Source organism: Poecilia mexicana, unplaced genomic scaffold (assembly GCF_051168715.1).
Source record: "Poecilia mexicana isolate PSO_F unplaced genomic scaffold, ASM5116871v1 scaffold_6, whole genome shotgun sequence".
Lineage (NCBI taxonomy): Eukaryota > Metazoa > Chordata > Actinopteri > Cyprinodontiformes > Poeciliidae > Poecilia > Poecilia mexicana.
In genome coordinates, this window is record NW_028263375.1 from 4,128,948 (window position 1) to 4,271,102 (window position 142,155).

At 44.0% G+C, this 142,155-nt stretch overlaps 5 protein-coding genes and 1 long non-coding RNA gene across 11 annotated transcripts; 4 read left to right on the top strand and 2 right to left on the bottom strand.

The window, feature by feature from the left end:
- Nucleotides 1-10,642: 10,642 nt before the first annotated feature.
- On the top strand, nt 10,643-13,284 carry LOC106918852 (uncharacterized). The gene is made up of 2 exons (XR_001418487.2): nt 10,643-11,168; nt 12,988-13,284. It is a non-coding gene; the product is annotated as an uncharacterized LOC106918852 (long non-coding RNA).
- A 5,835-nt stretch (nt 13,285-19,119) lies between these two features.
- mlycd (malonyl-CoA decarboxylase) lies at nt 19,120-35,196 on the bottom strand. 3 transcript variants are annotated; one of them, XR_015762993.1, is made up of 6 exons: nt 34,343-35,193; nt 27,638-27,750; nt 26,832-26,988; nt 25,565-25,717; nt 19,359-20,480; nt 19,120-19,238 (listed from the first exon to the last, which is right to left on the bottom strand). XR_015762993.1 is itself a non-coding variant. In XM_088006095.1 (5 exons), the coding sequence occupies exons 1-5, from the start codon at nt 34,886-34,888 to the stop codon at nt 19,935-19,937; spliced, it is 1,425 nt and encodes a 474-aa protein (XP_087862221.1). In that variant the 5' UTR covers nt 34,889-35,196; the 3' UTR covers nt 19,120-19,934. The 3 variants fall into 3 exon arrangements, 2 of the variants coding, with proteins under 2 accessions (XP_087862221.1, XP_014844376.2); XM_088006095.1 differs by having other exon boundaries at nt 19,120-20,480; nt 25,565-25,627; nt 34,343-35,196; XM_014988890.2 differs by having other exon boundaries at nt 19,120-20,480.
- Nucleotides 35,197-35,880: 684 nt separating this feature from the next.
- On the top strand, nt 35,881-57,290 carry LOC106918845 (DNA topoisomerase I, mitochondrial). Its single transcript, XM_088006097.1, has 20 exons — nt 35,881-36,033; nt 36,266-36,394; nt 39,178-39,220; nt 39,316-39,392; nt 40,962-41,069; nt 41,141-41,228; nt 41,353-41,480; nt 41,553-41,668; nt 42,386-42,507; nt 44,080-44,202; nt 44,304-44,491; nt 44,770-44,914; nt 46,276-46,419; nt 46,500-46,685; nt 51,014-51,082; nt 53,630-53,744; nt 54,507-54,634; nt 55,175-55,275; nt 55,981-56,130; nt 56,926-57,290. Exons 2-20 carry the CDS (start codon nt 36,279-36,281, stop codon nt 57,026-57,028), a joined length of 2,250 nt encoding a protein of 749 aa, XP_087862223.1. The 5' UTR covers nt 35,881-36,033; nt 36,266-36,278; the 3' UTR covers nt 57,029-57,290.
- hsbp1b (heat shock factor binding protein 1b) lies at nt 56,849-61,512 on the bottom strand. Its single transcript, XM_014988893.2, has 4 exons — nt 61,318-61,512; nt 59,042-59,108; nt 58,821-58,947; nt 56,849-57,879 (listed from the first exon to the last, which is right to left on the bottom strand). The coding sequence occupies exons 1-3, from the start codon at nt 61,360-61,362 to the stop codon at nt 58,823-58,825; spliced, it is 237 nt and encodes a 78-aa protein (XP_014844379.1). The 5' UTR covers nt 61,363-61,512; the 3' UTR covers nt 56,849-57,879; nt 58,821-58,822.
- Nucleotides 61,513-61,896: 384 nt separating this feature from the next.
- LOC106918848 (solute carrier family 66 member 2) lies at nt 61,897-92,685 on the top strand. Of its 4 annotated transcripts, none has more exons than XM_014988892.2 (5): nt 61,897-61,954; nt 65,281-65,522; nt 65,601-65,734; nt 83,696-83,912; nt 91,371-92,685. In XM_014988892.2, exons 2-5 carry the CDS (start codon nt 65,314-65,316, stop codon nt 91,543-91,545), a joined length of 735 nt encoding a protein of 244 aa, XP_014844378.2. In that variant the 5' UTR covers nt 61,897-61,954; nt 65,281-65,313; the 3' UTR covers nt 91,546-92,685. The 4 variants fall into 4 exon arrangements, with proteins under 4 accessions (XP_014844378.2, XP_014844377.2, XP_087862226.1 ...); XM_014988891.2 differs by lacking the exon at nt 61,897-61,954 and adding an exon at nt 62,511-62,785; XM_088006100.1 differs by lacking the exon at nt 61,897-61,954 and adding an exon at nt 62,853-62,876.
- Nucleotides 92,686-122,510: 29,825 nt separating this feature from the next.
- On the top strand, nt 122,511-124,353 carry kcng4a (potassium voltage-gated channel, subfamily G, member 4a). The gene is made up of 2 exons (XM_014976887.2): nt 122,511-122,618; nt 123,634-124,353. Exons 1-2 carry the CDS (start codon nt 122,511-122,513, stop codon nt 124,351-124,353), a joined length of 828 nt encoding a protein of 275 aa, XP_014832373.1.
- The last annotated feature ends 17,802 nt before the right edge of the window (nt 124,354-142,155 follow it).

The following is a 142,155-nucleotide window of genomic DNA, read 5'->3' on the forward strand; positions in this document are numbered from 1 at the left end:
GACTGGAGGACTGGAGGTCAGGAGGACTGGAGGTCTGGAGGACTGCAGGTCTGGAGGACTGGAGGACTGGAGGTCAGGAGGTCAGGAGGCCTGGAGGTCTGGAGGTCTGGAGGTCAGGAGGTCAGGAGGCCTGGAGGTCTGGAGGTCAGGAGGTCAGGATGTCTGGAGGCCTGGAGGTCAGGAGGTCTGGAGGTCTGGAGGTCTGGAGGTCAGGAGGTCTGTAGGTCAGGAGGTCAGGAGGTCTGGAGGTCAGGAGGTCAGGAGGTCTGGAGGTCAGGAGGTCAGGAGGTCTGGAGGTCAGGAGGTCAGGAGGACTGGAGGTCTGTAGGTCTGTAGGTCAGGAGGTCAGGAGGTCAGGAGGTCTGGAGGTCAGGAGGACTGGAGGTCAGGAGGTCTGGAGGTCAGGAGGTCTGGAGGTCAGGAGGTCTGGAGGTCAGGAGGTCTGGGGGACTGCAGGTCTGGAGGTCTGGAGGACTGGAGGTCAGGAGGTCTGGAGGACTGCAGGTCTGGAGGTCAGGAGGTCTGGAGGACTGCAGGTCTGGAGGTCAGGAGGACTGGAGGACAGGAGGTCAGGAGGTCTGGAGGTCAGGAGGACTGGAGGTCTGGAGGACTGGAGGACTGCAGGTCTGGAGGACTGGAGGTCTGGAGGACTGGAGGTCTGGAGGACTGGAGGACTGCAGGTCTGGAGGACTGCAGGTCTGGAGGACTGGAGGACTGGAGGACTGGAGGTCAGGAGGTCAGGAGGTCAGGAGGTCTGGAGGACTGCAGGTCTGGAGGTCTGGAGGACTGGAGGTCAGGAGGTCAGGAGGTCTGAAGGTCAGGAGGTCTGGAGGTCTGGAGGTCTGGAGGTCTAGAGGACTGGAGGTCTGGAGGACTGCAGGTCTGGAGGACTGCAGGTCTGGAGGACTGGAGGACTGGAGGTCAGGAGGTCTGGAGGACTGCAGGTCTGGAGGTCAGGAGGACTGGAGGTCTGGAGGTCTGGAGGTCTGGAGGACTGCAGGTCTGGAGGTCTGGAGGACTGCAGGTCTGGAGGACTGGAGGACTGGAGGACTGGAGGACTGGAGGTCAGGAGGTCAGGAGGTCTGGAGGTCTGGAGGACTGCAGGTCTGGAGGTCTGGAGGACTGGAGGTCAGGAGGTCAGGAGGTCTGGAGGTCTGGAGGACTGCAGGTCTGGAGGTCTGGAGGACTGGAGGTCAGGAGGTCAGGAGGTCAGGAGGTCTGGAGGACTGCAGGTCTGGAGGTCTGGAGGACTGCAGGTCTGGAGGACTGGAGGACTGGAGGACTGGAGGACTGGAGGTCAGGAGGTCTGGAGGTCAGGAGGTCAGGAGGTCTGGAGGTCTGGAGGACTGCAGGTCTGGAGATCAGGAGGTCTGGAGGTCAGGAGGTCAGGAGGTCTGGAGGTCTGTAGGTCAGGAGGTCTGGAGGTCAGGAGGTCTGGAGGTCAGGAGGTCTGGAGGTCAGGAGGTCTGGAGGTCAGGAGGTCAAGAGGTCTGGAGGTCAGGAGGTCTGGAGGTCAGGAGGTCTGGAGGTCAGGAGGTCAGGAGGTCTGTAGGTCAGGAGGTCTGGAGGTCAGGAGGTCTGGAGGTCTGGAGGTCTGGAGGTCTGGAGGTCAGGAGGTCTGGAGGTCAGGAGGTCTGGAGGTCAGGAGGTCAGGAGGTCTGAAGGTCAGGAGGTCTGGAGGTCTGGAGGTCAGGAGGTCTGGAGGACTGCAGGTCTGGAGGTCTGGAGGACTGGAGGTCAGGAGGTCTGGAGGACTGCAGGTCTGGAGGTCAGGAGGTCTGGAGGACTGGAGGTCTGGAGGACTGGAGGACTGCAGGTCTGGAGGACTGGAGGTCTGGAGGACTGGAGGTCTGGAGGTCAGGAGGTCTGGAGGTCAGGAGGTCTGGAGGTCTGGAGGACTGGAGGTCTGGAGGACTGCAGGTCTGGAGGACTGGAGGACTGGAGGTCAGGAGGTCTGGAGGTCTGGAGGACTGGAGGTCTGGAGGACTGCAGGTCTGGAGGACTGGAGGTCTGGAGGTCAGGAGGACTGGAGGTCAGGAGGTCAGGAGGTCAGGAGGTCTGGAGGTCAGGAGGTCTGGGGGACTGCAGGTCTGGAGGTCTGGAGGTCTGGAGGACAGGAGGTCAGGAGGTCTGGAGGTCAGGAGGACTGGAGGTCTGGAGGACTGCAGGTCTGGAGGACTGGAGGTCTGGAGGACTGGAGGTCTGGAGGTCTGGAGGTCTGGAGGTCTGGAGGTCTGGAGGACTGCAGGTCTGGAGGACTGGAGGTCTGGAGGTCTGGAGGTCAGGAGGTCTGGAGGTCAGGAGGACTGGAGGTCAGGAGGTCTGAAGGTCTGGAGGTCTGGAGGTCAGGAGGTCTGGAGGTCAGGAGGACTGGAGGTCAGGAGGTCTGGAGGTCTGGAGGACTGGAGGTCTGGAGGACTGGAGGTCTGGAGGTCTGGATGTCTGGAGGTCTGGAGGACTGCAGGTCTGGAGGACTGGAGGTCTGGAGGACTGCAGGTCTGGAGGACTGGAGGACTGGAGGTCAGGAGGTCAGGAGGTCTGGAGGTCAGGAGGTCAGGAGGCCTGGAGGTCTGGAGGTCTGGAGGTCAGGAGGTCAGGATGTCTGGAGGCCTGGAGGTCAGGAGGTCTGGAGGTCTGGAGGTCAGGAGGTCTGGAGGTCAGGAGGACTGGAGGTCAGGAGGTCTGAAGGTCTGGAGGTCTGGAGGTCAGGAGGTCTGGAGGTCAGGAGGACTGGAGGTCAGGAGGTCTGGAGGTCTGGAGGACTGGAGGTCTGGAGGACTGGAGGTCTGGAGGTCTGGAGGTCTGGAGGTCTGGAGGACTGCAGGTCTGGAGGACTGGAGGTCTGGAGGACTGCAGGTCTGGAGGACTGGAGGTCAGGAGGTCAGGAGGTCTGGAGGTCAGGAGGTCAGGAGGCCTGGAGGTCTGGAGGTCTGGAGGTCAGGAGGTCAGGATGTCTGGAGGCCTGGAGGTCAGGAGGTCTGGAGGTCAGGAGGTCAGGAGGTCTGGAGGTCAGGAGGTCTGGAGGTCAGGAGGCCTGGAGGTCAGGAGGTCTGGAGGTCAGGAGGTCAGGAGGTCTGGAGGCCTGGAGGTCTGGAGGTCTGGAGGACAGGAGGTCAGGAGGTCAGGAGGCCTGGAGGTCAGGAGGCCTGGAGGTCTGGAGGTCTGGAGGTCTGGAGGTCAGGAGGTCTGAAGGTCTGGAGGTCTGGAGGTCAGGAGGTCTGGAGGTCTGGAGGTCAGGAGGTCTGAAGGTCTGGAGGTCTGGAGGTCTGGAGGTCTGGAGGTCTGGAGGTCAGGAGGTCTGAAGGTCTGGAGGTCTGGAGGTCAGGAGGTCTGAAGGTCTGGAGGTCAGGAGGTCTGAAGGTCAGGAGGTCTGAAGGTCTGAAGGTCAGGAGGTCAGGAGGTCAGGAGGTCAGGAGGTCAGGAGGTCTGGAGGTCAGGAGGTCTGAAGGTCTGGAGGTCAGGAGGTCTGAAGGTCAGGAGGTCTGAAGGTCTGGAGGTCAGGAGGTCAGGAGGTCAGGAGGTCTGTGCTCGATCCTCTGTTCGGTTTGGCTGCTTTTCCCTCCGTCTTGGATCGTCTGCCCGGTGGTAGGCGAATCATCAGGAGCTGATAGATGTGGAGTTAAAACAGTTTCATCATTCACAGATGCACAGAACCAGATTCACGCTTGTGTTTTTGATGCAACCCAAATATCTCTTGATTTTCAAGCTGCTTCTGGCCTGTGGGTGGCGCTGCAGTTGTGTGTGTATTTTGAGACTGCCCTGATGTTTCAGTCCTCAAATGATCAGCGACCAATCAGATCGCTTCCTTCTTTCAGCCAATCACATTCCAACAGCGCTGCAGCCATGACCGTTTCAAATTCAATCCAAAGATATTTTATTAATCCAGTGTTTTCCACCCTGGTCCTCAAGGCTCACTGTCCTACATGGTTTAGGTTTCCCTGCTTTAATGTGCCTGATTCAGCTGATTGCAGTTCAGCAAACGCCTGTTAATCAGTCATCGACTGAAATCAGCTGGACTGAAGCAAGGAAACACCTAAAACATGCAGTGAGCTTTGAGGACCAGACTGGGAAACACTGGATTAATCCCAAAGGGAAATGAAATGTAGCTCATGATGGCTGTCGGCCGCAGCATTTTTATTTCTATTTTATTTGAAGGTTAAAGAAATAGCAAAAGGATAATTCCTTTTTTATTTCTAGTTGTTCATCCAGACATGAGGTCTGGAGATAATATTTAGCTGGTTAGTTTTCCTCAATGTGGTCAATTTTAACTTGGGCAAATAAACACCTTGGCTGTATAAAGCCTCATTTATAGGCTTTATACAGCCTATAAATGATAATTAACTTGGTCAGATATTGCTAAGTTAATTGTGTGGAATGAGATATAAAGACTCATCAAATGGTGGTTCAGGGGAAATAAACGTGAAACCTGCCGAGTCCTCAGACTGAACGTTGTTTCTGGGACTAAATACAGATAAGAAGTCGGGACCAGTTTTATGTTTGCTCCTTTTCACACTGCAGCACTATTTTTCATCCACTGGTGTATTAAAAGTTACATCAGTTATTTGTAGATAACTGTTCTCCAGAGTGCAAAAAGTGTAAGTTCAGAAGTCCTCCAGTTTATTCAAGCATTCAGGATCTTGGAGTCATTATTTGTCCGTATAAAAGTCGTTACAGCCATCAGATGTTCATGCAGCCTGGTCTGACAACATGAAAGCGTTTCCATCATATTTCCCCCGGGTTTCCATCAGAGACACCCGCTGCTCTGAACAACTGCATTTAGTCTGTGTTTCCTCGGAGAACAGAAAAGAGAAAATAAGAAGATAAGGAGGCGCTGGAAGAAGAAGGGTGAGTAAAGAGTCGACCGGCCAAAGCAAAGACAGGAACAGGAGGCTAAATGAGCCCCACAGGGGCGGCGGAGGCATGATGAGACGGAGCAGACATCAGGAAGGACCGGCTGTAATGTCCTTGGTTAAAACGGCCGCTCTGCTCGCCCTGCGCCGCTCCAACACGTGGAATTAACGCAATAATCTGCCCTCTGCAAACGTCCAGAACGACCAGGAGAGACGCTTCACTGAGCAGCAACATCCGCACCATGTTTCAGTTTAATGGAGCATTTAAATGAGAGGCGGAGGGCCTGAGGCAGCAGCACACACACACAGAGAAACACACACAGAGACAGCTGTGTGTGTGCAGGGGGGCATTCCTGCTGATGCTTCTTCACTTTTTAGATTAAACTTTAACATTTCCAACGTTAATCTGAGGACAGTTTATCAATCAGGTTTATTAACACATTTCATCATCAACCATGCAGCTCAAAGTGTTTAACATCAAAAAACACAGTGAGTCATAAAAACAGTCACCAGTTTGAGAACAAACACTTTATTGAGTAAAAATAATAATGTGATCAGTTTTCCATTAATTATGGTCCAAAGGAAACCTTTAAATCTAGAAGCTGAAAGCTGCTTCTCCATGTTTGGTTTGAATCTCATCAGAGGAAAAATCTGCTGGATGCAAATCATAAACATGCTCAGAATGTATGAATATTAAAATATCCCATTCTGTTACAGCAAGTTTCATTTAACCGAACCTGTGAGCAGCTGTTTCCTGTCCAGTCAGACTTTTATAGTCAGCAGGACCTTAAATCAGAAAACCTTTGGATAATGGGCAGCCTGGAACCAGCCTGGAACCAGCCTGGAACCAGCCTGGGACCAGCCTGGGACCAGCCTGGGACCAGCCTGGAACCAGCCTGGAGCCAGCCTGGAACCAGCCTGGAGCCAGCCTGGAACCAGCCTGGAGCCAGCCTGGAACCAGCCTGGGACCAGCCTGGGACCAGTCTGGGACCAGCCTGGGACCAGTCTGGGACCAGCCTGGAACCAGCCGGGACCAGTCTGGGACCAGCCTGGAACCAGCCTGGGACCAGCCTGGGACCAGCCTGGGACCAGCCTGGGACCAGCCTGGGACCAGCCTGGGACCAGCCTGGGACCAGCCTGCAGCCAGCCTGGAACCAGCCTGGGACCAGCCTGGGACCAGCCTGGGACCAGCCTGTAACCAGCCTGGAACCAGCCTGGGACCAGCCTGGGACCAGCCTGGGACCAGCCTGGAACCAGCCTGGGACCAGCCTGGGACCAGCCTGGGACCAGCCTGGAACCAGCCTGGGACCAGCCTGGGACCAGTCTCGGACCAGCCTGGGACCAGTCTCGGACCAGCCTGGGACCAGTCTGGGACCAGCCTGGGACCAGTCTCGGACCAGCCTGGGACCAGCCTGGGACCAGTCTCGGACCAGCCTGGGACCAGCCTGGGACCAGCCTGGGACCAGTCTCGGACCAGCCTGGGACCAGCCTGGGACCAGCCTGGGACCAGCCTGGAACCAGCCTGGGACCAGCCTGGGACCAGCCTGGGACCAGTCTCGGACCAGCCTGGGACCAGCCTGGGACCAGTCTCGGACCAGCCTGGGACCAGCCTGGGACCAGCCTGGGACCAGCCTGGAACCAGCCTGGGACCAGCCTGGGACCAGCCTGGGACCAGCCTGGGACCAGCCTGGGACCAGCCTGGGACCAGCCTGGAACCAGCCTGGGACCAGCCTGGGACCAGCCTGGGACCAGCCTGGGACCAGTCTCGGACCAGCCTGGGACCAGCCTGGGACCAGCCTGGGACCAGCCTGGAACCAGCCTGGGACCAGCCTGGGACCAGCCTGGGACCAGTCTCGGACCAGCCTGGGACCAGCCTGGGACCAGTCTCGGACCAGCCTGGGACCAGCCTGGGACCAGCCTGGGACCAGCCTGGGACCAGCCTGGGACCAGCCTGGAACCAGCCTGGGACCAGCCTGGAACCAGCCTGGGACCAGCCTGGGACCAGCCTGGGACCAGCCTGGGACCAGCCTGGGACCAGCCTGGGACCAGCCTGGGACCAGTCTCGGACCAGCCTGGGACCAGCCTGGGACCAGCCTGGGACCAGTCTCGGACCAGTCTCGGACCAGCCTGGGACCAGCCTGGGACCAGTCTGGGACCAGTCTCGGACCAGCCTGGGACCAGCCTGGGACCAGCCTGGGACCAGTCTCGGACCAGTCTCGGACCAGCCTGGGACCAGCCTGGGACCAGTCTGGGACCAGTCTGCAAGAGTAATTTTATTTTAAACAATTAAAGCGTTTGTTTAATGAGCCATTTTGAAACACAGTGATTTCAGTCTGACTTCAAACTGAAAATCTGCTGAAACACTGACCTCCTTTAAATCTGATTTTGTGTGTTGATGATTTTACTCATCAAAAGTTTGAAACTGGTTTTCTGTCTTTTATTTTATTTTTAGTGTTTTTATGGCATAAAGCTCTTTGACCTGCCTTGTTGCTGAAATGTGGTACAAACATAAACCTGACTTAGTTTTTCTAAAGTTTTATGTAAAATAAAAATGTTTATTATCATTCTGTTTCATTTATCTGCTTATATCTTTTCTCTTCGTTGTTGGTCATTCATGCTTCAATCATCTTGTTCTCTGACCTTCCAGACTTCCTGCCATGGCCAGGTTCACTTCCTGTCAGCGTGGAGACGTTCCTGTAAGACGCTGCAGAGAAACAGAAGGATTTCAGGAGTTGGATGGTTGTGTGACCACTGTGCTTCTTGCTGTCGACAAACAGATTTAAAGCGACGAGGACTGAAAGGTGCAGATGTTGCAGAAACAGCTGGAGCGTTGGATCCATCATCAGAGCGCCAGCAGGCAGACGCCACAGATTAAAATCATTTTATAAACTGCTGAGGTCACCACATAATATTTCCTGTCTTATGAGACCAGTAGCACCAGTATTACCAGTTAGAAGTTGTGCCTGAACTTTTGCAGCAGGGTGGTTTGTGTAAATGATTAGGGAGATGATTTAGGAAGCTCCAGTCTAGAGGCTCTTCAATTAGAGCGTCGGAGTGGAGTATTTACAGCAGAACGAGCCGGTTGGTGATGAAGCTCTCAGCTGAAGCCATTATCAATCCAGATCTTCATCCGTCACCACAGCCAATTATTCCTGCTATCGACGGTCCTCAGACGTCTCCGTCCCGAAACGGCTCCATTTAACCCAACCATGGATTAATCATGTTGTTATTTGTTGGCCAATTTGCATGTAATTATTTAATAGCCAGCGTTTGTTTAAAGAGCCATTTTGAAACACAAAATGATTTCAGTCTGACGGTTAATGGCTCATCACATATTTCCTCTAATAACAGCTTCCACTCACTTTATGGAAGCAGTTTGGAGATTATTTCTCATACTAACATCCAAACTGTTTGTCTGCAGACTCAAAACATTTTCTTCAGTATCTTGTTGTGGTTTTTAACTTGCCTTGTTATTAAATCTGGTATATTTACATCTTTACCTGATGTTGATTAATGTTTGTGTCCGTTTTGAATCTTTGCAGCAGTAAAAGTCCAGTCGTCTTGATTTAACCAGATTAACATCCTGACAACCTGCAGCAGGTTTTCTGCTTCGTGTTTTCGCCTGCAGCAGACTAAAGCCAAACATCAGAACAGCATCAGCATTTAAAGTCTCCTAATTTAGGTCTTTATTTAATCCTCGTGACTAAATATTTCAGCTTCCAGCAGCTGTAATGCAGGATCATCTTGTTTCTCTAGCAGTTCTGTTCTGAGAGATCTTCTTGTTTTCTGATACTGTATGAAACTCAGGATGTCAGACAATCTGACCTGAAACTAAAGCCGCTAAAGTCTCCCATTTAAACGCTTCCTCTGCGATTTGGCCACAAACTCAGCCTGTTTGATATTTAATCATATTTCTGTTGTTGTTGTCAGCATCTAACTACTCTTTATTCTTTGATGGAATGATTTTCTGGTCCAAATGCGACAGATCCCACAGCGTGACGGTGAAATAATGAGCAAAGTCCTCCAAGAAACGGATTCACTGAGCGAAAAAATGACTGGGCGATAAATCACATCATAGATGGATGGATGGATAAATGAGAGGAAAGTTAGGACACCCTGTGTTCTAAAGGAAGATGTTTGGTTAACTTCACATTTGGTCTCCCCATCCACACAGCATGACAGTTCCACCTCCGTGCTTTGCTGCTATCCAGAGAAAACTGGCCATGTTCATCCTGCAGTTTTTGGTCCAAACACATGGCACCTGCAGAACCTAATGATGCAGATTTGCATCATTCTGGAACAAAACGGAAAGCTGCAGGATAGTAGCCTTTACTTTACTGTTTATTTACACACATTCATATTCAAGAAATATGAATATATATTGAAATGAGGCTCATTTGTCAGATTAAATCAGAGTTTAAAAAATAAACTTTCAGCCATTATTAAAATAATTTTTCATGAAGCCTTTTATTTACCATCTGTAAGTAAAAGTCTTAAATTTTCTATATATTTACTGTTTTATGTGTGTGTGTGTGTGTGTGTGTGTGTGTGTGTGGAGTGTTTTCATCCTGGTGTGTGTTTGTGTGTGTGTGTGTGTGTGTGTGTGTGTGTGTGTGTGTGGAGTGTTTTCATCCTGGTGTGTGTTTGTGTGTGTGTGTGTGTGTGTGTGTGTGTGTGGAGTGTTTTCATCCCGGTGTGTGTTTGTGTGTGTGTGTGTGTGTGTGTGTGTGTGTGTGTGTGTGTGTGTGGAGTGTGGAGTGTTTTCATCCCGGTGTGTGTTTGTGTGTGTGTGTGTGTGTGTGTGTGTGTGTGTGTGTGTGTGTGTGTGTGGAGTGTTTTCATCCTGGTGTGTGTTTGTGTGTGTGTGTGTGTGTGTGTGTGTGTGTGTGTGTGGAGTGTTTTCATCCCGGTGTGTGTTTGTGTGTGTGTGTGTGTGTGTGAGTGAATCGGGTCGGTTCTGTTCTGCCATGATTGCATCGACTCTTGTGATCAGATAGATTTTATGAAACAGAAGCTGAATCACAGAAACTATCTGATGCCGTCAGCATGTTTCTCTGCAGCATCTCCTGCTTCACAGACATTCAGATCAACGCAGGAAGGAACAAGATAAACATGAAGGTGATTTTATATTTCTGAATAAAAACACTGAGAATGAAACGTTTCTGAGTTTTACTCTGGAAGATTTTGTGATCCGTTTACAGCAGCAGAAAAGATGAATGGAAAAACTGCAAACAAAAATAAATCTGACCAACAATGAAGGAAGATTCAGTTATTCAGTTACTCCCGCGCCTCTAGTGGCGTGGGGTGGTAACACAATTAACATAAGCACATCACTAAACGAGAATACCACAGTGTTTATTCACTATTAATTACAGCATCACTGGCACCGTAAAATATAAATTCTCTAATATTTCTTTTATTTTCTTAACGATGTAGAGCTAAGAGCTTATGGTATTCTGATTTAGTAATGTAATTTTATTAGTTGTGTTGCCAACCCCATGCCGCTAGAGGCAGTAGCAGGTCGGAAAATTTGCTATTAAAAAGCAGATTTAGAAGTACACAGAAAGGTTCAGAATTTAAGAACTGTGAGCTGCGCTGAAGTAAATAAAAGAAGTTTAAATATATGCTGAGAGTGAAACTCCTCCCTAAACATGAAGATAATCACAGGTTTCAAAAGAAAACAAAACCGGGAGACCGCGGATAATATAGGAAACAGCGCCCCCTTCACTTCCGGAATGCAATGGTCTCATTTCCAAATAAGGTATGAGACCCGTCTCTTCCTGTTTGCAGCAGCGAGGTCCTTCCGGGGAAAGACAGTTTGCTTCGGCGTGAGAGGAGCTAGCAGGCGATGAGCAGCTAGCTGGTTTTAAGTGAGTAAGCTCAGACTAGTCAGGAGAAGTCCTAGTAAACTCTAACAAGCGAGTTAGCAGGACACGGCAGAGTTTCGGCTTGAAGCTGTTGGACTGTGCGCTTGTTTTCTGTCGCTTGTGGTGAGAGTTATGGTGCAGCTAGCCTAGTGCGCTAATAAGGACTACTGTAAGCTGTCAAAGTGGGACTGAAGAAGCTGCAGAAGATCGTTACCGGACTGGATAACGACAGACGGACTTCAGATGGTCCCTCTGAGGGCCGCGTCGCTCAGAGAACCTCTGGCTCCGTGGGAAACGAGGCCCAGGGGCTGTGGACGTGGCTGTGGACGTGGAGACCACACAGCTGCACCATTCCTGAGCTTCTGCTTCCTTCCGATCGCCGAGAGGTCTTTCTGGACCGCAGGATGAAGTCCTGCCCCGATTAATCTGTGGGAAATCACGATTACTCAAGGTACTGAGTTTTACTTTAACATTTTGCTCTTTCAGTGAAGCGGCTCTGCACTGTTGAGTCGGTTGGACTCCGACATTCACAGCATCTGCACAGGCCTGCAGGCAGGCTGTATTTTTGCCGCCATTAGGTTTAGTCTTTTTCTTTCTTTTTAACCATAGTGGCTTGTATAACTGGCGGTTTACACTGTATGCAGATTTATTGTACAGTTGGTACAAAGTACAATTTGTACAAGTACAATTCTGTACTTTGTACAGTTGTTTTTTGTTTGGCTGAAAACCAAAACCTCATTATTAATGACTCCTCATTTACTGTTTTCTGCATGGACTCTTCCTCTGTTTCACACATTCAACATAAACAACTGAAATATGGAAATCCCCCCAGGGAACATCATCAGTTAAACCGCTTCAGTTTTTCAGTAAACTCTTTTTAAAAGTTTTCTCAGGAGAAGCAAACAGTGCAGAATGCTGGTTCTGGTTATTAATACACAGTGGAGCGGTTCAGTTTGGATTATTAACATAACGCAGATTTAAATCCGCCAATTTTCTCAGAGTACATCTAGAGTATTTAAAGAAAATGCAGCTTGTGAATCTGTGACCCTGGGAGTGACGCTTCCTGTGGGTATTTCAGCTCCTGCAGTCGCGCTAAAATGATATACACAGTGTTTATTAATGCATATTAAAGCATATTTGGTGTTTGAAATATTAAAACAGTTATACTGTAAGCTTTCTTAGACGTGGTCTCAAGTATTCATAAACCCTGACATCAAATTTATCACATTTAATTCCTCACTGGGACAGAAACGTCTGCAGCAGTGAGCTGTTCACGACTTCCTGCCTCTTCAGCTCCTCCTCTCATCAGGATTCATTTCCGAATTACATCCTCTGCTCCTTTTCATTCTGGTTTGTGTTCTTTCAGCTTCCTTATGGTTTTCTCTCGGCTCCCTGGGAAACCAAACTGAGCTCCCGAGTTGCTGGAGGAAGCGTTGCTCTCTCTTCCCCCGATCAGCTGGACAGATCTGCACTTTTGAATCGTTTTGCTGTAATAAGGATTTCCTAATATCTGAAACTGATCAGTTTGTCTAAACGACTCAGAGCTGCAGCAGCTTTTTACAGACTTCAGCTGTAAATTCATCCTGAGCACAGAGACACTTTGATGGGATTCTTGGAAATGTTTCCAAAGAAAATGACCTCCAAGCAGTTTAGGTCATGAAGCTGTGGCAGTAAAACACGACTGCGAACGGAGGCCTGTTGTAAGATTACACAAATTAACAGCAATAATTAGTTATTTAGTCGTAAAATAAAACGCTGGGTTCATTTTTCAGTCAAAATTTCACCATATTATTCATTCATTTAAAAATGTCACAGATTCAAATTAATATTTAATCAATATTAAATATTTAGTTCACAACCTAAAAATTTAGCACCAATTTTTTCTACAGAGCTCCAGACTAAATTTTTAGTTAAGAAGCAAAACATTTATCTCTTAGCTAGCTAAATGTTTACTTTGGAGCTAAATATTTATACAGATATAAATATTATGATTAGAAGAAACAATTTAAAGAGGTTAAAGAATATTCTGCAAAAGTTAAGAGAAGAATCGGGGAAAATGTTCATCAGGACGGTGAAGGAGGCAAACAGAAATCTACTGGATGTGATGAAGAGGAGCAGAGAGCGCTGCCGCCTCCTCACAGCGAGATGAACCCGGCTGCTGGGAGGGAGCCACAGAGCGATCCGATCAGTGTGCAGGCAGCTTAACCGATATTAACCCAAACATCTGAGTCACATCATGTTTCTGTCTTCTTTACGTTTTGGCTCTAAAGCTCAGTGGAGATCCTCCGACCAGGAGGATCCATCTGGTAAAGAGATGAGCGCTGCGGGTTTTATCCAGAGGAAGATTCAGCCGGGACTCCAGAACCCGAACAGAACCTCTGGCTGATCTCCGCCGTGCTGCGTCTTTCTGTCTCTACAAGGACCAAATCATTCAGAGCCTCACAGAAAACAGCAGGATTACAATAACTTTTATTTAACAACAAAATTATTAAAACACTTTTGTTTTTTTAAACATGATTCTGTTTGACAGAAGCAAAATATCCTGGAATAAATTCAGCATAAAAGCTTTTAGTCTTGTGATGTTTTCCCTTCAGGGACCGTTGATGTGCCACCAGGTTTCATTCATCAAGCCGTCCTGAACACACGCCGTCTGACACGGTGACTGACAGATGGACGAGTCGTCTCGTCTTCGTTTTGATGAAAACTGATGGAAGCGCGCCGCAGCTTCAGCTGACATCATTTCCTTTGTGATCATGAAACTTTTCCGCCATGCAGTCAACAGTTAGCTTCACCAGAACGGAAACATCAACAAATCGCATAACTTCCTTAAATATGTGTTTCTATTAATCATGCAAACTGCTTAGAAGCTGCACAGTGTCCCGGTTTGATCAGTACAGGAAGTGAAGCGTGACAGACACGATGAGTTAAAGTCCGTCTCCCTGAACTGGGATAACAACTGAGTTCCTGATGGGAAACGATACGTCGGTGACCGGAGCCGGTGGCTGGGCCGCATGGACCATTTACTTTCCATCATGTTTTGTTTCAGTAGCCAGAGGACTGAGTGTGAAACTCATCAGCAGCAACGCTCCGATAAATCACAACAAACTCCTGCTGGCTGGGGTTGGTTTGCACCTTTCAAAGCAAATAGCTGTGGGTAAAAACAGGATTTAGGGATTACCTTGGATAAATGCGACATCGCTCACAGTCAGGCACTGTGGGAAAAGACGCAGAGGAAAGCAGAGAGACGCTCTGATGAGGCGTCTGCTTTAATCACACAAGATCAGGTGACACTTTTTATTTAGTTAGCATTTAAATGGTTATAACCTGTTAGAAGGAGTTAATGGGAGACATGTAGGAGGATCTATGAGGCGGGGTTACATGGAGAGTTTGAAGCAGAAAGTATTTTACATGCAGTAAACAGCAGCGTCTGTTTAACGCCTTATGTTGTAATGAGTAAAAAGTTTTAACTTTTGAGTCTCATTCTTGTTTCTAAAACATGAAACTGAAGAACCGGGGAACAAATCTGACCTGAGAACCTTTTATGCAAATACACGTCCTGAAGAATCTCCGATTAAAAATACATTTTGAAAAAAAGCATTTTAGCCTTTCTCTTTTTCAAATGTTTTTCTTTGGTCAGATATAATATTCTAATTTTTAAAGCCATGGTTCATTAATCATATATCAAAATGGCCGCCATTTAAAACGGTTTTAATAATGTTCAAATAATGACTGACAAATCCTATTTTCATGGTCCATCTAATATTAGAAACTTATTTTGCATTAAAAAACAAAATGGCTGAATGTTATGATGATACAATAAAGATTACACTTTGTAGATATGTAGTGTTTCAGCTTTGATTCAAAATAATAACAGACACTGAAAGAAGCAGATTAAACTAAAACACTTCAAAGGAAAGAATAAAGCAAGAAGACATTTTATTCAACCAATCAAATGTGAAAATTATTGAGATAAAAGAGAGAAGGAAAAATACAGAAATGTCAAACTAAAAGAAATGGAAAGAAAAACGAGGAGCAAAATCACAATTATTCTGGGAAATAAGAAAATAATTAACAACTAAGACCTGATCAATATCCATATAACATTTAGACAGGAAATCAGACGTTTGACTAGCTGACCATGAAATTCAGCAAATGGAATTACGACAATAAATTAGTTTAATGGAGGCAGAGGATTTAAAAAAAACTATTTTGATAAAGTTTGGACCGACTTCTGGACCTGAACTGATCCAGAAGTCCAGAAGTGTTTATCAAAAAACACTTTGATAAAATGTTTTCTGGCTGTATCAAAAAAAGGCACACCACACTTTTCAGATTATTTGGAAAAAAATACAAAAAAACTTAAAAACCATGAACTCTTTTCTGAAAACTTCTGCCCCCCTCTCAGCGCCTCCTGCTGGCTGATTTCCTGGCTGCCTGTCCAGAACCAGAACCAGAGCTGCAGGCTGTTTGTGACGTCTGAGCAGAAACCTGATGGCCATAAAACCTGAGAGGCCTGGCAGGTTGAAACAACAGAATAAGAACAAATCGGATAAAACATTCTCTGTTTTATCTGTCAGCTCTGCAGCTGTTCTGACCTGAAAGGAAGAAACAGACGCGCAGAGACAAACGAGCGACCGACTCGGTGGGTTCTCCTTCAGGTCCACCGGGCCAACGGCGGCTCAACTCATCCATGAAGCTGCAACTTCTGCTGCGTCCCTGCAGTTAAAGGTCTGTCTGTATATATTTACATTATTAGTGATAAAGTCCCAGCTATGTGTCCGGTAACAACGTTCAGCTTTATTTAGATTTGGAGAATAACCTAATCTGATGCAAGACGTCGGGTCCAGTAATGCCGACGGATCGGGGCAGAAAATGTCATTAAGAAGCCAAATGAGTTTTAATTACGTCTCGTAACCAGACAGAGCAGATCTGTCAATCTCAGGCTAACTGGGCCGGAGGGAGCGGGGTGAAGGGGTTCAGGGGGAACGGAGGGGGAACAAAGGGGTTCAGGGGGAACGGGGCGAAGGGGTTCAGGGGGAACGGAGGGGGAACAAAGGGGTTCAGGGGGAACGGAGGGGGAACAAAGGGGTTCAGGGGGAACGGGGTGAAGGGGTTCAGGGGGAACGGAGGGGGAACAAAGGGGTTCAGGGGGAACGGAGGGGGAACGGGGCGAAGGGGTTCAGGGGGAACGGAGGGGGAACAAAGGGGTTCAGGGGGAACGGAGGGGGAACGGGGCGAAGGGGTTCAGGGGGAACGGAGGGGGAACAAAGGGGTTCAGGGGGAACGGAGGGGGAACGGGGCGAAGGGGTTCAGGGGGAACGGAGGGGGAACGGGGCGAAGGGGTTCAGGGGGAACGGAGGGGGAACGGAGGGGGAACGGGGGGGGAGCGGGGCAAAGGTGTTCAGGGGAGATGGAGGGGGACGGAGGGCATGGGGGGAAACGAGTTGGAGTTCATGGAAAACAGGAGAATGGAAATGTTTGGTTCACTGAACCTGGAGAGAGTCTGAGTGAAACTCTGCTGCCCTCCGAAGGCTGAATGATGCAAAGTGGAACGAGCTGCAGGAGTGTGTGTGTGTGTGTGTGTGTGTGTGTGTGTGTGTCCGTGTCCTGATTGCTCACAGAAGCATGAAGCCCTTTGAAGACGGTCCAGAGGATTGGTTGGGCTGCCAGAGGTTGGAGGAGGAGAATGGAGATGATTGGAGATGAGAAGCATGAAGGAGGCCGGGGACGGCGAGCGGGATGAATGGATTAACGCACCTGAATGAATCCCACACACACTCACACACACGTCAGCAGCCTGCAGGAGGAGTCCGTATCGGCTGAACCCTCTTCCCTGACTGCGGCGGCGAACGGACCACACAGTGACATCTGGAACATGCGCTGCAGCAGCCGGAGCCTCTGCATGCAGCAGGCATCGATTTCCTTCAAATGTCAGGAATGTGAGCAGCAATAAGGTGGCTGAACGTTTCCACGGGGCACTAACAGAGTGGAACCAGAGAAAGTCAGCAAGCTGATGAAGAGATGACGAACCCTGAGCATCGTCTTCATCACACTGACACTACATTCACACAGCAACAAAATGCAACCAATTCATTTCATGGCTAAAAGGCCCAATTCTGACCTTTTGACCCCAAAAAAATCTGATCTGTGGAACTAAAATGGATCTGATGGTTTAGAAAGCCTGCAGTCGACCGGTCATGCTGCGATTTATTCAACATAGGCCACGTTCTCGCTGAAGCTCAGCTATTCCAGTTGCTCTCTGAAACCCGATTGTTTTTCTGCATGTTTGTTCATGGCACTAATTAAAAGCGATCAGAGTCAGACTCCTGTATGATCGGTTTCTGAGTTGCTGAGAGCGACGGCACTGTCAGCAGACGGTCAGCAGGAAGCTGATGAAGCTAACAGCTAACAGCAGCCTTTAGTGGAGCTGCAGCCTCTGACCCGGTTCTGTTTGGACGTGGGTTGGGACGTGATGCGTTCACTGACTCAGACTGCTTTCATCGCTTCATGATCATCATTTTCAGCCATAGTCTAGATTTACCGTCTGGATTCTTCTGCTGCTGAGTTCTAACATTCGGACGCTTTGGAAACCATCGGATATCATTTAGTTCCAGAATCTTTATAAATATCTGCAGCGTTGCGCTGAGGTGATGGCGCTCATGTGAAATAAGTGTCACTTTATTCCCATGTTGTACAAACAGCCATGCTTGTTTGGTTGCTCCTTCTGAACCAGTTCTTTCTTGCAAATGTCCTCATTTCGTGTCTCTGCAGATGGAGACGTGCAGCTGAAATCTGCAGCTAATCAGAATTAATTTCAGTGTGAAAGCGCCACAGCCTCCTCTCTGCTATTCTGGTCACTTTTGATCTGGAAAGAATGGATTAGCTTCATTCCTAAGGCAATTTCCTCACGATGAAATGCGCCATCAGCATGCACACACGCACGCAGCATCGCCGCAAATTAAAAGGACTGTCAGTGCTACCGGATTATTTTAGCTGAGGCACAAATTTCCTCAAAAGAGAGAATATCCAGTCGATTGTAACGAGGTCTTCTTCCTGGTTCTGGGATCATTCGGCGTTCAGTTGGTAAAATATCCATCAGATGAACTGATCAGCAGGACCGAAAACCTGACAAAATGGAAATTAATCAGTTAAAAATCAAGACTGAACACAAAGAGAAAAACAATAATGGTTTGAATATATCGTCTGATGTTTGGTAATGAATATTTAATGATGTCACGTTTAAATTAAAATCTCTAAAGAACCCCATGTAAGCACTTTCCCTGTTTATTTCACTTTAAAGCCATTAAAGACTTTAGGTTTTGGTCAGATTAAGCATAAAACATTTACATAACCAACAGCCCAAACGTCAGATTTTAAATAAACACTGAGATTCCAGAGGAAAAGAGAACTCACCAATGTTTTTAGTCTTTGGTGAGTTTAATAAGTTCTCCTATTAAATTATCATCTGAATTATCCATGTTATTAACATGTGAAGTATGACTGACACAGAGGTTGGAAACAATGTAAAAGAAGGAAAACTATATATATATATATATAAAATGTGAGTTTAATTGCCTCTCTCATCCTTGGCCCCCTTCACTCTGAAGTCTTGCTCCGGCTCTGGTTTCCCTTCTGATGCTGCTGCCTCCAAAGGAAGGGATGTGTATGTAAACTTCTGAGCTGGTCCTCCAGTCCAAAGACGCTCACTGATGTGATTTTAACTCTACTTAATATTTCCAATCAATAACTAAATCCTAAAACTGTTGAATTATGAAGTCACGGTTTGATGAACATAAATATTATTGGCTGCTTCTAATATTAGCATCAGCTCTCCATTACGTTTTATTTTGGCCAGAGCGAGTCACAACGAGCAGCACTCGGATGACATGCTGGAGTTGTTTCCATGGCAACAAGTGGCGGCGTCCGTTCAGCTCCAGCCGGTGCTGAACGTTCCTCCGTCTCCACAGAAACCCGTTTTCTTCCTGTCCCACGTCTCCAGAGATGTTACAGCCGCCTCAGAAGGGCAAACGTTAAACAACTGTCCTCTTCATGCCTCGTTATCCACACACACACACACACACACACACCCTCTCCATCAATCTGACCATTTAGTTTAACTTTATTTCTCACTCCATTAGTTTCTGGGACACGGAGCAGCGCAGAGCTAAGAAAGGAGATGTGTTTGAAAAAATAAAAAAAGTTTGACTCCTCTGAGATAAAATGTAATTTCACAGTCAACTTGCTGTGATGTATTATTCCACAACAACGGGGCGGCTGAGAGGAGACCTGCTTGGCACCGAGTCCTTAGGACATCAATGATCCTGGAGAATGATTATGACTCCGAGTGTGGAGGGGAAAATCATTACAGAAAAAACATTCAGCACATTAGGTCAGCACGATAGTTTAACAAACAGAAAAATATGTTTATTTTTTTAGTTTATGAAAATATTTCCAGTGGGCGACTTCATGCTTCTTTAATGAGCTTTAAAGGCGAGAAGAAGAAGAGCAACTGCAGGTGAAGCTGAAGAAAGAAAAAGATCCATTTATCTTTGTTTTGTTCTGTTTACGGTGCAGCAGCTCATCCTGATGAAAGAATAAACATCATTTATTCCAGAACCCCCCATTACATGCTATTACCTACCAACATGCTTTGGCATTGATGGATGCCTTCTGCTTCATTAGCTGCAGTCTGCTCTGGGAATCACTTACACAATATCAAACAGCTTTGGCTAGAAATCTAATGAGGCGCGCAGCAGATGGGCCGAGTTACATCACGGAGGAAACGGCCCACTTTCTGTTCCTGACGTCAGGAGTCCATCGCCGGGGCCCGGGGGGCCCGGGGGCATCAAACACTGACAAAACAACACATCAGTCTGTTTCAAACGAAAACTAAACTGTTAAAGTTTAACTGCCACTGTACACAGGAAAAAAGAGCAGCTCATTTCTGACAAAGAATCTTATGAGTTTTAAAAAATTAAAATTGGAAAAACTCAGAAATTTTCTAGAGAAAATGTTAAAATTTCTGAGTTTCAAAAGTTTAAATTTTTAAAGTTTTGTAACTCATAAATTTCCATGTTTTTTTCTCTGAAATTTCCAAGATTAATCTAAAAATTTCTGATTTTTTTAACAGAAATGTTTGACCTCAGTTTTTTGGTGGAAGCTTGCTCCTCTTTCTTCTCCGTCTGCAGTGCCTGACACTCTGCTGAACGCGACGCAGTCACAGCTTGCTGTTCTTCTGGAACTGCGACACGAGGCCCAGAACCTGCTGCGAAGCCGCCACCGCCTTATTCTGAAGGTACAGGACGCTGTTGTTGGTCGTCTCGTTCAGGAAGTAGCGGTAGTTCACCATGATGCCGCAGGAGTTCGCCACGCCCCTGGGGCTGGTGTCGGCGCGCCAGTTGATCCGCCACATGGTGGCGCCGTTCTGCAGGTGGAAGTTGGCCACTGGGTTGAGGGCGAAGCCTCGGCGCTTCTCTCCGTAGAGGTACCAGGCGCAGAGGCGCATCAGGACGGGCTCCAGGGCGAGGCACAGCTTCTCGGAGCGCGTCCACTCCCCGGTGGCGATGAGCTTCCGCAGAGAGTCGACGGGCGGGGTTCCCGCGTCGGAGTCCAGGGCCTGCTCCACCTCGCGCCACTCCTGCTCCGATAAGAGGTCGGCCCCCCGGCCCTCCTTCCTGTACTGGCTCAGCAGGCCTTGAAGCCAGGAGCAGAACCCCGGGATGGGCGACAGGCTGGAGAACTGGGCCATGTGGGGGAACTCGCTCTGAAACAACGGCACAAGGAGAAATTCATCTTACTTTGTAAAAGCTTTTGAGATTAAAAGCATGAAACCCACTTCCCATAACCCGCTAATGTCAGAGCTTTGATTTGCTTTTAGCTAACTTTGAAACCGTTTAGCGCACTAGCTTCATTTTTTCAGATAATTTCTAAAGTGCTGATTTATTTGGCTGTTCTGTAAACTTTCAGTTAAAGTTCGACACCCGTGTTGACGTTTGGTAACCGACTGAAGTAAGACCATGCTCTTATTTTGAAGATTGATTACACTGCAGTTCCGCTTCCTCTTCTCATGTTTCCATTTTTTTGGCAAATACACAACAGACAAACAACCAGGGAAGCAAATTAAACAAACACAAAAATCTGAATCTTTTCCTCACATCCTCCACTCGTGATGCGATGCAGCAAATGTTTATTCAGTACCCAGAATGCATCACTGCAGTGTCACCTGTGGTGTCATAGCCAGTTAGGTAAAATCAGCAACTATGAAACTGAAACCATGAGTGAAAAAAAGTCACTTCCTGAAGTGCAAACCGTACAGTTAGGTGTCTACTAACAAGTTCGGTCCGGTCATGGTTGAAATTAGCATTTTAGCATTAGCTTCCACTAGCTGCTATGCTGGCATAGCAGCTAGCATTAGCAGAAATAATGTTTATGATTAGTGCTTTGGGGTTAGCGCAGCTAACCTTTTAGCTAGTGGCGCCCACCACTGATGAAACCCAAATGAATCATAATCAGCCCTTCCATCATCTCATGCATACGGAGGGATGGTGGATAATAGAAATATATTTGGCAGCTGTAAGTTTAGACTGACTCCAGAATGAGAGTAAAACCTGAATGTGCCAAGGCTTCCTTCGGTCTTTGCTCTCTCGTGGAAACGGCTGCAGAGTTTCGTGAAGCAGCTGTCTGAGTGGATCTGTGTCTCCATCCTGTCACAGATCCACTCAGACAGGAAGCAGCAGAGACAACAGGGAGGAAGTCTGCAGAGACCTTCAGCCTTCACCGGTTTTCAGAGACGAGACGGAGGTTCAGGCTCGGTGTGAAAGCAGAACCAGGACGTCCTTGTTGCTCGGGCGGCTCGACCCCGTCGGTTCCTCCGTCTGGGACTTCATTACGAATCATCTGAGCTGCTTCATGAGGCGGCCTGCTGATGCTGATGGATGATCCTCTCCTTCCTCTTCCATCCCTCGCCTGTAACACCTGTCCCCGTCTCTAAACTGCCTCCCCTCCTGTGTGTCATCTCATCGGCAGCGGTCACCCACCGCTCGGAGCTCCCTGCCGTCTCAACACCCTTTCATTTAGCAGACAGAAAGCCTCTCTCTTCTCTTCAGACACATTTCTGGGCTTGGGTGTCTACGTTAATAAGTGAGAGAACAATATGTCAGGCAGAAAGGCAATCGCTGTCTATGAAAGTGGAAGTGTGAGACACCGCCTGGTGGGACACTTTATTTTTCTTCTACTCTACCTTATTTCACCCACCTTTCAATTTAAAAATCAAGGCTCCATGCTGCTCTCCCCTTTATGTTTCTTCACACTTGACTATGCTGTAGCTCTGCCTTCCTCACACGGAGCAAAAGGTAGTGGAAAAGAGAGCGATGGTATGAGTAAGAAAGCAGCGGGAAAGGCGAAAAAGGGAACGGATGACGGAGTGAGTTCTGCTTGGGGGTCCAATCTACAAAGACAAACAAGATATTCCTCCTGCACCTGAAATTGCAACTGTGACCTTTTCTATCCCACTCCATCATCTCTCCATCATTACAGCCAGTCCTCTGTGGCAATGCTGTCCCTGTCAGACAGCCTGGATCTCTGCACATCATAGGTCAGCGTTAGCTTCAGGAAGTCAGCTGCTTCAATAGCCGACAAGCAAATCAACCAATCAGATGACGAAACTCGGTGCAATTAGCTTTCAGACGTGGTGATTTGATGAAGTTCAAAGCAAGAATCACAATGGGGGGAAAGGGATTTGACTTTCCAAAAGTTAAATGCAAGATCTGCTGCCATTTCATACCAAACAACAGATTTCACCAACTAACGACCCATAAAATAAGGATGAAGTGGAGAAAACTGTGTCAGCATATCCAACAGTGCGTTCCCACCAGGCCTGTTCTGTCCGCTTTAATCCGGCTCCAGTCGGTCTGCCTGGAAATCCGGTTTGGCTGGTGAGGTGTGAATGCTAATCGACCTCTGACCTCTGGTGCTCCGGACTTCGATCTGGGTTCAGTTGAAGTGAACTCTGGTTTGGTTTGAATGTGAACGCCAAAAAAAAATCTGCAAATGCTACACTGAGAAACTTTGGGGTCCACTGCACAGTGAATGACATGTCAACATATCTGCTGATGAAACGACGACGCATTAACGATGATATGTTAACGACGACGCATTAACGATGATATGTTAACGATGACGCGTTAACGACGACGCGTTAACGACGACGCGTTAACGATGATATGTTAACGACGACGCGTTAACGATGATATGTTAACGACGACGCGTTAACGATGATATGTTAACGACGACGCGTTAACGATGATATGTTAACGACGACGCGTTAACGATGATATGTTAACACTGACGCGTTAACAACGACGCGTTAACGATGACGCGTTAACGATGATATGTTAACGACGATATGTTAACGATGACGCGTTAACGATGATATGTTAACGACGACGCGTTAACGATATGTTAACGACGACGCGTTAACGACGACGCGTTAACGACGCGTTAACGATGACGCGTTAACGACGACGCGTTAACGACGACGCGTTAACAATGACGCGTTAACGATGACGCGTTAACGATGACGCGTTAACGATGACGCGTTAACGACGACGCGTTAACGACGACGCGTTAACGATGATATGTTAACGATGACGCGTTAACAACGACGCGTTAACGATGACGCGTTAACGATGATATGTTAACGACGATATGTTAACGATGACGCGTTAACGATGATATGTTAACGACGACGCGTTAACGATATGTTAACGATGACGCGTTAACGACGACGCGTTAACGACGCGTTAACGATGACGCGTTAACGACGACGCGTTAACGATGACGCGTTAACGACGACGCGTTAACGACGACGCGTTAACGATGATATGTTAACGACGACGCGTTAACGATGATATGTTAACGATGACGCGTTAACAACGACGCGTTAACGACGACGCGTTAACGATGATATGTTAACGACGACGCGTTAACGATGATATGTTAACGATGACGCGTTAACGACGACGCGTTAACGATGACGCGTTAACGATGACGCGTTAACGATGACGCGTTAACGATGACGCGTTAACGACGACGCGTTAACGATGACGCGTTAACGATGACGCGTTAACGATGATATGTTAACGACGACGCGTTAACGATGATATGTTAACGATGACGCGTTAACGATGATATGTTAACGACGATATGTTAATGATGACGCGTTAACAACGACGCGTTAACGATGACGCGTTAACGATGATATGTTAACGACGATATGTTAACGATGACGCGTTAACAACGACGCGTTAACAACGACGCGTTAACGATGACGCGTTAACGATGATATGTTAACGACGACGCGTTAATGATATGTTAACGATGACGCGTTAACGACGACGCGTTAACGACGCGTTAACGATGACGCGTTAACGACGACGCGTTAACGATGATGTTAAGGACGATATGCGTTAACGACGACGCGTTAACGACGACGCGTTTACGACGATGGGTTATCGACGACGCGTTAACGACGACGCGTTAACGATGATATGTTAACGACGATATGCGTTAACGACGACGCGTTAACGACGACGCGTTAACGACGATGGGTTATCGACGACGCGTTAACGACGACGCGTTAACGATGATATGTTAACGACGATATGCGTTAACGACGACGCGTTAACGACGACGCGTTAACGACGACTCTTTCACGACGACGCGTTAACGACGATGGGTTATCGACGACGCGTTAACGACGACCGACACGTGGAATCGTTGGAGGCGTCCGAGTCCAGACTGAGAAAATAATAAATTATTTCTGTTGTAGATGTTAGATTAGGTGAATTAACACAACCTTACTGTCGTGTTCAGTATGTGAAGCTTTCAGTTCAGCAGACTTCAGATAAAATGGCTGATGAGAAGGAACCTGGAGACGGCCTGCCATGTCTCGGAGGTCCCTGTCTGCAGGCTATTTATAATAAAAAGTAAACATAATTTTCTGCCTTGTAGATTTCCTTGTGCAGGCATCAAAAGATGCTGATAAGCGGCTTCTGTCTTCCTTCAGATTAGCTTCTGCAGCGTCAGAATGATTAATCTGCCTGACGGAACAGCAGGAGGTCCTCCGCTCCCGTAATGACAGCTGTCTGTGCCGTCAGAAAGGTCAGCGACCTCTGCAGCTGCTACCAGCCGCCATCAAAACAGGAAAATAACTCAGAGTTTAATGAACCAATACTTTCAACAAATCATCCCTCTTTAAACTTAAAGCACTTCATTCTAAAAGGAGAGAAGAGCTGAAAAGCAGATTTGATGCCACCAACCGGCTGGAGGACAGCCTGAACTGAGACCGTCTGGTTTCTGAGCAGGAAGCGGCTCTCCGTCTGCTCGTCATATTTCCATTATGAACGCAGCCTGGAGGTAAACCGCTGGCAGCTGTCTTCTCACATGAATAAATAGACTTGAAGGAGCTTAAACCAGGTTTTGATGAGGCTGTGCTGCAAAGTGCTTCCCCCATCTGTTGGGTTGAGTGGTTCCTGATGTTGCATTTAGGATTTTCAATCATGAAACAACGAGCTGCGGCGGCCCAACATGGAGGGCTCTTGTCTGCTTATTGAGATGAATGGATTAGATTTCACCAAAGTAAGAAACAGCTCAGCCTGTATGTGGAATATGTACGTTTATACACCCAGAAACCTTTACAGCACTCAAACAGCCCTGACACAATGCAGAAGTATTCATACCCCTGAAACTTGGTCACAGTATATTTTATTGGGATTCAATGTGACAGACCAGCATAAAGTAATGACTGTGAATGTTGGCTCAGCTCCGCTCAGCAGCACCTTTACCCACCTGCAGCTCCCGGACCACGCGCTTGATGAGGTAGTTGCCCAGCTCCACGCCCTGCAGGCCGGCCTGGGTGGAGGAGATGGAGTAGAAAATGGCTGAATTGATCTTGTTTATGTCCTCCTCTGCATCAAGAGTCGCAAATTCCCGAACAATACTCTGAGGGAAGAAAAAGCACACACCGCTGCATCTTTACCTACGGTGGTCAACGAGTGCCAACGCGAAGGAACGAGCTGCTCACACAGACAAACACAAAAAACCCAAATGCAACAGAAAATCACAGCAAAAACAGCAGCAAGTATGAAAAGCTACAAACTTGCTCCACAACACAAAGTCCTCCGAACCACTAGGGGGAGACAAACAAATTGTATTTAGGTCTTAACCTTCAGATTTAACAGGACGTCCAGAAGAAAGTTGGAGCAACAAAGAACATGTGTGTTTCACTTCATGTCTCTAACATTGTTATAGAACAGCAGCAGATTTATGCAGGTGATGATGTCACCTGCTTCAGACTCCCCCTAGTGGTCAGGAGGACTGCTGTGTGTGCGCTTCTGGTTCTGAAATGGTTCTGGTTCTGGTTCTGACCTGGATGTTGTCTGTTCTGGTTCTGGTTCTGACCTGGATGTTGTCTGTTCTGGTTCTGGTTCTGACCTGGATGTTGTCTGTTCTGTTCTGGTTCTGGTTCTGACCTGGATGTTGTCTGTTCTGGTTCTGGTTCTGACCTGGATGTTGTCTGTTCTGGTTCTGGTTCTGGTTCTGACCTGGATGTTGTCTGTTCTGGTTCTGGTTCTGACCTGGATGTTGTCTGTTCTGTTCTGGTTCTGGTTCTGACCTGGATGTTGTCTGTTCTGGTTCTGGTTCTGACCTGGATGTTGTCTGTTCTGGTTCTGGTTCTGGTTCTGACCTGGATGTTGTCTGTTCTGGTTCTGGTTCTGGTTCTGACCTGGATGTTGTCTGTTCTGGTTCTGGTTCTGGTTCTGACCTGGATGTTGTCTGTTCTGTTCTGGTTCTGGTTCTGACCTGGATGTTGTCTGTTCTGGTTCTGGTTCTGACCTGGATGTTGTCTGTTCTGTTCTGGTTCTGGTTCTGACCTGGATGTTGTCTGTTCTGGTTCTGGTTCTGACCTGGATGTTGTCTGTTCTGTTCTGGTTCTGGTTCTGACCTGGATGTTGTCTGTTCTGGTTCTGGTTCTGACCTGGATGTTGTCTGTTCTGGTTCTGGTTCTGGTTCTGACCTGGATGTTGTCTGTTCTGGTTCTGGTTCTGGTTCTGACCTGGATGTTGTCGGAAATGTCCTCGGTCAGCGCCACGTGCAGCACCACCAGCGGTTCCCCCGGCATGGCGGCGTGTGTGAAGGCGTAGCAGCGCCGGTACGGTCCCACTCTGCGCTTCAGGTCGGTCCAGTTCCTGACTGGGTGAACCGCTTCGTACCTGGCAGAGAAACCCAGTCAGGTTTAGGTAGCAAACTCCTGCCTGACTATAAATTGAGACTCCTTTAACTTCAGAGGGAAACACGGCTGAACTTCAATCCTCTGTACTGCCAACATATGAAGCCAGTTCAGGACTCGCATTTAGTCCGTTGTTTAAAACCAGGCTTTGCCTCAGAGTTCAGGCGTTTCCTCCGCACGGTGCCGCGGCTCAGCTGGTAGAGCTGCTAATCTGCTAATTGCAGAGTTAGTGGATGGCAGATGAAAATGCAGGAAGAGTTTAGAAAAATGCAGCCATTTAACAGTTTTCTTGGAGCAGGAACTCCAAATCTGTTCCGTGTTCAGGTGCAGCGAAGGCTTTCATTATTTCCTCAATTAGTAAGGAACCGGTCTGTAGCTGCTCCCAACTGTGGCAGGTTGTATTTCAGTGGGATTCACCCACTGACGTGGCGCGTTGTCAATGAAATTCACAACGTTCTCATCAAAATTAGAAGCGAGAGAAATTTTCCAGCGTCCAGAGGATTACTGGTCACTCAGATTCAGTCAGAATGATTGGACATCCTGGTGCAGGTGGGCAGCAGCCCAAAACATTTTTCTATTTTTACAAATCTTTACCTAAGCAGGAGGAGCAGTGAGAGGATGAAGGGTCTTACTGGCTGATCTTCTGCAGGATCTCACAGGGCGACTGCCAGGTGATTCTCTCCAGCCGGAGCAGACCAACAGCAAACCACTTGGACAGCAGGCTCTTCAGAGTACCGTTCAGGTCCTGCAAGGACAGAAAACAGCTTCTTACTGACATTCAGCTAAAACTCAGATCATGGTGAATGAAACGATGCACTATTCAACGTTTATTTTATAGCTTCAATGAGCCTGAACACTATTCTTAGGCTATTTTCTTCCTGATGGTCCGGTCAACCCGGTTCAATTGGAACCAGAACTCCATCATCTGCTCCACCTCCAGCTGCTGTGGTTCTGAGTCAAACCAGCCTGTTCCCCTCCTGGCCTGTGGGGGCGCTGCACCAACAACCACTGAAGGAAACGACACAAAAGCCTCTGAAGACACTGAGAGCAACTTCCTTCTTCACCAGATGGAAACAAGATGGAGTCTTTTGCTAAAGTCTAAACCCAGACTGAGGCGGACCAGAGTTCACTTTTTGAGCTGGACTTTCTAGGCAGATGGACTAGAGCTGGATAAAAGCGGACTAAGGACCAGCCCTTTCCGGTCCACTTTAACCCAACTCCAGTCTGTCTGCGTAGGAAGTCCGGTTCGTTTGAGGAGGTGTGAATGTATCATCAAACCAAAAAAAAGCAAACTCTGGTCCTCCAAACCTCAGTCTGGGTTCGGTTTGAATGCATGTGTGCCTGGAGACCGCTCCAAAAGCAGGAAGTGGACTACAGCACAGGGCATTCTGGGTAAATCCAACCAAATCAAACATGCTAGCGCTAGTAGGAGGAATGGCTCCTGCTCTTTAGCCAACAACTACAGAGAAATCCTCCAACACTAAAATCTGTTTCCATCTGGTGAAGAAGGAAGTTGCTCTCAGTGTCTTTAGAGGTTTTTGTGTCGTTTCCTTCAGTGGATCTTGGTGCAGCGCCCCCACAGGCCAGGAGGGGAACAGGTTGGTTTGACTCAGAGCAGAGAGAGAGAACCACAGTAGTTATAACCAAGTCTGCCAACTATCAGTGGGAAAACATCCAAAGTGGAGTGAGCAGAGTCGGTGTGAATTCACCCTTTCAGCTCCAGTTTTTTAATTGAAGGAGCTCAAACTTAAAACTGTCGTTTTATTGCACAGATTGGCTCAAAGCTTCCAGTAGGAAATGAAGTATTTCACACTCTTATCTTCCACAGGCCGCACGGTCCCCTGGCTGTCCGCACGCCGCTTGAATGTTTACACATTATGAATAGTGATTTGCCGGAGCTTGCAATGGACGTAGAAGGGGCCACTTCAATAAACACCTTGCCTTTTCAAAGCAGGCATGTCCTCCAGCGAAGGTCAGACTTCATTTAAAGCAAATCTCAAACACACAAACAAGCATGCAGCACACAAGCTCTGGCACGTCCATACAGCTCCTACCGACCGTTCCATAGAAGGACTTCCTTTAATAGCAGCTTGTCAATCACAACGGCCAACACAAAACAAACAACAGACATGGGACAAAAGCTCCGTGAGCATCCTTCAATCCAAACCTGACCAAATTGGAAATTCCTCTCCACATACATCCATAAATGCATCAGGCTCTGCATCATTCAGCTCCACAGCACACAGCTTCAGGAAATAACTTTCAGTTAAGCAAAACTTTCATTCCTGTTCATGTGATGCAGTGTGTGTGTGTGTGTGTGTGTGTGTGTGTGTGTGTGTGTGTGTGTGTGTGTGTGTGTGTGTGTGTGTGTGTGTGTGTGTGAGAGAGAGAGGGAGTGAGCGAGTTTGTGTGTGTGTTCGTAAAGCTGCCTGAGGTGAAGTAATGCATTTTGCTCGATAATCCGGGTGAGCCAGTTTTGTTGAGAAGGCAGCAGCTCTATAGCAGCAGAGCCGCCAGCGCCGCCTTGGGAAGCAAACTTTTAACCACACAATCGGGAGGTCAAACTGAAATATGTATTTCATTGACCCTGCAGAAGATGAAGTCTTTAGAAATGGAGGGATCAAAGCCTCGGGCTGGAAAGAGACCGGCAGACAGAGGAGGGGGCTAAAGCAGGAAATCCTCTGTTCTGTTAGAGGGAAAACGAAGCACAGCGTATCAACACCTGGACAGTGGTGACCCGCCGATACGGTCCGGTGTGATGAAACAGTGCTTGATTCAGCAGGACCATGAACATGGGGGAATATTTAATCTGTAAAGACCAAAGAGCTGCCAAATGACACCAGAGACAAAACTGTACGCCTAACTATTGGTGAAGTTATTTTTAAAAAATGGAAGAAACTCAAGATGGTTGTCAGTCTCCCTCAAACCGGGACGGCATGAAGAGCTGACCTGATGGAGCATCACTGATCATGAGAACGGTCAGGGGTCAGAACTACCTGGGAGGTTACCGTAGTAACAAACAACGCCATCATCGATTAACATCCTGCACATCAGCATTTTCAATTCAAAAACCATTTTGTTGCCATATTGTTAAATAAATAGCCATAGAAGCTGAACAACAAAGACATTTATAGATTTTAATCTGTTCTTCAGGATCTTCAACCTTCAGGTTGGAGCAAAGTGTTTTTCTATCCATTCATCTCTACAGAGTTTCTTTAGAAATCTGGATGCTGACATTAGCATTAGCTGCTACATGTTTAGCATTGAGACGCTAGTTTAGTCTTGAACAGCTTCGCTGATAGGCTAACTCCTTTTAGCATAACAGTCTTTTCCAGCGTCCAGCCAGATCGTTTGAAGCAGAAATTAAACCCCAGTGGGACCAGAGAAGCCGCTTCCATCGCCGTGCGTCACTTTTACAGCCGTACCAGAAACACGGCATCAGGGTCCGATTCAAGATGATGTCCCCAAACACCCAGCCAGGGGCGTCACCAAGGAGGGGCGCCATCAGAAGCATTTCAGGATGAACATAAAAAATCTGTGGAGGGAGCTGAAACTCCCTGGAACCTGAAAGATCTGGAGAAGATCAGTATGGACCAGAACCCCTGCTGCAGCAAACCTGATCCAGAACTACAGGAACCGACTGACATGCATCATTTAAAAACTGACTTCTGTATTTATTCAGGTCATTTTGATCAGATTTCAGCCTTTATCTAAGGACCTGAAACATTTAAAAGGTGACAAAAAAAGAGAAATACTTTTTTTTTTTTTTTTTAAAGCCCTGTAAAGGTCATGTGTAGAAGATATTTCAGAGGCCTGTAATGGACTGCAGTGGGATTTCCTGGACAGACTGTTCAGTCCAAACAGAACCTCACTGAGACCTGAATGGGAGCAGACCTTTATCCCAGTGGGCCTCATGCCACCAGTCAGCTGGGCTGGGAAAAAATAGTCCCACACAGACCCTCGGTGTAACCCTGAGGAGCCATCTCCCCCCAACGTCAGCAGTCAGAAATAGATCATCAAGAAGAAATCCCTGGATCAAGGTGACTAATCTACAGAAAAACTCTGAAGTACATTTTTTACAAGAAGCAAAGATTGATGCAGATGCAGAGCTGCATAATCCGGCCTTCCTTCCTCCGTCTTTGATGGTGTTTTAGCTCCATTATGATAATCATTACACTTTGATTTCCTGCAGTCAGTAAACACATCATCATTCTGGTACCAGAAGCTTCATATCTAAAAATGACCTTTCCTCGTTTTTAGCTCAATCAATAATGGAGCAGCAGAAAGCAGAGGCTGATCGGCTCCAGCGTGACCCGGGAGGCATCGGTATGCAGGCAGCCGGGACCTTTAAGGCTGTAAAGCTCTCAGTGTGGCTGGGCTGCAGAGACTGAATGCTTCTGAACAGCAGGAAGACATTAACACTGAGCTAGACTGGCTAAAGCTCAGCGCGCGATGACGCATCGATGAGAGGTCAACACCTTCACAAGATATTTGTCACAGCAAGATGGTTTCATTCACAAAGAGGACAAACATGTTTCACTCCATCATACATTAAAACACAAAACCAGGAAATGTCAGGACTGACAAATGTTTATTTTTACAGTCAGAGGAATTCAAGCAGCAAAGTCTCAGTTTCACCACCTTAAAAACTTTGAAACATTAGATGGAAAGATGGATGTCAGCGGCGGTACTAGAACAAGAGTGTTTTCACACATGATAGTCCGGTATCCTCGATGTGCCTGGGGAACCAAGACATTTAACATCTGCAGCATATCCAGCTGCTGTGGTTTTTTCTCTCTGCTCTGAGTTAAACCAACCTGTTCCCCTCCTGGCCTGTGGGGGCGCTGCACCAAGAACCACTGAAGGAAACGACGCAAAAACTAGCTACATTTCCACTGACCATAAAATAGCAAAACTGGAATTATGAAAATAAATGTTCATAATGGAAACATGCCCATTTTAAAAAACTGTTTTTTAATAAAAAGAACGTTTTGCTCTCGCGTGAGGTAGTTTTTAAGTCAGATTGAAATTTGTGTATTTCACTAAACTTCCATGGAAACTCTTTTTTACGCATTAGGCCAGTTTGTATTCAGCAGCAATGAGCTCCTTGAACAGTCAGCATACTGTATATCACTGAGATGCTGTTTTAGCATTAGCTGAAAGGCTAACTCCTTTTAGCACAACAGAAATTAACCCCTCGTGGGCAGACTGAAGCAGCTTCCAGTTAGCAGATGTTAGCAGATATTTCTTGTGTATCAGATTTAAAGGTGTACTAGAAACAAGCAAATATAATGGTTCTGGACAGAAACTTTATATGAAAAAAACAATTACGCTAAAATTTTTAACACTTTGAAATCTTTGTAATTAATTAATTGGAAGTCTGCCTTACTGTTAACTTTTTAAATTTTAATGGAAATAAGCTTGGGAGGCTTATTTTTCTTCGTCTTGTGCTGCTGTTGGCAGATACAGAACGTCTCAAAACATCTCATATAATTACTTGACAGCTGCCTTTTGGATTTACTCGGGTTATCTTTGTGTGATAAAGATTTTTGATGATCTGAAACTTTTAAACGTGTCAAAAAAGGAGGAAAATCCTTTTTTCCACTGCACATGTTCAGATATGTACTTTTATGTCTCCAGTTATAATTTTATCTTAGACAGTGTAACTTAAATGTTTTCCTATAGACGCTATGAAATATATTAGTGGTAGTTTTGGGTTAACAGCTGAGTTTATTTGCATTTCTAAGTCACTCAGCACATTCAATAAATGCCAGCGAGCCTACTCTGCAGAGTCAAAGTGAAAACTGTAATTACATTAAACTGAACAATCCAGAATATGAGAGCAGCCTTTCTAGGAAAAAGGGAGAGCTGCCAAAAAAGGGAAAATTAAGAGAGAAAACCCACTGGAGTCATGTCTCCGACTGCGGCAGAAATTTATTTTTTGTTCTTTCACTACCTTTTCTTTGAATCCACTCTGCCTTCAAAAGATTCATTCAAAATACTCATTACATGCCTGATTTATATTCAGCTCTTTCAATTTGTACAAGCAGCAGAGTAGCTCTTGCCTCCTCATGTGCTGAATCTAACATTGTTAAAGGATCACTTTCCTTTGTGGCTCCTGCAGCACAGGAAAGAGGCTCTGATTGGTACCCAAATGTAATCTGTTCAGCTAGCCCAGCCCATATATGTGTGTGTGTATATATATATATATATATATATATATATATATATATATATATATATATATATATATATATATATATATATATATATATATATATATATATATATATATATATATAATCAGAGGTTGACAGATTTTCTTTGTTCTTTTGTTTGAAAAGTAAGGTTCCATTCTCTGTTGTTTGATTGGATAAAAGACTGAAGGCCTCTCCAGCCAAAATCCCGCCTCTGTCTGCACCTATTCATCCCCAGAATGACACACGGTGGTGGTTGCATCATGCTGTGGGGTAGCAGGTCATAGTTTATGGAAGGATGTACATCCAGGACAATCCTGAAAGAAAAACTTTTATGTACTGAAAAAACCCTGAGACTGTTGTGGAGCTTCACCTTCCAGCAGGACAACCTCCTTAAATATAAGCCAAAGATATTATGGGATGGTTTAGATCAGGGGTCACCAACTCCAGTCCTCCAGGGCTAACATCCTGCAACTTTTAGATTCACCTCTGCTCCAGAATGTCTGAATTCCCTCACCAGCATTCATTCATCTCTGCAATAGGCTGGAAAGAGCAGTTTATTTGATCCAGGTGTGTTTGAGCAGAGACGCATCTAAAAGTTACAGGATGGTGGCCCTCGAGGACTGGAGTTGGTGACCTCTGGTTTAGAACAAAGCTGATTCATGTGTTTGAATGACCTAGCCAAAGTCCAGGTTTAAATTATTTAAAAACTATTTTGCAAATAGACCATAACGTAGTTCTACAAAGTAATATGTTAGAGGGGATGAGGGCATATGTATGCCACACTTTTCAGATTCTTATTTGTTTAAAAAAAAAGTCATAATTCTGCTTTATTTTGTCATGATCTATCGCTTCAAACCAAAATAAAAAGAATGGAAGGAATACTGACACTAAATGTGTGTCTGAACTGAATCATGTAGAAGTTTGGAGGTGAAGGGTTTCTGAGAAGTCCAACTGGGGCAAAGGTCACATCAAATGAGAACCACGTGACTCATGTAACCACGGGTAACACAAGCCACTCCATTCCAGCTACTCCATTCCAGTCATTTCATATTTCTGCTTCACAGCCAAGTGAATAAACGCGCATGCTGGAGTTTGAGCCATTCGGGCACCCGTACAGAAAGTAAACAAAGATCCTACCCTGATGTGTGGGTTTTCGCTTGCTTTGGACGAGAGTATTTCCAGCAGATCCGCTCGGAGGTCCACCAGGAACTTCACCCCGCCTTCGACCCGGCTCACATGGCTGAACAGCTGCTTGTAGCGCGGCGTCAGGCTGTACCGGAGCCTGTCCTCCGCCTGCAATATGGTCGCCTGGTCCCGTCGCTGAGTGTCCAGCAGCTTCGTAGCGAGCTCTGACACCGTTTTATGGTCCACTCCGCACTCCTGGGACAGCTTGGACAGAAAATCGACTTTGTCTTCCTTTTCCAGACCTCTGTAGTAGTTCATGAACTCCAAACTGGTGGATTCGGGCGGAGGTGGAGATTTATCTCTGGTTTCATATGAAGGTAAAGGTGCAACGACCCTCGCCAGGATCTCCTCCATAACCGAGACCCCCCTTCGACTCGGAGCAGAGTACCAGCGCCGGCTGCCGCCACCTGAGGCCTCTGGAAGAGCTTTAAACACAGCTCGGTGTCTCCAGAACCGCACTCTGCTCCGGACAGCCCGAGTCAGCGGGTTAGATATCATCGTCCCCGCGCAGCTGTCCGTCAACTCCCCAGCAACAAACACTGGAAAGGATTGTTTCCGGGTCTCTTAAAGAGACAGCGCTCATTTTACCCCAACAAGAACTTGTATCTGTATTCTGGTTATTTTGCTAAGCAAAATTTCAACACTTTCGGAACTTTTACGTGAACATAATCTCGAAGTTGCTGTTACACCTGAATGTCATCTTTGTAAGTCAGTTACTATTTCTATTGTATCTTATTCGCAGTGAATTTAGCCATTTCTAACACATTTTTCAAAAGTATTTTTAATAAGAAATAAAGCCTCCATAATGAAATAAGAATTAGTTTCATTATTCCCAGAAGAAAAACTATGATTTGCTAAAAGACAACACCAATTAACCTAACGCTGATGTGTTTGGACTGTGAAAGAAAGCCATGTAACCAGGGAGAACCCACACTCACATGGAAAACACACAAACTCCACGCAGAAAGATCCCAGGTTGGGATATGAACCCAGTATCTTCCTGCTGTGAGGCAACAGAGTTACCAATCTTTCCACCATGAAAGAATTTTCCCCCCATTTTATTTCTAAGTCAAAATCAAAATTCTCAGAGAAAAAAAATCACAAGAATTGTTTGTTCCTTTAGTTTTTGTTAACTATAAGTGTAAAAACATCATAATTAGCAGAAACAGTGGCTTTGAAACATCCATCTGTGTGTAAATAGTCTATATAAAGTGTTTCACTAAGTGCTGAAGCTTCTGAAAAAAAACTTTCAAATGTCTCCTTTGAAAAAGAGGCTTGGAGCATCTTCCAGATTAAATAAACACAAATACAAAATAATTTAATTTAAAGCACGTGGCTTCTGAGGAGGAAGCCAATAGAGTCAAATACATTCCATTTCAAATCCAAACTATTTCAAGTCTGCAGCAGAAATGTAAACCAAAACCTTTCGGTCCCCGCCCCTTCCGGTTCTCACCTTGAGCCCTCTACCTCCCCCCAGTGTTCACATGCAGGTATGGCAGTTGACCGCCACTCAAACGGACCAATCAGAGTTCAGCTGGGACAGTCACCTGCATGGTTAACCGTCAGAGGAAACGCTGATTTAAAGTTTGTGTTTTACGCGGAAAATAGCCTATATTTCCCAATTTTTGTCAGTCTTCCAAACGGTGAGTGAGTTACTCTGTGAATTTATTTCTGTTTGGCAGTAAAATACATTTGTGGTCATCTGTTTTAGTTAATCAGTCAATGTTTGTTTTAAGTGGCTACATCTTGGAAGCTAATTGTCAAATTTAGCTAATATGGATATTTAATCTGCTTATTTTGGGTGTGTGTTTAAATATTCTTGTATATTTAAATGTATTTTTGTTACAAAGCTAATCTGTAAATATTCTCTGTCAGACACTGTGGTAAAATGGGAAGAGAAAGTGACGCTAAAGGAGATGCAAAGTTGAAGCAGAAAGGGACGAAGCTGAAACGATTGAGTGACCGTGAGAATGCCGGTTCCGGTGGAGATCTGATAAAGAAAAGGTGTGTGTGTGTGTGTGTGTGTGTGTGTGTGTGTGTGTGTGTGTGTTCACCTTAAAAACGTTTTCACAATTATTTAACTCAAACTGTTTTCGCTCATGATTTATTTAGGTTAAAAATGATTGTTACAGCATTTTAAAATCCGAAATTCTGATGTAATTTTTGCCCAGAGTTTACGTACAAAATACCAAAAGCTTTAGGAAAACAGAGTACACACAACAAAACTTCCACAGTGTCTAAAATCACAATAAGGTTTATCTCGTACATAAGAATAGAAACGGTTAAATATTTTATTTCAGTGGAAGATGTCCAGTCATCAGTCTTCCTCCTGACTGTCCTTCTGACCCAGACTGACCCGGTGGCGGCTCGAACCTCTGCATGCTGTTATTAAGACGGTGAATTAGATTTTTTAAAATGGTTTCTAAATCATAATAATCAAAATGTTAAACAGAGGCTGGAAATATTTCTGAAATTTTCTTTCTCTTTCTGAAATTAGTGACAAAAATATTGTTTATATTTTATATATACACAAATTATTTCAGATTTATGTTAAAATAAACTTTTTTATTACCTTCACATTTGAGGTTTTAGAAACTAAACATCAGATTATCATTTTTTGTAGATAAAATGTCTAAAATGATCCTTAAGTGTTCTGTCTTTATGTTTCTGTGCAAATTGACATTTTTGTGTAAATTTGTTTAATTCTGCAATATTTAGCCTAAAACCTTCTCAGTGCTGCCCTCTTTGGGTTGAGCAGTCGCTACTGCAGTTGAATGTTGCTGTTTGTTCCAGCAGTACAGCTCGGTTGATGTCTCTGTCATGCAAAATGATTTCCTCAGTTTAGCTAAAAGGATTTTCTGTTTTTGGGTTTCCCAAAAAGAGTTAATGTGCTAGCAGGAGATGGAAACATTTGCTGAATAAGTTCTGATGTTGGAAACTCTGCCTGCCTTACCAGAGACACCAAACTCTGAAAACCTCCAGCTGGGAAGAGACTCTCATATTTCTGAGATGAGTTCATGCTAGCTTCCAGGCTCTACTTCCTGTTTATTACAGCCATGCGCAGCGTCAACACCTGATGACATTACGCTCTGCGTGTCTTGGTGGATTCACTCCAAACCAGCAGACATTGTGACATTTTAAATGTTTGCTTAAGATTTGCATAACAATTGGATGAAAACGGCTGCTGGTAGCAACATAAAGGACGTCTTGCCTGTGTTAAATCATCAGTCCACCATTAGAGACTGGAACCATCTGCAGCTCGTCCAACATCTGCAGCTCGTCCAACATCTGCAGCTCGTCCAACATCTGCAGCTCGTCCAACATCTGCAGCTCGTCCAACATCTGCAGCTCGTCCAACATCTGCAGCTCGTCCAACATCTGCAGCTTCACCCGGCTCACGTCAACGCTCAGCTCAGCCTTTCATGTTGCTCAGATGGAGAGACAAATTAACTCTGGCGGCTCGGTACTTCAACTGCTGATAAATAAGATCATTTATATGACTGTGTGTGTGTGTGTGTGTGTGTGTGTGTGTGTGTGTGTGTGTGTGTGAGACTAAATGAAAGACACAAAGTGTAAGAGAGAGAATGTGTCAGGAGGGCCGGTGGCATTCATTACACATTGTACAGTGAACGCTCCATCTTCATATGAATAAATTAATTTACTTGATATCAGACGTGTTTATTAGCATGCATATGTGAGCAGAGAAATGGGAGTGGAGCGATCCGTCATTGGCTCGTGTAATTGATGAGAGCGAAGGGATGAACAGACACCTGTAAGCGTGGCTGGCCCTGGGAGTAACAGGCTGTTTGACGGCTTGCTTCGTGTTGTTTCACTCCTCTGATCCTGGTTCTGTCTGAGCTTAGCTTTAAAAAACACAGAATAAGAATAATGAATCCAGCTGGGAGTCGCGTCGATCTGCATGGAAACGGTGTTAATCCGCTGAGACCCTGCTAGTTAACGGGGCACATTTCCCAAAACCGCCTGACTAAAACAGACAGCAGACTAAAAACTACTTTCAACCTTTTATTTGCAGCTCAAAGTCCTTTGATTTATGCAGCAGAAAACCAAAATAAGTCGACCTGAAGCTCCTTGGCTGGTCTGGATCAGACTTGAGGGTAGAACACACCAGAACTGAACTGTAGGCTGATTCAGAGAATCATCAGGTTCTGACCGTCTCTGACGAGGTCCAAACCCAGAAGCTGCATCAGAGCCAGGTAGCTGAGGCTACGTTTGCACATCTACTGCAATTTCTTTTTCCTTTTTTCACGAATTATGATTTTTATTGTGTCGTTCATGATGCTCATTAAATGCGACTGCAGTCGGACTTCAGGTTGAACAGTTTACGACCCGCAGAAGAAGAACGCAGCCGTCACCCAGCAGCGCTCTGCTTGCGATGTTCAAACTAAACACTCCAACCAGAGAACGTCTGCATTTTCCAGGTGGCTTAAATGTTTCCAGAGCTGCAATGACTGCTGTGCTCAGAACTGGAAGTAGAGGAAGTTCTCCTTCAAAATAAAAGCAGCATATTTGGATGGTCACACAGAACACAGACTGTATCCATGTTTGGTTTGAAGTTTTGACCAGGACACCCTGAGGTCCAGCCTGAAGTGGTCAGAATCTCCAGGTCCAGTTTAGATCTGATCTGAATAAACGGCATAAAAGTTTGAATAAAAGCTCAGATTGTTTCTGCCTTTGAGGCTCTATTACACTAAACATTGTTTAAAAGAAACAGTATTTGTCTTTTCTCACATTCTTTTTTATCTCAACTTTCTGTTCAACAATTCAAGGTCATCAAAGTCCAAAGAGAAGAATGACGGGTCTCCTAAGCAGGTAAACCCTGCTTTCTGTGGGCCAGCAGCAGCTGAAGCGCCTGCATGTCGAGTCGTTTCCATCTGCTGAGCTTTAATGCTTCGTCTTCCTCACAGGTCAGGGAAGTCCTGGAGCCGGTCAGGGAAGTCCTGGAGCCGGTCAGGGAAGTCCTGGAGCCAGTCAGCAGCTGCAGGTGGGCATCCCTCCTCCTCTGTCTGCCTCCCAACGAGGTTTAAATGGATTCTTGTGTTTTGATGCTTAGTGACTGCAGAGACTTTTCATCTTCTTTATAACGAGCGCATCTCTAAGAATGAGCGTAAGCTGGAAGAATATGTCAGGAGGTAACGAATGAGTTCATGGCAGCAGGACGCTGCATCAGATCCGCCTCGCAGTTTTACTCCTGCAGCTCTTAATGGATTCGAGACGCAGATTCAGCCCACAGAGAGAAGGGACGTTTTATTCTTCCTGCTGATTTTTGTTTTCCATTTTCCTTTTTGATATTTTCCCCTCATTTTTATTTTTTAAGTTTTTTTCCTTTTTCTGTTTTCCCCAGCAGAGGCCGTTAGGGGCCCACCAGACCAGGGGGCCGTTAGGGGCCCACCAGGGGGCGGTTAGGGGCCCACCAGGGGGCGGTTAGGAGGCCACCAGGGGGCCGTTAGGGGCCCACCAGACCAGGGGGCCGTTAGGGGCCCACCAGGGGGCTGTTAGGGGCCCACCAGGGGGCGGTTGTTAGGGGGCGGTTAGGGGCCCACCAGGGGGCGGTTAGGAGGCCACCAGGGGGCCGTTAGGGGCCCACCAGACCAGGGGGCGGTTAGGGGCCCACCAGGGGGCGGTTGTTAGGGGGCGGTTAGGGGCCCACCAGGGGGCGGTTGTTAGGGGGCCGTTAGGGGCCCACCAGGGGGCGGTTAGGAGGCCCACCAGGGGGCCGTTAGGGGCCCACCAGGGGGCGGTTAGGAGGCCACCAGGGGGCCGTTGTTAGGGGGCCGTTAGGGGCCCACCAGGGGGCGGTTAGGAGGCCACCAGGGGGCCGTTGTTAGGGGGCCGTTAGGGGCCCACCAGGGGGCGGTTAGGAGGCCCACCAGGGGGCCGTTAGGGGCCCACCAGGGGGCGGTTAGGAGGCCACCAGGGGGCCGTTGTTAGGGGGCCGTTAGGGGCCCACCAGGGGACCCTTTCTGGGTTGCCCCAGAACGGGTCCTGGCTGGTACCTGCTGGTCAGGAACCATTTTTATAATTAAATCGCACAACTTTTCACCGTTTTTCCTCTTTATTTCATGATTATTTCATGGACATATTTCCAGGACATCTCTTCTCGTCATGAGTTGCTCTCTGATCTTAATGAACTAAATTAAAACTGCTTAGTTTAATTATGTTTTTCTTAGCTGGGAAATTTTCAAGCCTCCATCATGTGATTATTGTCTTTTCCTCTTTAAAAGTTATAATTGTATAATAATTACTGGGACTGCCATCATGATGGTTAACTGTGTCAGAGTGTGAAGTAAATGATTGTTTTCTTACTAAGCAGTCATGAAGCTGTAATTTGTTATAAAATATCAAATGTATTAAAATGTGATCAAACTGAAAGCCAACTATGGTCTGAGTGAAATCAAACGAATCACAGATGGAATTAAAACATGAATGTTGCAGAATGCAGGTTGTTGTGTAATAGCAAAGGCTAAAATATTAATAATGGTTTATTTTTAACTCGAAGGTGAAACATGATTTAGACTGTTTGTGAAATAAACGCTGCCGTTTCTCTGATCAGCGATTTGGTGAAACTCGAGCTGCAGGGCGACTTTACTGAGAAGAAGAAGAAAGGATTGAAAAGGAAACGTGTGAAAGACGAGCCAATAGAGGAAGAAGCTGCATTCGTGTACGTCCGGCCGATTCTCATCAAACTGAAGCTTTTTATTACTCTGACTTTCTCCTCTTACATTCCTGCAGCTCAGAGAGAGGAATCAAGCCCCTCAGTGACGAAGAAGCAAGTGAAGAAGAAGCTCAGAAAAAAGAATCCAAGAAGAAACCCAGAAAGGTAAACCTTCATCTCTGCGGGCGTCTTCTTCCTTCTGGACCAGCTGAACGCTGAGCCGCCTGTCTGGACGTTCAGGTCACAGCGACACGGTTTCAATCCACATCTTAACGTTTGTCTCTGCCAGACGGTCAAGAAAGAGGAAGAGGAGCAGCCAGTCACCAAAAAACCCAAGAGGTCAAAGGAGGAGATCGAAGAAGCCAAAATGTTGAAGCTGAAGAAGAAGAAAGAGGAGGAGCAGAGCCGCTGGAGATGGTAGGAAACGCCGTCCTCTTCGTCCTGCTGTCACTCGTCTCCGCCTGTTGTCATCTGGCTGCTTTCTGTCAGGTGGGAGGAAGAGCGGTATGAAGACGGAGTGAAATGGAAGTGCTTGGAGCACAACGGGCCTTACTTCCCTCCGGAGTACCAGCCTCTTCCTGACAACGTTAACTTCTTCTACAGCGGTCAGTTGGGTTTTATTCTGGCAGGAGAACCAGTCAGTGAATTCAGTGAGCATCAGCTGCCAGTAGGCGGCCTGCAGCAGGAGCTTCCCTCCAGAAGCATTTCATGCCTCCTCCGAGGAAACGACGAATCACATTAATCTATTATTGAAGAAATCAATAATCATTAAATGTATAAACTCAAGTAAGGCCATTTGCTGAAACGGCATACTCAGAAAAGGAATTAAGCTAAAACTATAAAAATATGTTGTTTTTTTAAATAAAAAAAATAATAAATTTGTCTATAAATCCCAGAATTCAAGTTGGGTTCAGACTGTAAAAAGTTTCAGTCTCAGCCTCGCCCGGCCAGGCGAGGCGCCTCCAGGCCAGGCCGGGCGAGGCGCCTCCAGGCCAGGCCGGGCGAGGCGCCTCCAGGCCAGGCCTGGCGACTCCAGGCCAGGCCGGGCGAGGCGCCTCCAGGCCAGGCCTGGCGACTCCAGGCCAGGCCGGGCGAGGCGCCTCCAGGCCAGGCCGGGCGAGGCGCCTCCAGGCCAGGCCGGGCGAGGCGCCTCCAGGCCAGGCCGGGCGAGGCGCCTCCAGGCCAGGCCTGGCGACTCCGGGCGAGGCGCCTCCAGGCCAGGCCTGGCGACTCCGGGCGAGGCGCCTCCAGGCCAGGCCAGGCGTCTCCAGGCGAGGCGTCTCCAGGCGAGGCGTCCAGGTGAGGTCTGTGTTTGTGTGCAGGTAAGAAGATGAAGCTGAGCCTGGCAGCAGAGGAGGTTGCGCTTTTCTTTGCCCAGATGTTGGACCATGAATACACAACCAAGAAGGTGTTTCGTGAGAACTTCTTCAGAGATTGGAGGAAGGTAGGACCAGACTGGCGTTCCCATTGGCTGTTGGAGTGTGTGTGTGTGTGTGTGTGTGTGTGTGTGTGTGTGTGTGTGTGTGTGTGTGTGTGTGTGTAGCAATGTCCTCTCTGTAGAGGAAACCGAGCCTCAAGGCACATCATGCAGAATTAATTTTGCGGCGCTTAGTGCTCAATGCTCTTGAAAATACGATTTATGTGAAAGCATTGATATGCTAATCCAGACAACGAGCTTCCCTGCATATGAACAAATCCAATTATGATGTTTTATTATAGCCAGAAAAGCCGTCCGCGCTCCGCTGCCCCCAGAGCCCGCCCACCGTCCGCTGCCAGTCAGCCTGACTGACTGACTGCGACAGATGGACGGTTTGTTTTATTGATATCTGATCGGTTCAGATCCAGTTCAGGTTTGGTGACTGGACGGGTTTACCGATCGTTAACGATGGGCTGAGCCTTCACGGCTCGTTTTGTTGGCCTGTGTTGACCTGCAGCAGCTTTAATTATGAAACCTGTTGATGTGATGCTGGTTGGAGTGTAAAGACGTTCAGCTGATTCAGCACCAAGCCCATCCATCCATCATGCACGCTCATCCCACTGGGGTCTCCAGGGGTTCTGGTGCTCATCTCCAGCCGTCTCGGCTCCAAACCTTGTCGGTTTAAAGGGGATCTTTGATAAAAAAAAAAACTCCATTTGTGTCTACCGCTTCCAGAAACAGTCTCAGCACTAAAAACGCCATCCAGCTGTTTTCTGGCAATAAGTTCATGTTTTTGGTGTCCTGCTTCGTTACCTAGCAACCCAAGTGGAGCTGCTGCATCCTGGATGTTCAGGAGGATCCTCTTCTTCTGCTTCTGGGTCAGAGATGTGCCGTTGTAGAACTGCATGCTGTTATTTTTACGCTTACAGGATGTAAGCATTGAGTTGGGGGCATGGCCAGCTGCAGCTTATTTGCATAAAAGTGACAGAGACCCTAAAACGGCTCATCTTGAAAGGAGCTGAAAACAGGAAGGACTCAGGAGGTGAAACCTGATCATCTGAGGATGATGTGATGCATAAAATGTAGCAAACATGTTTATAACCTGTAGCTCTCACCTGACTGGGTTAAACGGAAACATAATGGGACCGCAGGGAGAACATGGACAGAACCTCTGGGTCGGACTGCAGGTCCGTTCACAACGACCGTCATATATACTGCTCAAAAAAATAAAGGGAACATTTCACTTTAATTTTGTGTGTGGCTCCAAATCCAGGCCTCCATTGGTTAACAAATTTGATTTCCATTGATGATTTTTGTGTGATTTTGTCAGCACATTCAACTTTGTACAGAACAAAGTATTCAATGAGAATATTTCATTCATTCAGATCTAGGATGTGTTATTTGAGTGTTCCCTTTATTTTTTTGAGCAGTGTATAAAGCTGAAGGTGCAGCTGAATACTTTCCCATGCAGCTCAGCAGCACTTCATGCATCACTGTTGTCAGTTATAGAATAATTTAATGTGTTGAGAGTTTCACCAGTCTGAGTCCAGTTCAGGAGAGAAATCCCAGTTTCACATTAACTGGTTTGTCGTCTGATAGGAGATGACCCATCAGGAGCGGTTAGTGATCACAGATCTGGAGAAGTGTGACTTCAGAGAACTCCACGCTTTCCATAAAGACAAGGTGGAAGCCAGGAAGGCTCTGAGCAAAGAGGAGAAGCAGGTAACGCTCCACCTGCTCCCTCTGTTGAACTCCTCTGGGAACGCCGCCGTCGGTTTTCCACCTCTAAGCGACACTCCGTCTGTACCGTGTATCTGCTGTAGGCTCAGAAAGATGCCAATCAGAAGATCGTGGATAAATATGGCTTCTGCCTGCTGGATAACCACAGAGAACGCATCGGGAATTTTAAGTTGGAGCCTCCGGGTCTGTTCCGAGGGAGAGGAGAGCATCCCAAGCAGGGAATGCTGAAGAAACGGATCCAGCCGGAAGATATCATCATCAACTGTGGCAAGTGAGTGGGAGGTGTTGTCAGGTGAGACCTGCAAACTTTAAAAACCAGGATGGTCAGGAAAAAGGTCTGATCTGGAAAGTTTCCACTCCCTGAGGTTTCCAGGCGTTTCAGCCCTAGAAAACATTGAAGATTTATTTTAGAGGAACATTTGGGTCTTTATTTCCCTTAAACTAGTGTAGATGAATATTTATTTCCCCCTAATTACCCAGAAGCCCTGCAGCTTCTCTCCTGTCCCCCCTGAGAGGAAGCAGCACTGACTCATGTTCCTGTTTCTGCAGAGAGTCCAAGCCCCCTGCGCCCCCTGCTGGTCACCACTGGAAGGAAGTACGGCACGACAACACCGTGACGTGGCTGGCCAGCTGGACCGAGAACGTCCAGGGATCCATTAAGTACATTATGCTCAACGCCAACTCCAAACTGAAGGTAGTCCAGACTGAAGGCGTTCCGCAGGGAAGGCGTTCCGTACGGAAGGCGGTCCGTAGGGAAGGCGTTCCGCAGGGAAGGCGGTCCGTAGGGAAGGCGTTCCGTACGGAAGGCGGTCCGTAGGGAAGGCGGTCCGTAGGGAAGGCGGTCCGTAGGGAAGGCGGTCCCCAGGGAAGGCGGTCCCCAGGGAAGGCGTTCCGCAGTGAAGGCGTTCCGCAGTGAAGGCGTTCCGTAGGGAAGGCGTTCCGTAGGGAAGGCGGTCCGTAGGGAAGGCGGTCCGTAGGGAAGGCGGTCCGTAGGGAAGGCGTTCCGTACGGAAGGCGTTCCGTACGGAAGGCGTTCCGCAGGGAAGGCGGTCCGTAGGGAAGGCGTTCCGCAGGGAAGGCGTTCCGCAGGGAAGGCGTTCCGCAGTGAAGGCGTTCCGTAGGGAAGGCGTTCCGTAGGGAAGGCGGTCCGTAGGGAAGGCGGTCCGTAGGGAAGGCGGTCCGTAGGGAAGGCGGTCCGTAGGGAAGGCGGTCCCCAGGGAAGGCGGTCCGTAGGGAAGGCGGTCCGTAGGGAAGGCGGTCCCCAGGGAAGGCGGTCCGTAGGGAAGGCGGTCCCCAGGGAAGGCGGTCCTTAAGGAAGGCGGTCCGTAGGGAAGGCGTTTCGCAGGGAAGGCGGTCCGTAGGGAAGGCGGTCCGTAGGGAAGGCGTTTCGCAGGGAAGGCGGTCCGTAGGGAAGGCGGTCCGTAGGGAAGGCGGTCCGTAGGGAAGGCGGTCCGTAGGGAAGGCGGTCCGTAGGGAAGGCGGTCCGTAGGGAAGGCGGTCCGTAGGGAAGGCGGTCCCCAGGGAAGGCGGTCCTTAAGGAAGGCGGTCCGCAGGGAAGGCGTTTCGCAGGGAAGGCGGTCCGTAGGGAAGGCGGTCCGTAGGGAAGGCGGTCCGTAGGGAAGGCGGTCCGTAGGGAAGGCGGTCCGTAGGGAAGGCGGTCCGTAGGGAAGGCGTTCCCCAGGGAAGGCGTTCCCCAGGGAAGGCGTTCCGTAAGGAAGGCGTTCCGTAAGAAAGGCGTTCCCCAGGGAAGGCGTTCCCCAGGGAAGGCGTTCCGTAAGAAAGGCGTTCCCCAGGGAAGGCGTTCCGTAAGGAAGGCGGTCCGTAGGGAAGGCGGTCCGTAGGGAAGGCGTTCCCCAGGGAAGGCGTTCCGTAAGGAAGGCGGTCCGTAGGGAAGGCGGTCCGTAGGGAAGGCGGTCCGTAGGGAAGAAGTTCGTAGGGAAGGCGGTCCGTAAGGAAGGCGGTCCGCAAGGAAGGCGGTCCGTAGGGAAGGCGGTGGTTTATTATCCTCAGTCTGTCTCTGCTTGCTCTCCTTCCCGTCTTCAATCTGACCTACAGGGAGAGAAGGACTGGGAGAAATACGAGGTTGCTCGGAAGCTCAAGTCGTGCGTGGACAGCATCCGGGACGGTTACCTCCGTGACCTGAAGTCCAAGCAGATGGTGACGAGGCAGAGAGCTGTGGCCCTGTACTTCATAGACAAGGTGTTTGGGTCGCCAGCCGATCTCTGCACTGTGATTTGGTTAAACGTGTCTGAGCTGACGGACGCGTTTCCGTGCCGCAGCTCGCCCTGAGAGCGGGAAACGAGAAGGAGGAGGGCGAGACGGCGGACACGGTCGGCTGCTGCTCGCTGCGCGTCGAGCACATCACGCTCCACGACGAGCTGGACGGAAACGAGTGCGTGGTGGAGTTCGACTTCCTGGGGAAAGACTCCATCCGCTACTACAACAAGGTGCCGGTCATCAAGAAGGTACAGAAACAAAACATGATGCAGGTTTTATGTCCAGTTTGGTAATTATTTTAGATCAAGGCCAAGACTTTAAGGCTTTGATAAATTAATTTCACAGATTTTAAAACGTTAGAATATTTTTATGTAATGAATAATTTTTTTTACATATAAAGTTTCTGACCGGAACCTTTGTAGTCGCTCATTTCTGGTACAACCGTATATCTGACGCACAAACTTCAGACACAAACAGCGACGGCCCACTGGGGGTCGACGCCTGCTTCAAAAAATGATCCGACTGGTTTTTCATGACCCTGTGATGAATTAATTACAGACTCTGCAAATTAAACATGATTCCACATTTTAGCTTCACCTGAACTCAGTTCTTCTGTTGGTTCTTATAGGGATCAACAGAGCAGAGGCAGAAATGATTTAAAATGCCCTTCTTGTTATTATTAGAGCTGAAATGATTAATCAGACTAATCATGATTAATCAATTATTCAAATAATCAGCTAATTCAGTAATTGGTTAATTTTTAACTCTAAAAATCAGTTTGAAAGAACAAACAGTCAGAGCTGTAATGAAGCCAAAACTACAGATTAAAAAACTTTATTTTGCTGTAAATCTGTTTTACTCACAAGTTTTAGCTTCACCTGTTTCAGGTTCTGTAAAAAAAAGATCCTATTAAGCATCTTTTGGCCAATAGTGAATCAAAAATGATCAATTAGTAAACTACTACTTTAGCTGCAGTTCCTTTTCTACAAATGATCAGCTGAAGGAAAGCTGCTGCAGCAGCTGCTGTAGCTGCTGCTGCAGCATTCCTGCTGTATGCTGCAGCAGCTGCATGCTTGTTGTTTCTTTGAATTACTTGCTTATTTGCATCTTTCATGTTTGTTTAATATTAAAAAAGACAAGTGAAAAGTGAAAAATCTGCAGAATGTGCCAATTTTTTAAAGATTCATTTAATCAATTTATGATTAATCGTCATCGATCAGCAAATAAAATAATCATTATTTACATCCCTAATTATTATTGAGTAAAGTTTTAAAACCCCAGTTTAATGCAACATCATTCAGGTTTTCTCTTCTTCCAGGCGTTTACAGCTGTTTACGCTGCTGCGGCGCCTCCGTGGCGACGCTGCTGCAGCACCCTCGTGATGGCGCCGCAGCAGCGTTCAGCTCTTTGCTGCATTTCTACTGTTTTTATCGAGCTTCTTCAATCAGAGCAAAATCACTGAATTGAAAGAGTGAATGAAGTGACGTGGAGGCATTCATGGTTTAATGCAGGGGTGTCAAAGTCAAATGGACGGAGGGCCAAATAAAAAATTTAGCTACAAGCCGAGGGCCGGACTGATCGAATGTTCATTGAAATTTTTTTAAATGACTCATATAGTCTAGTGAACCTAATTGAACCTACTGAAAACCTAACAAATATATTCCAATATGATCAGATAAATAAAGCAATATTTTCTTATGGCTCTGTCAGTAATCTTTAATTTTCAACAGACACAACTGAAATATTTTTAAAATATAATTGGATTGAAATACAATAAAATAAAGTGCAAAAATCTATTAATCCACATATGTCAGAGTCAAGGCATTTAGATGTGTCGCCGGCGAATTACGGTACTGCAAATTTAGATGTGTCGCCGGCGACACATCTAAATTTGCAGTACCGTAATTCCGCCACACGTAGCGCTAAGTGGAAAAATTCCAACGGTTTCTGAAAGGGGAGACGTTGCACTTTCCAGCAAGTATCGGGTTAATACGGTAACTTCGCAGCTGCAGCTGCAGAGAATGTAATTAATCCGGGGGGCACTCGTTTAATAGACGGTATATTTCGGCAATAACTTGGTGGATATTGAAAGTTCCGGTTGTTATGGATACATGGGTAAGTACATAATCTCACAGAACATTTAAAGAACTGCTTACAGTTCAAATAAGGAAGATATTTTTTTTCAGACGGGGTGCCGGCTTGCTGCGGTCTGCGGGCCGGTTCTAATAATAAATCAAGATCATCCCAGGGGCCGCAAAAAACCTTCTCGCGGGCCGGATGTGGCCCGCGGGCCTTGACTCTGACATATGTGGTTTAATGGCTTTTAGATTCTTTACTTGTTAAAACAGGTGCAGGTATGCAGCAAATTAAATAAAAAACTCTTCATTTCTCGTTGATTTGCATTTTTTTCTCTTAATAAGTCCTTGGAAAGGTCTTTCTCTGCAGTTTTAATTACTTGCCCTTAATAAACACAAGGTAATATTACTGAAAGTTGTTTTTTGAGCTCCAACAGAGAAAATAAAGTTGCATTTGTGTAATTTTTATATTTAATTGGAACCTTAAAGCAGCAGTCGTCCTTGTGTGTCTGCATGTTGCATAAATGTAAATGTGTAACCTCTCCTCCGGTGTCAACCTGCAGCATCTTCTGTTCCAGAGATGGTGAAGGAAATGTTAACACCTGACAGCCAAAGTGTTTTGTTTCTTGGCAGAACATATAATTATTCAAATGAGTGCATTCAAAAGCATCACATTAGCTAGAATTAATTAGTCTCTGCATATTTTAGCATAATCAATTCCCTGGCAAATCAGTCTGATTGCTGCTAAATGTCACTTGGAATAAAATGGAACAAGAATCAAATGATGGAATTTCAATTTCTCACCTATTTAGCTGTAAAACCTTTTAACCAATGCAGCAACCAGGCAAAACATTAAAACCGCTGCTGGTTCATCCAGTTGCAACCCGAATATTTCTGTCAGGGACGATGAGAAAGGTGGGAAAAGATTCAATACTGAACAGAAAGAACAACTCCTGTAGTCACTAATTTCAACTCTATTTAATCTAGAGAACCATTTCATAACAAATGTCTCAACGCACTGTAAAAAAGTATTTTAATTCAATTACATTAATTCCAATTGTATCAATCAGTGCATTAAGTTCAGTTTATTTAAATTAATGTTTCTGCATAAATTAGCCGTTTCTGCTGGATCATCTGCTAGTTACCCTAACCCTAACTAGCAGATGATCTCTGGCGTTGAGCCGTTGACTTTACAGCAGTCCCTCATACCGAGGATGCATGTGGCGACAGTGGAGAGGAAAAACTCTCCTTTATCAGGAGAAACCTTCACCAGAACCAGAACCTGGTTCAGTACCAGACTGGACCCACTGGGGGTTTGAAACAACAGAGCAGAGACACAAAACCAACCAGGAGAACTTTCTATGTTCATGAATGCAGGAAGCAGGTCTTGGTGCTGTCAATCACCCTCGTGCAACCAAACCAAACTTGCTAGCCTAGCGCTAGCATGAGAACTGGCTCGTGCTCTTTTGAAATCCTCCAACTGCTAAAATCTGATGCCTCCATCTTGTTTCCATCTGGTGAAGAAGGAAGTTGCTCTCAGTGTCTTCAGAGGTTTTTGTGTCGTTTCCTTCAGTGGTTCTTGGTGCAGCGCCCCCACAGGCCAGGAGGGGAACAGGTTGGTTTGACTCAGAACCACAGCAGCTGGAGGTGGAGCAGATGGTGAAGTTCTGGTTCCAGTAGAACCGGGTCGACTGGACCGTCAGGAGGGAAACATCTTTAAACAGTCAAACTTCACCAGAAACTGCATTTAAACCCAGGTTTATTTTTTCTGAACCAGTTGTATGACTTTCATATTCTGTTAAAACCAATATCAAACATCCATATGTCCTAAATGGAGACGGGCTGTAACTGTTGACTGGAGGGCGATGCGGTTCCCACAGCGTAAAATAATAAAATAATGCACAATGCAGCAGAGGTGATGTCAGGAGTAATTTATGGATCAGGTTGTGTGTAAGTGAGTAACAATGGGATGAATAATGATCTGTCAATAACTGGTTGCACTGAATCTCTGAGAATGTACCAGCTGAACACATATTGATCTGCGCTGCTGAGTCTTTGTTTAAGAGTCAGAGGGACGGCCCTCATTACCAGTTCGACAATGAAGCAATGGCTTCATCAGGTAATGACGGCAGCCGAACAAAGAGCCCAGGTTTCTGCAACTTCTCACAAGATATTTGCAATAATTGGAGTAGTTTTATTTTTATGTGATTTTTCTGATCTGAGCTCTAAATGTTTCACTGGTGAATCATTGGATGAGTTTAAGTTTTATTCAAGGCTTCATGTTGGACAGCTGGAAGAACCAACAACGTTCTTTAATTTTGGTTTTTATTTCTCTTGTTTTTTTTCCTGTTTTTTGCTTTGCATTTTGTTTCTTTTTCCTTTTAACAACACAAGATATGAGAAACTTTAACTGCAGACATGTTTTCTGTTTTTTCCATAGCCTCTCTAGTCATTAATCGGCTGAATTAATGGTTCAGACTAATTAATTTTTATTTTTTCAGGTTTTCAAGAATATTAAGCTTTTCATGGAGAGCAAGGATCCTGGAGACGAACTCTTCGACCGTCTAAATGTGAGTTTCTGCTTCCTCTTCCAGCTTCTTTGCTCCGTGTTGCTTTCAGAACGGCTGCTACCCGCCACCGGCCGCTAAATGCTAACGGCTGCCACACGCCACCAGCCACTAAGTGCTAGCGACTGCCACACGCCACCGGCCGCTAAATGCTAACGGCTGCCACACGACACCGGCCGCTAAGTGCTAACGGCCGCCACCGGCCGCTAAATGCTAACGGCTGCCACACGCCACCGGCCGCTAAGTGCTAACGGCTGCCACACGCCACCGGCCGCTAAATGCTAACGGCTGCCACACGCCAGCGGCCGCTAAATGCTAACGGCTGCCACACGCCACCGGCCGCTAAATGCTAACGGCTGCCACACGCCACCGGCCGCTAAATGCTAACGGCTGCCACACGCCACCGGCCGCTAAGTGCTAACGGCCGCCACCGGCCGCTAAATGCTAACGGCTGCCACCGGCCGCTAAATGCTAACGGCTGCCACCGGCCGCTAAATGCTAACGGCTGCCACACGCCACCGGCCGCTAAGTGCTAACGGCCGCCACCGGCCGCTAAGTGCTAACGGCCGCCACCGGCCGCTAAATGCTAACGGCTGCCACACGCCAGCGGCCGCTAAATGCTAACGGCTGCCACACGCCACCGGCCGCTAAATGCTAACGGCTGCCACACGCCACCGGCCGCTAAATGCTAACGGCTGCCACACGCCACCGGCCGCTAAGTGCTAACGGCCGCCACCGGCCGCTAAATGCTAACGGCTGCCACACGCCACCGGCCGCTAAGTGCTAACGGCTGCCACACGCCACCGGCCGCTAAATGCTAACGGCTGCCACACACCACCGGCCGCTAAATGCTAACGGCTGCCACACGCCACCGGCCGCTAAATGCTAACGGCTGCCACACGCCACCGGCCGCTAAATGCTAACGGCTGCCACACGCCACCGGCCGCTAAGTGCTAACGGCTGCCACACGCCACCGGCCGCTAAGTGCTAACGGCTGCCACACGCCACCGGCCGCTAAGTGCTAGCGACTGCCACACGCCACCGGCCGCTAAGTGCTAACGGCTGCCACCCGCCACCGGCCGCTAAGTGCTAACGGCTGCCACACGCCACCGGCCGCTAAGTGCTAACGGCTGCCACACGACACCGGCCGCTAAGTGCTAACGGCTGCTACCCGCCACCTGCCGCTAAATGCTAACGGCTGCCAAATGACACCGGCCGCTAAGTGCTAGCGACTGCCACACGCCACCGGCCGCTAAACGCTAACGGCTGCTGAACCGGTGATGGTTGCAGTGACCTGGTGACGATTCTGTCCTGCTGGAAGCTGCTGGGAATAATTTCAAGTTTTGTGAGGAGAACAATTTGAACTTTGGGTTCTGCTGGAGCCGTGTAAAACGCATCAGAAACTTCTGAGGTGTGTAAAGAGAAAATGGAGAAAAAATGGAGAAAGCAAAATAGAATTACATTTTTCTATCTTTTCTATGGACAAAAAGCTGTGGTAAAGCAAAAAGCAGGGAGTAAATTGCCAGGTGCAGGAGATGAGATTGAATGAGGAAGAGCTGTTGGTGTGCAGAGATGAAAGGGCTTAAGCGAAGCGACGGGAGGAGAAGAGCGAGAATATTAGAGCGAGAGGCTGGAAGCAGCAGCGAGTTTGAAAAGAGGCAACGGATGGACTCTGGCAGATTAAAAGGAACTGGGGGAAATTACAGGAATCACACAAAACCTGCCACCGTGTGCTGCAGACTGGTTACTGGTTACTGGTCCAGACTGGCGGCTGGTCCAGCAGCAGACTGGACCAGCTACAGGCGAGTGGAAGGGTCAGAGGTTAAATGTCATTAGGCCTGTCATGATAAATGTTGCTGGATGATAAATTGTCCCAGGAATTGTTGAGATAAATAATAATATTGTAGTTTCGTAATAATGCAACCCTGTGAAAGATGAATGACATTTAATTTTGTACACTAAACATTTTAAACATCCACGATAAAACACAATAAATTATAAGGAAATAAAAACCACAAATTACTGAAACTATAAATAAAACAAAAACAAAATTGCTTTTAAAAAAGGAATCAATTATTGAGCTCGTTTTGTAATAATTGCTTTTGTGGCTTATATGTAATATAATCTTTCTCTCTGCTTCCTGTCTGTCGCTCATTTATTGGTCTCATTGATGAACATTTGTCATCAAATCTTATCTAAATAATACAAAAGTTAAATGACCCAAAATGTTTGCCGTGTTTAACTCTGGTAAAGGAATGATTAGGTTTGTTTCAGTACCGAGTCAAACGGCTCATATTCTCCTTATGTGACCACAGTTTGTACTTTCTGCTCATTTTCATTCATTCATGATTTCTTTTGGTTACTTGAACTAAAAACTAACATGGAAAATTTTTATCATCACTGATGATCCTAAAACCTGCAGATCAAAGTTTTCTGAATTTGGTTTGTTTCCCTCCAGCAGCGTGTGACCACACTGCCCCCTGGTGACCGAGAGTGTAATGGTTTCCAGAAAGCTGTGTGTGTGACCTGCTGCCTGTTTGCTCCTCCCAGACGGCCCTCCTGAACAAACACCTGAGCTCTCTGATGCCGGGCCTGACTGCCAAGGTGTTCAGGACGTACAACGCCTCCATCACCCTGCAGCAGCAGCTGCAGCAGCTCACCAACAGTAAGCAGCTCCGCTGGACCGGCCGCCGCCGCTCAGACCGCCACACCTGAGACCACTAATTTTAGCTTCTCCCAGACATCTGAGCGTCGGCCAGCAGCAGATTATCTCAGCGGAACCTCGACCCGACTCCATCACATCACGCAGGGGGGGACATTCAGCTTTTAGAAATATAAACATCAGTTACAGTGTTACAGTGAGAGGTGAAGCTGCTGCATCATGTTTAAAACTGCAGGTTGATGAAACTTTTATGAAAATATTTTTACACATTTGTCTCATCCTGTCACTGTCGTGCCAGTTTGAGACAAATAACCTGAAAAAAACTAAATCAAGCTTCTCCACCTTCTCTCTGTGCTAAGTAGAAACAACCAATCAGAGCCTGGAGGCGGGTCTTAGCGCTGTCAGTCACCCCTCTGTGTGGCGCTGCTCAATCCCCTGTTCCTTCACCCTCTTACCCCCCTTTGCTCTCTGCTAAGCTTAGTTAGCATAGCCACCGATGATGACGACAGATAAACGGTTTCCCTGGACGGCAAGTTGTTTCTCCACCCTTAGCACATTTAGCAGCAAGTACATGAGGTGATTGACGGCGCAAAGCTCGTCCTGTCTCTGATTGGTTGTTTTTGGTTCAGTAGCTGCTCAGGGAAGTCGATCTGTTCAGATTGTCTTATAAACTGTCACAACATGGAGACTGTTTGAATTCTATGTAAAAACATTTTTATAAAAGTTACATCCTGCAGCTGATCTTAAATCTTGTTCCTCCTGCAGAGTCTGACAACGTGGCGGAGAAGCTGCTGTCCTACAACAGAGCCAACAGAGCCGTCGCTATTCTCTGCAACCACCAGCGGGCGCCACCAAAAACCTTCGAACAGTCGATGGCCAACCTGCACTCCAAGGTGAGCTCCAGGTCAGCCCGGCCAATCGGTCGCTCTGACGGCGTCCATGATTAAAGCTGTGACCTGATTGGTTAGAGAGAGCATCCTCTGGGGGAAAACGGGTCGGTCCAGGCGGAGGGAAACGGTCAGCGCCGCTCGAATGACTTTAGAGGAATCCTCGACTAGAACATGTTGGACTGAATGTAGTTTTTCCTACCTACACGTTGTTTTTCATTTAATTGCTTTGTAGCACGTAGCATACATCAACTACCCAGAATGCATCAGTGTAATCTACATGGTGACATCTGTGTGACTGTATTTAATCGAAATTTATATAATCTAAACAACTTAGTGCATTTTTACTGTATTATTTTTACATTGGGGGGAAAAAATTAATAAAATCTGTTCCTACTAATAAAATGGGAACCATTAAAGTAGCATTTAAATGGTTCAGAGTTCAGCCAGCGTTCAGCTAATCTCCATGTTTTTCATGCACTGCTATAATTTTAGAGCTCGTTATTCTCTGTGGTTATGAGAAATGATCCTGTCTCCCCTCCCCAGATTGTTGCTAGAAAGGAGCAGCTGGCTCTAGCCAAGACAGAACTGAAACTGGCCAAGAAGGAACTGAAAACCAGAGGCAGCCCGGACAGCAAGCTGCAGAGGTGGAAACATTTAAACATCATCATCATCATCATATTGATATTTTAGCTGCTATTGGACTGTTTTACACTTCATCAGCATCGCAGCCAATGAGCTCGGAGACATTCAGATGTTTAAAACATTTTCTCCTCAGGATGCAGAAAAACCTGTTTTAATGGTTTTAGTCAGTTGGTCCAACACTGACAGACCGCTAACGGTGTTAGCGTTAGCGGTCTGTCCTGTTTGGCGTCAGGGTGAGTAGCACTGACAGATGGCTAACGCCATTAGCGTTAGCAGCGTGTGAGGTTTGTCCTGTTTGGCGTCAGTGTGAGTAGCACTGACAGATGGCTAACGCCGTTAGCGTTAGCAGCGTGTGAGGTTTGTCCTGTTTGGCGTCAGTGTGAGTAGCACTGACAGACCGCTAACGGTGTTAGCATTAGCGGTTTGTCCTGTTTGGCGTCAGGGTGAGTAGCACTGACAGACTGCTAACGGTGTTAGCATTAGCGGTTTGTCCTGTTTGGTGTCAGTGTGAGTAGCACTGACAGACCGCTAACGGTGTTAGCATTAGCGGTTTGTCCTGTTTGGCGTCAGTGTGAGTAGCACTGACAGACCGCTAACTGTGTTAGCATTAGCGGTTTGTCCTGTTTGGCGTCAGTGTGAGTAGCACTGACAGATGGCTAACGCCGTTAGCGTTAGCAGCGTGTGAGGTTTGTCCTGTTTGGCGTCAGCATTGTGGACAGGAAGGCGGCGGCGGTGAAGCGCTGTGAGGACCAGCTGCTGAAGATGGAGGTCCAGGCGACGGACAGAGAGGAGAACAAGCAGATCGCCCTCGGTACCTCCAAGCTCAACTACCTGGACCCGCGGATCAGTGTGGCCTGGTGAGCAAAAACCGTTCTGGTTCTGCTGAAGCTTTCAGCGTTAAACCTTCTGGTTCAGTTCAGGGTTCTGCCTTAAAGTCATTTATCAGCTTCTAAGTATTTAAACAAAATAGGAAATGTAATTTTTAGGCATTTTGATTTTGAAACACAAAAATCAACATTTCAGAACTGTTTTTAAGTGAAATGTTGACTCATTCAGAAAATAAAGAATTTCTCCATAAATGTGTCCTCTGGGTCAGTGGTGCCAAAACTTTGACTTATTTTTGCTCACTGGGCTCCAAAAGTTGTTTTTTTTACTCATTTCATTATTTTAATGAAACAAAGCAGTTATTTTGTAGAAAAGTAATTTTAAAACAAGTGCAGAAAGTCCTGAAATTTCTGCTTGTTGAAAATACAAACTTCTTCAGTCTGTCAGGTAACTGAAAACATCTGCATCATTTCAATCAGATCCAGATGTTTCTGTTCCTGCTTACTAGGAAATTAAAGCAACAGAATCTATTGAAAAGCATCGACACTAAAACGTTTCTGGATGGAATAAAGCAGCACTGATCATAAACTGCTGTAATGATCCGTTCAGACTTCTTATGGAGAAATGACACTTTTTAATCGAATGTTATTTTATCAGGAGCGTCTCAGTCTCGATAAATAAATCAGGTTTGGTTCTGAACAAACGGGTCGTAACAAACCGCAGGTTGAGAATAAAGCCACTCAGACTTGCTTTGCTCAGAAACAGTTTATTTCTGTTTGGACATTTCGTGTGGAAGTGAAAAGTTTTACGTTTTTCTGTCGGGTCAGGTGTAAGAACATGGACGTACCCATAGAAAAGATCTACAATAAAACCCAGCGGGAGAAGTTCGCCTGGGCCATCGACATGACGGAGGCCGACTTTGAGTTCTGACCCAGAACCAGAACCCGACCCGGACCAGTTACTTTATTAGTAGTCAGTACTTTATCATCCTGTTTCTGTTTTTTTGCGCTGTAGATGTGATCAAGCTTTGCCTCAATGTTGCTTTAATGCTAATTTGTTTACTTTTGGCACTTAATTTCAGTAACTGCTGTTGGTTGATTGTTGTGCATTTGATTTGAATTAATCTCAATAAAGGCTCATAATTTGCATGAAAAATGTAAATAAAGTTCGTCAGAAGCCTGAATTTTTAAAATGTTGTAAAATGTGATTTTTGATCTTCGTGGAGATGGAGTCTCATTTTCTTTTTCTGTTTTTCAATAAATTCATCAAGGGAGATGATTTAAACCGTTTGTTTAGGTGTGAATAATTCATGCAGGAGTTTATTGGCTTTAATTTAAACACTTAAAGTGAATAAAAATAGAAGAAGATGAGGAGCGACTCTCCTGGTCATGCTGGTGGAAACATTAGAAAAACACAAAGCACCTTAGAGTTGTTGAGTTTCTTCATTACTAAGCAAATAGTTAAATATTAAGCACAGATTACAAACTTCAGTGTTAGAACATTAGGAGTGGAATGCGTCCGTCTGCAGGGTTACTGGGCTTACTGGTTCTGACCCAGTAGCGTCCACCTCCAATAATCAATCATCTCTGCCTTAAAAGGTTCAGGACACATTAAACTAGTCTATCTTACAATGTTCAGCTCTTCAAGTCATTCACTGGAACCGTTTCACAAAACTCGATATATAAAAAAAGCATTTCACACAACATGACACCAACAAGTCGATTTCAGTGGAAAAGTTCTGCTGCTCCCGGGTCCAGGACCAACGTCGGGCCGCCAGGAGCCTGAGGGCAGAAGAGAAACCGGCTCACAGTCCTCCATCACATGACTAAACATTTCATTTCCAGGAGTTAAAATTTCTTTTTTTCTCTTTCTACCAGAAACTGGATGGTCAGTGTCAGTCTGATCATCCATCTAAACCTTTTTCTGAACACTTAATAGTTTGTTTTATTTAAAATGCCTTCCAGATCCAGTGGATTCTAACAAACTTTAAATTTGTTGGAATTTAAAGTTCTTTGATCTTTGAAAATATTTTTTGGTCTCAAAACAATATTATCGTTTATCGCAATAATTTCTGGGACAACTTAACATCCAGCAAAGTTTGTTACTGTGTTGGGCTTTGTTTTGGTTTCTTACTTTCATTTCTTTGACTTTTTGTCTTCAGTTAGCTTCTCTTAATTTTTGGGTCTATTAGTTTTTATTAAAGAAGTTTTTGTTTTTTGATACTTTGGTTAATTTTTAGATGCAGCGTTCAAAAAGGTCAAAGAATCCATTTTTGAAAATGTTCTAGTTAATTTATCTATGCAAAATCTCAGTGCAGTTATTGTTGAATAAACGGCTGATTGGAGTTTTCTCCAACTTCTGCTGTCGCCATTTTGGGGGCTAGCGTAGCGTAGCGTAGCCACCAGGAGAAACATGGAGAGCTGCGATTTCCCACACTAGCAGTTTGTCAGCTGCTAGTGTGGGAAAAAAATTATCAGTTTGAATAGATTCATAAACACAAAAATGAAGGACATATCTTTAATCTCTGTTTTAGTTTTATAAAAGCACAATATAATTCCAGTTAGCTACAGTTTTTCCCCATTAATTTTTATTCCAGTTCATGAAAATGTTTTCTCAGTTTCAGTTTTGGTTAGTTTTAGTTAACTACGATAACCTTGAGACAGAGCCGGTGAGGAACATGAAGTCCCAGCAGGAGCCTGAAGGGGGCGCCGCTCCCTCTCACCTTCATGACGACCCCTGGCTCTCTTTGGGCTTCTCCGGCGCCGCCTCGATCTCCTCCACCCCGGCCTGGGTCATCAGGTCGGCGATGTTCTTCTCCAGGTCGTCGATGCGTGTGCTCATCTCATCAAGTGAGCAGCAAGTTAAGGTTCATCATTTAGAGCTTTGGATAAATCTAGATTATTTTTCTATGCTAATCTGCCGCGGCAGCCATGTTTAGGATATTCCTGCCGATGATCTGGTCCGACATCGTCTGAAACTTATCCTGCATCTGCTGCAGCAAAGTCTGGACCTGCAGAGATAAAACCCGCTGCAGTTAAAGCTACGTTTGATTTCTGCTCTGCAGGGAGAATCATCAGGACTGACTGGCGCCACCCGGAGGACAGGTCAAAGGTCAGGTAAATATTATTACGGTTGCCAATTATTGTCAGATGTTTCTTTCATTTAATCACTTAAGCTTACTTAAAACAATATTAGAAATACATTAAAAAATACAAATAAATTCTTTTTAAATGCACCAGCAGCAACTTTTTGTCATTTGTAGCAAAAGATGCAGGTAAAAAAAAAAAATCCTAAATGAAAAGCTCAGGCCTTTCTGACCTGGAGATTATTTTATATTAACTGGTTAACTGGATGAAAAGGTGAGTTTTCTTAACCTAATGTGAACCAGGTGAAGTTAAAACCCACTTGATGAGTTTTGGGTAAAACAGATTTACAGTTTTTTTCATCTTAAATACAAAATGTTGATATTTTTGTACAGTTTTGGCTTCATTACTGCTGACTGGGGTTTTCAACAAACAGCCTGTTTTTGATTGGTTGACGATGAATCATTTCACTCACATCATGTTTAGACATTCACCTGCAGGGCGGCGCTACAGATACATTAAACAACCAAACAAATCCCATATTTACACTAATTCACCTTTTTCTTCCTCTTCAGAAAAACACTGCATGTTTACAAGAAAACCTTGTGTTTTTAGATTTAAATTGTCTTCAGGAGCAAACGGTAAAATTCCTTGTTTATTTGCTCAGCCTTGGAGAATAAATCGGATTCTTCTCCCACTCCACAGAACCAAAGCCTCGGGTCACTTTCTTTTTATAAAAGGACAAAAAAAATGGTCATCAGCTTGTTTCCATGCCGACAATGGAAAAGATGGGTAACCATGGAAATGCCTCTTTAGTTCACCTCTACAGGTTTACATGAAAGCCCATTCTGCCAGTTACCGATCTCTAATCTTACTCTGTTGCTAAATACATAAATAGTTTCTACTAATTTAGACTTAAACAAAAACTAATATAATTGATAAATGCAGAAAAAAAACTGATTTCAAAACTTACATGACAAGCACTGCATGACACATCAAAACAGTGACTTTGCAAGTGAAAGCAATATTTAGTCAAATCAAAATAAAACCTTTCCCTGTCCTTTATGCTCAGATCTGATGAAGAGCTGAAGCTTCATCAACCGAGGAAGAGGAGGGTCAGAGTCGTGTTCCTCACTCCATCCAGCCTCTGAGTTTCCACAGCAACAGGTTGCCGTGTCGTTCAGTTTTTTAAAAATGGCAGCAAATTGATTTGATTGGCAGGTTGGGTAAAATCGTCAAGGTGACGGGACCAGAGGAGTTTCCTAAAGGGTCAAACTGATGATGACTGGGTGGGAGCAACGCTGACCTGAGGGGCGTCTTCAGTCTGCACTGGTCAGTGTCACAGCTGCACAACATGCAAAGGAATGGGAATTCAAAACTCAATGCAAATGTGATTCATTTATCCCAGAGGGATTAAATGTGGATGGTGATGCTGGAAGACGGCCAGTTGATCCATTTCCTTTGCTTTTGCCACTCCTCTTTAGATCACCGTCAAGCCATGAGGTTGGAGGGATGTTGGACTCGGGGAAGAGATGGTTTGAACTCCCTCCTCTGTCTGCATCCATGAAATCTCCATGCAACTCCTCTGGGATTTGAGGTCAAAGGTCAGGTATTTGAGGTTTAGAGATGGTCCCTGTTCTAAAAACAACACGTGGTTGCCATGTGATACCGTGTTGACAGTAGACTGTCATGTTTCATTTAATCTCCGCTGGTCAACATGCTCAACTTTACGCCTACACCTGACGCTTGAATCAACTCCATCTCCATGAAACAGCAGACACCTGACTAAAGAGCTCTGCAGACTGTAGAATAACTATTACAGATTTAATTTACTAATTAAAATGGACATCAACTCAGAGTTTAACACTAATATGTTAAATCACAGAATAAAAAGCTCCGCAGTTTGGATCCAATAAATGACATGTAGCGGTTAATTTGAACAGAATTTAATACAGGTGTTGGATTTTATAAATGCAAACTTAACGGACATGTTAGCATGTGAACATTTCACACCTAATTCGGAATAACAGCTGATAATTTCTGTCACTTTCGGGTTAAGTCCAGAACTCTGGGACCTAGCCTAGCTCCGTTAGCATTCCTGTTAGCATCGTTAGCTAGCCTTGCGTCACGACTCACCACATTGGTGAGGTCCTGCACTGACTTCGGGTCCGTCTCAGCCATGGCGTCCAACGAGCTGGAAACAAAGTCTTCAGGGGGCTGAAACTCAGCTATGAGGCCGCAGCTTTGCTGTTGAATCAGTAACTGGTCGCAAGTACCTCCAGCCACCCACTCAAGCTGTTCCACAACAAACGAAGTCTCGCGAGAAGAGCTGGCTCTCGATGCTAATATAAATCAGCATAGAAATGATACAGTAGATGCTGCATTCCTCCTCACAAATGGTACGTCAGCGAGTCCGACATGTTATGAGTGGCAAGTTTTCCTGTAAAATCAAAGTAAGTTCAGTTGGGAACACAAATGTGAATTACATGGTATTTCTGTGTAGTTAGAGTAAATTTCCACCAGCACCTTCAAATGTTTAGTTTAATTACACATATTTGCCTTAAAAAAAATGATTAGGGCAGGGGTGCTCAAGTTCAGTCCTCCAGAGCTACCATCCTGCAACTTGCAGATGCATCCCTGCTCCATCACACCTGAATCAAATGAATGGCTTGTTACCAGGCCTGTTTAGAGCTGATCCCGGTGTGTTGAATACTTCTAAAAGTTACAGGATGGTAGCTCTCGAAGACTGGACTTAAGCACCCCTGGACTAGAGGTATACTTTTCTGACATTTAAACTTTTCAAGAAAGAAATGAAGTTTGATATTTTAAGTCAGATATTTCTGACAAAAAGACCAGAAGTCCTCCAAGATTTAAGTGGTTATTTTGCAAGATCTGCATCAACTTTTTAGCAATAAAACATTTCCTAGCATTTTTTCTGGAAAACATGTGACATAATCTAAACGTTTTTTCTTGTAAATTTGCAACTTTCCATCACTGGATAATTTGTTCATTTTTTCCTTCAAAATTTGTGACATTGATCTCAAATACTGAGGTTTTTCTAGCAAATTTATTACTTTCCAACATGAGACAGTTTCTTCCTTCTTTCTTGAAAATGTGTGAAATAAAAAAAAAAAGTTTGTTTTTTTTGGGGGGGTGAAGTGTACTCCTTTTTTATGTTCATTATACCGTCGCTTTGATCGCCTTAGGCAGATGTCTTTTATATGCCTAAGACGACACTGCCACTCACAATATGGCAGCTAGTTGGTGGCATCTACTCGTGTATGTCTGTGTTTAAGACGGAGATTTGGAAAGGGAACATGATTCCTCTTGTTTTGTTGATCCCTCCAGCCTGAAGAACATCTTGTAATTAAGGTGTTTATTTTTCTTTTAATCCCTCCTCCTAAAAACTGCTTCAAAAATTATTTCAGACCGAGAAATTAAAAGATTAAAAACTTTTCGGAGCGATGACCGTGTGAGCGCGCGCCTGTGTGCGTCGGGTCGCGCGCTCGCCACTCCGGTTTGAGAGTTGAGATTTGAAAGTTGGAGCAGCAGAGAGGATCCGGTTCGGTGGTTCCAGACCGCAGGAAGGTGGATGAGGAGGAAGGTGAGTGGAGCTGCTGACTCAAAGTTCCCACAATCTTCTACAGTTTGGAGAAATTATGAACTTCAGAGGATTTCAGACCCGGCTGACCCGAGTAATAAGAAATAATTTGATGTTCGTGTTTTGGTGTCTGTTGGTTCTGTGTTGGAAGAGGTTCGGGCATGTTGGCCCTTCCCTTTTAAACTATGCTTTGGTTACCTGACCCAGCCTGTTCTGATCGGTCCAGTCCAGCTCCCCTGCTGGGCTTATTCTCACAGAAACCAACCGGGCTGTTCAACTCCTGTCTAATATTTAACTTTATAAACTCGGTGATTTAAATCCATGCTGCAGCTTTGCATCGTTATCTTTTTAAATCTTCCTCTTTACAGCCGCACATTAAAGTTCTCCATAACTTTAGAGGTAAAATAAAACCACAGAGCCTTGATGTTTCCGTCCAGTCCGGGTTAAAGAACATTTTTATTGGATTCAACCTGGAGCCGCTCTGTGCAGCAGCTGAAGCGCAGTAAGCCCTTCATATCTCCAGGCTGATGTTGAAACCTAAAATAAGCAGGCAGTGCAGGCCAGGCCCGTCTCAGGTTTCCTCCTGTCCTGTAACGGAGAGGGGGAGTAACGTAATTAGACTACCGTAAACCCGGGGAGAGAGAGAAGCTAACGTGAGGGCGGGGGCACAATACGGGATATTTACGGGAAACATGGGAGCACGGCGGGAGAGGGAGGTAAAATACATCAGTTTCCCGGAAACAACGGGAGATTTCAGGTATGTGGCGGACACAAACCCAGGAAGGATCAATGGACTTATTCTGAAGAGCCTAAAACCATTTTAGAGCAACTGAATTGTTGAGGGAGACGATGGTAAATATGGATTTAAACCTGGTGGATAAAACGTTGAGTAAACGGAACCTGATGGCTCACCCCGCTGACAATTTTTAAAGACAGGTCATGTAATATGAATACAAAGTTACAATCGGCTTGGGATAAATAAATTTCACAGTAAGCTTAACGTTTTCCATATAGCTTCTGGCGCATGTGGGCGCTAGCGTCTAAAGTTAGCTTGGTTGCGCTATGTTACCTCGTTCACTTAATATGTAAAACGTGCGGGGTTTACGGCTGGGCTGCCTTGTAAAATACTGAAACGTCTTTTTATGTCAGCCAAACGTCGCTGAGACACAGGAAATGTTGAGGCCAGTAAAACTGTCATGGCGGGACGAACGAATCCCCGATCCGCTACGGACCGTCGCTGCCGACAGGCGCTGACGTCACGGTTGCCTAGAGACGGAAAACACCTGCGCCTTTTTTTAAACGTCCGCCGGAACAACTCGCAAAAATAGACGTGAGTAGGAAAATGGTTGAGCAGCGTCAGCGAGGATGAATATAAGCAAAAGAAATTTAAAATGTTTCGATTTATGCCGTTTCCTGTTGTGCTTTCAGTAGAATATTGTTTGACTATCTTGAATCCTTGAATGATGAGTTTGAATAAGCATTAATATAAATATAAATGACACTTTAAAGAGAAATCATACTCGTAGATAGACACAAATAAATAAATGGGATGAAGGGATCATTTTGTTGGGCTCGTTTTAGGGAAATATCAGTAATTTTTTAGAAAGACAGTGTTAGTGATCATTTCAGAAACGTTATTTTATTCATGTGGTTTAACTGTTAGGATCACCTGACCTCCCATCAAGCCGTAAATGCAGATAAATGCTGTTCAATTTAATCAACAATTAGTTCATGCTCCTGAGAAATAAAGCCAAAGAGAGAATGTTTCTGGCTTTTTAGAGTAATTATTTCCACTGAAAAACACTTTAATCTAATCTGATGGTTGAACAGATTAAACCTGTTCTCATCTTTTATGTTGAGCTCATGTGTTTATTTAAATGGCAGCAAAATGGTTTTTGAATTAGATGTTGCTTATTTTGTCGATTAAGGATGTGATTCATTAATTACTGACCTCATCTATTTATCAATAATAAGACATATTTATAGTTTTTATGTAACTCTGTCATAGACACTCCTGGAAAAACAAAATCATTTGTAATGTTTCTTTAGGACACCAGTCACATGAAGAAGTGTGATTTGTGCCACTGAACTCCACACAGTCAATGCAGTCAATCTTATTTTCAAACTTATTGATATTTATTGGTACTCCATAAACAAACAACATAGAAAATAGAAAAACTTATAATCCTGATAGTACAGACAGCTTTTAGGGGTTTTAAAACCATTAACTGGAATTTATCTCAACAAATTCTTATCATGATAAATGACTATCCCAACTCAAAACATCTAAAATAGCATGTTTTCTGGATTAACTTTATGCTCACAAACAAAAGCTGTGGTTGCATCAGTGGTTTTGCTCCCTGCTCATCTATTTCTCTATTTTTTTTTAATCAATAAATCTTTGTTTAAATTGAACCTGTTTAATGTATTTAATCCAGTTTGTTCATTCCACACCAGTTAGAAATAACATCTGGAATCCTCCTTCGTTCCTCCTTCAGGACCTGTGGACACGCTGAGCGCCGATCGGAGCGATGGAGGCCGAGGTGTTCATCCAGGCGGAGGACGCAGACGGCTCCTGGACGCTGCTGTCCCTGCTGGCGTCCGTCGTCATGGTGTTCGGCGGCGCCCTGCCTTACGTCCCGCAGTACCAGGAGATCCAGAGGAGCAGCAACACCGAGGGCTTCTCCACCAGGGTGTGCCTGGTCCTGCTCGTAGCCAACATCCTGCGGATATTCTTCTGGTAGAGAAGAGAAGCTATTAAAACTGACAAAAGCCCCGTATGAATCTGCGGCTCAGTTATGATGCGTTTCTGTTGCAGGATAGGGAAGCAGTTCGAGGTGACGCTGCTGCTTCAGAGTGTGGTGATGATTGTCACCATGTTCGCCATGCTGCACCTCTGCTGCTCCGTCCACAGCTCCAACCGGGTCAGCACCAAGCAGCACCGGCTGACAGGTACGACCACAGGAAGACGCTTTGGCACCACAGATCACCTCAAAAACACAAAATATAGATCATTTAAAAAATGCAGATCATTTAAAAACTGCAGATCATTTAAAAACTGCAGATCATTTAAAAACTGCAGATCATTTAAAAACTGCAGATCACTTCTCGGTGTTCTAGGCCTTCTTTTCCCCGGACCAGTCCACTTTTCCCAGTCTGTCCAGGGAGATCAGGGTGCGTTCACTGACTGATGAAAATCTCAGCTTTTTCATTTTTCAGGGGACTAATGGGCACAAATTTAGGAAAGAATCCGTTCAAGAAATGACTGAGTTAAATGGTTTTTGGTAAAAAGGCGACTCAAGAACTGAGTAACATTTCATTTGATATTTAAAATTATGTCATCAGACAAACAAATAATATAAGGTTATGTATATATTCTGGTATTTTAAAGACTAAAATGAAAAATATTTACACAGTTGAATAACATAAATTTAAAAACCAAGCTCTAAACAATTTTGAAAATCAATTTATTTCAATATAACACTATAATACCAATATTTACAGGAGTAATATATATATTAGAACAGGGTAAAAATGACTTCTGGTCACAATATAGGGTATTCACTTCATTTCTCCTTAAATGCAACAACAGATTCATCAAAAAGAAAATGACATCAGAATAACAAAGCTGGTGCAGAAACAAGAGGTCTCACTGCAGCAAACTCTACATGTTTCTGAGTCACAGCAGGTGGAGGATCCACAGTAAAAAGCACAGGGTGGTAAATAGAACCATCATGATTAATCAGGTTAATCGACTACTGCAGTTATTGTCAACTAATCTAATTGATTGCTAACTGCAGGTTACAGGCTCTAAAAAAGGCAGTTTTCTGACTGCAGATTCGTCTGCTATATCATCAACCATATGCTCCAGGAAGGCTTAACATGTTTATTTTATTATTTAAAAAACAATTTAAATTATTATCTTTTAATGTGATTCTAATATTGTTGAAAACACCGTAAGTGGTTAAATGAAAAATCAACAGAATGTGATTTTTTTTTATCTGAATAATTGATAAATCAGAAGAATAATCAATTTATAAAATAATCATCAGTTGTAGTAAAACAACTCCTAAAGTGCTTTTTCCTCCCAATAAGCATTAAATTGTCTGGTAACATTTTAAAGTTTCTTTGTGAGTTTGCTGCTTTTTGATACGTTGAAAGAAAACAATACTTATTTTCCCAGAATACAATTTCCAATTTTTGTGTAATTTCTGCCCAGTATGACTTAAAAACTGAGCTGGTTTTCTAATACAGTAATTATTCCTGTTATTTATTTCCAGAGATTTTAGTAATTTTTGTATTAGATGATTTGTGAAATCCTGGACTTTATTTTTAATCTATTCTTTGAAACCTCAAATCGAAGGAAGACTTTAAATATGTAAAAATCAAAAGTCTTCTTTAAGTAAACAGAATGATTAAAGTGTTTCTGAACTGGGCCAGATGTCTTCTCTGTTTGGAAAATTAAATTATGGTCTCTAAAATATCGTATCACATTACAGGTTGTAGTCCCACAGCTGGCCAGGAGAGGGTGCTGTGTGAACAGTTTACACTGGCAGCTGACAGTTTTATTTATTCATTATTTTTACACAAATGTTTATAATAGTGATTTTAAAATACACTGCTGTAAACATCCAGGATGTGAAACTTTATTAGTAAAACTATAACGGAACAAAACAAATGGGATCAGTTTCATGTTGTTTTAATTTCAGTTCAGTTCACAACAAATGTTGTCTTGAGGCACTTTGCCAAAAAAAAATTCATTTCAAGTTATGTATTATTTTAACTATTTTAAAAAGTTTTTATCTACGGAAACCCAGCAGAGCTTTTAGTCGTTGACCAGCAGCATTCAGTCCTCCTGAACCAGCAGGGGGCGACAGCAGACAATGGCTTTCGTTGAGTTGTTGACTTTCCAGCCCCATACCGAGCATGCATGTGGCGACAGTGGAGAGGAAAAACTTCTTGTAGCAGGAAGAAACCTCTATCAGAACCGACTGGAGGTTTGAAAAGACGGAGCAGAGTCACAAGACGATGATGTCATGGCTTTGCAGGGTTCTGATTGGTTAACAGGAGGAAAACCTGGGGACGTATTTTAAGGCAACAATCAAACTTTCTGGGTTCCTGTGTGACATCATGGAAACATCAAAGAATCAGGAAGAGAGCTTCAGTTTTACTGGAGCAGACTTTGTTTTATTTTACAGATGTGAAACTTAGCGAAACAAAACAGGAAATTCATGTCAGGTTTTATCAGATTGTCGCGTACAGGAACAATCTGAGTGATGGAAGCTGGTAACACGTGATCGGCTTTATTAAAAACATAAATTAGGTTTTTACGTTTGGTCTGTGGAGGAAGCTGGGATCATATTTAAATCCGGTTTGAGAGAGTTTTGCTTCATCTGCAAGGAGCAGAAAAGTTACTCGGCATTGATGCATATTCATGTTAAATCCCACGCTAATGCATTTTTCTCTTAGTTTTTTTGTGGTGAGTAGAATAATAAGTCGAGTCTGATCTCTGAAGGTGAAGTTCCATCAATCCTTTTCTCCACATCTTGATGTGGAGAAATTATGATAGAAAATATGGAAGAGCAGCAGAAAAGATGCAATATTCTGTCTGCCATCCATCTGGAAATATTAGTCTCATGGTGTCGTCGTCTTTGTTCGTCCCAGGAGAAGGGCGGGGCTGTGTTGTAAATGTGACTGGTCACGATTAAAACATCAACAACTTGGTGCCGTTTTGAGTCATTTACAGATTCTGGAAATGATTTTAAGCTTTTCAGTGATAGAAAACATAAAAATCAAAGAAGAAGTTCTTCACTGTGCAATAATAACATTTTAGGCCTATTTATAATTTAGAAACGTAATGAAAGAAAAACTGACATGATTTGCTTTGACAGAAAGCCTGATGAGAATAATTATTTAGTTTCAGGTTTTAAGATGCAGTTAATCAGCGCGGGGCCCGGCGCTGCTCATGTCAAATTGCACTGAGCACAGCAGGCCTACATCTGCATGTCTGTGGCATCTGATGTATTTTAATAGTATTCTAAAAACAATAAAAGTGTAGCAACTCGCTCTGAGAAACTGGAAACTGTTTCTGACATGACATGAATTCCTCCGGTTATGAAGATCCTGAATTTGTTTTCTTTCATAGATTCCTTCAGCTTTTCCTTTGAGTGAGCAGCCTTCAGCCGCTCATATTAGTGTTTTTAAACGCAATCCTTTGGAAAGCTAACTACACTTTGAGCTCATGTCACGGCATTTAAACGGTCGATGCAGTACTGACCACAAGGGGGCGCCTGCAGACCACCAGCTTAATTTACTCCTTACCTCTGAATGTAGCTGGTAGAGCGCAGTAGAAGCCGGATGGGGCCGCCTCTGGTCCGGGGGCCACATTAGCTGTCCTGTCTTATCACACAGCGCAGCAGGGGCCGGATGGGGCCGGTCGAAAGGCTCGGTGCAGCGAAGCTGAGCAGCTGCTGATGATGTGGGAACTAAAGACGCTGAAGATGTTTGGAGAGAACTGCTGGGTCATTTAGCAGGAAGTTTGAGCTGAGTAACACCCTGAGTGCCGTCGGGCCCCTGCCTTCTTCACATCTAACAAACTGGTGTCAAACGTTTGTGCAGTTATCATTTTAATGATGTTAATAAAACCTCCACCTTCTTCAAATCAAAAGAATTTGGTTTATCTGCTCCATTTGTGCTGCTTTTGCTTTGAAGATAGCAAAAGCTATCTTCGAAGATAGCTTTTGCTATCTTTGGGGTCCAGGTGGCCCCCGGACCACAGGCGGCCCCATCCGGCTTCTACTGCGCTCTACCAGCTACATTCAGAGGTAAGGAGTAAATTAAGCTGGTGGTCTGCAGGCGCCCCCTTGTGGTCAACCAGCTCCCTTACATTACCCAACTCTAACAAATTTGGTCAGTGAACATTTTTGCAGCAAAAGTATCAGAGTTGATTGACACCAAACTGAACTTTGTATGACTAAGTGAGCTGTAATGGTGCATCGTTATCAATAAATTTAAAGTTCAGCACATTTCCGTTTAAATAAATGAACGTTTTAAGTCGGTTCAGTGTGTTTCTCTCTGTCTGCCGATACTAAACCTCAGACATCGAAGGTAAAAACGGTGAAAAAGAAAAGCTCAGTTTTAGTTGGATCTTAAACTGTTTAGCTGCAGCAGAGTGAAGAGCAGATCGACGAGGTCGTGAGATTATCCAGCGTTTTGTGAGGGAGAGGAAGAATCGAGGATCAGCCGTTCTACCGGACCGCTCCACCTGCTGGTCCCGGTCCGGATGGGTTTGGGTCCGGTTTAGGGAACGTGAGGAGCGGAGCGGCGGATGAATCAGAGACCAAACAGCAAACAGGCTGTTTTTAATTAAAGCTCCTGATAGCTGAACGTTTCATTAGCAAGTCAAATGAAGCAGCAAAACAAGGCCTCACAGGGAGTATTTGTTCAGATAATCATTCCACTCGCTGGCGTTCAGACTCCCAGAAGAGAGCAAAACACTTTTCTAATATAAAGATAAGTTTTATAATTACCTTTCAAATGGGCAAGGTTGTTTTCATGAGTCAGTGTTTGGCCTGCTGGGTGTCTGATAAGGCGCAGGAGGACTGGTGGCCTTTAGGTCTGAACAGAAACAAAACTCTGCATTTAATGAATTATTTCAGGAGCTGCAGCTGAGCTGCTATGTAACAGTGGCTACATGATGAAGCTAACAGGAGGACGACAACAACGCAGCGACACAAACTGAAAACGTTCAGAGATCCGGCGGAGCGCCGAAAACTGACGCCGCCAGTGGGCGGAGCCAATAATCTGTGCAGTCCAGAACGCTGAGAGGCGGGCTGTGATTGGTCAGTTCATGATGTTTTATGCAGAAATGTTGGTGTTTTACTTTAACTAGTCCACCTCCACTGTCTAGTTTTTGAATGAATCTATCTGTCACTGAGGAATTCTGGGTATTTTTACGATTCTTCGCTAAATAACTCCAAAGACTGAAAATTCCTTGATGGGAATGAAAACGTTCATGGAAGCTGTCTGCAGACAGGGGGCGCTCTCTCTGGGATGCTCCGTTAAAACCATTTTCAAGTAATTAATGTTGGTGGTAAAATCATGCAGGAACACTTTCTAATGAACATTTAACACTGAAAGACTTTTAAATCATCCAAAACAAACAAAACAGAAACAACAGAATGTATTTTGAAGCCTCTGTGAAGAAAACGGTTTAGCTGAGACCAAAACAGCAGACTGAAAACTTTTACCATCCAAAACCCAAAAATTAAAAACCATGCAAATGGAAACTTTTGAGCCTGTTTTAATCTATTCTGCGATTATTTTATTTCTTGCTTATTGCAACAGGCCTGGTTGGTTCCTGAGACCAAAGCAGAACTTTAGTTAGTTTTTTCCTGAACATGCAGCCAGTCGGTGACTGGCGGCTCTGCTTCGCTGCAGCTGATTGGACGAATCAACTTTAAATGTTTAATAGAAATGGCTTTAATAAAACATTTAATGCCAGCTGTAGATAAAAAAGTGTTTTTTGTTTAAAGGCTTCAGTTGCATCAGTTCCTTTGTTGTTTTCACCTTCAGCAAAATATGCATCAGTTTTCCATTTTCCATTAAATGACTTTCTAATAAACATGTAAAGTTATTGGTTGTAGTAAGTCCTGCTGGCGGTGTAGAGTTGGTGAAGTGAAGGCAGCCGGTCCTGCAGGTTTGCTGCTCATTATTTCGTCTCTGTGGAAGTGAGAGGAGTTTCTCCTCTCCTGCTTCTGTTCTGCTCTGATCAGCCCTGATCAGAGGAAAACCATGCAGGAAGTTTAAAACACCGCAGGCTCGCTCATTAGGAGGAAAGCTTGTGCCTGCTGACGGACCCGGCAAACCTCACCTGCAAGGAGAATCAGCTACTGGAAGGTGTTAGCCTGATCAGTGAGGGAGCAATAAACCCACCGTGTTATTGTTGGTAGAAACTCTTTGTAGTGTCTTCAGTTTTAAGATGGACTTTAAGTTTGAGATGTTAAACATTTCAAGTTACAACTGAAATCTGTCATGAAGCAGAAAGTCAGAAAGTTTTCAGAGAGGAAGTGAGGATGGATCAGCAGGGCCCGGTTCTGCTGCTGGACTAATTGGAGAGGTGACTCTGCCCTGGGCGCGCTGCCAGCCAGGAGACGCTCATCCTGCACAGCTTCTCTGATCCGTCTCCAGCTTGTCACACGGAGCCAAACCCAGACAGACCGGGAGGGACGATCCGGGTCGGTCCCGTTCACACGCAGAACCACTGGGCATCGGTTCTGATCCGGGTCGGTCCCGTTCACACGCAGAACCACTGGGCATCGGTTCTGATCCGGGTCGGTCCCGTTCACACGCAGAACCACTGGGCATCGGTTCTGATCCGGGTCGGTCCCGTTCACACGCAGAACCACTGGGCATCGGTTCTGATCCGGGTCGGTCCCGTTCACACGCAGAACCACTGGGCATCGGTTCTGATCCGGGTCGGTCCCGTTCACACGCAGAACCACTGGGCATCGGTTCTGATCCGGGTCGGTCCCGTTCACACGCAGAACCACTGGGCATCGGTTCTGATCCGGGTCGGTCCCGTTCACACGCAGAACCACTGGGCATCGGTTCTGATCCGGGTCGGTCCCGTTCACACGCAGAACCACTGGGCATCGGTTCTGATCCGGGTCGGTCCCGTTCACACGCAGAACCACTGGGCATCGGTTCTGATCGGTTCTGATCCGGGTCGGTCCCGTTCACACGCAGAACCACTGGGCATCGGTTCTGATCGGTTCTGATCCGGGTCGGTCCCGTTCACACGCAGAATCACTGGGCATTGGTTCTGATCGGTTCTGATCCGGGTCGGTCCGCTCAGATTGCTTTACTCTGCCCCAGAGGGCACTGCTAGCTGAAAAGCTAGCTCCGCTAACCCTAAAGCACTAACCATAGACGTTAGGTCAGCTAACGCTAATGCGCTACCCAAGCATTAGCCAGCATGGCATTTAGCTGAAGCTAATGCTAAGGCGCTAAATGTAGCCATGTTGTCCACCATGAATCACTGTGAATGCTTCGACATCCAGTCATCTGTTCTATACTTGATATTTGATCAATAAAGTGTCTTGAAGAAAAATTCGGTGAAGAGAAAATTTCACCTTAAAATCAATTTGCTTGTTTTTTACCAGAGGGATCGGTTCTGCTCTGCAGATTTGGACCCATGTTCTGATTAAAGAGTCCATCACCTGAAACTTTAAACATCTAATTAACTCTTTCCATCCTGATCTCTAAATGTGAGAAGCTGCTCATCATGTCAGGTTGTAAAGTTAAGTGCTCGTTGACATGGAGACAGTTTTAACAGAAACATGAGGAGTTATTTCAGCAAAAAGCTCCAGACTTAAAGGAATCTAAGAGAAAGAGACTCTGAGCTGCGAAGGTCAATTAAGATTTTATCTGAATAACGAGCTCTAATGAGCCGCTGCTATGCTAATTGTGGTGGACATGCTGGGTGATGTGGGAGCTGCACCCTCAGGAGGCCGAGGAGACTGTGTGTGTGTGTGTGTGCGTGTGTGTGTGTGTGTGTGTGTGTGCGTGCGTTTGCTTGCATGTGCTTATATGCACCATGATATTTCTGGATCACTTCCCAATGCAAGTCGTGATTCTCTGATGTGTTTAACTAGTTTCTGTTCTCGGTCAGCTTTGAGCAATCGGGTGTAAAACCCAAAGTTTATTTATTGAGATCTTCTTACGCCCTTATCCCAGGGTGTCTCCAGTCCATCCCAGTTTTAACCACATGGAGTTGGTGTCAGATTCCCTCCCTAACATTTGAGTTGCCTTTGGGTGGAACCACATCACTGGATCGTCTGTTTCAGAGGTTTGATTTTCCACATATCTGAACGCCGAGCGGTGATGCTGATGCTGCAGCGTTGATGTGTGGAAAGGTGATGATGAAGCATTTTGTGGCTCATCAGCAGCTACATGTTTTATGAACACATTAATCTGTGGACTGATTCAATAAAATGAAGATCAAAGCCCATCAGCAATTGTTTGTGTTTGCTGCTTTATGCTTTATATTAGTTTATTGAATAATTTATACCTAACTGTATTTCCTAAACTGACCTGCCCTGACCAAGTGATTTGTGTTGAAATATGTAACAACCTTTTAAAGTGCAGAGGATTAATAAATGATTTGACATACATATTGGCCGTGCAGTTTAACGATGAACAGGTTTGTATTTTCGCTCTGACCTCATCAGCAGGTCATCATGTTGAATCTGATCTGTTTGTCTCGTTGTTTTTGATTTAAACCTGCTTATCTTGTCGGGACGGAAACCCGACGCGTTTGACCCGGCTGACCTGATTCAACATCGCCGACCTTTTGCGCTCGTGTTAGCAGAGCTTAGAAAGAGACAAACAGCCGTGGCCCATTCTGATGTCCAGAACCGCACAAGGAGAAGTCAGGCTGCAGCGAACCATTACTATAGTAGCCAACTATTCTATTGATTATCAGTTATTCTGGTGATTAATCAGGTTCTGTCGAAACTCCTCAAGCTTTGGGTGAACATATTTGGCAAAGTGAACATAAGTGATGCCTGTTGGCAGCAACGGGCGGGTTTGATGAACTCATCGGGTTTTTTCTGTCCAGCTGCTCCAACATGGCGGACGCGCTGCTGGGATGCTAACTGCGCTGAGCCTCTTAGGTTCCACACTTTTAACCGTTTTGTAATTTCCTGGCACTTGTTCTCTACATCTGCCTCCAGAGCTAAAAGTAGCACTTAGCTTAGCATGCATTGCTAGCAGCGTAGCAGGCGTTGGGGGAAGTGAGAGCGTTGTTATGCAACACGACCTTCCGGCCCAGACCTCGGAGCGTTTAGTTTAACTGTTTATTACAGGATATTCTGGCTTTGAAGCAGATCACTTTCCTGAATCGAAGTCGTTTCAGGCCCGACCAGAATCACCGTTTCTGATGGATCTTTCTCTGCGCTCCTGCGTGTTTCAGCCGTCTGCTGAAGCTTCACCTCTGACCTCACAGCAGACGTTCACCTTTCCTGCTCCCCTGCGCCGCTTCTCTCTGTCCGGTCCGTTTGCCGTCTGTGTCATGACTGAATGTGGCCCAGCGTCGGAGCCGAGAACCTGAGCGACTGATTTGTTCCCCCGCTGTAGTTTGGATCATTGGAGTCTTTTGTGGTGATTTCCAGCTTTTCTTTAAAGTAAAATTTTCTTTTTGATTCTTGAGTTTTTGTTTAGTCAGTTCACCTCCATCTTCTTTCCAGGAACATCTTGCCTCAATGTAACAAAGCTTATAACTATCTGACTTCATCCGTTTGATCTGGGATTTGCTTTTTGAACAAATGACTGCAAAATTAAACAAGTTTTATATCAGAGGTGAAATGCGGCTCAGCGATCCCGGTTCAGTGTGAACCGCGGTGCTAAGGTTTCAGCGCGCTTCAGTCAAGACAAACAAACTGAAATCTGTAATTTATTTATTCAGAAGTGGCCAACAGATTTTAAAAACTTTCTGAAAAGAATCAGATTTTATTTGATTAAACAGACAAACTTGGTGACATGGAAACCATTTGAAAATGCTCAAAGTTTGTTAATTACTGAATTAAAATGTTCTAACAAGTAAGAAATATTTAAAGTTGTTTGGATATTTGGAGGTTGGAGTGTACGAATTGTACCTGAATGCACCATGAAAGCGCAGCTGGATTTGGACTTTAGCAGATTTTTTTCAGCATGAATGATGTTTAGATTAAATCTGGAGCGAATTCGTCTTATTGCTGCTGCAAAGTGACACTAAGCTTTGGGTTGGAAATGTGAAATGACGAACGGTAAGAGCATGCTGTCGCTGCGGTAAGACGGCAGTGAAGATGATTTTTTATGGATTGTATCGGTTTGGGTTTGTTTAAGGGAGGAGAGGAGGCGGTAAACTCGACTGGACGGTTAGTAACTCACAACCACACTGGTACTGAGAACTCCAGTGTCGTCCTTTAATAAAATGCTCTTCACCAACCTTACAAGCCCGGTTGAACGGCTGCTATACATTCATACATGAACTAAGCAGAGTCCAAGATAAACATTCAGAGAGCTACATGTCCGTCTCAGCCCAGGGATCCTACTGTAGCACGTTTCTCCCACGCTCTCTACAGAGAAGCAGTGGCGCTTACATGTGACATCATCAGGGATGCTAGGGAGTCTTAAAGAGATACTACACAATTATGACTGTTACAGGATGTTACTGAAGTTTATACAGGCTGAACTTTATTTCTTTACCATCAAATCACCGGCTGTGTGTTGTGATGCTCTGGGTCCTTCGGGTCAGACTGACTGCAAAGATGCTGATTAAGGTTTTAATCGTTTTTATTTTGCGTCTGGTGAAAAATGAGAACCAGATCATTTGACTGTTTCTAATCTCAGCAAAATTATCTTTAAATGGGGAAAAACTGTAATGAAATGCTTGTTGGTGGTGAGGATGACACGCGGTGGACCCAGGCTGTGGTGAAATTGATGGTTTTAATGAAGATAAACACAAAATCCAGGCAGTGGGGCCAGGAGCTCAGACTGGTAGCAACTGGAGAACAATACGCAAAACAAACGGGCAGCGTAGACGAGACGCAGTCCAACACAACAAGGACCCGACACGGATCGGCGGCATTAAATACACCGGGAGGTAGTCAGGAGAGACGGTCAGACGGTCGAGGGGAAGACGCAACAACACAGAGACTCGATAATCTAGAAACATCCACAAAACCAAATCCTCACAGAAATCACTGAAAGTATTTAAGACCACAATATGAATTCAACCATAACATAACTCAGGTCTTTTCTTTTAGAAAAACGATTTACCCAGAAGACGAGGCAACACTTTCTCTGAACATCAAACTTTCCATTTGCTGCAGATGAACAAACCTACAGCTGCAGACAAAAACAAGCCTGCTCACGTCAAATGATGAAACATTTGCAGATTAAATGGAAGATTTAAAGCTCACAGAGTAAAGGAGGGACTGATTGATTCTCTCTTAATGAACCGGCAAGAAACACAAACCTGACGGTGTGTGAAGAAAAAGTAATAAAAGTAAGCACCAAATAAAAGCAGCCTGCCTGAGAACCCGCCAGCAGCTAAAGACTTTATTTAAAATGATTCAGAATCATTTTGGTTTTTGTTCTTAATGATTTCCAGACCAACAGCAGGATTTCTGTTGGCGCCCCACAGTGGTCAAACAATTATTATCTGAATCAATCTGTAAGTAAAGCTAACTGCTCTGCTATGAAAGGTAATTAGACATGTTGACCTGTTTGAATCTTCATCAGCACAAAGTGTCTGCATGGTGTAGCATGAGATGAAGGAAAGTCCTGATTAGATCATTTGTTCTGTATTTACACTCGTTTAGTTACGGGGGTTTAGGCCAGAAATGCTCATTTAGTGGTGCAGTTCAGGGTTTTTGATTGCTCCGACAAACGGTGGTTGGGAAACCGGATCTACCACAACATGGCACTAATATTCCTTGTATTGGCTCTGCTGGCCTTTAGTTGATGGTCAATTGACAGGAAAGTGGGTAATGAGAGAAGGGGGAAGGAATGCAGCAGAGGTCACCATGCCGGGAATCAAACCTGTGACAGCTTCCATATGTGGGTTGTTCCGCTCCTGGCCTGTGGGGGCGCTGCACCAAGAACCACTGAAGACACTGAGAGCAACTTCCTTCTTCACCAGATGGAAACAAGATGGAGGCGTCAGATTTTAGCAGTTGGAGGATTTCTCTTTAGGCTAAAGACCAGGAGCCATTTCTGCTCCTAGCGCTAGGCTAGCATGTTAGCTTTGGTTGGACTTTCCCAGAATGCCCTGCACTGTAGTCCACTTCCTGCTTTTGGAGCGGTCTTTGGTCCGCTTGGTGTTCAAACCGAACCCGAGTTCACTTCAACTGAACCCAGACCGATGTTTGGAGGACCAGAGGTCAGAGGTCAATCAGCGTTCACACCTCAACAACCAAACCGGTGTTTACAGACAAACGGACTGGAGTTGGATTGAAGTGGAATAAACCAGACGGGTGGGAACGATGCAGTCTGTGACTCACAAACTGATTTGAAGAAAGTTTTTTAGTTTTAGAGAAACGTGACGCACTGATCAGGTTTTACTGGATGAAACCAGTTCCTGTTTTTCTTTGAGTTCTGATTACAGATCCTGGTTTTGGTTCAGACAGATTTTCTTTCTAAGGACTGTAACACCTAAACTTTGCCTTCGTTACGGTTAATTGGCCATAAAATGAAAGAAGAATGTGCTGCAGGTTCAGACAGAGGCAGCATCAGACAAAGTGCTGCTGATGCTTTTAACAAAGTGGGAGTTTTCAGTATTGATGTTCTTAATGAATGAGGAAGAAAGAATCCTTTCGGTTCCACTATTTGATCTTTCCATTGGTCCACAGATCACTGAGCAGCTCTGATTATTGGCCCATTGATCGGTGCATCAGTAATTAAATGGTATGGGAGTCTTTTCCCTTAATGTATGCAAATAAATTAGCAGCTGATCAACTCGACGCTGAATCGGGCTTTAGATGTGAATTTAACGTGGAGTCTGAGAAGAAGAAGGTCAGTAGAAATGATGAAGTTTCTTTGACATGCAGGAGTTATTCTGCAGATTGAATTTCTAGAAAACCAACTTTGACACAAGCAGTGTAAATATATCTAAGGGTTCCAGCAGAGCTGTGGCAGGAAGTTGGTCTGCAGCAGTTTCTGAATCTCTCCTTCTCGTTTATTTCGGCGCTGCAGGCGACAGCCGCTGGCTCTCAGCGACAAACCTGGACGGAAGCGCAGCAGCAAGGATGAATTTTACAGGTGGAGCCGGTGATGGAGGATGTTGGAGTCTGACTGGATGCTGGTGATGTTAGTGAACCTGAAGCAAATGTGGAGCGACGGCTTTATGGTGTTAGGATTCACAAACCGGATCATTCATTCTGCATGTTTACTGAACTCTGAGCAGAAGCAGCTGCTTCACATGCAGAGTAAAGACAAAGAGCTCTCCCTCTGTCTTTATGAAGTGGGGATTATTGCTAAGTTCATAAATAATGTAACAGAAATCCATCACACAGATGTTTTTGTTTTGGGTTGTTGATTCCAGAGGAGCTAATTAATGAATCTTCATTTTATTCACAAGGCTGGAGTGAATAATTCACCCACCGACCCGGAAGCTCAGTGGGATTCAGCAGCAGGCCAGAGCTGACCAGCACTGCTGCTGCAGCTGCTGCTGCAGCACCACTCCTGTGGCACATTGCTGCTCAGATCCTGTTGTTGGTCAGAATCGCTGCATATTAGTTATTTATGCACCTTTTTCTGGAAGTGGTGCATAAATCACCTTTTTTCATTATTTTATTTATTGAAAAAATTTCTAATGGGGTTAAATCAAGAAAAGCACCGTTTTGAATAGAAAATATTATATAAATATTTTGAAATGTTTTCAGTGAAAGCCCTCTGATATTTGTAGTTTGCAGTCAAATCTCACTACTAATTACACCAACCATGCATGAACATTGCAGATGTCGCGTTATGTTTTAACGTTTACTCCACTTATTCTTACTGCAAATAAATTTACTGCAATTTTAGGCTGAAATATGAGGAATGTGTTTCACTGGACCTTTAAGTCTTTAAAGGAAATGAACACCAGGTCAAACCGTTCCTGCTTGGCTGGAGCTGAAATACAGACACATTTGAACAGACCGTCGCTCCTCTGACATTTGGATCCATAAGCCGGACGTTCAGCTCCACTAACTTCTGCAGAACACGAAGCATTAAGTCCATGAACCTGCAGGTTTCCTCTCAGTGTGACGCATGAGGCTGCAGGCGGACGTGTCCAAACCGAGGAGACCGAGTCTGCTGCAGAGCCTGTGACTACAGAGCTGCTCTGTCATTTCTCTGTTCATTTACGGCAGAGAAGATGAAGGCAAGGGGACCGGTCCGAACTCGGCTCAGTACACCAGAGGCGGTTTAAACGCTAAAATGATCTGAACAGAAATGTGTTTTATTGGTGGTTTTGGGTATTTTGTACATTTTAACTCGTTTTCTTCAGTTGATACTCTGATGAACAGAAATGTTATTTTTAATCCTCTTATGCATCGTTCAGTGATCGTATTTTAATTGTCCTGCCATTAACTTTTTCTTTAAATGTGACTCAGATTCCTCCATTTATTTGCTAATTGAACATTTAAAGTTGGAGATTTTTCTGCTCTGAAAAAACAGTGTTTATTAACTGAAACATAATGTTTATTAACTGAAACATAATGTTTATTAACTGAAACATAATGTTTATTAACTGAAATATAATGTGTCATGTAGGAACAAGAGTAACACAGGAGGTGATTTGAACAGTGATGGATATGAAACATATCAGAGTTGTTTTTTACTTCCTGAAATGAGGAATCTGGTTTACAAGATGAGGCGTTTAAGTGTCGCAGGGGAAATGCCTAAAGCAGCAGCAGATCGTTAACATGAGAAACTTTCTTCTTATAATGAGATAAAACTCGTTTAACAGAGAAAGTTTCTTAATTTCTTGCAGATTAAGTGTTTTATGATTGCTGAACTTCATCTTCTCACTCAAAGCATCTGGCAAGGTGTTTCCATTTTACTGTTTCAACCTTTCCTGTTTAAATGGGAACATTTTGGATTTAATGAGGAACTTCACGACTTTAATGAGATCCTGCTTCTGTATTTATTACCAAACTGGCAAAACAAAACGGTTACAACGAGTTTTAGTTGCTCTAATAAACTGAAAGGTTTCACAGGAGAGAAGTTTGTTGTTTCTGCAGCCCCAGTTGGCCCAGTATAAACCAGTTCAGGCCACTGGGAGGCCTGGAGGTCCAGATTTATTTTAAATTATTGGCTGAGTGTCGATATTCAGAATGAACACAGGAAATGTTCCTCCTGTCCAGTTCAGGGTCAGAATTATGGGGTCAGTTTCTGGATGTTTGGTAAAGTTGTTACCTGCTAAGAGTGATTACCTGGTCACCGTGACGACCAGATCACCATGGCGACCTGCTTCTGGATCTGATCAAACCCAAACCTGAACACGCTGTTAGCTGCGAGCTGTTAGCTGCTAACTAGCTGCTAGCTGTTAGCAGTTAGCTGGCTTTAAAGGCCTGCCGTTTCATCCAGGCGTCACTTCAGATCTTGTGTCTGCAGACAGAGAAGCGATCATGAAATGGACAAACTACAAAAAGCAACTTTAACACATCATGAAACGCAGCTGAGGCGTTTCCTTCTCAAAGCGACGGTTGAGTCAGCAGATCTCGACTCGCCACGCTGTCACTGCCGGTCTCCATCGGTCCGCGCCGCTCGCCCTGATGAGTAGCTCTCCCTCCCTCCGTCCCTCCCTCTTTCCATTTCTAGTCGTCTCATCCTTCTTTCCTGCGGCTTGTTAGGCCTAATAGTGCTGACTTCAGGTCTAGACGTTTCCACTTCTCAAATGCAGAAGCCATTCCAGCTCCAGTGCCATTAAGTTTCCCTGAACTAACTTTGTGTGCAGGTATTGAGTTCCTCCAGGCTGTTGGTAATTGAATTGTTTGATTTTAAATGAGGTCCATGCAAACCGCCTCGCTGCCGTCTGGGTAATGATGCACCTCAGACGGATTCTGTTGGAGAAGAACCTGAGAATGACGGATTGGATCGACGGAAAGTGGTTGATGTGGAGGCAGGAAGTTTCAGCAGCGATACTTTACATGAATGATGCAAAGCTTTCTCCTCCATTATTGTCCTCCAGCAATTTAATTATGCAGGTAAACATGCGAGGCGGCGAGAGGGAGCGCAGATCAGCTGGACTGAAGTGGAACAAGAGGAGTGTGTGTGTGTGTGTGTGTGTGTGTGTGTGTGTGTGTGTGTGTGCGCGCGCGCTGATCAGCTTTACAAATGGAGGGCAGAGTGGGCTGAGGCTGAACTGAGAGATGAAAATGTGACTCAGAAAGTTTTGTGCTCTGGTTTGAAACGGCTCCTGTCTGCAGCTGCTGCTGTCAGCAGTTCATACTTCACCACTTCACCTCAGAGCTGCACAGAACAGTCACTTTTTATCTGCCTGGGGAATGAAAGGCACAGACACACACACACACACTCTCTCTGCTGGCTGCACTGACAGTTCTGATTAGAGTTTCAAGTAAAGAGTCATCAGCAGAGAGGACGGGTTGGTAGAGTCTACAGTCAGTAAAGTGTGTGTGTGTGTGTGTGTGTGTGTGTTGCTCTTGTCAGCTGCAGGCGGCGTGTCTTTAGCAGGTAATAAATCCATTAATCACCTGGCTGTTGGCTGTAAACATGCGGCGCCATGCAGGACGTCTCGCTGCGCGGCTCCATGTGAAACGCGGCTGAAGTGTGTGTGTGTGTGTGTGTGTGTGTTTGCATCTGTTTCTGAGTGAAAATCATGTTGAAACCTTGAAGCTGTGAGATTTTTATTGATGAAGCAGAAATAAAATGTTTCTGGTTGTTGGTCACAGAACACCGACCTGCGCTAGCTAACTGCTAGCTAACCATTAGCTAACCGCTAGCATCACTAACCTGAAGCACAGGCTGCGCTGGACATTTTTGTTGTGGTCATTTCGACCGAAGCGTCAAACATTGTCAGTCAATCCCAGACAATAATGGCATATGTAATCTCATTCAATTTCCAGCTGAAGATTAGTGGCTTCAGCTGACTGAGCAGCTCTTTGGTTGCTTAGCAACAACCTGCTGGCGCAGCAGCAGTTTCAGTTTTCTCCATCGTGCCTCAAAGCTGCTTTAAAACAAACAAAAAATGGTGCTGAGTGGAAAGTGAGAACAGCCGGAGAGGAAAATGGATAAAACAGGAAAAGTCTCATCAACATTTTGGAAATATTTCACTAGTTAATGATTATCTCTCAGATGTTGGTCGGTCCCTAATCTGACAGTTTTTGTAGTTATTTAGTGAAAATTCATGAAATGTCCATAATTTCCTCACCGAGTTCAGTGTTCATGCAGATAAAAACTGCATAGAAGCGTCTAGTTCAAGAGAAATATCAACATTTCTGCATAAACAACAAACTTGACCAAACGGTGCGTTCTGTTAACGCAGCAGCTGCATGTGGAGCAGGCCGCTGCTCTTCAGCGTTTACCGCCACGCTTCAGCCGCCTCACTAACTAATGAGCTCTTATTTAGCCATCAGCCCCGTTTGCTGCTGTCAGCTGCGTTTCAGCTCAGATGTTCAGACTTCGCTGCTCCGTTGATGAAACGGCTGATGGATCAGAGAAATGTTGCTGTGGAAGGAAGAGGGATAAATTGACAGCCTGGTCCGTCCAGAGGCCAGAAAGCTGCGGCAGAGCAGAAAGATTTTCACAACTTTTCACTCTTCAATGCATTTAAACTATTTATATACAATATTTTAAGAACATGAGGTTTACAGGTTTTAATGTGTTTATACAAAAAAGGAGTTCAGTTCAAGGATTTACATGGATTTATTGCATTCAGAATTTAATGCAATTAATCACTTTTTTTTTTTTTTTACATCCACTGGAACCTTTATATTTTGTTTCTAGTACGCCAGTAAATCAGACGCACCGCTTCATCCGCTAACAGAAGCTTCTCTGGTCCAACTGGGGTCAATTTCTGCTTATAAAAAATATGATTGGAAAAAGTGTTCAAGCTGAGCTCAAAGGAGTTAGCCTGTCAGTGACGCTATGCTAGCATCTCAATGCTAAACATGTAGCAGTGAATGCTAATGTCAGCATTTCTGAAGCTCCATGAATCATCAGGAAAGCTGAATGGAGAGAAAAACACTTTGATCCAATCTGATGAAGAACAGATTAAAATTATAAATATCTTTGATTTTGAGCTCCTATAGATATTTATTCAATAATTTAGCAGCAAAAAGTGGCGTTGAATTGAAAATGTTGCTGATTTTGTCGACTAAAATGAAAGGTTTTGACTGAACTGTATATTTCTTCTCCCCTCTCCAGATCTGGACGTTCGTTACTTCTGGAAGTGGAGCTCGTTTGAGGATTACCTGCTGTTCTGCTTCGGCTTCGCGGCGCTCTGCGCCGTGCTCACCCTGCTGCTGCTGGACTCCGCCATGTTTGTGGAGGCGCTGGGCTCCCTGGCCGTGATGTTTGAGGCGATGCTCGCCGTGCCACAGCTGCTGCAGAACCTGCAGAACCGCTCCACCAGGGGAATGAGGTACGGCCCGGCCCGACTGACTGCGATCCGCACGGCCGCAGCAGGAGGCTCAGGTTTTATCACCAACCACAAAATAATTCATTTGTCTTCACTGATTCACAGTGAATCAAAAAACTAAAATTTGTTTCTCAGAAACCTTGAAAATTACAAAACAAGCCAACAGAAAAGTATTTTAATGCAGAAATGACAGTCTGGGCTCCTGTTCCTGCATCGCTGCAGCCTGAGGTTCTGCTGAGGTTCTGGAAGTCCAGATAGTTGTTGGTTCTGGTGGATCACATCTCTCTTTTGAAAATACTGGAGTAGGATTTTCTAGAAACTTATTTTCATAAAGAAAAGAACTTTGGACCTCGGAGCTTCCTGAGACGGGCCTGATGTCGTTTCTGGTTCTGGAACAATCTGTTCTGGATTCAACACAATCAGCTTATTCACTTGTGCAGCTTTTCCTTCCACTCAACCTTCCTGTAATTATTACAGAACTTTGACGTTTTTAATCTTCCAATTCATCGAGTTTTGGGATCTTTTAGCTGAAAGTCAAACAGAAATGAATCTGTGTGATATTCCTGCTCCTTTTTAAAATAAATAACCTGTTTGATATTTTAATGTTTGCTGCATCTAGATTATCACGACTGAAGCAATAAATAATTATTATTAGGAATAAAATCACAAAGCGCTCAATGCAACATTTGAAGGTGGTTTGATTTGATTCAGTCATTTAATTTCCTCGTCTCTGGTTGCGGTTCTGCCGGCCCGGTTCTCCGGTTCTGCTCTGAGCTTCATTTGGTCCCTAATGGGACAGAACCTCCTGCTGATTATCTCCATTATTTCCTCGTTATGCAGCTCATCTATCGTCAGCACAAACTGATGCAGTCGATGTTTGGGAGCAGAAATCCAGCTGTGGTTAAACAGCAGCGGCTTCATTTCATCTGCAGGATAAAAGTTCAGGTTTTAAATGGAAACGTGAAGAAAATGTTTTCACTTTTCTGTTTTACAATCGAACCTCAAGACCACATGATACAAATATACATTTAAAATAATACAAACTAAATGATGTTACACATGGAAAATATTATTTTTACAGGTTAATCTCTTTGTCTGCTGGGGAAATGAAGATATCAAAGTTATTTTCTGTAAATTTAAAGTTTGTCTGCTGATGGTTCAAATAATTAAAATATGTCTCACTTAAGATCCAAATATGTAACTGGGGCCTGTCATATGCATGTAATTCAGTAGAACGTGTCTTTATTATAGTTCTTTATTGTTCTTTCCACACCGTTGACAGAAACCTTTCGGTTCCTGCAGGAACCGAAAGGTTCGGCTCGATCCGGGAAGGGAGCTTTGATTTTTATTGGGAATTGGAGTTACCATGGCGACGTAACTTTAGCAGGCCCCGTTTAAATTTCTTCCGAAATGTTCTAGTATTATTTTATTTGTCATTATATGGCATTAAGAGATGAGCGTTTTTTTCTAGTAATGAAGTGTCACGAAGTAGAAATCAGACTTTTGTGTTGAATGTCTGTTTTATAATTTATTTACCACCAATGACTAAAAAAACCTTTTAAATTTTCTGCAAAATTCACCAACTGCACAATTCTTAAGTCATATAATAAGATAAATGGTATTTCAAAGAGCGGAAGAAATCTTATGTTTTTGAACAATAATATTTGTTGTTAATCTGTTGCTAAGAGACGAGCAGTAAACATCTGATTTTTATTTTTGCAAAAGTAAAAATCAGAAGGCAGTGCATTAGCATTAGCATTAGCACTAGCACAAATATTGGCAGTAGCCTTTTCTCTAAAATAAGCTTTTTAGCTCCTCTCTTTTATTTCTTAGCCATGTTTAGACACTGAATGGAGGGAGACGACATGCTAGTGATGCTCCACGTGCCACTGGCAGCATCTAGGCTAACATTAGCATTTTGCCTACTTTTAGCTTATACACTAATTTGATGAAAAGTTTTTGCAGAGTTGAGGAACTTATTTCTAATTTTTAGCTTTTCCATCAACCTTTACAAATCTGATTAATGAAATTATATAAAAGCTGCTGCAAACAGAAAGAGACGCCATGTTTACATGTCTGCCTCTTTACCTCCTCAGGTCAGGCTCAGGGCCCCTCGTGTTTCCTCTGAATTAAATTCCTGCTCACATTTTTCACAGAGGAACCAAGCGAAGCGTTGCTTTCAGGCCGACTCTCTGCTCTCCCAGTAATTTAACAAACTGAAAATGTCCTCAGGGTGTGCAGATGTTCTGATGACTGAAGATTAAACGCGTAGTAACACTTTATCAGCCTCTCTGCGTGACGGACGACGAGCTGCAGAACATCATTTCTCTCTTTTCCACACATTTACTCCAACATTAATCAAAGGCGACACAAATGTTCCTGGAGATCAAAAGGACTGCTGCAAATTTTATTAAAAAACAACTTAATAACCTCCTCTGATGGGCTGCAATATTTAACCTGGATGTTTTCAACATCGGAGACTTTTCCTTTTCTTTATATAAAAATGAACTTGTTTAGTTGCAGTCCTGCTAGTTTTTACAGTGACTGCTGCAATATGTGATGAGAAAACACTCACCTTCCCTGGGAACCTGTATGCTCACATAAAGTCGGCCATGTCCAATTACACAGTGTGATTACCAACGCCGCGCTGCTATTGACTTTTTCTGTAAGTGCTCTTGGATTCAGTCACTCGGGGGAAATCAGGCGGCAGCAGAGGTGAGACAGGATGGAGAGCAGAAGGACATGGCTGTGAAAAGGAGGACACCTGCAGCACCTGGACATGTCTATAAACGCCTCGGTGTGACGTTAACTCTCTGCTGTGTGGAAATGTTTGCTGTATGTTTCTGCTTCCATGCAGCATTAATCAGCTCACAGTGGAGTTCCCAAACACTGAACTCATTAACATAAGAGTCCAATAAAGCGTACAGCTGCTTTAATTAAAACAATGAGGGACATAAGCACACAATCAGAAACTGTTGCACAAAGTTGGACATGAAACCTCAGAGGGATTTGATGTTTACTAAAGTGCAGCCTGTTAATTCTCCGGGCTTTAATGACTCCACAGAAACCCCACACAGGTGCTTTATTGCCCCAGAGCGAGGGGTAAAAGCTTAAAGTACAGATGTTTAAAAACTCCAGTTTGTGAGTTAATTCATGGCAGGATCCCAGAGGAAGCATCAGTTTAAAACTTGATGCTGATATAATGTTTCATAAACTGAGAGAAGATGAAGCAGGAAGAACTGAAAACACCACTGAGGTCAAATCAGACGTAATCATGTTTTCTGTCCCCATTGCTGAGAATGAAAATCCTGATCGATGGATCATAATTTGTATTGACACATGGAGCATAAAATCAGCCAAGAAAAGCTTTCAGACTTTACTTATTTTATTAACTTTGAGCGCTGAAAGGAGACACTTTACCATCACATCTGAGAAGAGTTTCTAAAAAGTCTGCAGGTCTGAGGAGCAGGAGGAGGGCAGCTGATTACATGGACTGAAGACCCTCCCTGAAATCACACCATGTCTCTGTGGCCTGATAAGTTTCTGTTTCTCTGAGGAATGAGCCTTTTGTCTAACAGCATGTGACTCTTTCTCAACCTGGTAAATCGTCTCAACACCATCCAAGCTGGTTGGATGATAATATTTATCATTTTAAAAATATAATCACAAAATCTAAATAAATGCATTCAAATCTCTCCAGTATTTAAAAGATCAGGCATTGTTAACATAGAATCCTGATGTCTGGGTTTTATCCAAACGGTTTATAAAAATCTGAATATTTTATCAAAAATTGGACAAAATGATTGAAAATATCAGCAGCAGTCCAACACTGAGTACTCCGACGCTGAGCTACCTTCTGCTAATGCACTTTAGCATTTTTGATAACTTTGAAAACGCTTAGCACACTTAGTTTAAATTAGATTTTATGGATAATTTCTGAAGCGATAATTTACTCAGCTGTTCGTTAAACTGTCAGTAGAATAAAGTTTTGGTTATCTGTGATCAAAGCAGTAAGACATTTATATTCATGCTTTTATTTTGAAGTGGATTAAGACTTTTTTTACAACAAACAAATAAATGAGGAATACAGAATAAAACACTGGAATGAAAAACCAGGGCTGACAGTAAAACAAATAATGTTTTTATTGACAGATGGTTGATATTTGGTTAAAGTTAGCGCTGCAGCATTAGCTTCAGCCAAATTAGCTGAACTGATGTTTATGGTTGGTGCTTTAGGGTTAGCGCTGCTAACGTGTTAGCTGGTGGTGCCCACTGCCGACAACAACAAAATCATTTCTAAATTTGTTTACTTTAAATTAAAATGTGAGTAAAGCACATCTAGAAGTGTATTTTACTTTTATATTTTCTAAAACTATCCATCTATACATGCAGGGTCAGAGGTCAGGGTGGCTGGTGCCCATTGCCAGATCAAACCTTTCTGGCAGGAAGCTTCACTCAGAGTGGTTGTGTGCAAAAGGAAGCTGATATGATTCATCCGAGTGTTTTAAATCAAACGTCACTCAGGTGAATCAGCAGCTAAAAGGTTAAATTAGCCTCGTTCTCTCCTGATCCACTGGAGGTTTGTTTTCTGCTTCGCTTCCAGCTCTGCCCCAACATGGCCGCAGCGGCGGCGCTGCTGCTGCGTTTCCACTCTGACATGTCTGAGCAGGACCGGTCCTGCTGGGCTCACAGCCAGCCGGTTCGGCCCGGTCCGGTCCGGCTGTGTTTCCAGGTCACACCCTTCCGGCTGCTGTGTTTCCGTGGCAGCAGCCATCAGCCTCCACCTTTTCAGGGTTGGCCCTTGGGGATGCAGCCACTCTGCTAACCTGGAAGTAACGTGTGACCTTTGAACCCGAGCCGAGTCCCAGTGGGGCCTCTGAGTCTGGGCTGCTTCAGCTGTGGAGACTGTCAGCGTTTTCTGAACCAAATTATCTGACAGCCGAACTAACAGGATATTTAACAGCCACTGCAGATAAAAACGTTTTAATAAACGCAGAACTCGGATTAATATGAAACGTGTTTCTCTGCATAAACAATGAAACGCTGCGGGACTAAAAGTGAGCTCACATATTTCTGTTTGTGTAATTTTTATGATATTTAACTGCAAGCATGTGAATCCACCCGAGGCGTTTTGCCTTGAACAGATAACAGCTGCGTCTTAATTAATCCTGTGAATAAGAAGAAAAACTCTCTTTGCCCAACAGAATATTTCTGCGGTTCTTTTAAGATTAGTTGAACAAAGAAGTCAAGCTGTCAGATTCCTGCTGCTGTTATTCATTGTCCTTCATTTTTATTTCAGACTTTCATCAATTTATTTTGCATGCTGCTCCTTTAAATATATTTAGTCAAATTATTCTCTATTCTTTATTTGTAACACGTCAGACTAAACCTTAACTGGTTTCTACACAATAATTCATTCATATTAATCTTCATAATTTCCACATGCAGAACATTTTATCTAATGAACACAATCAGTGCAGAATTATGACTTTATATGACCAGGTTAAAGTTTCATGATGTGGCCTGTTATATTAGTTAACAGCCTTCCATACTGTCCTGCTATTAAAGTTCAGTCAGAATTGGTTCATAAAGTATTTATTTGTTCCATATCATGCAGCCACCATATTTAAATAACCTGGAGCGTTCTCCATGTTCGCCTCGCTTTGTGTGGATCCGTCTCTCCTGTCAGGTTGGGAACTTTTGGCTGTGCGATCGATCAACATGCATAATTCATAGTCAGTGGGTTAAGAGCAGCTCGGCTTCTCGAGCTGCGCTTTGATTTTCCTCTCTGCCGCCTGCTGCAGCACCGAGCCACGCACGGCTCCGTGCACCGCGCTGACGTGTGGGCGCTCGTGGACACACACCTCACCCAGCGCGTGTGTGTGTTTGTGTGTTTGGGTCGGACGGTTCTGAAGCGCCTGGTGCTTTTGCAGTTTTCCATCAGTGACGTCTGTAAGCGTCCCGGACGGCCTGGTCCTCCTGCAGACTCTTCAGCTCCATGATGTTTGGGATCCTGGGAGTTTTTGTCGTCGCAGCGGATCAGCTAAATGTTCCCACTGATTCAGAGAAACGTCTCAGATTTTACTGGAGCATCTAAACCAGCAACACAAAGCGGATCGTCTGTTTGTTTAACCGTCAGGCAGGAGATAAATAGATGCATTGTTCAGAAAACACTGGATAATATATCTGGCTTCAGGAAAAATTGCTTCTTGCTTTGCAGAAAAAATAACTCAGGAGTTTAATCCAGCTTTAATAAAGAATATTTCTAGTCTGAATCACGAGCAGATAATTAAATATTCATCCAGTTTACAGGAATGATGGCATTGTTTCTGAGCGAAGGCGTCTGGATCCATCATGTTGTCTTTCTGTTTGACCGTCAGCAGCGGAGCAGACGGAGGAGTTCGTCCTCCTCCTCCAAACGCTGCAGATTTAAAATTCATTTCTTCTTTCTGACTCCAGGCTGCTTTCATTCACGTCTGATGTGACAGAGATCATGTTTCTGCAACAATCCTTTCAGCAGCAAAGATACAAAACATTCGACATGAAACATCTGAGCTGTAAGATCTCAGATGTTCTGATCTCAGGCTGAGCCGATCAGAACCATCGGTTCTGATCAGACACTTCATTCTTTCTGACTTCATGCATTTATCATATTTATTTGTGTCACGATTAAAATTATTACATTTAAATGATTAAATCTGTCAGAATTTCTTAAAAATATGTTACTTAAAAAAATGCAACAGAACCAACTGGTCTGGACCAGAACAGGAACCAAAGAGATCAGCACTGCAACGTTTTAACTCAAGTAAAAGTAAAACATAGTTTTTAAAAAACACAGCTCTGGGGAGCCGGTCCAGATGTTCGGACCTGAACAGCTTTCTGTCGGCATTAATGACCTTAAACTGGAGCGTCCTCCCGACCCGTTAATGATCCAGCTTCCTGCCTCCAGAGCAGCAGTTTGCTCAGGGCGAAGGGCAGAGAGGAGCAGCTCTGCAGTTTCCCCCGGTGGACGGTAAGCCTGCTGGGCCAACATTCACATGCAGTCCGTCTCTGACTCGGTGCTGATCAGGCCACAGGGTCCGTTTGGGATCAGGCAGAGCTGGTTCATCTCCACCTGCAGGGATATAATTCCTCTACGAACAGAGAAATCTGCAACAAGGTGGCATCAAAAATAAAAACCTCACTGCTTCATCGACTTGACACGATATTTAAAATGTAAAATATTTGTCATAACATGAGAAAAACGTCGGTACAACTGAGATGATCTGCCAATGGAACTAAAACTTCACCAATATTAAGGATTTATTCACATAAAACTTCCATTTCTTGCTGAAAAGTGACTTATAAGATACTTTTGTTTTACGTGAGCTCAGATATTCCCACCATAACCCAGTCAGCGTCTGGTAACGTTTGTTTTTGCTTTTAATGAATGAATAACGTGCTGTGGATGTTTCTCTGCAGTGTGAAGATGGTTCTGCTCTGGACGGCGGGCGACGCCTTCAAGACGGCGTACTTCGTGATGAACGAAAGCCCGGCCCAGTTCTGGGTGTGCGGTTCGGTCCAGATCCTGCTGGACGCCGCCATCCTGCTGCAGGTTCTGCTGTACGGCCGGGCCGGCCGGGCCAAGCTGGGCTGAGCCGGGAAACCAGGAGCCGCTGGTCCAAAACCAGGTCACATTTTAGAAGCTGGAAAACCAAAGAAAATGTTTTTAGTGGTGAAACCAAAAACCCAAAACCTCCTCAAACAAACTACAGATCCGCATTATTCACTTTGTTTTCTACTATTTATTGGAACTTCGAGGATTAAAGGAAACCTGGAGAGGAACGTCCATCAGACGTCCAGCAGACGTCCAGCAGACGTCCAGCAGACGTCCAGCAGACGTCCAGCAGACGTGTCCATCAGACGTCCAGCAGACGTCCAGCAGACGTGTCCATCAGACGTCCAGCAGACGTCCATCAGACGTCCAGCAGACGTGTCCATCAGACGTCCAGCAGGAACCAGTGGGACCAGTGGGACTACTGGTTCCTTAGAGGAACCAGACGTGGTCCATCCGTCTGACTGATGCATCATCTGGACGGTTCTTGTAGCATGTTGATGGTTCTGTTTGCTGTTTGGGTCGGGTGAAGGTTCGTTCGTCTGCGGCTCAAAGTTCAGAGAATAATTCAGGGTTTTTATAACAATCGCTGAATATTTAACATTATTTTTAGGTCCAGGATTTCTATTTTTATAATAAATGTAAACGTTCTTTAATCTTTGTGGCACTGATCTTTTTCTGTTTTAATATTTCATATTTTTTACAGCTTGAAACAGAATTTGGACAAAGTTTAAAGGAGCCAGTCCAGCTGAGTTTAAACTGAGACAACAGGGTTAGGCGCGTTTTTTCCAAAATAAACAAAAGAAGATAATTTGAAAGGAAACCAAAACATTTTTTGAGGTAGAGTTGAGAAACTGCAACACAAAAATAATATAAAATTTTAGAGAATCTGAAGCTAAAGTATCGATCTGATACTGACTTGGCATCAGCAGTATTGATATTTTGGATCGATCAGATCACCTTCTTGTTCTGCGGATCGTAAACAGTTTTGATCAACCGAGACAGAAAACCGTCGCTGAGCTTCGTGTGAACGCAGCCGACCTGTGAAAACCAGAGCAGCAGTGGAAAATGTTCAGTCATGGTTAAAATAAATATCTAGCATGTCGTCTTCATCTCTGTAGCTTTTCTGTTATATTAAAGTGAATATATTTGTTTAATAAATAATGCTGATGGTTTTCTAAACCAGTGTTTTTCAACCTTTTTTGAGTGAAGCTACATTATTTTAATTGAAAAAATCTCGAGGCACACCACCAACCAAACGTGTAAACAAAGATGCTCTGTAGCCAACTATATTATATCTATAGTCATTCTTATCAAAGTGTCTTGAATAGGAATCAAATAAACACAAAAATGTATTTTTATCATATTTTACATTTCTTATATCAAATTGCACTTAACACTGTGGTCTTAAATTCACAGAAGTTGTAGAAAACTTCGGTGTTTTACAAATTAATCCACAAGCATTCTTTAAGCTGGAATACAGAAAATAATTCTTATTCTGAAAGAAGCAACAATATTTGTTAAAGATTTTACTTCATATTCACTGTTACAATATGAAGAGTTACATGTACAAAATGTCAATATCTGTATATTTTACCCATCTAGTGTGAAACCTGTGCATATTTGGATGAAAACAGCTGATTTCCTGGCAGAAGTTGAAGAAAGACAAAGCTCTTCCTCAGCAGCTCTGTCTCTCCCTGTTTTCAGTTTTTATAGTATCCAGGCTTGAGAAGCTCACTTCACACAGACATGTTGAGGGAAATGGACCCATGTTCTTTCCTTCACTGTCTTTTCCATCACTGTTGTCACAGCTAGATACGATGCTCTCACCGCTACCTGTAACATTCATGCATCACTAATTCCCTTGTTTTAATGTAAAATGCGCTGTACCTACTGCCATCTAGTGGTAAGAAAATTACATGATTACGCTGCTGGTCGCTGCTACAGCAGAGACACTCGAAGACGGCATTATTTGCAGATAATTGATTTTCAAAACATCTTTTAAGACCAATTACCGTATTTTCCAGACTGTAGGGCGCACCATACTATAAGCCGCACCTTCAAATAAAACAAACAAAAAACTGGAAACCGCACCGGGTTATAAGCAGCTGGTATCTCTGTGCTCTCGGTTTTCCATAAGGACCCAGCAGAGGGCAGCGTCCTAATAAATCTGCTGGATGTATTGAGGACGCAGCCCTCCGTCTCCAAAGCCAACCATGGTTTCGTTCACACCGAGTTTATGTGCAGCGGCTCTATTTCCATCCTGTAGTGCCTGATCGATACTCCTCAATTTAAAAGCTGCATCATATGAGTTTGAAAACATTTCTCCGTCGTGCCTGTTGCTAGCATGTGCTTGTTCTAAATGAAAATTAGCACGTTCTTTGATTTACAATTTTGACTTCGAATGATTCACTTCCTGCTAAAGCGCCCCCTGGTGGTTGAAGAAAAAGCCGCCAAGAGCTAAGCCGCATGGTTCAAAGCTTAGGGGAAAAGTAGCGGCTTGTAGTCTGGAAAATACGGTACCGTTGGTGAAATTGGATAATTTCCACGGCACAGTGGTTGAAAAACACTGTTCTAAACCATATTATATTATATTATATTATATTATATTATATTAAATTATATTATAGATTTAAATAATTGAAGAGTTGAAGAACGTGGCAGCACAACGACAGGAAACTGAGACATTAATGTTTTAATCACCTTTCCTGTTTGTTTCCACGGTAACCACTCTGAAGCTTTAGCATCTGAGTTACCTAGATCTATATCCCGGTGGGCGCTAAAGGCAGAAACATCCATCCAGCTGCACAATAATATATTATCATAAGTTCAGGATGTTCAGCTCCGATTTTCTATCATGAGACGATTTTTATATTTATCAACTGAAAAAAGAACCGATGAAAATGTAAAATGAGGTTAAAGTTTATATCTGATGGGTCATAAATTAGACGGGTTTGATGGATTCAGTCGCTCATCAAACGGAGAATCAGCTGCGTGTTTCTGATGCCTTCAGCTCATAAAGATGATTTATTTTTATTTACTTTCTCGTCTTTTGGTCTGAACCTGTGAACTGAACGTCAGATTTATCAGCCAGCAGTTTATTTTTCTCTTGATGAAAACAGTTAAATATTTCTGAGGTGAATAAAACTAAAATGTGTTTAAATCTGTGCGTGTGTGTGTGTGGAGTGTTTTTATCCCGGTGTGTGTGTGTGTGTGTGTGTGTGGAGTGTTTTTATCCGGGTGTGTGTGTGTGTGTGTGTGTGTGTGTGTGGAGTGTTTTTATCCGGGTGTGTGTGTGTGTGTGTGTGTGTGTGTGTGTGTGTGTGTGTGTGGAGTGTTTTCCTCCTGGTGTGTGTGTGTGTGTGTGTGTGTGTGGAGTGTTTTCCTCCTGGTGTGTGTGTGTGTGTGTGTGTGTGTGTGGAGTGTTTTCCTCCTGGTGTGTGTGTGTGTGTGTGTGTGTGTGTGTGTGTGGAGTGTTTTCCTCCTGGTGTGTGTGTGTGTGTGTGTGTGTGTGTGTGTGTGTGGAGTGTTTTCCTCCTGGTGTGTGTGTGTGTGTGTGTGTGTGTGTGGAGTGTTTTCCTCCTGGTGTGTGTGTGTGTGTGTGTGTGTGTGGAGTGTTTTCCTCCTGGTGTGTGTGTGTGTGTGTGTGTGGAGTGTTTTCCTCCTGGTGTGTGTGTGTGTGTGTGTCTGCGTGTGTGTGTGTGTGTGTGTGTGTGGAGTGTTTTCCTCCTGGTGTGTGTGTGTGTGTGTGTGTGTGTGGAGTGTTTTCCTCCTGGTGTGTGTGTGTGTGTGTGTGTGTGTGGAGTGTTTTCCTCCTGGTGTGTGTGTGTGTGTGTTCGGTATTCTCCTCACGCCTCACCAGGTTGCGTCTCTTATTGTTTCGCCTCCGACGTTGTGATCTCTTCTTTTCCAGATGCAGAGAATATTCCGCTTGTATTCTGGTTTAGTAAACCAGCCGGGGTTAAAGGTCACGATGTGCCGAATGTGTTTTTATTGTAAAAATCGCTGCAGAAATATTCACACCCTCAAAGATCTGTGGAGTTTTTCTGACTAAACCCAGAAGTGGAAATGAAAATGAGTTGTGTTTTCACACATAAACACTTATAATCAAATCTTTGCAGAATCATCTGCAGACTTTGTGACGTTTTTCTCTCAGCTTGGGAACTTCTGCTGATAAAGAAACTTATTTTACATCAATAATCTCTTATTTATTGTAGAAAGTTGCAGTTCCACTGGCAGATTATTTCATATAACAAGACATTTTATGCCATAAGTGAAACAATCTTCCAGTGGAACTAAAACTTAGTTTTTAACAATATTAAGGAATTATTGATCAAATAAAATGAGCTCCAATAGGCTGATGAAAAGTTATTTGTCAGTTTTGTCTCATTTCAAATCTTAGATTTGTATTAGAAACTAGAGAAAAATTAGATTTAGTGATTTTGCATCAGATGCTGAACTTTTGGGAACATCAGTTTTAAATCTTCCACAGAATCTCAGTTGGATTCATGTCTGGACTTTGACTAGGCCATTCTGGATCAGCTCTGATCTAAACCATCCTATAATATCTCAGGCTGGTCGTCCTGCTGAACGCTGAACTTTAACCCCAGGCTCAGCTCTTCTGCATGTTTTCCTCCAGGAATGTCCTGGTTTAGTTTTATTTAGGGGTATCAGATTAAAAGGGGGTTGAATACCTGTGCACACCTGACCTTTCAGACTTACATTATTTTCTGTGTGACAGAAACAGGCTGTTTGTGTGATAAGAGACGTGAAGCTTTGAATGTTGGACAATTTAGTTACAGTAAAAAACAGCCTGATTTTTTTTATTGCTGTTTTAATGTTTATTTATTCAGTTAATGCATTTGGCTCAAAGTTTCATCGTCTTGCTGCCGTTTTCAAAGCTTTTATAAATCCCGTTGGCATGGTAACGCCCCGTGGGAATAAGTTTGGTGGTAAACAGTGATGACAATAAATCGTGGAAACGTTTGAATCGGCTCAGACGGTTCTGAAAGGGAAATGAAAAACGTGACACTGCAGCTGGTTAAACTGGTCAAACTGGTTACAGTGGCAGATGAGAGGCTCTCTGTGGTTTATTGATGATTTGTTGGAGCTTTAATTATTTTCCTAAATCAGCCGCTGCTGGTCTGGTTCTCTGCTGTGATGAAGTCCTGCTGTTTCAGAGGAAATCCGCTGGAGCCGCTTCCTGTCCTTCAGTCAGCTGATCATCCAACATGGCAGCTGAACAGCCGCCTGGTTAATGATGGATGAGCTGGACGGAAATAGATCACCTGCTCTCCAGGTCTCTGGTCGCTCCTCCATCTATTAATAATAATCTCATCGTGGGACCAATATCCAGCTTTCCTCCTAATTATAGAGGCACAATCTTTTTAAATAAAGGACTTTTTCTCAAGCAGACTCAACAAAACCCAGACTGGACTCAAAAATCGATGCGTCACACGTGATAAAGACTGAAAACAGATCGCCTCTGCAGTTCGGTTTGATGTTTATCATCTGTCTCCAGCCGACTGACTTTATGGCTTTCACATGTCGCCATAAAAATCTTCAATAATAGAAAAATGTTGCTAAATTTGTTGCTAGTCGCTTTTCAGCAAAAATACAGGTTTGAAAAGATCCTAAATATTGCAACAAAGTCGCTAAGTCAGCACATTGCTACTCCCCTCTTCCCACACTGGCCACGCCCTCAGGATCCTTGGCTCCGCCCACTTTGGTGGACCATTAGTTTGGGGGCGGGGCCAAGCTTTCACAGGGGGTCAGTTACACTTTAAACATGTAAGAAAAACACTTTGATTTATTATCAAATTTCTAAAGTTAATCAAACTCCTGGGAAATTAATTTCTGTAAATAATAAAAGCTAAAATATTTCAAACTTTTTCATGATGTTGAGTGAAAATAAAGATGAAGGTCTTGATAAATGTCAGGAGATCCTGAACAAACATCGAAGGCAACTTCTGGCTGTAAATGTTGCACCAAATCAAATAAACTTAAACCAGAATTTACTGTTAAATCATTCAGGTTGTTACCAGTAAAACAACAAACAAACATTTCTCCTTTTATCACTAATTAACCCAATAAATTTAATACATTTTTACCTAAAAACATCTTAAGAAAGAATCCTGCTAACAGGCGTTACGATGAATTTTAGTTGGTTTAAGTCAAATCTTCAGATGTTTTCTTTGAACTCCAAATGTTTAAAACTTCAGCTATAAAACAATTTGACATTTTCAGTAATGTTTCACAGTTTGATGTGAAAGCAGCTTTTACTGGAGCTGCTGCTCCTGCAGCTGAATCATGGATTGGCGCCGACCCGGCAGACATTCTGGGTCACTGGTTCGGCTCGGTTGGAGTTTCCCGTCCTCACAGCTGATCGGCCGCTGCTTACTTTTATTATTATTATTATTATTATTATTATTATTGAGACGTTTCAAACCCTAAAAGGATTTTTACCATATTTGGATTAAAGTCGGTGTTTTTGTGTTTGGATTTTGCGGATGGTTTTACTAAATGGGCCTGATGATGTTAACTTTCTGATCTGAATTATAAATGTTCTGTTTAACTGCAGCAGCTTCCAGGCCTCTCCAGACAAAGCTTTAGCTTTAGCTGCTAGCGGATTAGCGAGCTTATATTGAACTTGTGGAGAGAAAGACAAATGCTGAGGTTGATCCAAAAACACGGAGGAGGAAGCATCATTCTGAGGTGTAAAGTGTAAGTCTGCAGCGTCGGCGCCAAACAGACGTGATTTTAATGTCTGCTGATAGATAGATAGATAGCATTTATTGTCACTGAACAGAATTCAACGAAATTTCCATTGCAGCTCCCGTGCAAAAGGTCAAATATATATACAGTATAAATAAGCAAACACACAATAATAATAATAACAATAATAACAATATATACAACTAAATTAACTAAAGGCACTCAACCATGCCAAAGAAGTAGCAGCAGGTCCAATTATGGCAAAGTACAGATAATGTGACAGTGCAAAGTGCAGAACAATCTGGGTGTGTGGGGGGGGAAGGGGGGGGGGAGGAATATATGTGTGACTGCGAGGTTATAATATATGTTGGAGGGGGGGACGGCAGGGAGTAATGGCTCTGACGGCTGTGGGGAAGAAACTGTTTCTCAGTCTATTTGTTGTAGTCCGTATATTCCTGTACCGCTTGCCTGATGGCAGCGGCACAAACAGTCTATGACCCGGGTGGCTGGAATCCATCGCTATGGATCCAGCTCTCTTCTTGACCCGGTCTGTGTAAATGGAGTCCAGGTCTGGGAGGGGGCATCCCACAATGCCTTGTGCTGTTCTCACCACCCGTGTCAGTTGTTTCCTCTCCAGTGCTGTGCAGCTACCATACCACACAGTCATGTTGAGGCAGAGGATGCTCTCGATCATCGCCCTGTAAAAGTTCACGAGCAGCCGTGAGGAAAGTCCAGCCCATCTCAGTTTCCTGAGGAAGAAGAGCCTTTGTTGTGTTTTCTTCACCAGGTGGGAGGTGTTTGTGTTCCAGGAGAAGTCAGACGTGATGTGGAGGCCCAGGAACTTGATGTTGTCCACACGTTCCACCACTTCTCCATCTATGAGAAGGGGAGTGTGAGCCGACCTCCTGGATTCTGCTGGATCCAACTGGATCTCAGTGCCGCTTGAGAAGCTGCTGGCTGAAACATTTTACTGCATTCATTAGTTTCCCCTGAAACGGGAGCAGAGACGTTCTTCCGGGTTTCCTGCTCTGCGGCTCTAATGATTTTTCTAGAACCTGAACTGCTTGCAGATCATTTCCAAACTGTTTGACGTGTAAAAACTTCTTCCTCTCTGAGCCGACCGTCTGAATGTCTGTTTCCTCTGCTGTTGCCAACAAGTTGATGAAATACATAACCAGTGTCCTTCAGCTGCTGTAATGAATAACGTTTCTCCAAAACTAAATGATGCCGTATTTATACAACCTGGCAGTAAAATCAACACGGTGCAGATGCGTCTGAAACGTTTCTGTTCGGCCCTGAAAGGTAAAGCTGGGCAGACGACGGATCCATCTGAGTTTCAAACGGCTGTCCTCTCCCACTCTGTCCTTTTTCTTTCATTTATACAGATTTGCATATGGCCGTTCAATTTTTCTCCTTTATTGAGGATTTAATAAAGTGCTGATAGTCGGCCAGAGCAGAAGGGCGAGGTGGAGAGAGGTCAGACTCATTTCATGTGAGGATCCAGCTCCAAAGCCGGCAGATGGCTCTGAAGGAAGGGAAATAAAGCAGCCAGGTGAAGCTTTTTACTGCTCATATCTCACTTTAACACACCAGAAATTACCATCACACAACTTTTATTGACGAAAAATCATGTAAAGGGTGAACTGAAACCCTGCAAGAGAAATGAAAAATTTAGAAGAGAGATTTTAAAGTAGGTCCATAAAGCAATAACTGGTTTTGGGTCAAAATAGATTATAACTCATGTAATCCCTCAGGCCATCAGAGACTCAATGTTTCCAGAACCACAACTATCAAACCGAAGCAGAATTTAGTTTAAAAAAAACTCCATCAAAACATAAAACAGTCCGACCAATAGATAATTTGTTTAAGATATGAGATTATAGATTAGGTTCAGATTTAAAATTTCCTTAATTCTGTATTTTAACATTTGTTGTTTTTTTTTATGCTGCTAAGATCTCCAGTTTCAGCCTGAAGCTGTTTACGGTTAGCATGAGGAGCAAAACATTTTCTCAGACGATTGGTTTGATACAAAACTTAATATTTGAACATCTTTTCAGTTTGTTTTCATTTAGTGTTAGTTCCAGCTAATTGTGCTAGCTCCTGCTAACGGTGTTAGCTGTAGCTAACGGTGTTAGCTGTAGCTAATTGTGCTAGCTCCTGCTAACGGTGTTAGCTGTAGCTAATTGTGCTAGCTCCTGCTAACGGTGTTAGCTGTAGCTAATTGTGCTAGCTCTTGCTAACGGTGTTAGCTGTAGCTAATTGTGCTAGCTCTTGCTAACGGTGTTAGCTGTAGCTAATTGTGCTAGCTCCTGCTAACGGTGTTAGCTGTAGCTAACGGTGTTAGCTGTAGCTAATTGTGCTAGCTCCTGCTAACGGTGTTAGCTGTAGCTAATTGTGCTAGCTCCTGCTAACGGTGTTAGCTGTAGCTAATTGTGCTAGCTCCTGCTAACGGTGTTAGCTGTAGCTAATTGTGCTAGCTCTTGCTAACGGTGTTAGCTGTAGCCGATGACGTTGGTTGTTTCACAGATCTCTCGTCTAGAACGATGAATGAAAACTTTGAGATCGTTTTTCTCCGTCCAGACGTTTTGTTGCAGCCGCCATCTTCCTCCTCCTCTTCCTCCGCTTTGACTTCCTGTGTTTTGTTTACATCTCCGGTCCACTGGAACCCGCTTCATCAACCCAGCATCATGAAACACGTAATCAAGATATACCATTTTTGAACTAATTTTGAGTTTTTACGTCCTACAAACACCTTCTAGGTTAATAGGAAAAATATATTTAAAATATTTCTTGTTGTTATCCATTATGGTATTTAGTAATTCTGTTTTTCTTATAAATAATTGAATCCAAATTGATTAAAGTGTTTGTGCAGTAGTTGATGTTTGCTGTGTGTAAATGTGTGTGTTTGGTGTTTGTAGATGTATTTTTAGTGAGTTTTACCGGGAAGCAGGCAGATGGTGTGGAGGCTCCATGTGGAGCGAAGAGGAGGACGAACCGTCAGGATGAAGGTCCAGCTCCTCTGATGGATGGACCGTCTGGGTCTGGCTGCAGTTACAGGCCATGCAGTAAATCACAGCTAAACGCTGAGCAACATTTCATGCAGTAATTACAGCAGTTTACTGCTGCAGGGTTTCCTGACTGAAAAACAGCTCCGTCGTCTTTACTTCACCAACTGCTCCCTGTGGAGAGCCGCGCGCTGCTCTCATTGGCCTTTTTCCATCTGAAGGGAGAAACCCACAGATGGCCAAATGGCTCATTCTTTTTTATTTTCATGGTTCATTTTTATTTTGGATCATTAGCCAAGAAAAGACGACAAATTATTTTTTTTTATCACAGCACAGGCAGATATTTCCCCTCATGGTGCATTTAGTTAAAACTCCTGCATCATTTCTATGTACTGTGTGTGTGTGTGTGTGTGTGTGTGTGTGTGTGTGTGTGTGTGTGTGTGTGTGTGTGTGTGTGTGTGTGTGTGTGTGTGTGTGCTGTCTGCCATGATGGGACATTCGTTGGTGTTGTGGCAACTTAACCTGGAAATGGATCCATCCTGGATGGAAGCTAATCTTTAATTGTCAAAAACATGGATTTTAATTTGTTTTCATTGAATTTGAGGTCATTTAAAATGTACAAAATGTGATTTAGGGATTTAAAAGGAGAAACTGATTAATTAAAAAGTAAAAATACAAGAAAATTAGGAAATCAGTGTTTAGAAAATGGAAATATTGTGATATAGCGTCATGAGTGACAGGAATTGATTGACATTTTTAATTATAATGTTAACGGCTTTAGCACTGGGACGTCTGCTGCTGCTACATGTTTAGCATTGAGATGCTACTTTAGGTTAGCATAGCTTGAACTCAACATTTCCAGCAGCCAATCAGATCGGTTTATGAAGCAGAAACTGAACAGATTTACAGACATATCAGCAAAAGCTGCAAATACTAAAGAAAGAAAGAAATTATTTTAAAAAGATGTAAATGTTTTGATTCCATTAAAATATTTAATCTATCAAAATGAATGTTTTAAGGTTCTGACTCTGAATGTTCTTTGTGTCTTTCTGAGACATTATTGAGTTCTGAGGTTCTTCCAGGTTCTGGTTCCTCAGAACTTGTCCAACTTTATGACTTTCTGCACTTTTCTTCAGCCAAACATATGAAGCAGGAAACTGTAACATGTTTTACTGTATTAATATGATGAAACTGAATGTCACCCAAACATTATTCTAAACAACTGTTTCAACTCGACCTTCATCATGAGGAAGAGTTTCAGACTTGGGGTTTTTATCCACTGCATAAAAATTTTATTACAATGTGATTAGTTACCCTGAAATAAACTCCTTTAGACATTATAATGGCGTCCCACCACTCCATTAAATATATATTGATTAAAGATATATATATTTTTAATAACAGGTTAATGGTCACCTTGCTGTCCTGCTCTCTGATTGTTTCTACAAAGCTCCTCTGCTCTGTCCTTCACTCACTCATTGGCAAGGAAGGTCAGTATCTACTACACACACACACACACACACACACACACACACACACACACACACACACACACACACACCAGGGTTTTGAATAAGACAAATGTTTTCTGTATGACGTTCCTCCTCCCGCTGCTCGTTTTGTCTCCTACAGGGTGAAATCAGGACGTCGCGTCTTTTTCTCAGCTGCCATATTCTCGTCTTAATTAGTTCCTGATTTGATCTGATTGATTTGTTCGCCTCCTGGTTTGGGGAGAACTTGAATCAATTCCTCTTAGAGCAAATTAAACCTTCCTTCCTCGCTCTTTGTTGAGCTTATTGGTCCATTTTGAGTCTGACCGCTGGACCCGGATCTTCGATGGCAGCGATTATCTGAGCTGATTATGACAGGAGTTTATGGAGGATCCAATCAAAACGTCCTAGTGCAGGACGGATAGACGGTGATGAACATGAGGATGATGAAGATGCTGAAATGGGTCACGTCAGACCCAAAGCGGTTTGCCGGCCGGTTTCCGCTCCATTACTGCGGCTGACAGGTACTGACCTGCATGTTCTGGTTGATCCATTAGCTTGATTATCTCTTGCTTTATGGCAGGTTGCACAGCATCTGGCTCTACGGGTTGAACTAAAGGTCACTTTGAGCTGCGAGCCAAGATAACTGCAATTTATGCAAAACTTCTCGGAGTCCAATAATCATTAGTTGTTGATAGGAGGCAGGAAATGAGCTCACCTTGAAGTTAAAGTTACTTTGGAGAGGAGAGACGCAGACTGGAGAACGTTACCTTCAGAGGCTGCTGGACTGAGATGCTTTAGATTCAGCAGGTTCAACTCGTTCAGGGAAAAACGGAATATGAGGAGAGGAAGAGGAGAGGAGAGGAGAGGAGAGGAGAGAGGAGGAGGAGAGGAGAGGAGAGGAGAGAGGAGAGGAGAGGAGAGGAGAGGAGAGGAGAGGAGAGGAGAGGAGAGGAGAGGAGAGGAGAGGAAAGGAGAGGAGAGGAGAGGAGAGGAGAGGAGAGGAGGGGAGGGGAGGGTATGGATGAGGTTAAGGAGCAAAAGGAAGGAGAGGCTCTTAAAGCCTGAAGCTGCACCACAGATGGCAGGACATGAAAAGTGACCAGGATGGTAAAAACAGTCCAGAGTTCAGCAGGAACGTCTCAATATTCCTCAATAAAAAGGTGATGAAAGTCTTTCAGCATTTCCTTCACAGTTGATTAAATCAACTTCATCCTGGCAAAGCAGAGACGACATAAAAACATCCGTCATTCTGCAGCTTCATGCAGGTCCGTCTGTTTGTGTTCACATTTCCTGTTTGTTTGTTGTTTCGTTTTCCTGCAGATTATGAATCAGACACATCAGCCTCAGTGCCGCTCTGCAACTCCAGTAACAATTTCAGATGATTTTTAAACTTTCTTCATACTTTGAAAATATTTCTAGAAGAATAAAACAGTGACTTCCTGAAAAATAACCCAAAGTTACAGAATCTCGTCTTATTGAACATCTGCAGGTAAAATCCTCCAGGAGGTGCAAATAAAAGAAAAACATTTACAAATAAATTCATGAAGTCCTTTACTGGGCAGCTCACCTATTACAATTACTATCAGATTAAAGCTGCCATGACCAACTTGATATTTAGGAGGAAAAACATGGAATGTAGTTTGGAAAATTAACAGCAGAAACTTGGATAATTTATCACAAGAGAAAATTACAGATGGTTTATTTTTCAGTCATAATATTAACCTAAACATCTCATCTAAACGTTCCTGGTCAGGACAGAAACGGGCGTCCCGGGGAGAGACGACGTTTTACTGTCAGAGGAGTTGAAGGTAAAATGCTGAGTCATGGAAACCGTCATGAGTTACAACCAGTACATGAATGTAATTATTACTGCAAGGACGTTTCACCGTGTCAAGTAAAAACAGTTCATCTCATGTTTCCATGAATCCAACATAAAGCAGAGGAAATGTGGTGCCACAGTTTCCATTAATTATGTTTTTATCACCAGGAGCAAAAATAAAAACAGCAAAATTCCTGCAGAGATTTTCTGTCCAAACGCATTTTATGAAAACATGGATTCACTTCTAGATTCACTAAGAGATACATGGAGCTGTGATGCATCGGAAAACAACACGCTGAGTCACTGCGCACACACACACACACACACACACACACACACACACACACACGCACGTTTGTTTTGCTATCTTTGTGGGGACTTTCCATTGACTTCCATTCATTTCTACTAATTTCTACAGCCTAAACCTGACCTTTACCCTTTTCCTAACCCTAACCATCACATACCTAACCCTAACCAACCAAAACTCAATTCATACCTTAGCCCTAACTCTGACCCCTGACCCAAAAACAGGGTTTCCCCTCGTGGGGACCAGGCTCCGGTCCCCACGAGGAGCGACTGGTCCCCACAACGTAGCATATGTCAGGAAAATCGTCCCCACAAGGTATTACAAACAAACGCACACACACATGCACGCACACACACACACATGCACACGCACACACGCACACACACACACGCACACACACACACACACACACGCACACGCACGCACGCACGCACGCACACGCACACACGCACACGCACGCACACGCACACACGCACACGCACACACACACACACACACACACACACACACCCCTATATACACGCACACACACAGAGTGTGTTTTTCACACTCCTCTGTTGAAGTTTCTGGCTGAAGAGTCATCGGTTCTCCTCGGTTCTCCTCGGTTCTCCTCGGTTCTCCTCCGGTTCTCCTCGGTTCTCCTCGGTTCTCCTCGGTTCTCCGTGGCAGAAGCAGACATTTAGTTCCAGGTGGATCTGATCTGATGATCAGAAGATTTGGACGGATTCAGTCAGAAAAATCCAACATGCTGAGAAATTTAACCTGGAAAAGAAACTGCAGTTTGGCTCAAAGAGAAAAACGAGCCGTGAGTTTTAACAAACGCTGACATGTTGACACTCTGGCTGAAATAATGTGACTTAAAATTCCTGTAAAGTGCTACATTTATTAAAGTTGAGTTAAAATGTGAATGTTTTTTGGTGCCTTTACAGTCGATGCATTATATTTGATTTCAGGAATAATTTCTGGTTGTTGCAAAGTGACACATTGGGTTACATTTCCCTGAACTTTGGGTTTTATTGTTGTTTTCATATGTTTTGGTCTTGACAACTTTCAAAATAAAAGCTGGTCATTGAGTGAAATTCAAAATCTGATAAATTAAGCTGCGTTTCAAATGGAGGAAGCTTCAGATTAGAGCCAGAAGGAAATGAAGCGCTGAAACGCTGCCGCTGGTATCCAGGACGGTACCAGGCGGCAGTTCGGTCCGAATGAACCTGACAGGAAGTGGATCAGCCTGAGGAAACCTGAGGCTGCTGGTTCAGACCGACCGTCAAATAAAGAACAGATGATGAAAGGCTTTGAGAGGCCTGGTTGTTCTGGTTCTGTTGGACCCAGGAGGAACTCGGCGTCTCTCCTCTCTGACTCCGGGATGTTTGAACGCCGAGCTCTCCACAGGCAGAGGTCAGAAGGTCACACTTCAAACAGGAAACGCCTCCTCGGCTCACTCTGAGAACGCATCCATTGTTAAAATAATAAATAAAAAATCACAAAGCTTTGAAAGGAGCAGGATGAGAAAAGCACTTAAAAAAACCCAAAGCTGGTTGGTTGGAACAACAGAATATTCTGATTAATGTTTATCTCTGTTATTTAAGTCATTCAGCTTCTGTATCTGTGTTTCACTTGTTCCTGTCGTTAATTTACCTTCGTTTCTCCCACGGAGGAAACTCTGACCTCCAGTCAGCAAACCTGAATTTTACTGATATAATCTGTCAATAATCTGTCAATAATCTTAACCCGGAGAGGTTGGGCAGTAAAAAAATATTTTTGCTGATTGTCTCCCATGTGATCTACTGAACTAGATAACATGTGACCAAATGTCTAAAAGTTATTTCTAATTTTGGTTTGATGCTTTTTAGAGACACTCGGCATCTGAGGAATGAACATGAGTAGAAAAGTAAATAATGTGCATGAATTTTGAATATGCTACTTTGAATCAAAACATCAGTTCAGATTGCAAGAGAAAAGTAAATATTGATGAACCCAAACATGGAGCGGTGTCGATTCTGAGCCTTTATAGAAGGACGGTGAATTAGAACATCATTTAAGACGTTTGCTTCATTTTACAGATTAAATCTTTATTTTTGTTTAATTATGATGATTCTCTGTTTTCAATGAAAACATGACTGTCAAGAAAACTGGCATGGACTTGTGAGATCTCTCTAGGTACACGCAGAAAGCAGGGTAAAGGCCTGGGCAGTAACAGTAATCTTGTATTGATTTAGGAATGATTAAAGAAATGAAATACAAAAGACATAGTTGTGTAATGTTTGAAATGATTGATGTATTGTAATCACAATGTCTGTAATGTATGACTGAAATGCATAATCTGTATTCACGATCTGCGGTAACAGTAACAACTTAGTTGTTATACACGATTTCAGATAATGGTAAAACAAATTGATTATGTTTTGAGTTAATTGTGTTTCATGGTACATTATAAGAAGATTGTAGAGTTGAGCACAGGAAAATAGAAGAGTGAGTCATGTCACGAGCATGGAGCTGGCTGGGCGGGGGCCCCAGAACAAATAGCCAAAAAAGGTAATAACTGCCAGATGACCAACAGAAAAGAGAGAAGTATTGCAAAGAGGTTGCAACAGTCAAACGATTCAGGGTGGAGCAGGATTTGAGCAGGACGGGTACTTTTCGATGAGATAATCGGAAAGGGTGAGTCATAAGACCTCTCCCATATGCAACTGTGGGCCAAGAGGGTTTAAAAGCCAGCGAGCTGAGGAGGAAGGGGTTCTTAGTCCGCGGCGCTGAAGGAGAGTCAACAAGAAGACGCAGGCGAAAGATCAGCAGAGGACCACACCCTGGGACCGAGGGAAAAGTTGAGACTTCTCGCCGCAAAGAAGGACAAGATCCGTCAGCCCCAGCCCTGGCCCCTGAAATCCGACCGTTTCCTCTGCCTCCACCCTACAATTTCTATTCAACTGCAGCCGACTTGGGGAAAAGACAAAGGTCACTAAGTGATGAAGATTCTGTTCGTCTAAAAGAAATTGGACAGATCGGCTTTGCTGCTTCTCCGAAGGAGGACTTTGCCCTACCGGGACAGAGACTCTGACCAAGGACGACTAAAAGTATCGGCTGCCAAGATCAACCAACAACGGGTGTGAGTTGCCCTGCCCCTAAAAGCCTCGCTCAGTGAGAGTAGTGACATAGGTTAGGGATAAGAAAGAAGATAGGGTATGATTAAAATTATGATTTGTGATTGTTACTAGTTAAAATCTTATAATTTCTTCTTAACTGAGTTTGCTTGTCATTTACCCCTGCTAAAGCTTGCTTAATAAAATATATAATAAAATAGCAATAGAAGTTGTGGACATTGAAATTAATTGAGTCATTAATTCTTGAGAGTTCTCCTGGTTTTAAGTAAAATCTACATGCATGATTCTAGAAATTTGGTGGCTTCGTACTTTCCTTTGGTGAGTAATAAATAATGGCCCTGGGACTTATATCTAAGTCACTAAATCCAATCTAGCCGATAACAAGTGCACGTTATTTTAAGGAGAAAAGCTACCGTTAACAGGAGTGGTTGTTGAAACTAAGCGTCAGTGAGGGCTACTCTGGCGACTGTTTCTCAACTGAAGAGGGCCGTAACTTCTGGATCTGAAGGTAGTTAGAGCTAGACGAGTTTTCTCCGCCGCCAGTTTAAACAGAACATCCCTAGGGGACCTATGAGAGGGTAAGACCCAGGTTTTGAGGGATTTTCCGGACCTGTTAGATAGAGAACTGGTCAATAGTCAGTCAGTGGTGAGGATAGGGTGTGGCTGGCTATTGCAGCATAACGAACAATGACAAAGATGAGATTATAACATCAGACAATAAAAATCCTGCTGGTACAGAAACATGGAGTTAATGAATTTAGTAAATATATGTTCCTTTTGGTTTAAATTTTTATTAGTATTTCCACCAATGACACAAATTATTTGATTGTTTTAGAATCACCAGACAAGAATGTTAACCTTAAACTTTTCTACGTTCCTGCAGCAGACAGCTGTACTGCAGTGAAAATCCCAGCTTGTATGCAAATATTTATTTTCCAGCCATAACTAAAACCTGTTGCTGCTGGTGAGAAGTTGCTGTTAAGTTGCTCTGACTGACCTGCAGATTCATGAAGGTGAAACTCGTGTTTTTTTGTTTCCTCGTGTTTTTCTTTCAGCTCCATTATTAAAAATCGATGTTGCAGCCTGGATGCAGATGTGGGTGTGATGAATTATTCACAGTTTGTTCATGAACTCGCTCTGCTGCATGGCAGCGGCTCCGTCATGCAAACGGTTAATTGGTGCCCGTTCTGCTGCAAAAGCTCTAAAACGACCGGATCCGATCTTCTTCTCTTCTCCTTCGTGGGGAGACGCGTCGCAGATGTGTGTGTTCAGGTGTGTATTCAGATGTGTGTTCAGGTGTGTGTTCAAGTGTGTGTGTGTTCAGGTGTGTGTTCAGGTGTGTGTTCAGGTGTGTGTGTGTTCAGGTGTGTGTTCAGGTGTGTGTGTGTTCAGGTGTGTGTTCAGGTGTGTGTGTTCAGGTGTGTGTGTTCAGGTGTGTTCAGGTGTGTGTGTTCAGGTGTGTTCAGGTGTGTTCAGGTGTGTGTTCAGGTGTGTGTGTGTGTTCAGGTGTGTGTTCAGGTGTGTGTGTGTTCAGGTGTGTGTTCAGATGTGTGTTCAGGTGTGTGTTCAGGTGTGTGTGTGTGTTCAGGTGTGTGTTCAGGTGTGTGTGTGTTCAGGTGTGTGTTCAGATGTGTGTTCAGGTGTGTGTTCAGGTGTGTGTTCAGGTGTGTGTGTGTGTTCAGGTGTGTTCAGGTGTGTGTTCAGGTGTGTGTGTGTTCAGGTGTGTGTTCAGGTGTGTGTTCAGGTGTGTTCAGGTGTGTGTTCAGATGTGTGTTCAGGTGTGTGTTCAGGTGTGTGTGTGTTCAGGTGTGTGTTCAGGTGTGTGTGTTCAGGTGTGTGTGTTCAGGTGTGTTCAGGTGTGTGTGTTCAGGTGTGTTTAGGTGTGTGTGTTCAGGTGTGTGTGTTCAGGTGTGTGTGTTCAGGTGTGTTCAGGTGTGTGTGTTCAGGTGTGTTCAGGTGTGTGTGTTCAGGTGTGTGTGTTCAGGTGTGTTCAGGTGTGTGTTCAGATGTGTGTTCAGGTGTGTGTTCAGGTGTGTGTGTGTTCAGGTGTGTGTTCAGGTGTGTGTGTTCAGGTGTGTGTGTTCAGGTGTGTTCAGGTGTGTTTAGGTGTGTTTAGGTGTGTGTGTTCAGGTGTGTGTGTTCAGGTGTGTTCAGGTGTGTTTAGGTGTGTTTAGGTGAGTGTGTTCAGGTGTGTTCAGGTGTGTTCAGGTGTGTTTAGGTGTGTGTGTTCAGGTGTGTGTTCAGGTGTGTGTTCAGGTGTGTGTGTGTTCAGGTGTGTTCAGGTGTGTGTTCAGGTGTGTGTGTGTTCAGGTGTGTGTTCAGGTGTGTGTGTGTTCAGGTGTGTGTTCAGGTGTGTGTTCAGGTGTGTGTGTGTTCAGGTGTGTTCAGGTGTGTTTAGGTGTGTTTAGGTGTGTGTGTTCAGGTGTGTGTGTTCAGGTGTGTTCAGGTGTGTTTAGGTGTGTTTAGGTGAGTGTGTTCAGGTGTGTTCAGGTGTGTTCAGGTGTGTTTAGGTGTGTGTGTTCAGGTGTGTGTTCAGGTGTGTGTTCAGGTGTGTGTGTGTTCAGGTGTGTTCAGGTGTGTGTTCAGGTGTGTGTGTGTTCAGGTGTGTGTTCAGGTGTGTGTTCAGTTGTGTGTGTGTTCAGGTGTGTGTGTTCAGGTGTGTTCAGGTGTGTGTTCAGGTGTGTGTGTGTTCAGGTGTGTGTTCAGGTGTGTGTTCAGTTGTGTGTGTGTTCAGGTGTGTGTTCAGGTGTGTGTGTTCAGGTGTGTGTTCAGGTGTGTGTTCAGGTGTGTGTGTGTTCAGGTGTGTGTTCAGGTGTGTGTGTTCAGGTGTGTGTTCAGGTGTGTGTGTTCAGGTGTGTGTGTTCAGGTGTGTGTGTTCAGGTGTGTGTTCAGGTGTGTGTTCAGTTGTGTGTGTGTTCAGGTGTGTGTGTTCAGGTGTGTGTTCAGGTGTGTGTTCAGGTGTGTGTTCAGGTGTGTGTTCAGGTGTGTGTTCAGGTGTGTGTTCAGGTGTGTGTGTTCAGGTGTGTGTTCAGGTGTGTGTGTTCAGGTGTGTGTTCAGGTGTGTGTTCAGGTTCATGCTGACAGATATAAACGTTCATTTCAGATGTGGAGCATCTTGTTCATGTCAATAAATGGACGGTTTGGTTAAATTAGTTAATTTTCCTCTTTTAACCCCGTCATCTCTGCCGTGACATTTTCCTCCCTCTGCCTCTAATCTTAGAAACTGGTGTCAAATGTTTGTGCTGTTTGCTGGTTTGTGCAGTAAAAAATGTGCTTGTGCTGCAGTTATTTTAAAGATATTATTAATATTAGATCATTAATGTCATTAATCAGAGGTTTTCTCAGTGGAAATGCTCTGACCTTCACTGTGTCTTTGGTTTGTCTGAAACCATTTCAGTGATCGATTGATTGATCGATCGCAGCCATTCAGGATTCCCTTCCTCAAAGTTCCCTGTTTTCTTCCAGGTTTTAATAATCTGTTGGACTTTTCTGGACCATATTTTAGGTATTTTTTCTAAGCATCTTTTCCAGGACCAGAGGACCTGGAAGGCAGCGACTTCCAACTGGAAACTCATTTCTGTTAAATTCAGGCAGTGACTGTTTTTTATTTTTGCCCTGGTGGCGTATCGTTATGATTTATCGGACATTTATTCATGTCATTGTAAAACCAATCTATGCTTCAGAAAGCAGTGAAAAGTTCCAGCCTCAGTTTTCCTCCCATCCTCCATCTTGTTTCCTTCCTGTTTGTGATGCAGCTGCGCAGAACCAGCAGGTCCAGACCCAAACAGACCCAAACTGGTTCTGAGGAAACATTTTATCCCTTCCTCTGCTTATGAAGCAACTCCATGACTCTTCAGATGGTAAACCTGAGGCAGCGTCTCTGGTGAAGATGACTCACCAAGTTGCTCTTTTTGTTCGCGCCATGGAGGCGTTGAGCGAGGAAAAGGCTCACGATGTTGGATCCAAGCTGTTGAGGCCGATCAGGCTGTCGGGGGAAAGACGCACCAGCCACACTGTTGTCCTAACGAGACAAAACCAACAAGCTGCTGTGATCAGCCTCACACCAACCAGCTGTGAACATATGCCACTGGGCCATGGAGGGATTTAATCAGCCAGAGCCGACATCACTTCCTGTTAGCTCAGCGGCTTCAGTCATGATGAAACGATGAAACGTGGCCCAGACGCCCAGACCCAGGCCGGTTGTTGCTTTTCCTTTTGTTGTAAGGATTAATTTGATATTTTCTCCCAGATCTGTTTAAAGAAACATGTTGGCTTTTTTATGACGATCATCTGAGACGCCACATCATGGAAACACCCAGACCCTGATCTCCCGTTCTGTCCCTTTAAGACCATACGAGGCCTGGTCCAAGGAAAAATCTCATTTTTCCAAAGCAAATATTTTTAAATGCTTCACATAATGGAGTAATTCTTTAATACCTTTGAAATGTGAGCAGCTTGCTTGCTGTGGTTCTCACAGCATCGTTCTCATCCTCCTAAAAATGCTGAGGCGGTGCAAAACGTGTTTCATTACTGAACATGTTTTATGTTAAATATTATACAAAGACGTCTAAAATGCTGCTTTCATGTAAACAAAATGTTGAAAGTAAACTGTTGCTTATTGCTGAAAACCCTCCCACTTTTGATATCATCACAGATAGTTACTCTAGAATTCAGGTGAAACAAAGTTTGAATTTTCACACCGAAGCGACAGAAACGTGATGGACGCCGTGATGTTTGCTCTTCTGAAGAAGATGGAAGAGGAAACGAGGCGGTCCTGCAACCCTGATCTTTGCATAAACTCGGTACTGATGAACAGATCAGCTCTTCTTCCTCCTGCTGGCTCCATTTACCTTCATCAGGACGTCCACCTGGATCTCAGGTGCTGCTGCTGCCTGTAACAGGATGCTGTAAACCCGAGTCGGTGAGGATCCAGTTTCCTTCCTGTCAGCTGGCTGCTGTTCTGTTTGCTGTGAAAAAAAAACCTTCTGGATCCGATCGGAGCCGGATGGACTCTAAACCCAGATGATGACCTCTCCGGTTTTTCACCATTTATCCAACAGAGATGGAAACCAAACCTGCTTTCAGGATTTCTCTTTTGTTCTTTGAGTTTTGCAGCAAACATTCAACTAAAACTAGACCTTTAAATCCATAAAAGACACTTTATTTATTTATTTATTAGTTTTTCTTGACAGGAACAGGCCCACAATAACACAAACTGAATAAAGAGCCATGGTGTATTTTGGTGCTAAAAGGGATTAAACACAGCAGATACTCGTGCAACTTGACCGGCGTTTAAACTCACTGGTTGCCATGGTTACCCACATTTATCCAGCTGTTTTAGCATTAGCTAGCATGTTGTCAGTGAACTACAGCTGTTTATCAGCGCAATAAAACAAGTTATGGCACCAAGCTGACATTAGTTAAAACCCAAACGCTGCATGTCGGTCAAAGAACAGAGGAAATGGCCCAAACTCCAGTAGCCAGGCATTACTAGCAAGATTAAAGCTAATATTGCTTTTTAATACTAATACAAAGTTTGCTAGCTGGATACCTTTTCTTGATTTTATAAATTAGCTAGCTTGACTTTACGGGTTGACGCTGTAGAGAGACACATGCAGTATGAGAAGCACAAAGCTGCTGCCAAGAACCACAAATAGACTCGCTGATATCTGCAGAATGCTAACTGCTGTTAGCACAACAAACTGACCACAAGTTCTCTTTTCCCGGACAGTGCTGCAGCTAGCACTAAGCTAAAAGTAACATTTGTTGTGACATTAACTGAGAAGTTTTGTGGATTTTAAAAAGTGGTCGAGCTTTACATGAAACTATGGAGGTAAATAAAGCTGAGAAGAAGAAATGGAAAAGAGTGAACGAGGAGCTAAAGGGGAGAGAGCCACAGATGTGATAAATAGGAAAACAGATTAAAAGTAGCAACGTTAAAGAACTTCAACTAAAGTAAAAATGTGACAAGATCTATAGTTAATCTCACAAGTAGCACCATTACTTCCTCTTTAAGTGTGTGTGTTTGTGTGTGTGTGCGTGTGTGTGTGTGTGTGTGTGTGTGTGTGCAAACCTTGTATAAGAAGACATTTCCTTCTAGGTGGGAAATGTCTTCAAAATGAAATGATGAATCTCAGCTTCTCACATTTCCTCCCTCAGATGTCGACAGCTTCCTTCGTTCCCATAAAGACTTCCTGGGATGTTATTTTCTTGTAAAGTGTGGACTCGGTTCTTCAGCTCGGCTCAGACTGAGGGTTGAGTCGGCTTCCTGCAGAAAGCCTGATATTTCTCACAACGATGGAGCTCATTACAGCTCCTTTTATTTTAAAAGCTTTAAAAATATCCAATCAGGAGTCACTGTGTTTGCTTGAGGCTGGAATCTGCTCCTCATGTTCAACTCTGAATCAAATATTAAAGTTGCTTTAATGCAGGGAATCTTGTTGCTGGTGTAGAAGTTGTAGAAAATGAATGAAGCTGGAATGAATGAGGTTTGGCCCGGATGAAAACGGCGTTCTGCTCTGCCCACCTGGTGGCCCGCTGTACAGGATTCCCTTTTATGCTGGAAGGGATTTTGAAGTCGGTGGGAAGCCTTGCTGATGTGCTACGAACCTGCTTTGAATACAAATGATTCCCCTCTGAGCAGAGTACACAACGCCGGCTCATTCTGACTGATTCTGCACACTGGAGGCGACGCAGGTCCTGAATATTTTTACATGAAAACCCATTCAGATTCTGCAAATCAGCCGGCGCTCGTTGTTGTGGAAGACGAGAGGGTACGACTTTCTGTTTTTATTGCCACCGGAGCGGCAGAGTTATCCAGTCCAAACAAAGCCACAACCAAGCCGGGCTTCAGTTTTAGTTTCCAGCTCTGAAAGGCTGCCGGCTGCCGAACAAACGGAAAATTTGGTTTAGTTTTAAGCAAAGAAGCTTTAACATTTGTGTAAATATTCTCATCAAGCTCTGTGCTGTTGAGCCACAGGATGATTTTACAGACCAAACAAGCTGCTAACATTCAGTAGAATCACCACCTTAACAGACATGTTCACCTCATTCATCCTGGAAATGTTGTTCCAGGCTTTGACTAGGTCAAATGGCAAGAGACTTCAGAGGTTTCACCTACGAGTCGATTTTTAGGTTACATTCACACTGCAGCCTGAAATGACCCAAATCAAATTATTTTTTGCCCTAATGCAACTGAGTGACTTAATGAAGAACTTTGGATCCTGTGAAATCAGGGAGCTGCTGCCCAGAGCTACAGGAGGAGCCTGTTGAACACGGAGGGAGAGCGGCAGGGTACCGCCTGACTTTACCTGAATTTACCTGAATTTACCTGACTTTACCTGAATTTACCTGACTTTACCTGACTTTACCTGGATTTACCTGAATTTACCAGACTTTACCTGAATTTACCTGAATTTACCTGACTTTACCTGGATTTACCTGAATTTACCTGACTTTACCTGGATTTACCTGAATTTACCTGACTTTACCTGAATTTACCTGCTTTTCCTGAATTTACCTGAATTTACCTGCTTTTCCTGAACTTACCTGAATTTACCTGACTTTACCTGAATTTACCTGAATTTACCTGACTTTACCTGCTTTTCCTGAATTTACCTGACTTTACCTGAATTTACCTGACTTTACCTGACTTTACCTGAATTTACCTGACTTTACCTGAATTTACCTGACTTTACCTGACTTTACCTGAATTTACCTGAATTTACCTGACTTTACCTGCTTTTCCTGAATTTACCTGACTTTACCTGAATTTACCTGACTTTACCTGAATTTACCTGACTTTACCTGAATTTACCTGAATTTACCTGAATTTACCTGCTTTTCCTGAATTTACCTGAATTTACCTGCTTTTCCTGAATTTACCTGAATTTACCTGAATTTACCTGCTTTTCCTGAATTTTTACCTGAATTTACCTGAATTTACCTGCTTTTCCTGAATTTACCTGAATTTACCTGCTTTTCCTGAATTTACCTGAATTTACCTGAATTTACCTGCTTTTCCTGAATTTACCTGCTTTTCCTGAATTTTTACCTGACTTTACCTGAATTTACCTGAACCCTAAATCAAAGGCGATCAGTTTCTAAGTTTAGTTCATAAAGTTCCAAGGTGAGAATATCCCTGATTATCAGAACCAGCCGGTTTTCAGAGTGACAGAAGGTCTTTGCCTCTTCCTGGACTCCTGTCTGCTGGAGGAAAGGTTCAGTTTTCAGGAGACAATCAGTCGGAGAGACAGAAAGAGGAACCAACTGGAGAGACGCTGCAGCAAATGATGAGTTTTCAAACAGCTGATTAAGTCTTTTTTTCTGCCCCACACCTGTAAACTCGCTCAGCAGGCCCAGAACACCGGCTGCTCTCATCCTGTGAGGGATTAAACCGTTAATCCGCCGGCCGGCCGCAGATATCTGTGTTTGCAGCTGCAGGTGTGTTGGAGGCAAGGTGGGTTTGCAGCGGCTCCAAGATGAGAACGAGTTGGCTGGTTCCACGTAGGGACGCACAGATCCGCCGTTTTCACTCCTAAAACCGAGATCTGAGCTTTATTATCGACCGATACGGAAAAATGATTGATGTGTGTTGCTCACTTCCGCCTGTGAGCCGCTGATGAATGCTAACTGCTGTTAGCATAACAAAGGTTCTCTTTCCCCCGGACATTTCCGGGTTTTCAGCGGTTTACAGTTTTCCAGTAATCCCGTCACTCATTGGGACACGAAACCCATAAAAGTTTGTAAAGTGAAAATTCATCAGTTAAATTTACTGAACATGAAAACAGAAACTAAAGAGCCTACTGCTTTATTATCAAATTTAGATTTATGTCTTTTTTGTCCAGGTTTACTTCAAAAATGAGATATTTTTGTTACAGTTTTCTAAGAAGCAGTAAAGTAATTAAGCACAGATATGAACATTTGGGCTGTTTTAGCAGAAATTACCAGTATTTTATTTTAATCAATTTTTTTATTCAATCACTCGACTAATCAGAATAATCAATTACTTCATTACAAAAATAAGGGTAATTAATAGTCTAATATAGATTTAGACTGAATAGATCTGCCCTATTGATCTGGCACACTGTCACTGATACCCGATCTTTTTTCAATAGAGGACCTGATACAGGTATTGATATCGTTTCGGTGAATCTCTGGTTCCATGTTTATTCAGCTCTGAGTGGAAACGCTGCGGCTGACCTTCTGCACTCTGGGTTAATGAGTAATGATGGATCCAACGAGCAGAATGGATATTTTGTTAGAAAACACTCTCATGTGGAGAGACCCCCCACCGGGCGGCTCGGTTTCCATCTCCTCTGTAATGGTCTGCCTGCTCCGCCTGCAGCCGTCCCGGCCGGGACAAACTGTTTGCTCGTTGTTTCTCCCTGAGGCGCGGCGCCTAATGAGCTGCTTCTCAAGGACAAACCCAGAGAAATCTGCAGCCCGGACCTCTTGGGGGTCCGCTGAGTTATGGCGCCCGGCCGTGTTTGGTCCGTGGCTTTTCAAAGTCAGCCTGTGACACTGAGACGTGCTGTGATGCAGCTGTTCAGTCAGAAACGCAGCGTCGCCCTTCCTGCATCTGAACCAAGATGTTTCTCTCTCAGTAGGAGGTCTGGTGCTTTTCCTGTTTCACAGGAGAGGAATCCCTGAGTACAGCTGATTGTTGTTAAATAAGATTTATGTGGAAAAAATCCTAAAACTCATTTACCAGGAAAGACAGGAGAAAAGACGGATGGAGGACATCGGTCTGATTTTTGACATGTAATTCTGCACCTCCCAGGTTACAGTGAACGCTTTATACAGTCAGAAATGTCTTTCATAAGCTACATCTTATTGTTTACCACCAGGAGCCGCTCTCTGCTCAGCTTTCTGACCGTACAGTCAGAGATTTACTAAGCAGCAGCTAAAGCAAAGGAGGCGGATTAGCAGAGCTGCTAGCAGCTGATGATGTCATCATGTTACTGTGGAATATTGTCTCTGCTGTCTGGATATTGAGCTGTTAGCATGTTAGCATGAGACTGTCATACAGCAACAGTCTTCAGTCAGAGGCTTATTCAGATATGTTGGAACACTGACTGCTACTGGAGCTCCTTCCTGCCCGCCATCCACTCTTTGAAGATAATTGCATAATATGTTACATATATATTAATTTAATTGAATTAAAGAAAGATCTGCATTACAGAAACTTTTTAAAGTTTTTAGTTTTCTGTTGTTGACAGGCACCAGCAGCCCACTGGGACCAGGTGTTAGAGGATGGATGGAGGGATGGATGATGGATGGATGGATGGATGATGATGGATGGATGGATGGATGATGGATGATTGATGGATGGATGGATGGATGATGGATGGATGGATGATGGATGGATGATTGATGGATGGATGGATGGATGATGGATGGATGGATGATGGATGGATGATTGATGGATGGATGGATGGATGATGGATGGATGGATGGATGGATGGATGGATGGATGATGGATGATGGATGGATGGATGGATGATGGATGGATGATGGATGGATGGATGATGGATGATGGATGGATGGATGGATGGATGGATGGATGGATGGATGGATGATGGATGGATGGATGGATGATGGATGGATGATGGATGGATGGATGATGGATGATGGATGGATGGATGGATGGATGGATGATGGATGGATGGATGATGGATGATGGATGGATGGATGGATGATGGATGGATGGATGATGGATGGATGGATGATGGATGGATGGATGATGGATGGATGGATGATGGATGGATGATGGATGGATGGATGGATGATGGATGGATGATGGATGGATGGATGATGGATGATGGATGGATGGATGGATGGATGGATGGATGATGGATGGATGGATGATGGATGATGGATGGATGATGGATGGATGGATGGATGATGGATGGATGGATGATGGATGGATGGATGGATGATGGATGGATGATGGATGGATGATTGATGGATGGATGGATGATGGATGGATGGATGATGGATGGATGGATGGATGGATGATGGATGGATGATGGATGGATGATGGATGGATGGATGATGGATGATGGATGGATGATGGATGGATGGATGGATGATGGATGGATGGATGATGGATGGATGATGGATGGATGATGGATGGATGATGGATGGATGGATGGATGGATGGATGATGGATGGATGGATGATGGATGGATGGATGGATGATGGATGGATGATGGATGGATGATTGATGGATGGATGGATGATGGATGGATGGATGATGGATGGATGGATGGATGGATGATGGATGGATGATGGATGGATGATGGATGGATGGATGATGGATGGATGATGGATGGATGGATGGATGATGGATGGATGATGGATGGATGGATGATGGATGATGGATGGATGGATGGATGGATGATGGATGGATGGATGATGGATGATGGATGGATGATGGATGGATGATGGATGGATGGATGATGGATGGATGGATGGATGGATGATGGATGGATGATGGATGGATGATTGATGGATGGATGGATGGATGATGGATGATTGATGGATGGATGGATGATGGATGGATGGATGATGGATGGATGGATGATGGATGGATGATGGATGGATGATGGATGGATGATGGATGGATGGATGGATGGATGATGGATGGATGGATGATGGATGGATGGATGATGGATGGATGGATGATGGATGGATGGATGATGGATGATGGATGATGGATGGATGGATGATGGATGGATGGATGATGGATGGTTTTCTGTTGTCTATAGATTTGTTGTTACTGATTGTAATTTGAGAGGAAACTGCGCCCCCTGTTGCGCGCAACGCGCTGAGGGTAAAACCCAACATCTCCTGCGTGTCCTTGAATTTCACACAATCCACCCAGCAGCGGATTTATCCCGCGGACTCCGGAGCCAACGCCGCTGGTTCGGCTGGTTCCGCTGGACCCGTCCACTGGATCCACGCTGCGTGCTGCCGTGACGCTTCCGGTCACCTTTACGCAAACTTGAACTTGGTGAAGCTGCTCGGGGCAGCCGTGCTGCGCACAGCCCCCTCCCTGCGCCTCCTCTTCCTCCTCCTCTTCTTCCTCCTGCTCCCGCAGTACCGCCAGCTGGGCTGGAACGGGACACTTTGGCCGAACCTTTACCTGCTTCCCGCACCGCTGCTCCGGACCGCTGCCCGCCTTCCGCCGGCTGGAGGCTGCGGACGCCGGGGATGCTCCCCGCGGGATGAGGCGGCTGCTGGCGGACCGCCCGCGGTGGAGTTGAAGAGGTTGCGGTGGGATCACGCAGACAGGGGGGAGGGGGGTTCCCTCGGATCTCATCCGGCCATCTGGAGAGGAGTGCGGGACACAAAACGGTAAGCTGCTCCATAAGTTACATCCGCTGTCCGCAGAGAGGATTTCTGTTGCTTCACCTTTACATTAAATATTCACAACACTCCGGAAAAACCAGATAAAGTCAGACTCTGTTTTATTGAGGAGCAACACTTTCAGGGGGATATTTGGTTCGTTTAAATGTTGAGGGAGTTAAATGTTGTCATTTGGTTTCTAAAGGAATCTATTCATTTTCTCTGAAGCCAGTCAATCATAAAAAGTCCTGGAAGTGATTTCGGTTCGCAGCTGGTTTCCTCATTTCTGACCTTTTCAAACTGAAGTGATTCGTTATTTTGTCGCCTTCCAGCTGCAGGTTCCAGCGGATTCTGGGCTTCCTGTGCAGGTTGCAGGTTCTCCCTGCACCGCTGCTGCAGCAAACAACCAGACGCTTCATTACTGTCTTTACTGCAGCCGGTCTGACTTTCACTGACCTGCCGAAGTTACAACCCATCATCCATCAAGCCTGAGCTGCAGCTGGGGCTCAAACTGTCCTTTTACTGCAGCACGACTGATACTGTTTGATAAATGAACACACACACACACACACACACACACACACACACACACACACACACACACACACACACACACACACACACACACACACACACGCCTTTATATTAGATTTATTACAAATGCTACAGTGTTTATTATATTAATATTTTAAATGGTATCCTTGTGAATTAACATGCTGCATCTCTTAGAATACAGAATTTTACGCTTCATTTATCTAAATCCTATATTTAACTATTTATTTATTTTCTTCATCTTCCATATAATTATTTAGAATTAGTTTTTAGTCTTTTGTAAAATGATATTTAATCTTTAATTCTGTCTTTTGTGTGTGTCTGTGACCAAAGGAGCCTAAAAGTAGCTGATCATCGTCGTCCTTATTTAACTTTGCAGTAGGAAACACAGAGAATCGGTTAATATTCTGGTCTGAGGAGGAAAGCAGGTGATTTATTGCTCTGTGGCCGACACCGACTCAAACTCAGCGGATTTGTGTTGATGTAACTGAAAAACTCGTTTTTTCTGCAGGCTCGTCCTTTTTCCCCTTCAGTTTGTAATACGAATGCTGATCTGAAGCTGTTTTTATTTTCCTGTGATGTGAATGTTTGACTTGCATGGACAGGAGGAACCTGCAGGACTCTAAGTAGCTCAGACAGTTTGTCTGGGGACTGAGCTGGAAGAGGACACGATGTTGTCTCCATCAGTGTTGTGAGTCAGGAGTCACAGTGGCAGATGAGTGTTGTTTTCAGCGCAGGAAGAAGTGCATGAATTTTTAAAACCGGGCAGCAGTCTGCAGAGGAGTTCAGGCCAAATTGTTGCACATCCTGACTTCTGGTTCCTAACTTCATGCTGTTGTCTGCTGCTAAACTTTCCTCTGGAAGAACTGGTCAAACAGCAGAGAATGAAATACTAAAGAGCTCAGAGAAAAAGTTTTAAATGTATTTAAAGTTCCTAGAGAGATTTATTTATTGGATTTCTGGGTTGATGTGCAACAGATGCAGAGAGCAACTCGGCCAATATTGAAGTTATTATCTGTAAAATATGGGAATAAAAAAACAATTCTTCAGGTTAAAGTGCAGCCTTGCTACAGTAGATATGTAATTAAAGAGCCTGAGTCAGATAACACTCATACTTTGTGACCAGTAACAGTTTAGAGCTTTTTTACAGCCAGGCAGTCTGGGCAGCTGAAACGGCGAGCTGTGCCAATAAGTTTCAGAGCGTTTCTCTTGGCAGCAGAAGAGTTTCTGATCTGTGATTCAGTGTCTGTCTGCAGGAAAGCTGCCACTAATTCACTCTGAGTGTGAACGGCACTGATGTTTGTTCATTTATCAGCCGCCTGACTAAACAAGTCGGCCCGTCTTTGGACGCTGATTGGTGTTTAAGTGAATTAGCTGTAATGAACTATTAATAGCTGATGCTAACCGTTGGCTGGACGTGACCGTTTGTCTTTCTGCTCGTTCCTCTCCAGCGCCTGCATGATGCCGCCATGTTTCCCTGATCCGCCTGGCTGGCAGCCATCAGCCTCCAATCAATAACCAATGAGCTCCTGAGGAGCAAACCGGAGGAACCCAGACCCAGTTCTGAACTTTAACTAAAGTCACGAGTTAAGCAGAAGTTGTTCAGAGAGGCGTTGGCCTCAGACTGGTCCTGTTGTGAGTCCTGTTGTCCTTCCTGATGCCGCCATGCCCATCATCAGCAACACCAACCATGACTTCAGCAACCTGTCGGTCAGCGACGACAGCAGCCTGGACCGCATCTTCACCGAGATTCCAGAGACCGAGACCATCAAGGTGGGCTGAATCTGAGTTACAGCTAACAGAGCAAACACAACCAGACACCCCACTGGCTGGCCTGTTCACACCGATCAGCCAATCACACGGCAGCAGCTCGAAGCTGACGGGACCAGTCCAAGTCCAAACCGAGCAGCAGAGGAAGTGAGACTGACGGCAGCATCTGAGCTGCTGGGATTTTAACCCACAACCGTCTCAGGTTTACAGAGAATCGTCTGATGAGGATGGCAGGAGCATTTCTGATTCAGAGGTTTTGCTAACTTTGAAAAAGTTTAGCGCTTTTAGCTTCCCCTAAATTAATCTCTCCAGTTAAATTCTAAAACAATAATTTACTCGGCTGTTTTGTAAACTTTCAGTTGAATAAAGTTCAACGTTTGTTTTGAAGTTTTGGTTACTGACTGATAATAATTCAAGTGGTTAGATATTTATATTCATGCTCTTATTTTGAAGTCTGTTTATGCAGCAGTTCCATTTCCTCTCCTTGGTTCGCTGTTTTTTACACAAACTTATTGCGCAAGTGGCGTTTATCAATGATTGATCAAATTGTTAATCATTTAATGTCTAAAAATGACATCATCAGACGAACCGAAATGTAAAGTTAAACGGAAATGTTGGTATTTTAAAGACCAAAATGATGAGCATTCGCTTCAGTAGCAAAAACTAAAAATCAGGCAAAATAATTGTTTTTCCTCATCAGATTCTTTCAATGAAAAACTTCTAAACTTTAACAAAACCTGCAGGTCTTAGTCTGGTGAATTTCAGAGTAAAACCTGTTTGTTTTTTCATTCAGTGGCTAAAAAATCCAGAAATTTTACTCAAATAAGAGCAGAAATACTTCATAACAACATTTCTCCAGTAAAGTAAAGCCTGCAGCCCGGTAAAAATACTCCTAAAATAACTTTATTATAAACGTAACTGAGTAAAGTAACTAGTTCCAACCCGACTCTGACTTCACCGGGTCGGGTCAGAACTTGGTGTTTTCAACATGGAGGCTCATGCGTGGCTCTCTCTCCAGGGCGTCTACTACCAGAGGGCGCAGTTGATCCGCAGGCCGGAGGACCTGGTGTCGGTGGACCACGCCCTGCTGGCTGTGATCAACGTGGGGGGAAACCGCTACACCTTCCCCTGGACCACCCTGCAGCAGTTCCCCCTCACCAGACTCGGCCGGCTCTGCGGCTGCCGGTCGCTCGAGGACATCGCCAGCGTGTGCGACGACTACGACGAAACCAGGAAGGAGTTCTTCTTCGACCGCTCTCCGTCCGCCTTCAAGGTCATCCTCAACTTCCTGGCAGCGGGAAAACTGCGGCTCCTGCGAGAGATGTGCGTCCTTTCCCTTCACGACGAGCTGAACTACTGGGGGGTGGAGATGGCGTACATGGAGCGCTGCTGCAAGAGGAAGATGTACACCCGCATCGAGGAGGTTCACGAGAAGGAGAGGCGGGAGGAGGAGCGGCGGCAGAGAAACGCCATGCAGCGCCTGCCGGTGGAGGAAACCAGGTACAGGAAGGTGATGAACTGGCTGAGGGACATGGTGGAGAATCCCCAGTCCGGCCTGCCGGGGAAGATCTTCGCCTGCCTGTCCGTCATCATGGTCGCCGTCACTGTGGTCAGCCTGTGCATCAGCACCATGCCCGACCTCAGGGAGGAGGAGGACCGGGTGAGTCCTGAGCTGCCGTGGCCGGTTGGGGCCCCACCGGCTTCACGTCTTTATTTTTGCATTTCGCGTGTTCAGTGAAGTGGTTGGAGGAAACGTTTAGTTTAAAGATGAGCTGATATTTTTATGCCTTATTTTACCAGTAAACAAAACATTTCATGGTTTTACCTCCAGCAAACGCCACATGATCTAACCGGGGGGGAAATGCTTCACTGAGGAGGGAGCTGGGATCAATCGATCCATCGATCGATCGATCAATCGATCAAGTTTATTAGCAGCACATTTCAGCAACACGGCAGTTCAAAGTGCTGCATGAAAACACAAAACTGACCATAAACAGCTGAGTTAGAAACTGGAGCTCCAGCAGCAGCGCTCTCCTCTCTGGACGGCTTTTCAAAGCAGCAGCAGCTTCTGTGGTCGACTCTTCCTCTTCCTCTTCCTCTTCCTCTTCCTCTTCCTCCATTATATCTTTATCTTCATTTGCCAAATTGAAACTGTTGAATATTACTTATTGTGCAAAAATGACTGTTCTGGCTGGATGCAGTTAGCACCTTAGCATTCGTCATCTACCCAGGATGCATTGCAGCATAAACAAGAATATTCTATTTTAATAAAAACTCAACTCAGGATTTTTATTGAATTGCTTTTATCTTTGATGCAAAAGTTTCTCAGATTGTTAAGTGAGGAAGAATTAGTCGTTCTTTAGTGAAGATGTTCCTGTCGGGGTGGAGAGCTGGACTTCCTGGCGGGTTGCATGTGTGTGTGTGTCTGGCGATGTGAGTCGACCAATAGCAGCAGGGCGTAATGAGGCCCGATGCGACGCGCCACCGGAGCCTGTCCGGTCTCTGCATAGCAAAACGGGCTTATTGGACCTTTAAAAATAGGATACTCACAGAAACATGCATCACCACACACACACACACACACACACACACACACACACACACACACACACACACACACACACACACACACACACACACACACACACACACTGTCCTGTCACCGTAACCAGTTAATCTCTGAGTAAAGCACAGATTCAGAATCTCTTTTCAGCTGCTGGTTGATGTTGCATAGATTTTCCTTCTGTTCCATAATTAGTAAGTCCTCCATGTTTTTAGCCTCTCCGATGGAAACATGTTTCCAATCTTCATCCCAGCAGGAAAATGATCATGCAGGTCTGTGATCCTGTTCAGGAACAGACTGAGGGAAACCCAGACTCTGACGGCTCATCATGGATTGTTTGGTTTGCATCTGGATGAGGCTGAACTTTACAGCAAACTTTACATTTGAGTGACTTTCCAGATGTTTTCTTTAGGATACATATTCACATATTGGAACTCTGAATATTTAAAAGTGTTTGCATAAATAAAGCAAGAGTTGAATTTAAAATGAGGTTTTTGAGCGCAGAGGGAAGTGATCAGTTAAAGGCCTGAACAACAAATGACCACAGCTCCTCATTATTCATGGCTGCTCTGGTTTTCTCACAAACTTTCAGATCAAAATGTTTGGTTTTTAAATCTCAACAATCGTTTTAACTTTCTGCAGCTTTAAATCCCAATCCTGGCTTCGTTCCCGTTTCAGATGCTAAATAATGCAGCTCGTTGCCTCCTGTCTCTTTAAGCATCACAATTATCTCTTCCTGTAAAAAACCCAGAAAGTTTTCTGTTTTTGTGCCTCAGCTCTCCTTTGTTCTGCCGTTACATAAGAAGAAATCTCACTGCAGGTGTCCTCAGAGGATCTGATATGAAAATTATCACAAGTACAGGATAATGGCTGAAAATAGATTCACTGGAATCTGTTCCAACAAAGTATTTCATGCTTTTATTCTCACTGAAATGAAATCAAGCATTTCAGAGCGTTGATTCCGTTCGTTATGTCATTCCTGTCATTATGAAGCTGAATTTTCCTTTTTTCAGTCTGTTAGCAGCAAAGCTTTAGATACGTAGCGATTCATAAACGATTCAGAAGTCGTGATGCAGGTATTGATCCGAGCTGCAGCAGAGCGAGAGAGAGCGATGCACTCAGCCAGGCAGACCAGAAAACGTGACGACTCTTAAGGCTCCAGCAGGAAATGGCCAGAACTTCCTGAATCATTAAAATAAAAGCTTTGACTCAGCGTAAACATGCAGGACTGAGCTTTTTGTATAAATTATGAATGAAACTGAGGATTAATGGACAGAACTTTGTTCGGGTTTGTCGATGTGTCGCGTCTATTGAAGAGTTTCTGTATTTGGGACGGTTGGTTTGTTAGCAGAAGTTTCCAGGAACTTGTGAATGAATTTGCATAAACTGGAGCTGGTTTCCTTACAGACTTCAAAAATAATTCAAGTTGTGTTTTCATCACTTCAGTATTATTATTTTCAGACATGGTTTAGATTTACAGTCTGGATTCTTCTGCTGCTGAATTATCACGTCTCACGTTAATCACATAAGAGTCGGATGAAATGCAACGAGCGATCGGACTCTGGAACCATCGGATGTGATTCAGTTCCACATCTGGGAGGGACAAAGATCGGGTTTACGGATCCGGGTGGCACCGCCTGCTGTGGGAGCCACAAGAACCAGTCTCATTATTTCTGTGGCTGTTTTACTGCAGGGGGCAAAACCAGTTTACCTCCACCAGCCGAGGAACCCAAACCATTCAGAAGGTTCTGAAGGCGAAGGTCGGGTCAGAAAGGTTCTGCAGGTGAAGGTCGGGTCAGAAAGGTTCTGCAGGCGAAGGTCAGGTCAGAAAGGTTCTGCCTCTCGGTTCCCGGAGCCTCTCGGTTCCCGGAGCCTCCCGGTTCCCGGAGCCTCCCGGTTCCCGGAGCCTCCCGGTTCCCGGAGCCTCCCGGTTCCCGGAGCGTCTCGGTTCCCGGAGCCTCCCGGTTCCCGGAGCGTCTCGGTTCCCGGAGCCTCTCGGTTCCCAGAGCCTCTCGGTTCCCGGAGCCTCTCGGTTCCCGGAGCCTCTCGGTTCCCGGAGCCTCCCGGTTCCCGGAGCCTCTCGGTTCCCGGAGCGTTTTCTCCCTCAGAGATTCGTGTTTCATGTTCTGACTCTGTTTCAGAGCCGCATCAGTGGATTTGCTCTCCTTCTCTCCAATTGAGTTTGATGCCCTGAGGGGGGATTGAATTGTGAGTTTTATGTCTGTAAAGCCATAAATAAATAACCAGCATGTGGACAGAGGAGACGGTGGAAGGCTGCAGGAGGCTGGGGGTTTTCTCATCGACTTGAGGAGGACAGATTTCTGAGTGATGTTATTGAACCGGGTAGCTTGCCTGGGCTTGTGATCAGACAGCAGCGTGAGAGGAGAGACGGATCCTCGGTCTTATCTCTCCAGGAAAATCAGCTGTTTGTTGTTCATGTCCTGGTTATGGACGCGGTAACAAACAGATCGTTCTGATATTTACCGCCTTCCCAGGGGAACTGGAAGGATGAACATCTAGAATGAAGTGAAATAAGAGGAACATGAGACGTAAATCTACAGGATTTACCTCCACAGAAACGTTTTCATCCTCCGTTTCTTCCTGGTGGCCAACCGACGCAAACGGCGAAACTCACTGCAAATGCATGAAAAACACAAACTAAACGCAAATACAATAATGCAAAACAAATAACGCTGCAATCATAGAAATAAAAAACCCAACAACAAAGAGCAAACCAGCTGTAACCATGGGAAACGGGAGGATTATTTATTCGACTTGATAAATACATCCTAAATATTTACCTTGGCAGTAACTATTTAAAGCTGAAGTTAGCTTTAGCTGGCTCGCTAAATGTTTTGCAAACAGAATGTTTTGTAAGCAAAAATAAATATTTGGATCCAAAATAAATATTTAGTTAGCAGGTTTGCTAATAAAATGTTTAGTTTTTGCTTGCTAGCTAAATATTTAGCTCATGAACTGAATATTTAGCAGGCTAATTAAACAGCCATGAAGTTTGAAACATTTTCTAAATTAATAAATAACATGGAGAAAATATGACTATAAAAATAAACCCATTTTTTCTCTGACCCAAATTATTGCTGTTTATTTTTAACTTTTACTTTACAAATGGCACTTTATGTATTTCTGCCTCATGAAAACATGAAGCTAGTAAGTTAATATCAGTTCCAAAAAAACAATAAAAACTTTGATCAACTTAAAGTAGCTTCAGTTTTTTGGTCACTAATTGTTTCTTATGTTGTGTTTCTCTATATTTTCTTAATGTGAGCGTATCCTGCTGGATTAAAATACAGATTATTTTACAGATAATTTTCATAGATGCTATCTTTGACATTGCCGATGTTACTCAGATAAAGTCGGTCTCTTCATTTTATCGTCTTCATCAGGAGTGCATGGACTGAGTTATCGCCTCAATCAAATTACAGCGAATAACTCCTTTAAATTATGCATAGCAGCAAAGTTCATTCATTAATGTTACGATCACACAGCTCGTAACGAGGAGCTTGACTCCTTCCAGGCTAATCACTGTTTAATGGGGTCAGAGGTCAACCTGGTCATGATGGAGACTCACTGCAGGATTTTATAACGTTACTGAACTAACAGAGAATATCGATGCTTCACCATGACGGCTGCTTGAAGAGTAAGTAGCTGGTCTGATAAAATCTCGGCAGAGTTTCTGTTTATGGACGCATGTGTCCCTCTTCTGTAGGATTCCATTATCAACAAGGCAATTTTTAAAAATGACTGTCTCTGAGGGGGCGTTGTGATTTGCTACCCAATCTCTCTGCTGCCTGGACTTGGCAGCATGAATGAGCGTCTGCCTGCAGCACGGAGCAGCAGAGAGAGCAGTCCGGCCTGAACGAGTGTGTGGCGTTAGCGTTGTGTTAGTGTAGCATTAGCGTTGTGTTAGTGTAGCGTTAGCGTTGTGTTAGTGCAGCGTTAGCGTTGTGTTAGAGCGGCGTTAGCGTTGTGTTAGTGCGGCGTTAGCGTTGTGTTAGTGCAGCGTTAGCGTTGTGTTAGTGCAGCGTTAGCGTTGTGTTAGTGCGGCGTTAGCGTTGTGTTAGTGCAGCGTTAGCGTTGTGTTAGAGCGGCGTTAGCGTTGTGTTAGTGCAGCGTTAGCGTTGTGTTAGAGCGGCATTAGCGTTGTGTTAGAGCGGCGTTAGCGTTGTGTTAGTGCGGCGTTAGCGTTGTGTTAGTGCGGCGTTAGCGTTGTGTTAGTGCGGCGTTAGCGTTGTGTTATAGCAGCATTAGCTTTGTGTTAGAGCAGCATTAGCGTTGTGTTAGTGCGGCGTTAGCGCTGTGTTAGCTTTAGCTGGCTCGCTAAATGTTAGCGAGCAGCGTTAGCGTTGTGTTAGAGCGGCGTTAGCGTTGTGTTAGTGCGGCATTAGCATTGTGTTAGTGCGGCGTTAGCGTTGTGTTAGTGCAGCGTTAGCGTTGTGTTAGTGTAGCACTAGCGTTGTGTTAGTGTAGCGTTAGCGTTGTGTTAGTGCAGCGTTAGCATTGTGTAAGTGCAGCATTAGCGTTGTGTTAGAGCAGCGTTAGTGTTGTGTTAGTGCAGCATTAGCGTTGTGTTAGTGCAGCATTAGCATTGTGTTAGTGCAGCGTTAGCGCTGTGTTAGTGCAGCGTTAGCATTGTGCAAGTGCAGCATTAGCATTGTGTTAGTGCAGCGTTAGCGCTGTGTTAGTGCAGCGTTAGCGCTGTGTTAGTGCAGCGTTAGTGTTGTATTAGTGCAGCATTAGCATTGTGTTAGTGCAGCGTTAGCGTTGTATTAGTGCAGCGTTAGCGTTGTGTTAGAGCAGCATTGGCGCAGTGTTAGTGCAGCGTTAGCATTGTATTAGTGCAGTGGTCCCCAACCTTTTTATTACCACGGACCGGTCAAGACTTGGAAAATTTTGCTGCGGCCTGGGGGGGCAGAACCGTCAGATAAGGCTTCTGCATGTCGGTGTTCTCGCTGAATCCTGAATAAACCCAATTTGTGTTGTGTAAAGAACTTTTTATCGCAGCCTGTGGGGTTTTTCCTGACTGGGAATGAGAACACAACCTGCTGAATGTGACAGGTAGCCAATCAGAAAGCGCGGTGACGTCAGAACAGAGGGGAATCCCAAACAGCTGACATGTCGCGCAACTGTGAGTCCGGTGGATATCGGAGATGATATGTGGAAATGTTTATTATTACACTGCTCAAAAAAATAAAGGGAACACTCAAATAACATCCTAGATCTGAATGAATGAAATATTCTCATTGAATACTTTGTTCTGTACAAAGTTGAATGTGCTGACAACAAAATCACACAAAAATCATCAATGGAAATCAAATTTATTAACCAATGGAGGCCTGGATTTGGAGCCACACACACAATTAAAGTGAAATGTTCCATTTATTTTTTTGAGCAGTATATATGTAAAGGTCGTTATTATATATGTTTATGTTTATTCAGTTAAAAATGTTAACTATGAAAAAACATAGTCACCTCCAAATCATAGTGCAGCAGATAGAGCGGCTGCTCCCGCTGTCTTTTATCCACCGCCTTTTCTTTTTGTTTCTTTTATCTCTTAAAATGTCTCCACAAACTGTCACTATTGCTTCTACATCGTCATCCATGTTTGGTTATTCTAAATTCCCGTTATGTTGGGAGTTTTGTGGATTTTCTTCTGGAATCGTGATGTTAGGGTTAGGGGGTTAGATCCTCCAGACTCAATACATAAAACGGAAATATTTAATTATTTCTTGCGCGGCCCGGTACCAATTGGTCCACGGGCCGGTGCCGGTCCACGGACCGGGGGTTGGGGACCACTGGATTAGAGTATCGTTAGCATTGTTAGCGTTGCTCTGTGTGATTCACATCCACAGTCTCAGGTTGTAACAAAGAGAGTAAAGGCGTCACAGCGAGTCCTCAGATTATTGGGTTTGTGTTCCTCATGTCTTCTTGATAAGCGGCTGAATCCCAAAGAGAAAACAGAATCATCCATCATAGATCCGCTCTCAGGCTGGAGCTGCGTATAAAATCATGTTTAAGCTTTCTGTATCTGCTTTATGATGCTGCTCTACTTAATCAAACATAATGCAGTAAAAGTTTATTTATATGTAAGGATATTTGCTTCAGCTGAGGCTCACAGTAGAAGGGATTTTATTCCAGAGAAGTAAGAATGTAAAGGAGGAAATGAGAGGAAAGCAGCAGATGGTGAAATATGGAGAGTAATAAACCAATTTATGAATATCTGGGTATATATTTCCCATTTCAGCAACACTTATGCTCACATATAGATGTGATGCGACTGAGTTGGCTCTAAAAGGCCTTTTGGGTTTTGAGGAGGAAACGCTGAAGGTATGGCAAGCTGTTTTGACATGTCCGCTTCACCACATTTCCATTCCAGATGTCTGGAATTAGTTTGGCTCGACAAATTAATTAGAGATTTCTTAATTGGCCAACTATACATGACGTCAGATTTACCGTTAAGTTTTACGGAAGTTTCAACTGGAATGACATCAGCATTAAATATATCTGGAATGTGTTTTCAGATGGGAGATGTTTAAGATTTGACTAGTGCAAAAATAAATTGCAGATACCTTGGAAGCAAATGGGGAAACTAACTAATGGATTTGTAGAACTGTAATTCTGACTCATCAAAATTCATTTTAGGAAAACTCCAAATGAATGAGATGTCTTTTATTAACAAGTCGATATGTTAGTGTCTAGTCAAAGCTCATTTTTGGATTTCTGGAATGTAATTAATGTAGTCTGATGAAACAAATTTTATGTTAAAATGGCTTGCCATATAATATCAAGAGGAATGATACATTTAAACAGTTTTGGTATAAAATTTTCTCCCTATGATCGATCTAACAACTCATCCTGCAGCGGCCGGACTGCAAATGGATTCACAAATACTCGTATATATTAAATTAGGTATCATAAAGCAGAATGGTTCCCAGCCGTTAATTAGCATTCAGAAGGTTTTCTGTGTCTGTGTGGGCGCACAGCAGCGCCAAGCAGATTCCACGCCTGTTATCTGCTGGAGAGCTGCTGCCTTCATCTGCCAGGCGGGATTATTGAGAGAGGAGCAGAAATGAGCTGTTCATCCTGTCGTGTCTGGATGGGAGGGACTGCAACGCATTCCGGCAGAGCAGAAACAATTCACTGATTTTTTAAAACTTTAGAGTCCGATCAGATTGTAATTGTTTGGCTTTTCTTGATGCTTTAAATTATGTTTTTACCTAATTTCTTGCTATAAAATTACGGAAGCGCATTGCTATCATGCAGTAAAAAATTTTTTTCGATCGCTATCTCGTTATAACGAGTTACGTATCTCGTTATAACGAGTTACGTATCTCGTTATAACGAGTTACGTATCTCGTTTTAACGACTTACGTATCTCGTTTTAACGAGTTACGTATCTCGTTTTAACGAGTTACGTATCTCGTTTTAACGGCTTACGTATCTCGTTATAACGGCTTACGTATCTCGTTTTAACGAGTTACGTATCTCGTTTTAACGGCTTACGTATCTCGTTATAACGGCTTACGTATCTCGTTTTAACGAGTTACGTATCTCGTTATAACGAGTTACGTATCTCGTTTTAACGACTTACGTATCTCGTTTTAACGACTTACGTATCTCGTTTTAACGACTTACGTATCTCGTTATAACGACTTACGTATCTCGTTTTAACGACTTGCGTATCTCGTTTTAACGACTTACGTATCTCGTTATAACGAGTTACGTATCTCGTTTTAACGACTTACGTATCTCGTTTTAACGAGTTACGTATCTCGTTTTAACGACTTACGTATCTCGTTTTAACGAGTTACGTATCTCGTTTTAACGACTTACGTATCTCGTTTTAACGACTTACGTATCTCGTTATAACGACTTACGTATCTCGTTTTAACGACTTACGTATCTCGTTTTAACGAGTTACGTATCTCGTTATAACGAGATACGTAACTCGTTAAAACGAGATAATTTTAGGTCCAGGAAGTGGCGGTATTATGCTAGGCTAGTACAGTGACTAACATGAATTGGTCAGGTTTCCCTTCATGTTTGGTCTACAACATGTAGAGATAGGGATGCTGCTTTGCACTGTGGTTAAAACCATTAACAGCATGCCTACTCTGACAAGATCCTAAACAGAACGGGACTGCACAGAAGGAGACGTTAGTCCGGTCCTCTAGCTGTGGCGGCGTTCCTGACTGGATCGAAGCTGAAGTTGGCTTTCGATTGTAGCTTCTGATTCGGGAAATGGCTAAAGGGAGATTATAACGGAGGCTCAGATGTATTTGATGAACATTTTCTGGTCAGATTTTTTATTAGAACAGTACACTTGCTGAACAACGGCAACGGCTGTTCGTAACCAAGCAACCGAAATCAACAGAAGGCTCGATAGTGGCAAAAGACAAAACTAGATCCTGTTAAGCATTCTTCAAAATAAAAGACTTCCTCTCTCCAAAATAAATCATACACAAAGCTTTGAATTTAATTATTTTTCACGTCACCTTTTGGAATTGTGTACAATCAAGTTAAATTCGGTGAATAATAATTATCATGTAAATTATACTTAACATATGACTTGACATATGACTGTAAATAAGTAACTGGAAATTATATTTAACATATAAATGTTAAGAAATCACTTGTTATGCTTTAAAAACGAACATACATCGACACTTCAAATCTGGAGTAGATTATTCTAATCTACGCTAATGGCAGAATATTTCAAACCTAGTTTGTGATTTGTGAAATCTTTATCTGAATTGAAACCTCAGTAATGAGAGATTTAAAAATATTTTTGCATCTGGAGTGCATTAGAAATAAACTCCTATCACATTTACAATATTTGTTATTATTTTAACCTTCTGTTTTCTTTCACTTTTTTGTCCTAGAGCACCTGCCTTTTTCTGTGGCTTACAAGGATCCATCAGCTGGGATAATAATGCCAACAACTTTTCAGATTCTGATTTATAGTGATGCAACGTAGCATCAGAGATGAATAATCTATTCCAGATCAGAAGTGTCTAAGTATGTTAGCTTTAAAAGTTTAATAGTTAAAGATGCTACCCATCTCCTTAATTGGTCACATCAATATTATAAAAATTACAATATTGCCAAAATTCTTATATGTTTTCCAATCAGTTTCAATTTCCTCACTTCCCTTCTTCTTTAAGGAGCTGAATATAACTTTTTCCAACTTCACTTAAATGGTAAACGCCCGAGAATGAAACTGTCTGTCTTATATCAGCCATATGACAGAGGGTGTTAACAATTATCAAACCTATTATGTTATTTCAACCCAGATCAGGGCAGCAATGTTTTACTTTACTGCCAGACAGCCCCCAGCATGGGTTACTATTGTGTCCCACTGGATCTCTATTGCTATAGACTTGTACATGTACTCATCAGGCAGGAAAAGGTTAATTAAGCAAACAAAATACCCATTTCTGAAAAATACAATGATGATCTGGCTAAAACACTTGATTATTTGGGAGAAATGCAACAACTATCTGATAATGTTAATCCATGTAGAGCAGGATTTAAACTGCTAAGAATATAACTAAAGTGTCTGATCTTTTTTCAGGGAAGGTATTTATGTAACTTGAAGAAATGAAAAACAAACATGATATTCCTACAAAATATTTCTATAACTATCTTCAAGTTCAGAGTTTTATTTTATCAAAGCAACACAATAATCTTTATCTACCCTCTTTGTCTTCATTAGAAGACATTATTGTAAGTCACCTATATGGTAAAGGAGAGGTGTCTCTTCTTTGCTACTTGTTTGTCGACAAATATTAAAAATCTTTGACCAATATTTGACAAATATTATAATTTTTTTTTTATTTTATTTTTTTTATTTTATCAGGTAAACCCCGTTGAGATACACATCTTATCTTATTTTCAAGAGGGACCAGGGTAGAAGTCTGCAACACACAGCAACCTGGTTACAAAATAAAATTAATTATATGCAGAAGTGTAAAACAGTAGAAAAGAATTTAAAAACAGTGACACCGTTTAAGAGAATCTCGTCTGTTTTTAAGGATCGCTCGAAATAAGTCCAGTGAAACCAGTTTTGACATCTTTATTTCAGACTGGAGCTGTTTCCAGGCTGTAGGAGCCATCACACTAAAGCTTGCTTCCCTTTTTCAGTTTGGAAACGTGGAACATGCAAAAGAAAAATATTGTAAAAACGTAAAGAATGGGAATTAACAGATCTACGTTAAAGAAAGTTTAAGTATGCTGGAGCCAAGCCGAGTAGAGATTTATGAATCAGGATCATTAGGTGATTGTTTCTCAAGACGCTTAAAGGAGGCCATTCAGCTTTTGCTGATTTATGATTTATTTTGGAGAGAGGAAGTCTTTTATTTTGAAGAATGCTTAACAGGATCTAGTTTTGTCTTTTGCCACTACCTAGCCTTCTGTTGATTTCGGTTGCTTGGTTACGAACAGCCGTTGCCGTTGTTCAGCAAGTGTACTGTTCTAATAAAAAATCTGACCAGAAAATGTTCATCAAATACATCTGAGCCTCCGTTATACTGACTGTATAGCACAGTGGGTAAGACACCAGTCTGATGTAAGAGAGAGACCACCCGCGAAGGGTGAGAAGGGAAAAATTATATATACAGGTGCTGGTCATAAAATTAGAATATTGTGATAAAGTTCATTATTTTCCATAATGTCATGATAAAAATTAAATTGTCATATATTTTAGATTCATTGCACACCAACTGAAATATTTCAGGTCTTTTATTGTTTTAATTTTGATGATTTTGGCAAACAGCTCATGAAAACCCAAAATCCCTGTCTCAAAAAATTAGAATATTATGAAAAGGTTCTCTGAACGAGCAATAAAAATAATCATCTGAATCAACAAAGTAACTCTAAACACCTGAAAAAGATTCCTGAGGCCTTTAAAAACTCCCAACCTGGTTCATTACTCAAAACCGCAATCATGGGTCAGATTGCTGACCTGACTGCTGTCCAGAAGGCCATCACTGACATCCTCAAGCAAGAGGGTGAGAAACAGAAAGAAATTTCTGAACGAATCGGCTGTTTGCAGAGTGTTATATCAAGGCACCTCAGTGGGAAGTCAGTAGGAAGGAAAAAGTGTGGCAGAAAACGCTGCACAACGAGAAGAGGTGACCGGACCCTGAGGAAGATTGTGGAGAAGGGCCGATTCCAGACCTTGGGGGAAGCAGTGGACTGAGTCTGGAGTAGAAACATCCAGAGCCACTGTGCACAGGCGTGTGCAGGAAATGGGCTACAGGTGCCGCATTCCCCAGGTCAAAGGTCAAGCCACTTTTGAACCAGAAACAGCGGCAGAAGCGCCTGACCTGGGCTACAGAGAAGCAGCACTTTGGACCACTGTTGTTCAGTGGTCCAAAGTACTTTTTTCGGATGAAAGCAAACTTTGCATGTCATTCGGAAATCAAAGTGCCAGACTCTGGAGGAAGACTGGGGAGAAGGAAATGCCAAAATGCCAGAAGTCCAGTGTCAAGTACCCACAGTCAGTGATGGTCTGGGTGCCATGTCAGCTGCTGGTGTTGGTCCACTGGGTTTTATCAAGGGCAGGATCAATGCAGCAGCTATCAGAAGATTTTGGAGCACTTCATGCTTCCATCTGCTGAAAAGTTTTATGGAGATGAAAATTTAATTTGGTCTGGAATCGGCCCTTCTCCACAATCTTCCTCAGGGTCCGGTCACCTCTTCTCGTTGTGCAGCGTTTTCTGCCACACTTTTTCCTTCCTACTGACTTCCCACTGAGGTGCCTTGATATAACACTCTGCAAACAGCCGATTCGTTCAGAAATTTCTTTCTGTTTCTCACCCTCTTGCTTGAGGATGTCAGTGATGGCCTTCTGGACAGCAGTCAGGTCAGCAATCTGACCCATGATTGCGGTTTTGAGTAATGAACCAGGCTGGGAGTTTTTAAAGGCCTCAGGAATCTTTTTCAGGTGTTTAGAGTTACTTTGTTGATTCAGATGATTATTTTTATTGCTCGTTCAGAGAACCTTTTCATAATATTCTAATTTTTTGAGACAGGGATTTTGGGTTTTCATGAGCTGTTTGCCAAAATCATCAAAATTAAAACAATAAAAGACCTGAAATATTTCAGTTGGTGTGCAATGAATCTAAAATATATGACAATTTAATTTTTATCATGACATTATGGAAAATAATGAACTTTATCACAATATTCTAATTTTATGACCAGCACCTGTATATATATAGATGGTAATGGCGAACCAACCGGACATTGTGGTGGTGGATAAAGAACAGAGGAAAGCCGTTGTGGTGGATGTAGCAATACCAAGTGACCACAACATCAGGAAAAAGGAGAAACTGGAGAAATACCAGGGCCTCAGAGAGGAACTGGAGAAGGCCTGGAAGGTGAAGACCACAGTGGTGCCTGTGGTCATCGGGGCCCTCGGGGCAGTCACCCCCAAACTGGAGCAGTGGCTCAAACAGATCCCAGGAACAACATCAGACATCTCAGTCCAGAAATGTGCAGTTCTAGACACAGCCAAGATACTGGAGGAGAACCTGAAGCTCCCAGGCCTCTGGTAGAGAGAGAGAGAGAGAGAGAGAGAGAGAGAGAGAGACCACCCGCGGAGGGTGAGAAGGGAATTATTTATTTTTTTTAAATATATGTATGTATGTATGTATATATATATATATATATATATATATATATATATATATATATATATATATATATATATATATATATATATATATATATAACAAAAAATATATTAAAATAAAGAATATATAAAACAAAAGACCATGGAAATGTAAGCTTGAAATGTTGATTTGCCGAAATTCTTTTTTAGATTAATCTCAGAAATGACCTACAAATTGTTACATAATTTCTGATTTCGTGCTTCTAATTAAATGTACAACCTTGTGTTCATTTAGAGGTTTCTAAAATCAAAAAGTTAAACTTTTGAAATTCAGAAATTCTAGATAATTGAAGATTAATCTCAAATTTCTGAGTTTTTCCTAGCAGATTTTTTGACTTTTTAAACACAGAAATCTCCTTGTATTTTTTTTTCTTCTATAATATTTCAGTGAAAATTTTAGAAAAAATTGAAAAAACCTGAGAATGAAAAAAAAAAACACGGGAAAATGTTTGACTTTGAAACTTTTTCTAAATGAATACTTGTACATTTAATTAGTAAGATGAAAAAATATCAGAACCTGCTGAGAAGTCGCTGTGCTTCATGAAGGTGCTGATGAATCTTTTAGTTTCATAAAACATTTAACAAGTTCCAAAATATGGATCATTTCCTCTCAAAGCCAATACTCTTTACTTTAATTCTCAATATTCTCAATATATTTGATGACGTCAGAGAAACGTGGCCTTTTCTTTTCCTGTTCCGTCTACCTGTTCGGGACAGACTGATGATCCTACCAAACTGCTGGTTGCCATAGAGACCGCAGAGAAACCAACAGCACGGCAAACAGGTCTGTTAATATTCAGAGACTAATTAATGACCGTGAACAGGTGGGGAGGGATTAATGGCGCTGCAGGAAACGCATGGGGTCCCCTGGTGGCCATGTGGGGAACGACAGAGGAAGGCGGTGACGTGATGGTCAGGGAGGGAAGCAGCTGCAGCAGACTAATTACTCTCACTTAAACACAATCACAGCAGCTGCTCTGCTTCTGGAGGTTTCCACCCAGCAGCAGCTTACAAACACACACGTCCCTCTGCAGACCGGAGTCAGACGCTGCAGGCTCCCAGCCAATAGCATCGCAGCACCTTTTATCCACACACCTGTACCTGCAGACACACTCACGTCCCAACAAACACAAATCAAAACTACGACTCACCGTGTTTTTAAAACTCATCTGCATCTAATCACTTGTTCCAATATATTGATCTATTGATTGGTGCAGTTGGTTCTAATGTACTCCAGAGTACAGACACTTAGATACATTTTAGCTAAAGCTATCGCTGTAAAATGTTAACAGTAAAATGTGCTTCCTTAAACTTTCACTTTAAGTAAAAGTTTTAGTTTTTTATGGGCAGTGAAAGTTCAACTCGTGGATTTCAGAAACTAAATGAGAACATTTTGGTTCAAACTGTTTTATTTAAAGGAGCGACTTTATAAATCATGTTTCATCAGGAATATTCCGGAGGCATTATGTGACATTTTACTGGGAGATGAACCTCCGCTTCCTCAGAACCTGCAGTTCTGATCTTCATCCCTTCCTGTATATAATATGTGGGCAATAAATCAATATTTATCGTTATAGAAATTAGATCATTATCAAAAGAATATTCAATCATTTCACTGACCTCTGATCCAGAGCCGCACGGCATTCTGGGGGATGTAGGAAAGGCCTACCTGGGTAGCATCAACTAACTGACTCACTCTTTGGTTGCCTAGCAACAGTCTGTTGCGTAGCATGCAGCAGTTTAAGGTTTTGCCACAACGTCTCATAACTGTTTAAAAATAAACCATGTTGTGGAGAGAAAACTATGAAACAGGAAATGTCACGCCAACAGTCTCAGAATTTCAGATATTCACACCTAATCAATAATCACTGATATGGGCTGATGAAACATTTATATCGCGATACGTTTTTCAGCATGTGGTCCAGGCCTGGCAGTGATTTTCCTCTCTGGCCAAACAGTCGAGTTTCTGGGCTGTGGGAGGAAGCTGGAGAACCCAGAGAAACCCAGAGACCAGCCTGGGGTTCAAACCCAGGACCTTCTGGTTGCTAGGCAACAGTGCTACTGATCGCAGCCCACGCTTTGCATCCTTCTGCATGAATAATGGAGACATGAGAAGGAACCCCCACGCCTCAGATATCACCACAGGCTTTCCTCCTGTTGCTGCTGACCTCTGACCCTCCAGTTCATCTCATCTCATCTCCATTCATCTAATTTAATCTCGGTTCATCTCATTTCTCCTCTGTTGAGGCGTTTCTGGTGAACCAGCTGCCGGTCGCAGGTGAAGCTGTGTTGTCTTAATGCTCAGTGTGTTTCTGAGCTGCTGTTCTTTATCTCACCTTGCCACCTGCAGCACTTTCTGTTATTATGTTTGCCTGCAGAAATTTGGTAACTGGAGAGCAGCGAAGTGACGGATGAAGTTGTCACTTGATTCTTGCTCTTTAATAACGCATGAGTGGCTCGACACACAGAAACACATCTTCCTGTTTCCCCCCAGCCGTCCTCTGGTCCCGTTCCGTCTTCTCTTTAATCTGAAGCCAGGAAAACCTGCTCAAAGCTGAGAGGATTGAGGTCTGCTGCAAAGAAAAACTCAGTGAGAAGCGAAATGTCATCATTTCTGTTGTTCTTGTTTGCAGCAGCGCTGCTGAATCATCACAGCAGACAAAAGAACGAGACGGTGAGGTTCAAGGAAAGCTGCGATGGAGCTGACAGGAAATGAATCTGAAAACAGTAAAACAAACGCAGGTTAGCGTCAGACTGGAAACGCTACGCTAACACTGCGCTAATGCTATGCTACGCTAACGCTGAGCTAACCGGTCAGAGGATCCATGAACAACACGTCCAGTTCACACCGAATCTGGGACTTCATTCTCATGCCTCATGATGCCTCAGCATTGCGGAGGTGGATTTATTTAAATAAGACAGTTTAGTCAAACATATGCGACACTTAACCTGCAGAACATGATATGAAAGTAAACTAAGAGTTTCAGCTGAATTTGGATTCAGATCAAGTAGAAACTGACAAGAACCGGATGAAACAATAAAATGAAAACAAATTTATTTCCCAATATAAGATCAAAACGGTCCCACACTGAGGAAACCTTTCCTTTGAAGCTGCTCCATAGTTGATGCTGTAAAAGATTAAGAATTCGTTTGGCAAATGCTTTTGACAGATTCGCTTCCTTAGAAACACAGTTTGGTGCTTAATGTCATTTCGAAACAGTTCCTGTATCGGCCACGTGACTTGCTGAAACCAACACGGTTTGGTCTGCGGGCTGGACACATGCATCGATGCATCGGTGTTGCCGGACCCATCACCAGTTCCACTCCCAGTCTGGTCAAACTGGTCGGTCCAGTACTGGTTTACTGCTGCCAGACATGAAGCAAACTAATACTTTAGAAATATATTATTCTGACAATTTATCAGAATAAACTCCACATTCTGCATATTTTTCATTTAAACCTTTTTGTGTTAGAAATACATTAAAAAATACAAATAATTAATTTACTTTTCAAATAAAACATTTTATTGCTAATAAACAGCATTTGTTTATTAGACTCTTAAGGATGCAGCTGCAGTCTCCATTCTCCAGTTAGCAATCGATTATTGATCATCTCAATCAATTCATCACGTTGAACCTGAAGAATCATTTCAGTCATAATTATTGCATGTTTGGATGTAAATAAGGAGAGAAAAACTTGACTGCTGAAAATAAAACATGAGAATGTTTTAGGTTTGTTTCATGTTGTTTCTGAATCGTCTGTTTTACAAACTATTTTATTATTTTCCCACATCAACTTGTTTTTGCTGTTAAAATGTCTAAATTTAGGGTTCTGTCTTTATGTTTCTGAGTTTTATGTCAGGTACATTATAGTTCTGCTGTATTTTCTTTGTGCTCATAATAAAACAATAAAATTGAGATATCACAACAACACAGCCATAACGGTACCAGAATAAGGTCTTCATTTTCCCCGACATCAAAAATAATAAAAAATTAAAATGAAGAATGTTGAACATTTTGTGAAGTTAAGCTTTTGCAATAAATAAATATTTCAGCAGGACTTTAAAATGTTAAACGATTATTTCAAAGAAAACCAGGCGGACTGAAGTTTCACCTCAGATTTTAACTCTTTCCAAACTTGTTTCTCATTAAAATCACTTTTTTCCCTCATAATTTTAAGACTTTTAAGATGATTTTTCCTTTTTAATCTGCTAATGTTGTGACTTTATTTTTGTAACTTAAAAAAACATTTTTCTATCCTTAGTATGTAAAAATAATATTTAT

What these genes read in the sequence shown, in the direction of transcription:
- LOC106918848 (XM_014988892.2), top strand. Translation starts at nt 65,314, where the DNA reads ATGGAGGCCGAGGTGTTCATCCAGGCGGAGGACGCAGACGGCTCCTGG. An exon ending in ATCCTGCGGATATTCTTCTG is followed by an intron (nt 65,523 to 65,600) that starts GTAGAGAAGAGA and finishes TTTCTGTTGCAG; the next exon opens with GATAGGGAAGCAGTTCGAGG. An exon ending in CGCTCCACCAGGGGAATGAG is followed by an intron (nt 83,913 to 91,370) that starts GTACGGCCCGGC and finishes GTTTCTCTGCAG; the next exon opens with TGTGAAGATGGTTCTGCTCT.
- mlycd (XM_014988890.2), bottom strand. Translation starts at nt 34,888, where the DNA reads ATGATATCTAACCCGCTGACTCGGGCTGTCCGGAGCAGAGTGCGGTTC. An exon ending in ACATTTCCGACAACATCCAG is followed by an intron (nt 25,718 to 26,831) that starts GTCAGAACCAGA and finishes TTCTTCCCTCAG; the next exon opens with AGTATTGTTCGGGAATTTGC. An exon ending in GCGTGGTCCGGGAGCTGCAG is followed by an intron (nt 20,481 to 25,564) that starts GTGGGTAAAGGT and finishes CCGTTGTTTCAG; the next exon opens with AGCGAGTTCCCCCACATGGC.
- hsbp1b (XM_014988893.2), bottom strand. Translation starts at nt 61,362, where the DNA reads ATGGCTGAGACGGACCCGAAGTCAGTGCAGGACCTCACCAATGTG. An exon ending in TGCAGGACCTCACCAATGTG is followed by an intron (nt 59,109 to 61,317) that starts GTGAGTCGTGAC and finishes TTATCTCTGCAG; the next exon opens with GTCCAGACTTTGCTGCAGCA. An exon ending in GGACCAGATCATCGGCAGGA is followed by an intron (nt 58,948 to 59,041) that starts ATATCCTAAACA and finishes CTTGCTGCTCAC; the next exon opens with TTGATGAGATGAGCACACGC.
- kcng4a (XM_014976887.2), top strand. Translation starts at nt 122,511, where the DNA reads ATGCCCATCATCAGCAACACCAACCATGACTTCAGCAACCTGTCGGTC. An exon ending in CAGAGACCGAGACCATCAAG is followed by an intron (nt 122,619 to 123,633) that starts GTGGGCTGAATC and finishes CTCTCTCTCCAG; the next exon opens with GGCGTCTACTACCAGAGGGC.
- LOC106918845 (XM_088006097.1), top strand. Translation starts at nt 36,279, where the DNA reads ATGGGAAGAGAAAGTGACGCTAAAGGAGATGCAAAGTTGAAGCAGAAA. An exon ending in ATGACGGGTCTCCTAAGCAG is followed by an intron (nt 39,221 to 39,315) that starts GTAAACCCTGCT and finishes TCTTCCTCACAG; the next exon opens with GTCAGGGAAGTCCTGGAGCC. An exon ending in TGGCCAACCTGCACTCCAAG is followed by an intron (nt 54,635 to 55,174) that starts GTGAGCTCCAGG and finishes TCCCCTCCCCAG; the next exon opens with ATTGTTGCTAGAAAGGAGCA.